General features: G+C 40.1%; 4 protein-coding genes across 6 annotated transcripts; 2 read left to right on the top strand and 2 right to left on the bottom strand.

Moving 5' to 3' along the window:
- Positions 1 to 11,722: 11,722 nt before the first annotated feature.
- LOC311301980 (uncharacterized protein) lies at positions 11,723 to 32,204 on the top strand. Its single transcript, XM_084427454.1, has 3 exons — positions 11,723 to 11,834; positions 13,152 to 13,400; positions 29,300 to 32,204. Exons 2-3 carry the CDS (start codon positions 13,343 to 13,345, stop codon positions 31,045 to 31,047), a joined length of 1,806 nt encoding a protein of 601 aa, XP_084283580.1. The 5' UTR covers positions 11,723 to 11,834; positions 13,152 to 13,342; the 3' UTR covers positions 31,048 to 32,204.
- A 21,417-nt stretch (positions 32,205 to 53,621) lies between these two features.
- Positions 53,622 to 66,437, top strand: LOC311302111 (uncharacterized protein). 2 transcript variants are annotated; one of them, XM_084427730.1, is made up of 3 exons: positions 53,622 to 53,723; positions 62,292 to 62,482; positions 64,949 to 66,437. In XM_084427730.1, exons 2-3 carry the CDS (start codon positions 62,425 to 62,427, stop codon positions 66,328 to 66,330), a joined length of 1,440 nt encoding a protein of 479 aa, XP_084283856.1. In that variant the 5' UTR covers positions 53,622 to 53,723; positions 62,292 to 62,424; the 3' UTR covers positions 66,331 to 66,437. The 2 variants fall into 2 exon arrangements, with proteins under 2 accessions (XP_084283856.1, XP_084283857.1); XM_084427731.1 differs by having other exon boundaries at positions 53,672 to 53,765.
- A 13,456-nt stretch (positions 66,438 to 79,893) lies between these two features.
- On the bottom strand, positions 79,894 to 135,879 carry LOC311302238 (uncharacterized protein). The gene is made up of 5 exons (XM_084427949.1): positions 135,714 to 135,879; positions 106,695 to 106,759; positions 106,542 to 106,663; positions 96,404 to 97,853; positions 79,894 to 80,718 (listed from the first exon to the last, which is right to left on the bottom strand). Exons 3-5 carry the CDS (start codon positions 106,573 to 106,575, stop codon positions 80,676 to 80,678), a joined length of 1,527 nt encoding a protein of 508 aa, XP_084284075.1. The 5' UTR covers positions 106,576 to 106,663; positions 106,695 to 106,759; positions 135,714 to 135,879; the 3' UTR covers positions 79,894 to 80,675.
- On the bottom strand, positions 115,301 to 124,608 carry LOC311302102 (uncharacterized protein). 2 transcript variants are annotated; one of them, XM_084427706.1, is made up of 3 exons: positions 123,194 to 124,608; positions 116,439 to 116,529; positions 115,301 to 115,675 (listed from the first exon to the last, which is right to left on the bottom strand). In XM_084427706.1, the coding sequence occupies exons 1-2, from the start codon at positions 124,582 to 124,584 to the stop codon at positions 116,460 to 116,462; spliced, it is 1,461 nt and encodes a 486-aa protein (XP_084283832.1). In that variant the 5' UTR covers positions 124,585 to 124,608; the 3' UTR covers positions 115,301 to 115,675; positions 116,439 to 116,459. The 2 variants fall into 2 exon arrangements, with proteins under 2 accessions (XP_084283832.1, XP_084283833.1); XM_084427707.1 differs by having other exon boundaries at positions 116,439 to 116,526.
- Positions 135,880 to 144,179: the final 8,300 nt, after the last annotated feature.

Here is a 144,179-nt window from a genome sequence, read left to right as displayed (position 1 = left end):
GAACCCTGACCTGTCAGACAGCATCATCAAGGCAACCTGTATCTTATGCAACTACCTGCGCCATGAAGTTGTGGGACAAGCCAGCCTGGGTAAAAGCTTTGATGTTGACGATGCTGGCGGTGGCAACACCAGTCTACAGGAGCTTCAGAGGCCAAGGGGCAACCGCGCATCTGAAGAGGCTCTCCACATTAGAGACACATACACAAAATATTTTGTCTCACCTGCTGGCGAGGTACCATGGCAGTATGACCGTGTGCGTCGTGGACTCAGATTGTAGACACACACAACCAATCACAACGGATAGACCTCAGTCGTGCATTATGTATGCAGTTGTGTATGCAGTGTAGTTTGTAAACACAACCAAATATATACAATCAGTTAACATTATTACTTAAACTATTATTATTATTACATTCAATGCAACACTGATCCACAAATTGTTAAATATACATTATACTCTGTTAAACATGATACTGTATATAGTTTATACATTTAGATTTTGTACATACAATATGTATTCATTTTTGTATTGTAGTTTTTGTTGTATTAATTTTTGTATTATAGTATTGTTATACAATATTTATAAAATAAACATGTAAATATTTATTCTATTCCCTATTCCATTCTCATCCTCCTCATCATCAACCGCAAGCTTTCTATGGTGCATTTATGGATAGGGTAACATTACCTTCTCCTTGCCAATGAATGTTGTAAGAAGGACATTGAGTCCATATGGACCCACTTCTTTTTCTTGCTGGCTCCCTGTCCACTTCTGCCCTGTCCTTCTTTTTTATAGTGGACATATGTGTCCCGCAGGTTTCGCCACATTTTCTTCACTGCTTCAACTAACATCATGTAAAAAAGGTACATTATTGTTATTATATTATATGTATTGCAGTTATTTATTCATAATATGTAATATAATACACTAATATCATGTATTGTAACATAATATATATATATATATATATATATATATATATATATATATTGTTATATTACTGCAGTAATTTAGGTGACCAGAGCTTTGCATGTATTCTATTAAAGTCCAAGTATGCTAGCAACTGAATGAATAAACCCTGGTTCATTATTCACTACGATGAATGACATTAGCAAAAGAGTATAGCTAACTTGAACACAATACTATACACTTTCGTACACACTTTGTTTTGAAATGAATGCCTACCATCCTGTTTCCCAAGCTGTTCAGCAATCACCTGCCACAATCTGTCTTTATATTCAGTGTCTTTGTAATCCGCATTTTGTTTATCATACAGTGCTTTGTGCTGCGAGACCAAGTGTATCAACTTGTCAGACTGGATGTTGTCGTTCGCTTGTACGGTGGCTCTGAATAGTCACAAATTCTCTCAAAACGCTGCCTGTGGATGCGAAAAACGCAGAAAATAGAACCCAATCCGAATATTTTTATTACGGACGAATGTTTTCGGAGGCAGTGTGCAAGCGTGATTGACATAACGTGAGGTCGAATTTTTTTTTTAACGTGCGAAAATTTCGGATGCGAATTTCGGACTCGGTGTGCAATGGCCTTTAATGTTAACTTTTGATTTTAAAAATGTATTTTTAAAATTCAAAAGTTAACATTATTATTATATATTATTAGGTTATTTTATCTAATGTTATCTAACAAATGGAATCTTATTGTAATGTGTTTTTAATACTTCAGTTTCCATCTTTGTAACCGTGTGTCACGAACTGCTCCGAGACTCAAAGGTAAAGATCCAAAAGCAGCTTTATTTGAGGGCAATCCAGAGGCGTAATCCAATGTACAGGCCAGAGTCATACACAGACAGGCAGTCTGTAGCGGCCCTTCAGCTTCGTAGAAAAAGAGGCAGAGAGTTATTGACGGGTGCCTTCGATTTATTTTGTTAAGATGCAATAACAAATTAAAGGGGAAGGCCATTACACAGTCAAAACAAAGAAACAAAGAAACAAACAAACAAAACAGGCAGGGACCAGAGGCAAGAGAGTAATCCAGGGAACAGGGCAAGATATCCAAAAACCAAGAGACATGAAACCAGGGAGAATGCTCAGAAATGCAGTTAGACACAAACAAGACTTCGCGGTGAGTGAATGAATGAACATGGTATAAATAGACTGAGACTAACAGGATAAGACACAGGTGAATGCAATCAGTGAATGAGGTGCAGGTGAATGTGATCAGTGATAATGAGTCCGGGCAGTGAGTTATGGGAAATGTAGTTTGTGAGTGATAATAGTCTTATGTGGAGTGCCCTCTGGTGGCTCTCAAGGGCACTCCAGCTGGTGACCGTTACATAGCCCCCCCTCTAAGGAGCGGATTCCAGACGCTCCTAACATTGTCCAGGAGGGAGGTGGAGCGGAGGCGGACCCGGGGGCGGGATGGAGGGCCAGGCCCGTGGAGCGGCAGAGGACCTGGAGACTGCGGCAGGATGGGAGGCCAGGGCGGATCAGGCTGTGCAGGCGACCAGGGCGGATCAGGCTGTGCAGGCGACCAGGGCGGATCAGGCTGTGCAGGCGACCAGGGCGGAGCAGGCTGTGCAGGCGACCAGGGAGGAGACGAACCTTCAGGCGGCCATGGCACAGGAACAGACACCGGCTCAGTACCAGGAACAGACACTGGCTCAGGAACAGAAAGAGACACCGGCTCAGGAACAGGAACAGACACTGGCTCAGGAACAGGAACAGACACCGTCTCAGGGAAAGGAGCAGACACCGGCTCAGGGAAAGGAACAGACACCGTGGCAGCGGCTATCTCTGCTGAGGGCTCAGGTTCAGGCGTGTCGGCGGTCATCTCTGCTGAGGGCTCAGGTTCAGGCGTGTCGGCGGCCATCTCTGCTGAGGGCAACTCTGCTGAGGACACTGGCTCGGTGGAGACCATCTTGTCCTGAGACACTGGTTCGGCGGCGGCGGCCATCTTGTCCGGAGACACTGGCTCGGCGGAGACCATCTTGTCCTGAGACACTGGCTCGGCGGCGGCGACCATCTTGTCCGGAGACACCGGCTCGGCGGAGACCATCTTGTCCGGAGACACTGGTTCGGCGGAGACCATCTTGTCCTGAGACACCGGTTCAGCGGCGGTGGCCTTCTTGTCCGAAGACACAGGCGTGGAGTCGGCCATCTTGTCCGAAGACACAGGCGTGGAGTCGGCCATCTTGTCCGAAGACACAGGCGTAGAGTCGGCCATCTAGTCCGAAGACACAGGCGTGGAGTCGGCCATCTTGTCCGAAGACACAGGCACGGGAAGAGGAAGAGGAACAGATTCAGGCTCAGTATCAGGATCAGATTCAGGCTCAGCGGGACGAGACTCTTGACGGGCAGACGTTACGTGAAGCTCAGTCTCTGGATCGGCTGACGTGACGTGAAGCTCAGTCTCTGGATCGGCAGAAGTGACGTGAAGCTCAGTCTCTGGATCGGCAGGACTGACGTGAAGCTCTGGCTCTGGCTCGGCAGGACTGACGTGAAGCTCTGGCTCTGGCTCGGCAGGACTGACGTGAAGCTCTGACTCTGGCTCGGCAGGACTGACGTGAATAGTCTCTGGATCGGCAGGCACGAAGTGAAGCGTCTCTGAGCTTGACGGAACCAGAGGCGAAGAGGGCTTTGAGCTGGGCGGGACCAGCGACGAAGAGGGCTTTGAGCTGGGCGGGACCAGCGGCGAAGAGGGCTCTGAGCTGGACGGGACCAGCGATGAGGGCTCTGAGCTGGACGGGACCAGCGATGAGGGCTCTGAGCTGGACGGGACCAGCGAAGAGGGCTCTGAGCTGGACGGGACCAGCGAAGAGGGCTCTGAGCTGGACGGGACCAGCGATGAGGGCTCTGAGCTGGACGGGACCAGCGATGAGGGCTCTGTGCTGGGCGAGACCAGCGGTGAAGGCTCTAGCTTGGCGGGCATGTCACTTGCTGTCTCAGGCATGGCGGGCATGACGCTCTCAGTCTCAGGAGCGGCGGGCATGATGCATACTGCCTTGGCTTCGGCAGATTTGCTGTGAATTGCAGGCTCGGCAGGACTGACGTGAAGCTCTGGCTCTGGCTCGGCAGGACTGACGTGAAGCTCTGGCTCTGGCTCGGCAGGACTGACGTGAAGCTCTGGCTCTGGCTCGGCAGGACTGACGTGAAGCTCTGACTCTGGCTCGGCAGGACTGACGTGAATAGTCTCTGGATCGGCAGGCACGAAGTGAAGCGTCTCTGAGCTTGACGGAACCAGCGGCGAAGAGGGCTTTGAGCTGGGCGGGACCAGCGACGAAGAGGGCTTTGAGCTGGGCGGGACCAGCGATGAGGGCTCTGAGCTGGACGGGACCAGCGATGAGGGCTCTGAGCTGGACGGGACCAGCGATGAGGGCTCTGAGCTGGACGGGACCAGCGATGAGGGCTCTGAGCTGGACGGGACCAGCGATGAGGGCTCTGAGCTGGACGGGACCAGCGAAGAGGGCTCTGAGCTGGACGGGACCAGCGATGAGGGCTCTGAGCTGGACGGGACCAGCGATGAGGGCTCTGAGCTGGACGGGACCAGCGATGAGGGCTCTGAGCTGGACGGGACCAGCGATGAGGGCTCTGAGCTGGACGGGACCAGCGATGAGGGCTCTGAGCTGGACGGGACCAGCGATGAGGGCTCTGTGCTGGGCAGCGATGAGGGCTCTGTGCTGGGCAGCGATGAGGGCTCTGTGCTGGGCGAGACCAGCGGTGAAGGCTCTAGCTTGGCGGGCATGTCACTTGCTGTCTCAGGCATGGCGGGCATGACGCTCTCAGTCTCAGGAGCGGCGGGCATGACGCATACTGCCTTGGCTTCGGCAGATTTGCTGTGAATTGCAGGCTCGGCTGGACTGGCGTGAAGTGCAGGCTCGGCTGGACTGGCGTGAAGTGCAGGCTCGGCTGGACTGGCGTGAAGCTCTGGCTCGGCAGGACTGACGTGGAGCGCAGGTTCGGCAGGGCTGACGGGGAGCGCAGCCTCGGCAGGGCTGACGTGGAGCACAGGCTCGGCAGGGCTGACGTGGAGAGCAGGCTCGGCAGGGGATACTGTGGGTTCACAGAACTCTTCCTCTACCCTGCCCACAGTAAACGATGAGCCGATCAACAAAAGGCCCAGGTTAATGTACTGCTCTAAAGTCCCGTGAGGATCATGCAAGGGCATGAATGAACTGAGCGGTTCAGATAGTCCTCCACGAAAAAATATCATTAGGCACTCTGTGGTCATTGAGGTGAGATGTGCCAGTTCAATAAACTCTTCGACATACCTCTCAATCGAAAGATTCCCCTGACGGAGACGCAGGATTAGTACTCCTGTATCCATGGTTGGCATGGCTGCTGGATCTTGGTGTGGCGAAGTCTTCTGTCACAAACTGCTCCGAGACTCAAAGGTAGAGATCCAAAAGCAGCTTTATTTGAGGGCAATCCAGAGGCATAATCCAATGTACAGGCCAGAGTCATACACAGACAGGCAGTCAAAACAAAGAAACAAACAAACAAAACAGGCAGGGACCAGAGGCAAGAGAGTAATCCAGGGAACAGGGCAAGATATCCAAAAACCAAGAGACATGAAACCAGGGAGAATGCTCAGAAATGCAGTTAGACACAAACAAGACTTTGCGGTGAGTGAATGAATGAACATGGTATAAATAGACTGAGACTAACAGGATAAGACACAGGTGAATGCAATCAGTGATAATGAGTCCGGGCAGTGAGTTATGGGAAATGTAGTTTGTGAGTGATAATAGTCTTATGTGGAGTGCCCTCTGGTGGCTCTCAAGGGCACTCCAGCTGGTGACCGTTACACCGTGATATACACTTTAATATATGTAAATTTAATCTAAATTTAGCTTTGGTACCGAAATTGGTTCCGAGAACCATGGATTTTCACTGGTATTGGTACCAATTAGGGCTGGGCGATATATCGTTATAAAAAAATATATCGATATATTTTTAAATGCGATATGAAATTAGACCATATTGCATATATCGATATAGTTCAAATTTGCGCTCTGCTCCCCGCGCCTCCGCTCCTCCTTTTCCACTCTGCGTGCGTGTTTAGAGCATGTTATGTTATGAGAGGCGAATCATGACTACTTCAGAAAACCCAGCACAATAGGAACCAGGCAGTGACATAAGTGTACGCTGAAATAAAGTCTTTCACCTCAGAAAAACTGACTTTCTTGTCCTGTCAGCCGTTACTGCGAGCATGCAACGCCGTTACGTTGTAAATTACACAAAATAAAAGTAATGCAGGGATGATTTTCATTCTATTCACCAGGAGCAGTTTCCATGTTTCATTAACAGTTCTTGTTAATATTGTGTATTCACCATGGTAACTGTCGTTTCCATATTAACCCCAAAATGCCACTATTTTTCTTTGTGTTGTTTTTTATATTTTTAAATGACTGTAGTGGCTCATACCAACATTGCATTAACAAAAACTAGTTTGGGACTGCTATTTAATAGCTTTAGCATAATGTTTATTTATTAGTACTAGTCTTTACTATTAGTCATATTCTTACAATTCATGTTAAGTAAAGGGGAAATGTATGTATATATATATATATATATATATATATATATATATATATGTATGTGTGTGTGTGTGTGTGTGTGTATGTGTGTGTGTATATATATATATAGGCAAAATATAACATGTTTACACAAAATTTGTTTATATATATTCAATGTAAACTTTGATAATCATAATTAATAAATCGCAAATAACAATTCGAAGGGAATAATCGGCAATTATGATTTTTGTCATAATCGTGCAGCCCTAAGGTGAATGTAATAGCAATTTTTATCTCACTGGGAAAAACAGCATCACAGGTGTAAGGAACACTCAAGAGGCAAAATTGTAATAAAGAAGAGAGGTTTATTCTCTGAGGATTCGTTACAATACCGCAGCTACCCAGCTTGTAAGCAAACAATCCCGGAGACATAATAAAAACTGAGACATTTTATACAGGCCCCCAACATCTTAACCACACCCTCCTTGGTTAGTGTAATTTTTACAGAAAAGATACCTTCTATCATAGCTGGTTTGGACTGGTTTCTTAACCCCCCTGGTTTCTTAACTATTTTATTTTTTATTACCCTGTCTTCCTGTCCCTTCTTCAGCTGTTAGAAAACCCTCACAGAAGCACATGGTCAGATGCTACTACACATAGTTAAATGAAATCAACAAGTTTAAATGAATAAACACAAGAACAATGAATTTTTCATTAACAGTGAAGAAACCTGTTTATTATTTATTCATTTGATTTGCAACTGTTCACTGAAATAGCCGGTTTCAATAAAACTACTTTTAACATGTCATATTTGGCTTTGACTTTGACTGAACATTTGCTCTCACTTTGCAGAAAAAATATCGGGATATATATCGTATATCGATATTCAGCCTAAATATATCGGGATATGACTTTTGGTCCATATCGCCCAGCCCTAGTACCAAATACTGAAATTTTGGTACCCTGACAACACTAAAATACAGTATATACGTCTGCTATATGTTGCCACCCCTCAAAATTCCTGCCCCCCATCTCGCCACCCCATGAATATTTTTCTAGATCTGCCCCTGGCAACATGCCAAAGTAATATTAAATAGTCATTAAAATACATTACAGGATGTGGTCTATCAGCATAATTGCGTAATCAGTGTTAGGTGTAATGCAGTACTAACTAATTTATTATGACCGCCGCTAGCGTAGCTAGCGAAAGCGGTCATATAGGGATTGTCAAAGGTTTTTTTTTTTTTTTTTTTTGTCACCTTACTGAATTTTTCGTCAACGATACCAGGGACACCGAAGCACCGGGGAACATGAAATTTGGTGGGCATGTAGCCCCACTAGACTTCTAAGGAAAAATTTCGTTTGGTCCCCGGGGGCCACTCCCCCCCGCGCTGGGCCCCCCCAAACCCCAAAAAATGCAGTTTTTCCTAAATAAATACCTGAACCGTGGCACCGAGGATGAAGAAAATTTTATGGTATGTTGGTCTACTAGACTTTTACGGAAAAATTTCGTTTGGTCCCCGGGGGCCACTTCCCCCCCGCGCTGGGGCCCCCTTAAATTTTTCGTCAACGATACCAGGGACACCGAAACACCGGGGAACATGAAATTTGTAGCCCCACTAGACTTCTAAGGAAAAATTTCGTTTGGTCCCCGGGGGACACTCCCCCCCCGCGCTGGGCCCCCCCAAACCCCAAAAAATGCAGTTTTTCCTAAATAACTACCTGAACCGTGGCACCGAGGATGAAGACATTTTTGTGGTATGTTGGTCTACTAGACTTTTACGGAAAAATTTCATTTGGTCCCCGGGGGCCACTTCCCCCCCCGCGCTGGGGCCCCCGTAAATTTTTCGTCAACCATACCAGGGACACCGAAACACCGGGGAACATGAAATTTGGTGGGCATGTAGCCCCACTAGACTTCTAAGGAAAAATTTCGTTTGGTCCCCGGGGGCCACTCCCCCCCCGCGCTGGGCCCCCCCAAAACCAAAAAAATGCAGTTTTTCCTAAATAACTACCTGAACCGTGGCACCGAGGATGAAGAAATTTTTATGGTATGTTGGTCTACTAGACTTTTACGGAAAAATTTCGTTTGGTCCCCGGAGGCCACTCCCCCCCCCTGCGCTGGGGCCCCCGTAAATTTTTCGTCAACGATACCAGGGACACCGAAACACCGGGGAACATGAAATTTGTTGGCCATGTAGCCCCACTAGACTTCTACGGAAAAATTTCATTTGGTCCCCGGGGGCCACTCCCCCCCCGCGCGCTGGGCCCCCCTTAACCCAAAAAAATGCAGTTTTTCCTAAATAACTACCTGAACCGTGGCACCGAGGATGAAGAAATTGTTATGGTATGTTGCTCTTAAGGGCCCACATCAACCTAGCCCATAATCACTCATTTGTGATTTGCGCCCCTCCCATAAAAAATGAAAATGCAATATTATTCTGCTTTAATCGCCCCTATCTTCAGTGGAGATGTTCAGAACTGCACCATATTTCATGTGTATGATTAACTTGACATCCTCTGGGGGTATCCTCTGCTAAGTTTTGTAGAATTTCATCCATGGGGGGGTATAAAATAAATTCATTTATGTGCACATTTAGTGACTGTACACTCATCGGCCTGTAGATGGTGCTGTTGAGCGAAGGGTTGCTGGTTTAGGATGATACTGTCACACACACACATGCAGGAATACAAACAAACGCAAGCATGCACACACACTGACATCCACACGCACAGACACACACCCATACACACACATACAAATCCACATGCACAGACACACACACACAAACACACACGCGCACACATGTACACACACACACACACACACACACAGACACACACATACACACACACACACACACACACACACACACAGACAGACATGCACATACTATTACTTTTTTTAGGTATATACATAAACACGCAATACAGCCAAATTACTCCACGTCATTTCTTTTTGTGGAAAGCCAGTGCAGGCCTGAGCGGCGGTCATATTTTGTACCGCGATGCGGTACATCTAGTTAATTACTGTAATTTAATTACTTTTTATTCTAAAAAAATATGTATAGTAATCTTATTACACTGTTGAAGATGTAATTAGTAGCTTTTAGTAGAATAAAGCAGAAGTTATGAGAACAGTCTTCTGTAGAAGTATTTTTATTTCAGTGTTTTTTCTTTAGTAAGGAAATGTGCTAGTCGAACTGCCTCATGGATCTAAACTTTAAACTTAAAGGAGTCATAATGTTGTGTTACCTTGGATACCCAAATGCTCTATTATAGTATTTTAGGCACTTCTAAAAAAGAAAAGTGGAAAAAAAATCAACACAGAGCCCCTCAGACCCTTATTTCTAAAGGCATTATTGTCTCGCGAGATCTGATGCGATGTTTTGGCTGTCGTGGACGGTCATTATAATAATGTAAATGAGGGGCGCGTTGATTGGTTGCAGGAATGTATTTTACTACTTCCAAGCGGTACAAAAACATAGACAAAATACTGCAATAGCTCAATAAATGTGACGGTACTTATTGTTAGTGAAATTGTAATCACAACCAAAGAAAAAAGAAAAAATACATCATTGCCAGATACATTCTTACAGAAGCCCCACTAACTGAAAGCTATTTTCAAACTGCATGTTTTGCATGAGTTTGGCTAATAATGTTTAGTGGTATATTGTTTTCATACTTGCATTTAAACAGTTTTAGCCACTGAGCATGGACTCCTGTACCGTCACTACTGTAGCTGCTAGTGTAAAACAAAGTGGAAAGATGTGGCTAGCATTCGTAGAGTCCATTCCCCGTGTTTACCTCGAAGGTAACGTTACATACAATAGCCGCATTAGCAGTTAGCTGCTATTTGTTAACCACAGTAGAGCAATAAAAACACAGTCTTACCTTTTCAATTTCTGGCAAGTCCCTGATGGTTGGGATGGCACCTTTTCCCAAACGGAGCTTCGAGGCCAAGTTCGCCTGATACTGCCCCAAATTTGTAAAAGATTCCGGTGTAAAATGTTTAGCACACACACCTAACGATACGCCACTTGAAAGAGTTGTTGGGACAGCGTCATTAAAAATGAATTTCATCCACTGTTCCCTGATAGTTTCGTCCGTTTTTGGTAGATAAAACACATTTGCATGTTGTTTGTGGCAGTCACCCACAGAGCATCTCAGGTGTGCACTCGATTTCTCCATCTTTCTCGAGTCAACTAAACTGAATCTGAGGGGGAGAGGGGGAGAGGGGCGGGCTTCCCGCGGCATAGGTTTGCGGTGTCCATATTTGGTATATCCTCCCCCGTCTTGACGTCAAGAAGGGGAAGAAATCAAAATCTCGTTTTTTCGTGCGCGTGCACGTGGCCTATTTTACAAACCCCGAGGTAAACAAACGCTTCACTTTTAAATATCGGCTTCCCGGCCAGTGTATAATCATTATGCAATCATAACATACATTGATTCTCGTGGAAAAGTGAAATTTCTACATTATGACTCCTTTAATAGAAGCTTTCTACTTTTATCTGGGGTTTCAACAAAAGGAAATTCTACAGGTGCTAATCTACCGACATGCAGGGGCGTAATATGTGGGGGGGTTGGGGGGGGGATAACCCCCCCAATATTTAAGCATTACAACCCCCCCAATATTTAAGCATTACAACCCCCAACCCCCCAATATTTATACCATGATCACATGAAGGTATTTATACCATGATCACATGAGGCATCAGGAGGCATACCCAAACATACCCCCCCCCCCCCCCCCCCCCCCATGTTCAAACCAAATCTACGCCCTTGCCAACATGCCTTTACTATTTGTCTTAGGACACTACAGAATAAACTGAGCCGGACTTTACAGGCCAAAACTCTTCAGACTGGATGGAGGTGATCCTCCTCTGCTTATTCTGACTATTTTGTGCTTCACTTGAAAAAGTTCCTTTCACCTTTAGTAACTGGAGTCACTTCAGTTCTAAAATAATAGTAAAGCTGAATCTGCGTGGCCCTGATTGGCTGCGGGGGTGTCCCGTACGCGATATTTTTTTTCCCAGGATGGTAGGGGAAGACTCATGAATATTAATTAGGAAAGTCATCCCTGATTGGTCCGACGACCTACCCCTAACCCCACCCCTAAACCTACCCGCCACTGGGGGTCTGACGATCTACCCCTAGCCCCGCCCTAAACCTACCCGTCACTGGGGTTAAGACCAATCAGGGATGACTTTCCTAATTAATATTCATGAGTCTTCCCCTACCGTCCCGTACGCGCATGGCCGAGTGCTTTGGAGGCCGATGACGTCACCGCTCGCTCGCGCCGTCTCTCTTCCCTCAGTTTCAGTGTCGAGTCTTCTGAGGCGAGGAGAGCAGTTCACGGTATTTCTCATATTTACTCAACCATCACACACACTAATACGGTTTGATTAAGCGACAGGCTCATTTCTGTAGTGTTTTCATCGATCACAGCGATACTTGTGCGTCTTTTCTGGCGTCTTCCTTCTGAAATAAACATTTAGTGCAGCAGCGAGCATGAGGAGAACATGTTGAGTTCATTCAGACCTGAGCGAGTTTGTGTTCGTTTGTGTGATTGACTCGATGTTTGGAGTGAGAACTGTTAAAGTTAAAAAAGTTAAAGTCAAGTTAAAGTTTGAGGTCTGTGAGGGGGATTGATGGGAATCGATCTCAAGTGTTGCTGTTGCCGTTTTCATTATTTCTTTGTCCACATTTATCTTTGGCAGATTACATTTACTTATTAAAATCGATGTAGACACTTTAAATTGCCCCTGTATAAGTAATGAATGTGGGAAATATCAAATATATACATGCATGGGAATATAGATAAATATTAATGAAGTTTTACACAGGAAACATTACATTTTCTTCATTTTTTAAGAGTTTTATGATCATTGTCAGTTTCTGTACGAATATGTAACATGTTAATGATGGAATTACTTTATTGCAATTAATAGTTATTATAAAGTCAAACTATATTTAGATTCACATATTATGGTGTTGTAGTTATTTGCCTGAAGAAGTTATTTATTTAATTATTTAGTTTTATTATTGGTGATTTATATCTTATTTTGGTGGTTATATTGTGAGAAATAACAGTATTGTCTTTCAGTAGAGCAGTTTTACAGGCTTTTGTCATGTATCCTGACTCAAATAATGTGTTTCTAACAGCAAACACTCAGAATAAAGTGAGATGATCTGCTGATGATCCTGAATGGCTTGTTGAATGAGTGTTGATAGTCTGAGGCTCATCAATATTAACAGATCTGCTGAAAACACTCTTTATTTCATGACAATAGTTCCTGTTTTCACCTCATTTATTATGCTGATGTCTTCAGATCTCCTGTAAATTGACACTTAAAGCTCATTTCATTGGTGTCAGCAGACTGAGGGGATTTGTTGGCTACTATACGTTTATTTCTGTCTTTATGCTTTTAACTGTTTTCCTTAACATTATTTATATTTGGAAGAATTTAAATTATTTATATTATTTTCTTTAGTTCTAGATACCTGTATTTTAATGAAGAAGCATGAATAATGTTAGGATTAGTAATAAAAATAATGAAAAATAATGAATTGGCATCAGTTACTGTACGATAAATAGATGGACAGGCGTAAATGCTTAGAAGTGTCATTTATTATAAAAACAAACTCAGTAATTTATATTTTTGATTTTGGCAGATCAGCTCCTCCCACACTGGAATACATCATCAGTGAAGCTCCTCCCACACTGGAAGACATCATCAGTGAAGCTCCTCCCACAGTAATTCTCCAATAAATGCTGTAAATTCCCATCAGCTACAAGTGAAGACGAGCATCAGGAAGAGCTGAAATCTGCAAAGACTGAGTTTCTTAAAGAGGACAGAGAGAACATGAGTGATCCAGAACCCTGCAGAATGAAACACACTGAAGATCCTGGAGAACATAGAGGTTGGTGTTTATTCTCCATTCATTCATGAGGCTGAAGAACATTCATGTTAGAAACCAGTGTTTCCCACAGAATTAGATTATATTTGCGGTGGGGTGGTGGGGTGTAGTGGGGGGTGATTAAGGCACAACAAAAGGGTTAAATATATCATATATTTTTATTGACACATATACACATTTCCATTGTCAACACTTAGTGTTAGATAACTTAAAGACATTGCTATTGCTACATTGCTATGCCATTGCGACACTTTCTATGACTGCTCCACAGACTCCACAGATTTTGCACCCTTTGAACATTTTATTTTACGGGCCTTTTTGAAAAAATGTTCCAGTGCCCTATTCTATGGGAAGGCCTCAGGACAGGGTCCATTAGGGCTAGGTATTGTTCAAAAAATTCCGATACCGATACCTTGATTTCGATACCGGTTCCAAACTATACTTTTTTCAATAACAATTTTATGAAATCCATTTTAATAAGATTACATAACACATTACCTCAGAAAAACTTTGGTTTTATTTTTTCAGTTTGACTCATGCTCCTTAGCCAGTGCACAAAGGAACACATTTTTTTTTCATAAAGAGCTCATGCTCACCAAAGCTGAATTTGTTTGATCAAAAATACAGTAAAACTTGTAACGTTGTGAAATAGTATTACAATTTAAAATCTTATTTTAAAATATTTCAAAATGTAATTTGTGAGAGATTATTTGCTCCAAGTGAGAATGTTAGTGTGCAGGGTTGGGGAGTAACGGAATACATGTAATGGCGTTATGTAATCAGGATACAAAAATCCAGTAACTGTAATTCGTTACAGTTACGTCAAAAAACGTAGTAATCTGATTATAGTTAGATTTTGAAAAAAAGGGGGAATACTTTCAGGATTACAATGGTTTCATTTAAAACTAAATAAATCAGTTTTTTTTGGCATCACTATATTAAGCGCTGCTTGATTATACAGTAGTTCCTGGTTCTATTGCCAGTAATGACTCACATGTGCCACCCGCTGGTGCATGTGCAAATAACAGCTGTCAACAATCTCCTCAGACAGTAGAAACGATGCTGCCCATGGGTAAAAACGCTTTCAATTAATGGGTGCTCGAATCTGTAGAAATTAGAACAGTAGCTTTTTTAGTACCCAAAATGTCCTTTCTTAATCTCTTCTCTCTTAACGGGATGTTTGCTGTCTAGGTAACGTAGGGGAACTCTCAGTGTGACTGTCCGGGATATGTGTGACCTTACTAATACGACAATATATGTCAGCAAAGTATAAATAATTGATTGATTTACACTTTAAGTAACAGAATTAGGCCATTTCAACATGTCTGTGTATGATTTTAAAGCAAGTTCTGGCAAAATACATTTTGTCCGTAAAATGGGTGTCATATGGTGTGACACTGCAATCTATATTTTGAACGGGCAATAATTTGGACATCATTATGATGAAGAGGTCCACACTCAACCAGGAAGTTGCAGTGTCATCTCTGGAGTGGTTTGCAAGGTCAAGAGTTGAGTTCTGGCTTTTTAATTTTTTATTAAAAAGCTCTGTATCTGATATGCTCACTAGTGGTCAATGTTTTGTGTCTTATGGTGTGACATTATTTACATAAAAATAAAACACTTTTATACAAATTTTACTTATTAATTCTTAAAAATCATTCCTGCCATGTGGCAATTTACATGCTAAGTATAAGCTAGCTGTTTTTAGTTAACCAAGAGATTACCTTAACTGAACAAAACGTCATATGGTGTGACACTGTATCATATGGTGTGACTGTTTTTCTAAGTCACACCATATGATATATTTGTCACACAATATTACACACACCTTTTTTAATGATAAATAAATAACTATTCAAAACATATTCAATGATAATAGTGAACATTAAATTACCTATACAATTAATGTATTTCTTTTCAATTTTATACTTAATTTAATGTTCTTGAAGTGAGATGATGTTTGATTTATTCATATTTATGAGTTTCTTATAATTTTAAAAGTTTTTGATTAATGTTTTGATTAATGTTAACTAAATTGAATTAATTGAATGTTGAATGCAAATAAAATACAGTTTTTTGCATTGACAAATTGTGGAGTGGTGCAGTTCATCATATAGCGTGACACTATATCATTTCGTGTGACATTCAGAATTGTGCCAGTAAAAATACTTTCTTAATTATAAATCATTAAAAAGTCAACGGAACACAAGAGAAATAGTATCAGCAAGAGTCACAAGCATTTTCATAGATTTATAACTGGGTTTAACATAATTAATCTAAAATATCTGGAAAGGTTGAGGAGAGATGACTTACTTTGCATGATGATTTAGAAAAACAATACAAAATCTAATGAATCTGCACAAAAGAAATGTTAAATCTTAAGATAGTAATGAAAACAATTTATGTTGAAGTTAGTTACTTAGGGAGAGTATATCCCATTTTCATTTTATATAGAATAACTTTTATGTCACACCATATGACATTTTTAGGCATGAATGCAACAAATTGGTGAATAAATCCATTTTAAAATAAAAAATCTTAAAGACCACATATATTGTGGGAAATGCAAGAGCCAGTACAACACAACTCAATATTTTTTATGCTTAATATTTGAAGTAAAAAATAAAAACTTTTTTCAGGCTTATATGTCTCCCACCCTCGAATACAGAAAAAAGAAAAATATAAAAATGATCTGTGATATTTCTACTTTTGTATGTGTCCACTTACAATCAAATCAAAACATTGTGCTTTTGTAAAATAAAGAAAATAGACAGGGTGTGCGTTCTGCCTCTCCGTCGCGGTGAACTTTTTTTCTTGAGCACGTCTATAAACTGAAACAAAACTCAGCGAATACTTGTCACACATTTATGAGCCATACACCTTTATAAACATTTAAGTGTGTACTTTTAAATGATCGGGTTCAAAACGAAAACAAATATTTTCTGTTTAAGTAATTTGTATAAAACCAACAAGATGTCCAGCTTCTCAAACGCTTGCTCATTACAGTTAATTTGGCCACGCCTACTCGCGTAAAAGATATTCACATGCAAATCTCCACATGGAACGCGAACGCGTTCGTTACCTCAACAACAAAACACCAAAACACTTCACTTCACTTTTCGTCGAGTTTGAAAGACGCACCAGAGCTTACATTGGATTTAGGCTACCTCAGAAGAAGAAGAACGTGATTTGAAGACAAGAAAGATTTAAGGTAAGAAATTTTTACATATTAGTTTGTTATTGTTGCATAAATGTCACATTGCAGTTGAACTGTTGCTAGATATATGGGGAATATTATAATATTTTGACTTTGTGGATATCTGGTCAAACGTAGATATGTATGGTAACCATAATGTTTTATATTTGAGCGCGATTGCGTTTGAATGTATCAGATTTTGCAGCGCGATCGCGTTTGAATGTATCAGATTTTGCGGCGCGATCGCGTTTGAATGTATCATTTGAAAATTTGAAAAGCAAAACACACCAAACGGCTTCATGTTTTTACTATTATCTCATTTCATATCATCATAACGAATGGAAACATTTGAAGTAACATGATAATCAATATATTTTTCTCTAGCTTGGTTGTTACTGAAATATTTTGGAAGATTTATACTGCTATCTATTGTTATTATTATTTTACCCAGCACTGCGCATAGCTTATGCCTACAAGGCACAACAAACCTGGTGTTCATTATATTGTATATTGTTGGAAACATTTGTGTGTGTGTGTGTATGTGTGTGTGTATTTTGTGAATTTTAAAAAGCAATTTTAACCAGAAAAATCTAATATTTATTTCCAAAATCGTGCAGGCCTTTCTCTTGATATCAGTATGTTCACTTTTTTTTCAGGGCCCAGATGCCACTGAGTCCTGCCGACTTCAACATTCACATGAGTCTCTGGAACATGAACATGGTAAAGTGAAAATCAAACACCTTGGAAATGAAAGGTATGTACAATGTTTTTAGGAATGGCACAAATGTCTCTGTCTTTCAATAAGTGCTTTTTTGCCATTTGTTGTGTCTATTGGGATTATGTTGTGTAAATAAATCCAAACAATATAAAAGCCATTCTTTTTTAAATCTCCTCATTTACAGTATTGTGCAAGGTTGCTCAGAATGACAGGGGCCTGATAGCTCCTAATAGGGCCGTTAGGGGAGGTTCTGTCTTTCTCAGGTGAGAAAAGCCATACATATTAATGAGCTCTCGCATAGAGCTTTCTCACACAAAACACGTCGTAAAAATTTTAAATCAATATATTGTCTTCTCTGAATGAGCAGTCAGGGTGATTTTCACATAGTTTTAGAGCAAATATTCTAGGCTATGTCATACAATTTTCAAAAGTCTTGTGAAGAAATAATCAGTAGGGATTTCATGGCCTTATTTCAGTGAGAATTTTTTTTTGTATTTTCACAAACCACGCATAAATGTCATTATCTCAAAACTGCAAACTTTTACACACATGCTGCTGATATATTATTGTAGCAGAGTTTGTGCTGAATACAGTGTAATTAGACTTTAGCCATGAAAATGTCACAAGTAACAGAAATAACCAGAAATGTCAGAGCATGTCAGAACACCTCCAGGGCCCAGAAAACAGCTCAGACCCCAGAGGGTTAAAGTCTAATTAAAAGAATGATGATTTAATTACCAAAGCAATGGTATGTCCGTAGAGGAGGCAGAGTCTGTAAAGGAGGAGGCCAGACTCAAATTTGGCACTTGTTAACCAAGTCGAACGTGAGCGTGCAACTGTGGTGCCGTGAGAGATTCATTTAAGCGAGTATATTGAGGATACCCTTTTTGAATATTCTATTTATATATATATTTTGTTCATCTTTATTAAAATGAGAAAAAATAATGGGACAAAAAGAAATCAAGAGACATTTAGAATAGAAAAAAATGTGCGATTAATTGCGATTAATCGCGATTAAATATTTTAATCGTTTGACAGCACTTATTTATACACACAAAAACTTGAGATCAGAGTTTTAAAATCAAAACAGTTTAAAAGAGAACAATACATCACGGTTGTTTAAACCAATGAGCATTGAGCTGTGTCATCAGCAAGTCGTTTCCCATCATGCTCTTGATCATCAGTTGGTGGAGAGCAATTGCAGAATCCGACACGGCCGCCTTGCGCTCACGAGAGTTTCAGACACACGTCAGCATGACATCAGAGCAAGGCGGACTCGGACACATTTCTAACCAGCATGCATCTCGCGCTGATCACCGGCGATCGGTTCTGCACGGATTTTACTCATCAAGCCTAGTTTTTTCTTGTCTTCCCATCATGCAATAGAAAGAGCCCAGATGATGTCACTTCCTATGCATCACAGTATTAAGAAATGCTCTGTTTTTAAAAGGAGGAAAATCATGTCAGGAGTAACAGGGTTGAGTGAAACATGTAGGACAAAGATAAAGCTAATAAAATAGTTAATTTAAAGCCAGTTGAAGTTATGGCCACTCTACACTTTGAGCTTGTGAAGTTTCTACAGACAAATTCCAGTTGTCGAATGCGCATGCGTCGCGTCTGAACGCGTTGTTGTCGAGCTCCATCGATTTGATTTATAATTCTTGATTTTACTCTTTAAACTTACTTACAACAAACATTTTCTACTTTTCCTCACTGAGAAGCACTACTGCTCAAACCTCATAGTTACAACGCGGACTGTTGAGCAGACGCGTTTCAAGCCTATTAGTGATCCAACGCTGGATACCCCTATAGGTTACTCCCGTGGATCAAGGCTGAACGCGTCTTCTCCACACTGACTTACAAACATTTTTCGGCTATCGTGCGTCTTCTCTACACCCGTACCACTAAAAATACGGATTATATCTAAGACTTCAGTCATAAATTAGTATTAATATTGTTAGCATCACTGGTAGCGTAGTTGCTAACTTACTGTCCATCTGTTAAAATGGCGAATATATCAGATGTAAGTAGTCTACCTTTTGGTGCAGGTGAGGACACATTTGAGCTGCATGCGGTGCAGTCTGAGCTGGAAGCTGTTGAGAAACAGATCCACGACCTTTTAGTGAGAAAAGCCGAGCTGATAGACCAGGGGTTAGCTCTTGAAACATCACGCGCCGATGCACACAAATCAGAGATTAACGTTACTAACCCGCTGACTTTGACCTCGTCTAGGCAAGGCAAGGCAAGTTTATTTATATAGCACATTTCATACACAATGGCAATTCAAAGTGCTTTACATAGAAGAAATTAAAATAATAAAAGAAATAAGAATAATTAAAACAGTTTAGAAAAATAAAATAAAATACAGTACAAACAGTCGGACGAACATTGGCACAGTGTTCATTCAGTAAATGCACAGCTAAACAGAAGTGTTTTGAGTCTGGATTTGAAAGTGACTACTGTAGGAGCACATCTGATCTCCTCTGGAAGCTGGTTCCAGCTGCGGCTGGCATAATAGCTAAAAGCGGACTCGCCATGCTTAGAGTGAACCCTTGGTATTTCTAGCTGGTATTTCTATGGTATTCCTAGTGATCTGTTGGGTTTATATTCAGTGAGCATATCTGCAATGTATTGAGGTCCTAGGCCATTGAATGATTTATATACCAGTAATAATACTTTAAAATCAATCCTAAATTTAACTGGGAGCCAGTGTAAAGACCTGAGGACTGGTGTGATGTGTTCATATTTTCTGGTTCTGCTCAGAATCCTGGCGGCAGCGTTCTGTATGAGCTGCAACTGTCTTATGGTCTTTTTGGGAAGGCCAGTGAGGAGTCCATTACAATAATCCACCCTGCTGGTGATGAAAGCATGCACAAGTTTCTCTAAGTCTTGTCTGGAAACAAAGCATCTAATTCTTGCAATATTTTTTAGATGATAGTATGCTGATTTTGTTATCGCTTTGATATGACTACTGAAACTAAGGTCTGACTCTAGTGTCACACCAAGATTCCTGACTTGATTTTTAGTTGTTTGACCCCTAGAGTGAAGGTATGCGTTCACCTTGAGAACTTCATCTTTGTTTCCAAACGCAATGACTTCAGTTTTGTCTTTGTTTAACTGAAGAAAGTTTTGACACATCCAACTGTTGACTTCGTCAATGCATTGGCACAGGGAGTCAATGGGGCTGTAATCGTTAGGCGATAGGGCTAAGTAGATCTGTGTGTCGTCTGCATAGCTGTGGTAAGCAATTTGGTTCTTTCTCATTATTTGGCTCATTGGGAGCATATACAAGGTTGAACAGGAGTGGTGCAAGAATTGAGCCTTGAGGTACTCCGCATGTCATGGATGTCCACTCAGACTTATGGTCACCTATACTCACATAATAACCTCTCCCATCTAAGTATGACCTGAACCATTTTAGGACTATCCCAGAAAGCCCCACCCAGTTTTCCAGCCTGTCAAGAAGTATGTTATGATCAACAGTGTCAAATGCAGCCCTGAGGTCGAGTAGTACCAGCACTGATAATTTGCCTGAATCAGTATTTAAGCGAATATTGTTTTTTATCTTTATGAGCGCTGTCTCTGTGCTGTGGTGCGGTCGGAAACCAGATTGAAAATTGTCAAAGTATCCATTCAAGCTCAAGAATTTGTTCAGCTGATTGAAGACAACTTTTTCAATAATCTTGCCTATGAAAGGAAGATTTGAGATCGGTCTATAGTTGCTTAATATGGTCTTATCCAGATTGCTCTTTTTCAGGAGGGGCTTGCCAACTGCAGTTTTCAGGGAGTATGGAAAACTCCTAGAGCGAAGTGAGACATTTACCACTTCTAGGAGATCTGCTTCTAAACTGTTTAACACACTTTTGAAAAATGATGTGGGAAGTGTGTCAAGAGCACATGTTGATGTTTTAAGGTGCTGTACGGTTTCTTCCAAAATTTTGCCATCAATTTCTTTGAAATCAGACATAGTAACTACTTTCTCAGGCGGTTTGATCTGTCTGACCTCAGTGCAACTCAAGGATGTGCTGATCACCTTTCTGATATTACTGATTTTCTCAGAGAAGAAAGAAGCAAACTCACTGCACTTGTTGTCTGAGAGCATTTCACTGGGAATCTGGCTTGGAGGGTTTGTCAGTCTCTCTACAGTAGCAAAAAGAGTGCGTGTGTTGTTTAAATTGCTGTTTATAATATTTGAGAAGAAAGTCTGTCTAGCTTTGCCTAGTTACATATTGAAAGCATGAAGGCTGTCTTTGTAGATGTTATAATGGACTACAAGTTTTGTCTTCCGCCACATGCGCTCTGCTTTTCTGCATTGTCTTTTCATATTTTGCACTGCTGTTGAGTTTCTCCAAGGTGCTTTTTGTCTGCCACTCTTCTTCCTGACTTTCACAGGAGCAATATCATCAATTATACCTTTAACTTTTGAGTTAAAAGAATCAAGGAGAAAATCAACAGAGTCTGCAGATATGCTTGGTGTTAAGGATATAGCCTTCATAAATAGTACACTAGTGTTCTCATTTAAGCATCTCTTCTTGACAGACACAGATCTAGCTTCAGTGGCAGGAGAGATCAATATATCAAAGAAAATACAGAAATGATCAGACAGTGCTACATCCTTAATAACAATTAATGAAATGTTTAGACCCTTACTGATAAGTAAATCTAGAGTGTGTCCACGATTGTGTGTGGGTCCATGTACATGCTATGTGAATGTTAAAATCTCCTGCAATGGCAAAACAGTCAAACTCTGAGGTAATTGTTGATAACAGTTCTGTAAAGTCCTCAGCGAAGGCTGGAGAGTATTTTGGAGGCCTGTAAATAATGATAAGTAAAATGCGTGGATCACCTTTCAACACAATACCCAGATATTCGAAAGAAGGGTAATTCCCAAATTATATTTGCTTACATTGATAGATATCTTTAAAAAAGAGCAGCTAGACCCCCACCTCTCTTAACAGCTCTGCAGACACTCATAAAAGTAAAGTTAGGAGGGGCTGCTTCATTGAGGATTGTTGCACTGCAGCTGTCTTCTAGCCAGGTTTCATTTAGAAGCATAAAATCCAGGTTGTTTGTGGTTATTAAATTGTTGACTAGAAGTGATTTATTTTTAAGTGAACGAATGTTTAAAAGTGCTAACTTAACAGTCTTACTTTTTGTCCCTACATCGATCTTACTTTGACGTGTAATAGGCACCAGATTAGTTAGGTTTGCTGCACGGCTATTGAAGGCCTTAGATTTTCTATCTTGTAATAGAACAGCAATAGAGAAAGATACAGGCACACTGGGTTCCCGCTTGTTCTGTAAACATTTGAGAAAGTTACTGTTATCAGAGCGGGGACCCAAAACACATCACTGAGAGCTGGTATCAGTTGTTTTTGGTTCACCTCGAGTACATGGAGGAGGGTGTGGGCCCTGGCGTTGTGGTAGAGGCCGAAGAGCTCTCACAGGAGGGGGAGGGCGAGCTGGGCCCGCAGGCTTTGGTGGTAATGGTGCCTGTCGTTTTTTGGTTGGTATCTGGGGGCTTGCAGCAAAAGAGTGGGATAGTCTGGTTCCAGCATGCACCAGTTCTTCCATTTTCTGTGAGAAGCACAGTAGTGGCGATGCAGGAAAAAGGGATAGCGTGTCTGGTGAAAGGGGCTGTTGCTCTGGTGTTATAGGAAGTTGAGATATGCTGTCCTGGCTTCCCTGGCTGCTTTCCAGGAAGTCGTCCTTGGGTGCTGAATCTTCAAGCAGTTCTGATATGTCTCTCTGTGGGCAGGGTTCAGCTGAGTTTGTGTCCGTGAGCAGAGGTTGTTGTGGCGGAGTGATGTTATCATTGTCCTTGTGTGATATGTCAACCGCATGTCCATTTTTCTGCTGAAGTGAAGTCCCGTGGTCATTCATACTGTGTCCATGTGTGTGTGTGCCGTTCAGATTGAGTGGATTGGCACAAACTGCAGAAGGATGATTAAGGGAGAAGTAGAAATTGTCCTTTAACACTCTTGAACCAAGTTTGTTTGGATGATGGCCATCCCGATGAAAAAGTTGTCTCTGACTCCAGAAAAGATTGAAATTGTCAATGAAGTTTACTCCTTTTATATTGCAGGTTTTTTGCAGCCATGTATTTAGCCCAAGCAACCGTGAAAACCTGTTTGTTCCTCTTGCTGGGAGTGGTCCACTGATGAATGTTTGAACTTTCAGTCTTTTAAGTGTTTCAAAAAGTTAATTGAAATCATTCTTAAGGAGTTCTTACTGCTCTTTATGAATATCATTCTTCCCCACATGAATGATGAGTCGATTTGCAGTCTTATGTTTCATCAGAATGTTCTGAAGTTCCCTGTTTACATCAGAAGTTGTTGCTTGTGGAAGGCAGCATGTAGTTGTATCCCTGCCGCTAATGTTTCTGATTATCGAGTCCCCCACTATCAGAGTCCTGGGCTCGGCTGCGCTCTGAGCTGAGTGCCGCTGTCTGCTCGACCTTGAGCGCCAGTTAGCGCCAGTCTACTCCGTGCGTTTCTCAGCATCGGTCCCGAGCGCCGAGGTCGCGATCAGCCATGGTCTCGTTCACTCCGGCTCCAACACGCCACCACAAAGCCTGGATATTTCCGCAGCGGAAGACGCGAGTCAGGTCTAGACCAAGACCCTCTCCGACCCTCCCGGTTTTCGAGTTATCCACACAAAACCGCTTCTCCCCTCTTCGCGAAACCGAACGCGATGCTGTAATCATCATTCGGCACGTCCACGTTACATTAGGTAAGAGTAAGGTGCACAGTCACTGCTTTCCTGGTGCTCGTGTTTCTGAAATCGCTGCTCACGTCCCGAGATTCTGAACGATATCAGAACTGTGGTTCTGCACGCGGGAGTGAACGACATCAGGCTGCGCCAGACGGAAGTTCTGAAGAAAGACTTCAGGAATCTGATCGATACGGTACGCAGCACATCGCCTGATATAACGATCATTGTGTCAGGACCGCTTCCCACGTACCGACTAGGACATGACAAGTTTAGTAGATTATTCGCGCTAAATGAATGGTTAATGTCATGGTGCAATGATCAGGAACTGCTCTTTGTAAATAATTGGAATCTGTTTTGGGAGCGTCCTAGGCTTTTCCGTGCCGATGGCTTACATCCAAGCAGATTCGGAGCGGATCTTCTGTCGGATAACATCTCCAAAATGTTAAATACCTTTTGACTAGTAACCAAAAGTCCAAATCATAGTCTCTGCTGCACCAAATTAACTGATATAAATACTAGTGTTGAATATTGCATAGAAATTGTGTCTATTCCTCGTTTAGTGCGATCAAATCATAAATCTACTGCAGGATCTAGGAAAAATCTAATTGTTATTAAAACAGAAAATGTTGCTATTAGTAAACAAAAACAATTTCTAAAGCTAGGTGCTAAAGTTTCTAAAGCTAGGTCTTCTAAACATTAGATCTCTCACACCTAAGGCAGTTATTGTAAATGAATTAGTCACAGATAATAGCTTCGATGTACTTTGCCTTACTGAAACCTGGCTTAAACCAAATGATTATTTCGGTCTAAATGAGTCTACTCCATCAGGATACTCCTATAAACATGAGGCCCATCTGATTGGTCGTGGTGGCGGTGTTGCAACAATCTATAGAGATATTCTCAATGTTACTCAGAAAACGGGTTATAAGTTTATTTCATTTGAAGTACTTGTACTAAATGTTACGCTCTTAGATGCTAAAAAAACATCCCTATTATCTTTAGCCTTGGCTACCGTATATAGACCGCCTGGGCCTTACGCTGATTTTCTAAAAGAGTTTGCAGATTTTCTCTCAGATCTATTGGTCAATGTCGATAAAGCATTAATTGTTGGAGATTTTAACATACACGTAGATAATCAAAATTATGCGTTAGGGGCTGCGTTTATAGATTTATTAAACTCCTTTGGGGTTAAGCAAAACGTTACCGGACCAACTCATCGTTTTAATCATACACTCGATTTAATTCTATCACATGGAACCGATCCAACCGATATAGATATCATTCCACAAAGTGATGATGTCACTGACCATTACATGTTAACTTGCATATTACGTACCCCTGTAATATATCATGCTGCGCCGCGTTATCGATTAAGCAGAACAATCCTTCCATCCACCATAGATCATTTTTCAAATTGCTTATCTAATCTGTCTCAGCTGCTGCCTGAACCCAAACAAACAGATGAACTAGAGGAACTAACCAGCACTATGAGCACCATTCTCTCTCGAACACTGGATATTGTTGCACCTATTAGACTAAAAAAGGTCAGAGAGAAAATGAAAGCACCATAGTACAACAATACTACGCGTGTTCTAAAGAGAGAAACCCGTAATTTAGAGCGTAAATGGAAACAAACTAATTTAGAGGTTTTTAGAATCGCGTGTAAAGACAGTAATGTCACGTTATAAAAAGGCCCTAAAAAACCCCTTTTCCACCAAGGCAGAGCTGGTGCTGGTTCGGAGCCAGAGCCTAGTTTCAAATCGGTTCTTTGTTTTTCCACCGCCAAAGCACCAGCTCCGAACCAGTAAAACTGGTTCTTAAGTAGCACCAAATCATTGCAGGGTCTAGAACGGAGCCAAGAAAGAACCGCTTGCGTCAGAGGCTGGGGGCGGGGTTACCGTGGCCAACAAGACTGAAGAGAAACTTGTGACCGCCATTTTTAAATAGCAGCTAGTCGAGCTAATAGCAGCTCGATTATAATATCCGTCTATGTAAGTTACGGCGAGCTGCACGAACGCGTTAGATTCGCCGTGTTTGGATGCCGATTTATTTTCGCAAACCCATGAGCATCCATAGAAATGCAACGTCTATTATTGTTGATGCCTTGTTCGAGATGCATCGGAGCAGCGTGGACCGATCAGAGATTCGGGAGTGTTTGGAGATCATACGACTCCTTGTGCTTTTTGATCGCTTTCGCAGTGCTTTGATTTCATGTGCTGATCGTTCTGCGAGAAGCCGATGCATCTCGAACAAGTCTGGTGTGTTTGTGTTTGGCGCTGCCGCACTAGCGTTGCTGGGCAACATGATACGTATGCAGTGACGTAAGATATAGCTCTGTTGTGGCTCTCTGGCCGGTGGAAACGCAAACGGGTTCTTAGTAAGCTCGTCAGTCGAACCAACTCCGAACTGGCAATAGCTCTAGCTCTGAACCAGCACCCGGTTCTTGTTGGTGGAAAAGGGGTAAAAGAGGCCAGGGCTGAGCACCTCCGCAATCTAATAGAAAATAACCAAAACAATCCTAGGTTTTTATTTAACACCGTGGCTAGACTAACAAATAAACAAGCGTCACCTGAACAAAATATTCCGTTACAGTTTAGTAGTAATGATTTCATGAATTTTTTCACTGAGAAAATAGAAAACATCAGAACCACAATTGCAAACGTTCAATCCTCAATCGCGCCTTATAATTCAGCCTAAATTCTCACCCCGCAAGAACAATTACAGTGCTTTACAACTATAGAACAAAAAGAGTTAAATAAACTTATCACTTCATCTTAAACAACAACATGTTTATTAGATCCTATACCAACTAAACTACTGAAAGAAGTGTTACCTATAGTGGAAGAGCCTTTCCTCAATATTATTAACTCGTCTTTATCTTTAGGTCATGTTCCAAGAACATTTAAACTGGCAGTTATAAAACCACTCATTAAGAAACCACAATTAGACCCAAATAAGCTAGCAAATTATAGACCCATTTCAAATCTTCCTTTTATGTCTAAAATACTAGAAAAAGTTGTGTCTGCCCAACTAGGCTCTTTCTTACAAGAAAATGACATCTATGAAAAGTTTCAGTCAGGATTCAGGCCGCACCATAGCACTGAAACTGCGCTTGTTAAAATCACAAATGATTTACTCTTAGCTTCTGACCAAGGCTGTATCTCAATCTACTAGTTTTACTTGATCTTAGTGCTGCGTTCGATACTATAGATCACACAATACTCTTAGATCGACTACAAAATTATACTGGTGTTCAAGGACAAGCATTAAGCTGGTTCAGATCATACCTATCTGACCGCTACCATTTTGTCTATTTAAATGGAGAAAAATCGATCATAACTCCAGTAAACTATTGAGTGCCGCAAGGATCTGTGTTAGGCCCTCTATTATTCTCAATATATATGCTGCCACTTGGAAATATTATAAGGAAACATGGAATTAGTTTCCATTGTTATGCTGATGACACTCAAATATATATTTCATCACGGCCGGATGAAAGCGCTAAATTATCCAAATTGACAGAGTGTTAAAGATATAAAAGATTGGATGACGCGCAATTTTCTTTTATTAAATCCAGACAAGACAGAGGTAATACTTATCGGTTCAAAAAACCGCCCACAAAACCTCTCACAATACAACTTTAACATAGTAGAATGTCCTGTTACTTTATCCTCTACAGTAAAAGACCTGGGTGTTATACTAGATTGCAACCTGTCTTTTGAAAATCATATTTCATATGTTACAAAAACAGCCTTTTTCCACCTTAGAAACATTGCTAAGCTACGTAATATGCTATCTGTTTCTGATGCAGAAAAGTTAGTTCATGCGTTCATGACCTCGAGACTAGATTATTGTAATGCTTTAGTAGCTGGTTGTCCTGCATCCTCAATAAACAAGCTACAGTTAGTCCAAAATGCAGCCGCTAGAGTTCTTACTAAATCAAGAAAATTTGACCATATAACACCAATTTTATCATCACTACATTGGTTACCTATAAAGTTCCGTATTAATTACAAGGTATTGCTACTGACTTATAAAGCCCTAAACAGCTTAGCTCCAGTTTATTTAACGGATCTTCTATCGCCCTATAATCCATCGCGCTCTTTAAGATCACTAAATTCGAGGCTTTTGGTCATACCTAGGATATCCAGATCCACCAAAGGAGGGAGATCATTTTCACATTTAGCTCCAAAACTCTGGAATAGCCTTCCTGATACTGTTCGTTGCTCAGACTCGCTCTCCCAGTTTAAAACCAGATTAAAGACGCATCTCTTCAGCCAGGCATTTATATAATATTTTTAATCTCACAGTTAAATCCGGTCTCTAGTTCATAAACGCCAGAGGAGAACTGGCCCCCGACTGAGCCTGGGTTCTCCCAAGGTTTTTTTTTCTCCATTAGGTCACCTGATGAAGTTTTTCGGTTCCTTGCCACTGTTGCCTTTGGCTTGCTCAGTTGGGGATATTTGGGGATATTTAATTTAATTAATCAATCAACAATACTATTGATCAGCATTACCAAACGTGGACGTTTTACACTAGAAACAAACACTGATGTACTATTTTATTTAATACTGTGAAGCTGCTTTGATACAATCTGTATTGTGAAAAGCGCTATATAAATAAAGTTGACTTGACTTGACTTGACACTGCAATGGCCGTGAAATGACGTCTTTTTTACAAACACAAGCTCAACATATAACAAATAATAATAATTCAAAATGTAAAAATAAACAATCCACTCCTCTTGAATGCTAAACGCTTGTGTTATTTCTCACAGGGTAATTCACTTGAGCTTGTGTTTCTGGTGTCCCACTTTCACATGCGCATGAATGGAAGTCAGTGCAAGGAAAAGTCTAGTGTGAACGGCCATTAATAATTAAAACGATTTTAGTAAAATAAATATCAATCTCAAAGTTGGTATCGAAACATGGCACTATTGTATATTTTAATTTTAATATCATGTTAGATAATTGTGTCATTGATCAAATATATTCAATAGTTCTTGCTAAAGAAACATGGAAATTCGTGCCTATAATGTTTTAAAGATAATAATAGGATTATAAATTTACCTCGTTCATGCAAAGTTTCAAGGACATATAATCAATTTATAAATAGGCATCAAATTATCATAATATTTTATAACAGTTGTCTACTTTCTACTATTACATCAGGGCTCACTTACATGTCCTTTCACTTTATATTTCTCTCATTAATTATTATTATTTTGATGTACTGAAAATTAAATGTGATATTTTTTTTCTTTCCTTTTTGAAGTGAAGGAGGAGAGTGAAGAACTGAGTGAAGTGGAGGAGGAGAGTGAAGAACTGAGTGAAGTGAAGGAGGAGAGTGAAGAACTGAGTGAAGTGAAGGAGGAGAGTGAAGAACTGAGTGAAGTGAAGGAGGAACATCATGTCAAACCTGGAGGAAAACCTTTGAGTCGCTCAAAGACTAAAAAGACATTTTTAAAGAAAAGACGAGCCAAGAAATCTTTCACCTGCACTCAGTGTGGAAAGAGTTTATTTGACAAGCGTAATCTTGAGTGTCACATGATGATCCACACTGGAGAGAAGCCGTTCACATGTGATCAGTGTGGGAAGAGTTTCAGTCATTCATCACACCTTAATGCTCACATGAGGATCCACACCGGAGAGAAGCCATTCACATGTGATCAATGTGGAAAGAGATTCTCATGCAAACCATATCTTAATGTTCACATGATGATCCACACCGGAGTGAAGCCGTTCTCATGTCATCAATGCGGCAAAAGATTTCTCTGTGCATCAAACCTGAAGAGACATCTGACAGTTCATACGAAGGAGAAGCCGCATTCATGTTCTGTGTGTGGAAAGAGTTTTTCACGGCTGCAATATTTACTTAGACATGAGAAAATTCACACTGGAGTGAGAGAGTACATGTGCTTTGAGTGTGAGAAGACTTTTGCTACAGCGTACAATTTAAAACAGCACCAGAGAATTCACACTGGAGAAAAACCTTACAAGTGTTCACACTGTGACAAGAGATTCAATCAGTCAGAAAATCTGAAAACACATGAGATGATCCACACTGGAGAAAAACCTTGTAAGTGTTCACACTGTGACAAGAGATTCAGTCGATCAGCAGATCTGAAAACACATGAGAGGATCCACACTGGAGAAAAACCATACAAGTGTTCACACTGTGACAAGAGATTCAGTCGATCAGCAGATCTGAAATCACATGAGAGGATCCACACTGGAGAGAAACCTTACAAGTGTTCACACTGTGACAAGAGATTCAGTCGATCAGCAGATCTGAAATCACATGAGATGATCCACACTGGAGAGAAACCTTACAAGTGTTCACACTGTGACAAGAGATTCAGTCAGTCAGCAGATCTGAAATCACATGAGAGGATCCACACTGGAGAAAAACCTTACAAATGTTCACACTGTGACAAGAGATTCAGTGTGTCATCATCTCTGAGATACCATGAGAGGATCCACACTGGAGAGAAACCTTACAAGTGTTCACACTGTGACAAGAGATTCAGTCGGTCAGCACATCTGAAAACACATGAGATGATCCACACTGGAGAAAAACCTTACAAGTGTTCACACTGTGACAAGAGATTCAGTCAATCAGCAGATCTGAAAACACATGAGAGGATCCACACTGGAGAAAAACCTTACAAGTGTTCACACTGTGACAAGAGATTCAGTCTGTCAGCAAATCTGAAAACACATGAGATGATCCACACTGGAGAAAAACCTTACAAGTGTTCACACTGTGACAAGAGATTCAGCATGTCATCATCTCTAAAAAAACATGAGAGGATCCACACTGGAGAAAAACCTTACAAGTGTTCACACTGTGACAAGAGATTCAGTCTGTCAGCAAATCTGAAAAGACATGAGAGGATCCACACTGGAGAGAAGCCGCACACGTGTGATCAGTGCAGGAAGAGTTTCTCTATTAAAGCTAACCTGAAGCGACACATGAATATTCATGCAGTGGAGAAACCACATCACCACATGCATCGTTAAAATAGTCCAACAGACTACAGTGGCTCAACTAGTGATGTCCGGTTCGTGAACGAATCGTTCTTTTGAACCGGTTCTTTTTAGTGAACTGGTCGAACCAGTACACTAAATCGGACTGAATCGTTCGAAACAGTTTGCGTCTTGCGTCAGCACTGATCCACAAGAAGTTACTAAAGTCGCTCACTTTCGGACATGCCTGAGTCCTGACAGTCCCTTTGACTCAAAATAAACCAATATCCCGGAGTAGGCATATATGTTACTCCAGTAAATCCAACAGTTCACTGAACTGAGACATGTTGTGCTGAGAGAAGTGATGAGCAGTTGACACTGAGCATGCGCGCACTACTGAACGCACAGGTACAGCGGTTCTCGGACCACCAGTACAGAACCGAGAACTGTTTCTTTCGGACGCGTTCGATACGGAGAACCGATGAGCTGATGAGCTGAGCATGCATGCAATTCTGTCAGAGGGACGAAATGCATGTTTCTTCAGTATTTTATTGAACATCAATAAGTGTAACAAAATAAAACATTTTAGAAACATGTTTATCACATAGGCTACTGCCTTTTCACCGTATTATTTTGAAGATTGGAAACACAATGAATGGATTGTAAAACTAAACATTTATTATTATAGCCTACTAAAACATTATTTTCTGGAACAGATCATTTAATTTCTAAGTAAGTTGATATACATTTTTGACAAACTCTTGCCAAGGATTTAAAGGGTGCAAAGTAATGTTTATAATGTGTTAATCTAAACATAACGTATTAAACATACTGGAGACATGCATCGAGTTTTTAGTTTTGTCGACTGAAGGCTATAGCCTAGTAAGGTTTCAGTAGTTCTCAGCTCACACACAGGCATGCTACGGTTCTTGAGTCAAGAACTGGTTGTTGTTGCAGCAGTTCTCGGATCACCAGTACAGAACCGAGAACTGTTTCTTTCGGATGCGTTCGATACAGAGAACCGACGAGCTGGAGAGACTGCGCATGCGTGATCGCACCGTCTCTGAACCAAACTTTCTTTTGACCAACTGATGCTATGTTTATACTGTCTATGTGCTGTGCTGATACATGAGCACGGGTGAACAAAGGACTTGAAATTCGGCGAAATGTAAGTTTATTTAATTACAAATAAAATAAAAATGATGAAGACCAGTTTATTCACTTCAAGACATGTAAAACATCCGCGTTTGCGCATCGCCTTAGGCCTACTACAGGGTTCATTTTCAAAACGTAAATGTAAGAAACCTATCCAAGATGATTATGACGATGAGTACTATTATTTAACTGAAGTTATGATTACAAATGCCTTTATTTGAATGTATATTTATCCGCCGGGATGATAGAATTGACGTCATTACGTGATGACGTAAAAGAACTGGTTGACATTGAAACATTGAACATTGAAACGAACTGTCCGAAAGAACCGGTTCGCAGAAAAGAACCAGACTTCCCATCACTAGGCTCAACCTTAAGTTTATCAAGCGACGAGAATACCCCGCTCTCCCCTACGTAATATTTACATATGATTTGACAGTTTTCTTGAAGAAATTCCTAAAAAATTTGAAAATTCAACTGAAAATAAATACTGGTTTAGAAAATATTAAACCAAACTTGCAGGTTAGAAGACCCAACAAGTCAATGTATAGAAAAATAATGTAGGAACTAGATTTTCTTTAAAAAAAAAATTATAAATACGCTACAGTGGCTTCTGGAGTCGTTTTTGTGAGAAAATTTTACTTCCGCATCTGAAAATGGGCGTGACGGGCGAGAGTCGTGACGTAGCACGAGGGAGAGCGGTCGATTCAAACAACAGGGAAATATGGATTGCAATGACATTTCGGACGCTGAGGAAATTGTTGACGGACCACAACCATACAATTATGAGCTTGCTAGGCTGCCAAGAGAGCAGGAACAGGCCAGGATCAATGTTAGACAGAACATATTGGAACTTACAATAACAGAAACTAAGCTTTGATCAGGCGTTTGTCATGCTCATTAATATCCGCCCAGACTAACGTTACGTGATATAACTTAGCGGTTTCTCATCGAGAGACAGAGAGATATTTATTCCTGCTAACATTTTTTGTTCCATAGGTGCTTGTGTGGGAAATGCGAGGCAATTTTTACAGCTGAGGAAAGTCAGTGTTGCAGGGAGGTGGATGCATACTGGGCCTTAGTGGAAAATGCCAAACTTCCATGGTTGCAGTTAGTGTTACTACAGTAAAGCCATGGTGAATGTTGCTGATCTGTGGACACTGGATAGTTCGTTCATTCATTGCACAATGTTTATTCCTGGTTTCCACGTCAGCGCTGTTCGATCCGTTAATAACGGAGAAATGTGAATATTTCTCACTAGATCTCGCAGCGATGTTATTACTTCAGTGGCGAATTCAAATGCTTTATTTACTGGATCTCGCAGTTACAGTGTTGCTTGATCAGGCTCGCGCTGCACTGGTCCAAACTGATAAACGGTCCACACAAACACAACAACGAGTAGCTCAGTTTCGTTCCGCTTACATTGCGTTTGCCAGTTGATGTTGTGCTCGCGCCTACATCCGGCGGGAGAACCCGAAGATGCGTGCACTGAAAGAGCTCAGGTTACAAATTACAATGGATGTGAATGAATCCCATCCGAGATTCCAACAAATCTCCAGGTCGATAATTCTCCGGAGTGAAATGTGCGCCACAAACGACCGAGTGTGCGGTGACAGACGTTTGTAATTTGAAAAACTTCCTTCAACGAAAAGGAAAATGGACAGTGAAGTCTGCTCTCTTCACCTGAACAAAACACACCCAAGAACGAAAAGCCTTGTTTTTCCTAGAAGGAAAATGATGGACACGATGTCCTGACAGGCTGGATTTTGTGCAACCAGCACAAACACAATAATTTACCATTATGGCTTCTCTAAAACTCGATCTAAAACTTTCTCTGTCGCTCACTACTGCTCTAACTACTACACCCACAATGAGAGCGCTGGCTGAACGCGAGCTCATATTTACCTCGGCATACGTCATATGACGCGTTGCTATAGGGGGAAAGGCGTATTCCAGAGCCTAGCACATTTTCATCAAAATCTCTACAACCAATTAGATTTCATTAGTAATTTCTACATATGTGTTTTTAAAAAACCTCTTCAGACAATATCAAATATTTATTCAGTTATAAATTTAACCTGCAAGTTGCTCTTTAAGCACGATTTCCAAAATCTTGTGCAATGCCACGTGTTCTAATATAGATGGTATTAAATTTTTGTATTTTGCATGGATTAGACAACACAGTTCTGTTCCAACAAATAAAAAATAAAAATCACACAGACATTATTTAGTCATTTAACATTATTTAATTTACTTCACTTTTTACATTACTTTATTTTCAACACAAAATTAAAATAAAATGTGTGTGTGTGTGTGTAAACATTCTCAGCATGAAATGTTTCTGTTCGTGTGGGTTAACTGCACCATCACATGTGTTATGCTCTGCTCTGCCTCAGAACAGCTGTATTCTTATATTGGGTCCCTTATGCCTCGTTTCCACTGAGAAGTACAGTACGGTACGGGACGGTGCGCGTTCTTAAAAGCGTCACTCAGCTCGCTCTGCTACTCCGGATATCTCTGTTATCTCTGTATGTACATTTTAAGCAACAATAAAACGAAATATGTTATAAAACACCACTCTGCCTCTTTTCTTTTTCATTTAAATAAATTAAACATTATAGGGACACAAATGTGGTTCATGCGCAACGCATATTGATTATTCACTGCATCTTATACGTTATTCTATTTATTACAAAACGAAATTTAAAACACAACCCTAACGTTACCTCTTTTTTTTTTTTTTTTTTTACACATTCCAGGCAATATATGCATTTGTACAAATGTTGCAATAAACATCAGTGATAATCTTGTAATAAAAAAATGACAAGAAACCATATTTCTTTTTGTAAAATTTCAGTTTTATAAATAATAGCCTATATAAAAGTTTAAGTAAACGGTACAAGAAGCTATACAATAAGAAATAAAGCAAACAAGTCAAATATCCAAATGCAGCGCTCTAGTCTAACATTACAAGTAAAGTTAAATACAAATAGCCTAAAACGTTAATATGAAACTAAACTTAGCCCTCAGCCAAAACTCATTATATATTCACGAGACCAAAGATCGCCCGTTAGGTCTACACAAGACGAATTATATCTCATGTTTAACCACTACCGTCGGAGTCAGCGACGAACGTCAGAAGAACTAGCCGAGGAAAGGCTCATCCAGCCGGGAAACATGAGCGCCCGCTGAACGCAAAAACCGGGGAAAAAAAATCATCTTTATAAATAAACCACAGATTTGGGCTTTAAACAACTACATTCTTGCCTGAAAAACTCTTAAAATTACATTTCGTGATACAGTAACAGTAGTATTATATTAAACTGTATTTTAAAAAATGGCGCTTCTTATGTTGTTATTCTCCTTGTAGCACGCGCAAGTGACGATTCTCTGTCAACTAATCATCAACGTCCTGCAGTGAGTCTAGCTCCACCTTTTAGTACCGTTCCACTGTGCTAGGTACCCCACTGGAAGGGTACCTAAAAAGTGGTACGGTACGGTTCGGCATTTTGGTACCATTCACAACTTTTGATAGTGGAAACGCAAATAAATGCGTACCGTTCCGTACTGTACCGCTCAGTGGAAACGAGCCATTAGAAGCTGGATTGGGTCCCTTAGCCCTACAATCTAAGAAAGAAGTAAAGAGCCTAGGTGTCATTTTTTTAACCACAATGCTCCAAAAATGTGGAATTCTTACTAAGTGAAGTGAAGTGAGTTTACTAGCATTCACATTTTTAAAAGGCAGGTTAAGAGAGACAAGTAAGAGTGTTTAGAGAGGTACTGGCATGGCATGGTGTTTGCTCAACTGAGCCGGATGCAAGAAACCCTATTACGAGGAAACTTTTTGGTTCTACAGCTCAATGTAAGTTGTATATATTTTGTAATTCTATGTTTATTATATTAGTAATTTAGTAAGTAATTTTAATTTATAAAGCACATTTACATACAGCGCAAAACTGACCAGAGTGCTGTAAAATAAATAACTAAAAAGTCAAGTAAAAAGAAAAAACCTCCTTGAACTGCCACCTTATCGTGGTGGAGGGGTTTGAGTACTCGAACGACCCTAGGAGCTATGTTGTCTGGGGCTATATGCCCCTGGTAGGGTCTCCTAAGGCAAACAGGTCCTAGGCGACGGGTCAGACTAAGAGCGGTTCAAAACCCTTTATGAGGACTATACACTTGAGGACCGTGACGTCGCCCGGCATGGCACAGCTGGGGCCCCACCCTGAAGCCAGGCCCGGGGTTGGGGCTCGTATGCGAGCGCCTGGTGGTCAGGCCTCCCCCCGTGGGGTCCGGCTGGGCTCAGCCCGACGGAGCGACGTGGGGCCGCCCTCCCGTGGACCCACCACCTGCAGGAGAGACCGTAAGGGGCCGGTGCATAGTGGATCGGGCGGCAGTCGAAGGCGGGGGCCTCGACAACCAGATCCCTGGACGCGGAATCTAGCTCTAGGGACATGGAATGTCACCTCTCTGGTGGGGAAGGAGCCTGAGATTGTGTGTGAGATTCCGAGATTCCAAGATTCCGACTAGAGATAGTTGGGATCACCTCCACGCACGGCTTGGGCTCTGGAACCACACTCCTCGAGAGAGGATGGACTCTTCACCACTCTGGAGTTGCCCATGGTGAGAGGCGGCAGGCTGGTATGGGTTTGCTTATAGCCCCCCAGCTCAGCCGCCATGTGTTGAAGTTTACCCCGGTGAACGAGAGGGTCGCTTCCCTGCACTTTTGGGTCGGGGATAGGTCTCTCACTGTCGTATGCGCCTATGGGCCAAACGGCAGTGTAGAGTACCCGGACTTCTTGGAGACTGGGAGGGGTGCTGGAAAGTGCTCCGACTGGGGACTCTGTCATTCTACTGGGGGACTTCAAAGCCCACGTGGGCAGCGACAGTGACACCTGGAGGGGCGTGATTGGGAGGAACGGCCCCCCTGATCTGAACCCGATTGGTGTTCTGTTATTGGACTTCTGTGCTAGTTACAGCTTGCCCATAACAAACACCATGTTCAAACATAAGTGTGTCAATCAGTGCACATGGCACCAGGACACCCTAGGCCGGAGGTCGACTTTGTGGTTGTTTCATCTGACCTCCAGCCGTATGTCTTGGACACTCGGGTGAAGAGAGGGGCGGAGCTGTCAACTGATCACCACCTGGTGGTGAGTTGGATCCGATGGTGGGGGAGGAAGCTGGACAGACTTGGCAGACCAAAACGTACTGTGAGGGTATGTTGGGAACGTTTGGCCGAATCCCCTGTCAGAGAGATCTTCAACTTCCACCTCCGGCAGAGCTTCGACCAGATCCTAAGGGAGTCTGGAGATATTGAGTCCGAGTGGACCATGTTCTCCACCTCCATTGTCAACGTGGCCACTCGGAGCTGGTGCCTGTCGAGGCGGCAATCCCTGAATCTGGTGGGGGACACCGGAAGTAAGGGATGCCGTAAAGCTGAAGAAGGAGTCCTATCGGGCCAGGCTGGCTTGTGGGACTCCTGAGGCAGCTGACGGGTACCGAGAGGCCAAGCGGACTGCAGCCCGGGTGGTTGTGGAGGCAAAAAATCGGCCTGGGAGGATATCGGTGAGGCCATGGAGAAGGAAACCGGTCGGCCTTGAAGAGATTATGGCAAACCGTCCGGCACCTCAGGAGGGGGAAGCAGTGCCCTACCAATGCTGTTTTCAGTGGAGGTGGGCAGCTGTTGACCTCGACTGGGGATGTCATCGGACGGTGGAAGGAATACTTCGAGGATCTCCTCAATCCCACCGTCACGTCTTCCATTGAGGAAGCAGAGGCTGAGGGCTCAGGGGTGGACTCGTCCATCACCCAAGCTGAAGTCACTGAGGTAGTCAAGAAACTACTCGGTGGCAAGGCACCGGGGGTGGATGAGATCCGCCCTGAGTACCTTAAGTCTCTGGATGTTGTGGGGCTGTCTTGGCTGACACGCCTCTGCAACATCGCGTGGCGGTCGGGGACAGTGCCTTTGGACTGGCGGGGGCCCTTTGCTAAGGGCTATCCGGTCCCTGTACGACTAGAGCAGGAGCTTGGTTCGCATTGCCGGCAGTAAGTCAGACTTGTTCCCGGTTCGTTTTGGACTCCGGCAAGGTTGCCCTTTGCCGCTGGTACTATTCATAATGTTTATTGACAGAATTTCTAGGCGCAGCCAGGGGCCGGAGGGTGTCAGGTTTGGGGACCACATGATCTCATCTCTGCTCTTTGCGAATGATGTTGTCATGCTGGCCTCATCAGACCAGAACCTTCAGCATGCACTGGGACGGTTTGCAGCCTATGTTCCAGCCTATGAGCTTTGAGTCATGACCGAAAGGACAAGATCCCGGATACAGGTGGCCGAAATGAGCATTCTCCACAGGGTGGCTGGGCGATCCATTAGAGAGAGGGTGAGAAGCTCGGTCACTCGGGAGGAGCTCAGAGTAGAGCCGCTGCTCCTCCACATCGAGAGGGGCCAGCTGAGGTGGCTCGGGCATCTGTTCCTGATGCCTCCTGGTCGCCTTCCCAGGAAGGTGTTCCGGGCATGTCCCGACGGGAGGAGGCCCCGAGGAAGACCAAGGACACGCTGGAGGGACTATGTATCCTGGCTGGCCTGGGAACGCCTTGGTGTCTCCCCGGAAGAGCTGGAGGAAGTGTCCAGGGAGAGGAAGGTCTGGGCATCCCTGCTTAGACTGCTGCCCCCGCGACCCGGCCCCGGATAAGTGGACGAACATGGATGGATGGATGGACAAGTAAAAAATAAAAGGCATAGAATCAATAATCCTAATTATAGAAAACATAAATAAAAAGAAAACCTTCAATACCAGGGCACATAACACAGAAATACAAAAAACAAACAGGAGTGCCAGGTTAGGGAACAAGAAAGGCCAAAGAATAAAGATTGTGGGCCCAAGCCGGTGGCACCGCCACCCTGGTGCCTTTAGTTACACAGCGGTGAGAAGTAAGGTACACTCGTAAATGTTTATTTTAGTACACCAAAACCACACTATAAAAGAATCGTGTAAAAGCAGTAAACCAGATTATTCCTTGTGACATTAGAAAATAAAATGGATATGAGAACGTAACCTACAACTAAATTAACGTTATCTTACATAACAATTTCTAAACATTTTTATTTAGTTTTGTGAACCTTTTTATAAAACATGGCCATTTATTTAAAGGGCTTATGTCTGCTATTGTAGACTCATTTTGTTAATGCAAGCAACTAATTTAGACGCAAGAACTGGGTGCCGGTGCTGTGAGATGTACATGCTCGGCCAGATTCGGCTCGAAGTCGTGCATCTTCAGATGCGGAGCCGTGCGCACTAAAAAGCTGCGCACTGCACACCGCCACACAAAATTTGGCCTTGCGCACCCAGTGCACACGACCGCCCACACCGCAATGATGACATTTTTGCCGTGCACACCCTTGCGCTTGTGCGTCTGCACATAAATAAGAGATGCTTTATTTCCAGTTTTATAGCTGATTGTCTTATTTTGTTTACATCTTACTTTACACACTTCAGGGCAGGCTGTTGCAGCTAGCTCAGGGAAGAGACTGTATGACACTAGGTGGTACAGCCTGAGACATGTACAAAAAATTGCCTTCTGCATTTTTGTTTTGCTTTTCTCTCCATTGAACCGAACCGTGATGTCTGAACCGAGATATGAACCGAACCGTGATTTCTGTGTACCGTTCCACCCCTAGTAGGAATTGTACTAATGAATATTTAAATAGAGCAGTGTAATTTTTATGTTAGGTTGACTACTTTATTATTATATATTATTAAGGCTATAATGAATAGACTGCGATGTCAAGATTGCAATGCTGGAATGTGTGTGTGTGTGTGTGCCACGGGCGCGATTGAACAGTGGACACATAAAAAGATACTCCGTCATTCTGTTCATACAGGACATCATTCAAACTGCAAAGTGTTAACTTATATTTGTGTACAGGCGCAATAAAACACAACATTGTGCTTTTGTAAAATAAATTCAAGCAATCTGCCCCCGAAATGGCGCTAATTTTAAAATTAAACTAAAATGCTCACGGCTGCACGGGCAGTCATAACGGTGAACGCGTCTTCTCCACACTCACTTACAAACAAACATTTTTTCGCCTTTCGTGCGTCTACTCTACAGCCGTATCGCTAAAAAGACGGATTTTATCCAAGACTTCAGCCATAAATTAGTATTAATATTGATAGCATCACTGGTAGCGTCGTTGCTAACTTAACCTTTTGGCGCAGGTGAAGACACATTTGAACTTCACGTTATAGTGTTATATACTAGCGAATAGCGAATAGTGTTTATTCTGTGCCGGACTCTCTTCATCATCTGGGTCCAGCAGGGCGGGGATTATGCAGCTCATTTACATTTAAGGTGGTACACACCAAAACAGCTCTTTTTAAAACAGGCCCCAAAAATGACATTTTCAAATGGTTATAATAAATTAACTGTGGGGTATTTTGTGCTGAAAATTCACAAATACATTCTGGGGACACCCAAGACCAATATTACATCTTGTAAAACGGGGCATAATAGGTGCCCTTTAAACCAGAAAATGTTGCTATTAGTAATCAAAAACAATTTCTAAAGCTAGGTCTTCTAAACATTCGATCACTCACATCTAAGGCAGTTATTGTAAATGAAATAGTCACAGATAATAGCTTCGATGTACTTACTGAAACCTGGCTTAAACCAAATGATTATTTCGGTCTAAATGAGTCTACTCCGTCAGGATACTGTTATAAGCATGAGCCCCGTCTGATTGGTCGTGGCGGCGGTGTTGCAACAATCTATAGAGATATTCTCAATGTTACTCAGAAAACGGGCTATAAGTTTATTTCGTTTGAAGTACTTGTTCTAAATGTTACGCTCTTAGATGTTCGAAAAACATCCCTATTATCTTTAGCCTTGGCTACCGTATATAGACCGCCTGGGCCTTACGGTGATTTCCTAAAAGAGTTTGCAGATTTTCTCTCAGACCTATTAGTTAATGTCGATAAAGCATTAATTGTTGGAGATTTTAACATACAAGCAGATAATCCAAATGATGTGTTATGGGCTGCTATTACAGATTTATTAAACTCCTTTGGGGTCAAGCAAAACGTTACCGGACCAATTCATCGTTTTAATCATACACTCGATTTAATTATATCACATGGAACCGATCCAACCGATATAGATATCATTCCACAAAATGACGATGTCACTGACCATTACATGGTAACTTGCATATTACGTACTCCTGTACTATATCATGTTGCGCCACGTTATCGATCAGGCAGAACAATCCTTCCATCCACCATAGATAATTTTTCAAATTGCTTATCTGATCTGTCTCAACTGCTCAGTGAACCCAAACAAACAGATGAACTAGAGAAATTAACTAGCACTATGAGCACCATTCTCGCTAGAACTTTGGATATTGTTGCACCCATTAAATTAAAAAAGGTCAGAGAGAAAAGTAAAGCACCATGGTACAATAATACTACGCATGTTCTAAAGAGAGAAACCCGTAATTTAGAGCGTAAATGGAAACAGACTAATTTAGAGGTCTTTAGAATCGCATGGAAAGACAGTATGTCACGTTATAAAAAGGCCGTAAAAGCGGCCAGGGCTGAGCACCTCTGCAAACTAATAGAAAACAACCGAAACAATCCAAGGTTTTTATTTAACACCGTGGCTAGACTAACAAATAAACAGATGTCACCTGAACAAAATATTCCGTTACAGTTTAGTAGTAATGATTTCATGAAGTTCTTCACTGAGAAAATAGAAAACATCAGAACCACAATTGTAAACGTTCAATCCTCAATCGCGCCTTATAATTCAGCCTAAATTCTCACCCCGCAAGAACAATTACAGTGCTTTACAACTATAGAACAAAAAGAGTTAAATAAACTTATCACTTCATCTTAAACAACAACATGTTTATTAGATCCTATACCAACTAAACTACTGAAAGAAGTGTTACCTGTAGTGGAAGAGCCTCTCCTCAATATTAACTCATCTTTATCTTTAGGTCATGTTCCAAGAACATTTAAACTGGCAGTTATAAAATCTCTCATTAAGAAACCACAATTAGACCCATATAATCTAGCAAATTATAGACCCATTTCAAATCTACCTTTTATGTCTAAAATACTAGAAAAAGTTGTGTCCGCTCAACTGGGCTCTTTCTTGCATGAAAATGACATCTATGAAAAGTTTCAGTCAGGATTCAGGCCGCATCATAGCACTGACACTGCGCTCATTAAAATCACAAATGATTTACTTTTAGCTTCTGACCAAGGCTGTATCTCAATATTAGTTTTACTTGATCTTAGTGCTGCGTTCGATACTATAGATCATACAATACTCTTAGATCGACTACAAAATTATACTGGTGTTCAAGGACGAGCATTGAGAAAAATCGATCATAACTCCAGTAAACTATGGAGTGCCGCAGGGATCTGTGTTGGGCCCTCTGTTATTTTCAATATATATGCTGCCACTTGGAAATATTATAAGGAAACATGGAATTAGTTTCCATTGTTATGCTGATGACACTCAAATCTATATTTCATCACGGCCAGATGAAAACGCTAAATTATCCAAATTGACAGAGTGTGTTAAAGATATAAAAGATTGGATGACGCGTAATTTTCTTTTATTAAATCCAGACAAGACAGAGGTACTAATCATCGGTTCAAAAAACCACCCACAAAACCTCTCACAATACAACTTTAACATAGTAGGATGCCCTGTTACTTTATCCTCTACAGTAAAAGACCTGGGTGTTATACTAGACTGCAACCTGTCTTTTGAAAATCATATTTCATGTTACAAGAACAGCCTTTTTCCACCTTAGAAACATTGCTAAGCTACGTAACATGCCATCAGTTTCTGACGCAGAAAAGTTAGTTCATGCATTCATGACCTCGAGACTAGATTACTGTAATGCTTTATTAGCTGGTTGTCCTGCATCCTCAATAAACAAGCTACAGTTAGTCCAAAATGCAGCTGCTAGAGTTCTTACTAGATCAAGAAAATTTGACCATATAACACCAATTTTATCATCACTACATTGGTTACCTATAAAGTTCCGTATTAATTACAAGGTATTGCTACTGACTTATAAAGCCCTAAACGGCTTAGCTCCAGTCTATTTAACGGATCTTCTATCGCCCTATAATCCATCGCGCTCTTTAAGATTACTAAATTCGAGGCTTTTGGTCATACCTAGGATATCTAGATCCACCAAAGGAGGTAGAGCATTTTCACATTTAGCTCCAAAACTCTGGAATAGCCTTCCTGATACTGTTCGTTGCTCAGACTCGCTCTCCCAGTTTAAAACTAGGTTAAAGACGCATCTCTTCAGCCAGGCATTCATATAATACTTTTAATCTTACAGTTAAATCCGGTCTCTAGTTCATAAATGCCAGAGGAGAACTGGCCCCCGACTGAGCCTGGGTTCTCCCAAGGTTTTTTTTTCTCCATTAGGTCACCTGATGGAGTTTTTCGGTTCCTTGCCACTGTTGCCTTTGGCTTGCTCAGTTGGGGATATTTGTGGATATTTAAAGGAGACATATCATGCTTTTAAATCGTTCCTTTTTACATATAAATCATACATTTGTAGTCTATATAAAGCGGAACTGCAATGTTTGGGTCTGAATTCCTCGTTATTATAGCTCCACAGGCCCCTTTTCTACCCATTTTCTGATGTGCGTCTGAGAGCAACTCGTTTTGGTGCGGTCTCTTTAAATACAATTGAGACACTTCATACCCCGCCCCCTCTCCAGGTTGCATAGGTGACACTCGGTTCAACTCCACCCCGTTCGGCCATTTTTATAGTTTGATAGCAGAGATACGATTATCTAGCGGCACAGAAACGTTTTATTCACACGTTATTAACAAAATGTCAACAACGGAAGACTTGTCCAGCCAGCCTTACATGTTCGAGCCAGAGTCGGAGCCGGAGCGAGATGAAGATGAAGACGACGAACCTGCAGAACAACGTCTTCATATGGATGAATCGCAATGGTGTGTTACTGTATTTACACATGAAACTTTGGTCTTCCGACCTTTTACCACCGTGTCGATTTATTTTGATTAATATGTGCGAGGGAGAGAGAGCAAGACAGCGTCTAGTTTGGAGACGGTGAAGTCTTGTTTACACTTTCGCCTGGCTCTGAGAGAGAGTGAGCGCGCGCGCGACCGGGTTTCTCTCTCTGCTCATTCTTTCAGTTAAACATGCGCACTGTCATAAGCGCGGCAGTTCATCTACATTAGACGGTGTAATGAAGCGTGTGGGTTACTACATCCAACAACCGAACATTTTAACTTACCCTCTCGTAACTTCTGCATCCTTAAGCTTGGACTACAAAATTGCAGCGAGAAATAAAAATGGCGGATTGCTCGAAGTGTTGGGCCGGAAGTCAATGTCCTTATTTGGCAGTTCCGCTGCAAATACTGTGACGTAATAGTTCAAAAAACGTCATAGAGAACAGAAAAATCGGAACAGGTTGAAAAATATGACCAAAACAGAATATAAAGATATCAACGAAGCACCTGAAGAGAATAATTTCAACTTTTCTGTACTTCTAAACACTCCAAATATACAACAAAATGCATTTAAGGGCTAAAAAAGTGGATTTAGCATGATATGTCCCCTTTAATTTAATTAATCAATCAACAATACTATTGATCTGCATTACCAAACGTGGACGTTTTCCACTAGAAACAAACATTGATGTATTGTTTTAATTTAATACTGTGAAGCTGCTTTGATACAATCTGTTGTGAAAAGCGCTATATAAATAAACTTGACTTGACTATAATGTTCGTGAGCCGCCGTTATTAACCAGCGCTTGGTTAGGGAGATTAATGAGCTGTTATTTCTCAGAAGATTTAAAACTGACCAGGTTTGTGTGAGTTGTTTTTTGTCATATTAGGTCAGAGCAAATTATCACCCCTTATTGATCATGTCCTGCTTCTCGAGTCTTTGTGGCAGTGGTAATGGTCATTTTGAAATGTCATAGAAGTTAACGCTAGTGTTTTCTTGGTATCGTAAGCTGCAAACATTAACTGTTAAATGTTCGGGTCGTGGTTAAGACAGTGTTAGTTAACGTTGATGTGTGACATCAGTGGTGTCTTTTTGGGGGCTGAACGTTAAATGAAGGCTCTCTTTTAACGTAATTCTGGGCCATTTTGAGTGAGCGAAAACCCTAACTTAATCCAACATTTTCACCTTTGTAACAAAACGTCAACAACCACACTTTTAATCATTCAAACTTTGATTTTCATGCTCAGAGTTCATAAAACAAACATTGATTCTAGTATCTAGCCAAAAATATTCAGAAAATAATATTATACATATAGAGAATATCCACCTACCCCTATGCTGTATACATTATTGCAAAACAAAATAGATTTAGCACGAGACTGCTTCAATTACTGGCATGATGTCCATAACTAGTTTAGCTCTGTTAAAGGTGTAAATAGTTGTTAACAAGAGGGAAAAGAGTTTTTTTCTAATAGTTTAGATCATGGCTGGACTGGCCATAGGGCATACCGGGCATTTCCCCGGTGGGCCGACGTGCTTTTTGGGCCGATACATCTCATACTCATACATACTTTTTAATATTATTATTTATTATTTTTTTTTAACGGCCCATAAAATTTGTACATCGGTGGCCCATTCGTTTTGTTTTGTTTTGCTTAATTGGCGGCGCTGGGTTTGTGCCGGTGTAATGCATTGGTCAAAAAAAGTCAGTGTTAGTTTTTTTTTCTTTTTCTGACAGACCAGCCCATGAAACACGCAGATCAGCGGCCCATTGGTTCTTTTCTTGATTGACACTGGGCTGGCCCAATCACAACTTTAAACGAGATGCAGCAGTGTCAGTGTGTATCTGTCAAAATAGTCAGCGAGATGGAGAAGAAACGCAAGGAATGTGCAGAGAAATAGCGTGAAAAAATAGAAACAGGCCCTTAAAGCAGACACTTTATGTGTCAAAATATATGTTTTCTGACCTTCATCAGCTCCAGCGGCAAATGAGGATAGTGAGGAGGATCAGGAGAGAGATGAGAAAGTGTAGAGTCCGCGGTAAGCAGAACTACTTTCAAAACCCTTAGGCCATGTCATGAGTGTAGGAACCCATAACTCAGTTACAGATTATTTCCACATCTGCATAGGTTGACGATTACGCAATTCACTAGAAATTTAATGAGAGGCGTTTGTAAACCATGTTTTCCGCCAAAATAAAAGCTTGATGCAGTTTGCGTCAAAATAAAAGATCATGTGCTTATCTCTTTCAAGTATAGAAATTGGACACTAATTATGAAAGTTTCCTTTATTTTTTAGTGCATTTGTTTTACAAAATATGGCTATTACTGTCATTGGATTAATATTATAACTATTATTATGTAGTAGGTGTAATGTAAATAGACACTGTAACTAAAAGAGGTTTGAATTTTTCATTGTTTAATTTGCACACTGAATATGGGTTGGAGCTTTTAATTTTGAAATCTCAAAGTGCACCAGATTGATGAATTTAACATAAAAATGCACTAAATTTTCTCACAGGGAGGCATGCCCCCGAACCCCCCTAGAAGGTTTGAGGTCCCACCACCATAGTTTCACCAGGATTCATCACTGTGGAGTATAGTTCAACTGTATTAATAAATGTCAAATTTTTACTTATTTCATCTGTTAACTCTCACTCATTCCTATACTCACTCATTACATGGCATTAGTGGTTTTAAGGAATAGGAGTTGGTATGCATATAATTAAGGGCGTGCAAAGATGGGTGGTGTTTATGATCATATAGTGGGCCGGTCTGGGCCAAAATGCCCGGGCCGATTTTTTGTCCCAGTCCAGCCCTGGTTTAGATTGTAAAAAAGGTTTGTAAAATGTTTGTGGTTTAGGTTTCATAGTTTTCTTTTTTGATTCATTGTCTTATTTGTTTGTTCCAAATGAAATTTTTATAGAAATTTAACATTTATTTGTATTAAAGCAATCAAATAAATAGTAAAAAAAAAAACATATCAATGTGTTGTCATATGCCAGAACAAGTAACTAAGTGACCTTTAGGAATCACCAATATGGTGTGCCTGACCCCTAGTGGATATCAATAAACTTGCACTTCAATAACTTTTATATAATTTAATTATATTAATTTATTCCACTTCAGCAATAATCTGCCAAGTGTCTTATTTTAAAAGAGACCAACCGTAAGTCTTTAGTCCAAAGGGTTCATGAATTACAACAACCGTTAAGTTTTTTAAGAGGATTTTTTTTAGTGTGTGAAAAGAACTACTAGTGCCAACAGTTGAACGGATGAAAACCTCAAAAGCCATGCAGCCCTTTTACACCTCTTTGCTATTGAGACATTTATGAGATCAAGATGAGATGTCTCATTTACTTGCTCTCACTATGATGTTTCATTTTGGTATCTGTGAGTTTATCAGTGCCTCAGTTTCGGACTACGTAAAGCACGTATAGAAACATTAGCCGGGCAATTTTTCCTTGTGGCTTTACAGACTGTGGAAGAAGCTTTTCCTCTTATAATTCTTTAAATGTGCACTTGTCCAGAATTCACCGTGAAGGGTGAAAGCAGTCTTTTAATTGTCATATAGTGTTCTTGGGAGTTTTGTGGAAGCATAAAATGTCTTGTATCCCACCTTAAGTGTCTTTAGGCGCATTTCCATTACAAAAAACTATTGCGAAATGACAGCGTTTCCATTAACCAATGTTGTGCGACTAAAACTTAATTTTTTCATCTCACGATAAGTAAAATCATTACAAAAAATAATCCCTTTGATTAGCCTAATTTTCATTTTAGTAAAGACAAGAACAGCTTAATAAAAAATATACAATATAATAACTCTTAGTAAAATTAAATATGAATGCAGTTTTGGATTAAATAAAAGTACAGTCAAGTCAAATAAAACACATTTTATCTAGTTTGGTAACGCTACAACAAGATACCATTCATTACCTTACTTAATGCGTTGTCTAACATCAACACATTGAGTGAACAGTATATTTTTACAACATTAATTAATGTTTGTGAATGTTATTTAATACAAACACTTGATTGGTCATGTTTTGTTCACTTCATTCATTGTGCATTAAAAACTGTTTACTGAAATAATGTTAACTTTTGATTTTAAAAAATGTATTTTTAAATTCAAAAGTTAACATTATTATTATATATTATTAGGTAATTTTATCTAATGTTATCTAACAAATGGAATCTTATTGTAATGTGTTTTTAATACTACAGTTTCCATCTTTGTAACCGTGATATACACTTTAATATATGTAAATTTAATCTAAATTAAGATTTGGTACCGAAATTGGTACCGAGAACCGTGGATTTTCACTGGTATTGGTACCAAATACTGAAATTTTGGTACCATGACAACACTAAAATACAGTAGGCCTATATATACGTCTGCCATATGTTGCCACCCCTCAAAATTCCTGCCCCCCCTCTCGCCACCCCATGAATATCTTTCTAGATCCGCCCCTGGCAACATGCCAAAGTAATATTAAATAGTCATTATAATACAATACAGCAGGGGTAGGCAATAGGCGATATTTTCTGGCCCGCCGGATTATTTTGGAAGTCCCTTTTTTTTTTTTAAATCAGCCTAGTTTTATTTTACAATAACGGTTTACAAATAGTGTATCATTCGTTCAATCGTTTTTTTTTTTTTCAACGACTTGTTTTTCCATTATTTATTTCCTGAACTAAAATGGAAAAAACGAATAACGACTCATTTTCCGATTTTCTGTTTGTGCACTCAGATCAAAAATATAAAAAATGAATAAAAAATATTTCACTAAACTCTTCCAATACTTGAGAAAAGCCTATCTGACAATTTTGGGTTCAAACACGCGTTGCACACCACACATACTTAACAGTGTTAATTTAAATTTTAAAAATACTGTCCGATAGCACTGCTTTGTTACCACAGTTTCTGCGTGCTTCCTCAGGGATGAAGTTCCACATTTGCGGCTATCCAACACGAAAATGCATGCAGCAAAGCCTTTCACAATATTTTCTTCAGATAACTCCAAATTTCTCCCACACACTGGACTTGATTTTTGATTGTTGACAACTTTACAATCTCCACTAGCTATTCTTTTCTTCCACTCTTTAGCATCCATCTCGACAAGTGCGCGCGCGGTTATGATGAATTATTAAAAGTGAAAGTAACCTAGTAACGTTATAGATCCTGGGAGCGTGTGGTGCGTGGGCACAAATAAACTGATGTGGATTTTAAATTATTTTATAAACTTGAAATACAGGTATATTTTTGTAGATGTGTTCCTAAAAATATGCATATTTTTACGTTTGAATGTGATTTTTTTAAACCCGTGTCCGACCCGACACAGTTGGATATTTTTCACCCGTTTGAGCAAAATTTTCGGGTGACCCGTCGGGTACCCGAACCCGTGCAGGACTCTATTTTAAAGTATAAAGACGGTATCGGTCAGAACTCTGGTGTAGTTTGGACGGAGCGGGCGGTCTGACTGACAATAGCCCACTCCCGACATGTTTTGACAGCGTATCCGCACTTCATTCTGACCACCTGTAGCCTACACCTAGCTCTGAGGAGCTGTTTGGTACTGAAACCATTGTCAGTCAACAACATTCTTTTTTTTGCAAGGATGTTTGAAATCGTTTGGCAGAAAATAGCCTACTTCATTTGTCAGTAGGGCAATATGGTTTTCATTTATGTTGCTTGAGTGATTTGATTTTTTTTTTGTTATTTATATTTCATAATTTTTTTTCTGTGAAATTTTTTCTCTGCTGACAGTACAATGTTAAAATAATATTTATATTGACACGAACACAATTTTTGTATAGCATTTATAATTTATAATCTACTGGCTAAAAAAAATATTGGCCCGCGGCCAAAGTTATTTGCCGACCCCTGCAATACAGGATGTGCTCCATCAGCATAATTGCGTAATCAGAGTTGGGTGTAATGCAGTACTACCTAATTAATTAATTACTGTAATTTAATTACTTTTTATTCTAAAAGTAAATAAGGAATTATTCTTAAAAAATGTGTATAGTAATCTTATTACACTGTTGAAGATGAAATTAGTAGCTTTTAGTAGAATAAAGCAGAAGTTACGAGAATAGTCAAGTCAAGTCAACTTTATTTATATAGCGCTTATCACAATACTTAAGCTTCACAGTATTAAATAAAATAGTACATCAGTGTTTGTTTCTAGTGTAAAACGTCCACGTTTGGTAATGCTGATCAATAGTATTGTTGATTGATTAATTAAATTAAGTATTCCCAACTGAGCAAGCCAAAGGCAATACAGTCTTCTGTAGAAGTGTTTTTTCTTTAGTAAGGAAATGCGCTAGTCGAACTGCCTCATGGATCTAAACATAATAGAAGCTTTCTACTTTTATCTGGGGTTTCAACAAAAGGAAATTCTACAGGTGCTAATCTACCAACATGCAGGGGCGTAATTTGTGGGGGGGTTGGTGGGGAGATCCCCCCCCCCCAATATTTATATCTATGCATTACAATATGCATATATCTATGCATTTAGTAACTGGAGTCACTTCAGTTCTATAATAATAATAATAATGGAAGGCTACTAGTATATGGAGGCAGATTAGTCTCAAATATAATTCACGCAAAAAACATGATTCACAAATGCGTAGACAATTTCACATGCATGAAACCTAATTCACGTACACACAAAAAAAATCCACGTGCGTGAAAAAAATATATATTCACAAAAAGCAATTCACATAGGCAAAATATAATTATATATACTCATAAAATACATTTCACAAATGCAAAACACAATTCTTAGATATACAACTGTGCACAAAAACCTTTGAATGTTTAAAATGTACGAGTGTATCCTTGCATTTGAATGTGCAAATCGTCATTCACGTACGAATCGCCTTAGATATGTGTGTGTGAGTTTTTGAGACTTTCCTGGCAGCATAACACTCGTAACACAGAGCAGTCGTACTCTTTAGCCAATCAGATTTAAGCTTATCAATCGACCAATCAGTATCACGTGAGGGCGGGCCTACCTACATGTTACGTCATCAGCCTTCGACCAGTTCATGGCTGAGCAGAGGTAAGTGCAGTTAATCGTTCATTTCTGTGTTCAGAAGTTAGAGATCATTTGAAGCAATAGTTTATTAACTGCTGTTTAGTCCACATGTGAACATAAACATTTATTTTTAGTATTGATGGATTTTCATGTCCTGTCCACCACACATTCAACTGATGATAATGTAATGACTGGCATAAATAGGATACATGTTTTGATCTGCATATATTATGTAATTTTATTGTTTCAGATTTCCAAGACAGATGATGTATGAAGTTGCAGACAACCAGTACTGTGATCTTACCATTTCTACTGTAATTCTTTGAAAACAGTCATGTTGCAAGCCATCCATTTTGACAGTTGTTTCAACAAGTGGTTGAAAGTGATGCATTGTTACTGTATTAATTTGTCTCCTGCGGACTATAGCCTATGTACACGCTTTAGGAATAAAGCCTTGCTATGCATGCATTATTAAATGTCCTTGTAAGAATTAAAAGATTCAGACATAGTTCAATTTGATGTATACGTTTTATTCATTTGAAAGTTTCTGAATCCTTTGGGAATAAAATATATAAAATGACTTGATCATGATTAATGTTCCTGTTACATATGAAGATCATGAACTGACAGTCTAAACTGTGAAGCACAATATTCAGTACAGAGAAATATACGTTTCTTCAGGAGTTGTGAGATCCAGTCAGAGTGTACTTTGCTTTTAGAGTATATAAATATAAGTGCAATACATCAAGTGAAAAGTTAACAAATGAATTGTGTTCAGTCCGGTCATCAGTAGACCTCTCTGTTAGGACATATAAGATTTTGTCCTGATATTTAAAGTACTAAAACCCTATAGTACAAGAGGTGCAGACAGAGGACGTGGGAAATTAAGTGATGGTATTTGAATAGAGTTTACTGAGTAATCTTAGTCGCATAATCTTAATTGCCTCTCTATGACAAGTAGCTTTGTCTTATCAGCATAAAATCTGATTTGCCTATTTTACTAGGCAAAGTAAAATTAATGCTTCACAATATTGTCCTTAGACCTTAAGATGACAATAAAAAAACTTATTTAAAAACCTTGCGATGACAATACAGCACAAAACATAAGGAAATGCATGTTGAATATATTGCTAACACTCTACAATAAGGTACAATAACTTAGTTAACATTAGTTCATGTATTAAATAACCATGAGCAATACATTTGTTGCTGTGTTTGTTAATCTTTATTAACGTTAGTTAAAAATACAGCTGTTCATTGTTAGTTTACAGTGCATTTACTAATGTTAACAAGATTTTAATGAAGTATTAGTAAATGTTAACATTAACAAAAAATAATAAAGGCTGTTCACGTGCAGTTCATTATTAGTTCATGTTAACTAATGAAACGTTTTAATAAAGTGTTACCAATTAAGACAAATACAAAAAAAAAAGTATAAAAGAGAATAAAGACACAACATGAATTAAGATGTTCGTGACTGCTATCCAGATGTCATGCCAAAGGTGAGTAATCCTGATAAAATGCAGGGAAACAAGTGTTAATAATAATTTAACATCATACACAAATGGCAAAAAAACACTGGGTGCTCATTAAAATAGGTCTATTCACTATTTAAAGAACAATCTCGATGGGTATTGACCACAGATTATGGTTTTGCAATCATTAGCGTGATTGTAGCTGTGAGAGCTGTCTGTACCTTCAGCTAAAATACAACAAAACAAGCATCATTCTTCTTCATTTTTGACACGATATGGGACATCTGATTACAACAACACTTGCTTACATCAGTTAATAGTTCATAAACTATTGCTTCAACTGATCTCAAACTTCTTTAACTTCAGTTAACACAGAAATTAACGATTAACTGCACTTACCTCTGCTCAGCCATGAACTGGTCGAAAGCTGATGACGTAACATGTAGGTAGGCCCGCCCTCACGTGATACTGATTGGTCGATTGATAAGCTTAAATCTGATTGGCTAAAGAGTACGACTGCTCTGTGTTACGAGTGTTATGCTGCCAGGAAAGTCTCAAAAACTCACACACACATATCTAAGGCGATTCGTACTTGAATGACGATTTGCACATTCAAATGCAAGGATACACTCGTACATTTTAAGCATTCAAAGGTTTTTGTGCACAGTTGTATATCTACGAATTGTGTTTTGCATTTGTGAAATGTATTTTTTGAGTATATAATTTTATTTTGTGCATGTGAATTGCTTTTTGTGAATATATATATTTTTTTCACGCACGTGAATTAGGTTTCATGCATGTGAAATTGTCTACGCATTTGTGAATCATGTTTTTTGCGTGAATTATATTTGAGACTAATCTGCTTCCATACTAGTAAAGCTGAATCTGCGTGGCCCTGATTGGCTGCGGGGGTGTCCCGTACGCGCGTGACCGCGTGCTTTGGAGGCCGATGACGTCACCGCTCGCTCGCGCCGTGCCGCCGTCTCTTCCCTCAGTTTCAGCGTGGAGTCTTCTGAGGAGAGGAGAGCAGTTCACGGTATTTCTCACATTTACACAACCACCACACACACTTTATACAGTTTGATTAAGCGACAGGCTCATTTCTGTATTGTTTTCATCGATCACAGCGATACTTGTGCGTCTTTTCTGGCGTCTTCCTTCTGAAATAAACATTTAGTGCAGCAGCATCGAGCATGAGGAGAATATGTTTTCATTCATTCAGACCTGATCGATGTTGTGTTCGTTTGTGTGATTGACTCGATGTTTGGAGTGAGAACTGTTAAAGTTAAAAAAGTTAAAGTCAAGTTAAAGTTTGAGATCTGTGAGGGGGATTGATGGGAATCGATCTCAAGTGTTTCTGTTGCCGTTTTCATTATTTCTTTGTCGACATTTATCTTTGGCAGATTACATTTACTTATTAAAATTGATGTAGACACTTTATATTGCCCCTGTATGAGTAATGAACGTGGGAAATATCAAATCTATACATGCATGGGAATATAGATACATATTAATGAAGTTTGACACAGGAAACATTACATTTTCTTCATTTTTTAAGAGTTTTATGATCATTGTCAGTTTCTGTACGAATATGTAGGCTAACATGTTAATGATGGAATTACTTTATTGCTATTAATAGTTATTATAAAGTCAATCTATATTCAGATTCACATATTATGGTGTTGTAGTTATTTGCCTGAAGAGGTTATTTATTTAATTATTTTGTTTTATTATTGGTGATTTATAACTTATTTTGGTGGTTATATTGTGAGAAATAACAGTATTGTCTTTCAGTAGAGCAGTTTTACAGGCTTTTGTCATGTATCCTGACTCAAATAATGTGTTTATTAGGGCTGTGCCGGTAAACTTGAAAACCGCACCACCGCGGTGAGTAGTACCGGCGGTTGTTCGCCTAAAAAAAATTGTTGTATATGAATGCTGTTTTACATTAATATTATGACACACAAAGCTTTGTTTACAAAAGAAATAATAGGTTAGCAATTAAATGTTATATCGCAGCCATGGAAAAGTTTTAATTCATGACGAATGAGAGAGTTGTACGTGAGCCCATAAACTTAAGCTTTGTCGGCTTTGAATTCTGGTTTGCGATCTGGTCACCCGATTATCAGCGAATTGAAAAATATTCCATTAGTTATTCCTTATAGAAAGCTTGAATTGTCTACTTTTAAACAAAACAATTCAAACCGGAAAATAAACCGACAAGCATATGCTTCTATTCCGTATGAAGTGTGCATTTCTCTCTCGCGTTCACTGCGAAGAGTGAGCATCGTCAACTTCATCTTTGCAGCCCGACACTGACACACACACACACACACACACACACACAAAACACTTTATTAATAAACAATTCAAATGTCTCCTTGCTATATTTGACATGTTCATAATCATTATTTTTGCCGGTTCTTTGTAACAGCTGTTATGTGCGTTATTGGCAGCGTCACCCTCCGGTTACATGAACGCGTCACCGCTGCATCAGCACCAGAACATGGAGATTTTATTTTAGAGAATGATCGCACGACAGACATTAGAACATTAGATATTCTATAATTAAATCAACTAATCGAATATTCAAAAATCGCGACTCATCCCTGCATGGAATCTCTTTTTTCTTTTCCCATATCTTCACTCGCGTCTCACCCTTCGCTTTTAGGTCGATTATTTTCGTATTCTTTACTGTGGTAAAGTAGCCTAGAAAAACGCTGTAGGTCAGGGGCCGTATTCACAAAGCATTTTATCTTACCACTTGGGGTACTCCTAAATTGCACTAAAAGATTTTAGCTAGGAGTTTTCTCTTAACCTGTTAACCGTTGCCAGTGCGCCCGCGCACTGAAGCGTTATTTATTTATTTAATTCAAAATTACTATCAGATTTAATGTTATACCTTGACAAACTATACATAATTAAAAAGATATAATACTCAAGTTTCAGTATTTGACCACTATTGTATTCTGAGAAACTCATAGTGACAGTTATGTCTTAATTTGTGTCAGGAGTTATGAAATGAAAAAATGAGTCGATACCTTTAATATGAATTATGACGGTCAGCCGCTTTCATTCATAAAAAACTCTGTGCTGTCGTCATGACAGCGATACACAAAACAACGTCCCTCAGGGCTTTAGCTCAAAACTGTGCAGATTTGGAGAAATATTGATAGATTCTCATAGATTTACATCATATTTCTATAGACAGGAATAATATTTATTGAATTTATACCCAAATGCGTCGATGTAATCTTTATGAGCATTTGGTATTCCGATACTGTGTTTTTTTAATTCATACCAGCAGCCTGAGGGCGCTACATGCACAATAATAGTCCATATATGGAACATGAAGAAGAGCCATGACCATGTGACATTCCAGGACGTCACTGATACACACAAAGCTAACAACAGATCGCGCTGTAACATGCAGATACAGATGTTTTGAAGACAATAAACATGATTGCACTGATATTTGAGTTACCTGTGTTTTTCAAGCCATGCCAGTAGGGATGCGCGGTATACCGGTACTGCAAAAATACCGGTATATATTATATTTCAAACGGTACAATATCATAATTTTGCTCACTTCGGTATTTGATGCGCTGCTGTTTCGAAGTTCATCGCTAGGCGGCAGTGCGCTACCCAAACTGACGCGGGTCACGCAAAACCGGCAAACGGTGACAACGGAGGAACACGATGGATCAAACAGATGAATCTCATTCTACACGCCCGAAATTAATAAATAAAGAGAGCAATAGGAGTGAAATATGGCATTACTTTGCCTACAAAAGTAATGAGAAAGGTGAAGCAACAGACCTCAATGCACCACTGTACAAACGCTGCTTTAAATTTGCCACGGGAGGCAACACATCAAATCTGGCTAACGTTGACCACTTGTCACTTGATCATCCTGACTTGTTCAAAGAGTTCAGAGATCGACACGTGAGTCCATCATTCAACTGATTTAATTTAGACTTTTATTCACAGCGCACATAGAGCTTATCAATTAAATATGACACGGTAAACACGAAAGCTCAAATGTGCTTTCATGACACGCTAGAACCAATGAAGTTTAGTTCTCATAATTTTTTTGCCCTTTCAAACAATCATATATTAATTGAATTTGAATGAATAAAGAGATAAGTGATATTAATTTTAGTATTGGTGATAGTAAAATGAAAGGCATATCTATCACTGCTGCTGTGGCGACTGACTGAGGAATCAGCTGAGAGAGAGTAATAGTAGTAATATGGATATTACTAATATGAATGTTAGAGTAACACTTTACATTTAAGCTACATTTGTCAACATTCATTAGGTAACCTGACCTGACAGTATTATAGCATTTATTAATCTAGAATAGATCAATCCGTAATTATTATTTAAATATACTAATACATGTTTAGCATGTTAACATTACTTTATGCATTAAACTAATATGAACCCAAACCAAACAGTAATCAAACCAAGATGAATAAATGCTATAAATGTTGATAATTCTGTTGATGCATGACAGCTAATGGTTTACATTTCATTTCATTATTCTATTATTATTCTATATTAATCAATTATTATAGATAATAGATATTAACCTATTTTAATTGTATCATTTCAGGTGTCCTTTTCTTTTTTTTTCTTTTTTTTTAAATCAAAATTTAACCTACTGTAAGTTCCCTGACTGTTTTTTATTTATTCATTTTTTTTTTTTTGTACATTTTGATAACTTTTTGTTTGCACATTCGGTGCAGCAGAGTTTCAAGCAGTGTTTTTTAATAAAACTGTTTCAATTCACTTAAATTTAAAGGCTGGTTATTTGTCACCTGTGGTATCGATTTAGTATCGATACCGAGGTATTAGGTTCTGGTACCGTACCGAAACCAAAATTGTGGTATCGAGCCATCCCTACATGCCAGGTATTTTCATAATAATAGATTATATTTATAATGTAATGCTAATCTATAGACTATCATTGTGCAGAACACTATCCAATAGTATATTTTCTGTCTGATTTTTTTTATCTGAAGCCAAATTAGATCACAGAAGATTATTTAAAATACTCAACGTGCGTTAAAAAGTAAGTTTAGAGCACAAACATGGTTTTAATCTCATAAATTGTTGTGTGTTGATGGTGTGTTGATGGTGTGCTAAGCTAACATGCTAGCTAGCCCTAGGTGCACCTGCTACCTAGAAGTTATACTTTTATTATTTTTTGAATGCTACCTGAAATGTGTCTTTATTCAAGAAATGCATTTGATACAGTTTAAAATCTGAGGTAAACTTTGAGAAAAGAAATTAGGGACTGAAACCCTATGAATAGCCTGTGAATAGCCAGTCGTTAGTAGCTATAATGCAGACAAAAGAAATGCATATTTCGAGCCATAACCAGGCTGGAGAGGTGTGAATGTGTGCAGGGGGGAGACTGAGACTGAATGGGGCTCGTTTGCACCACAAAACAATAGAGACAATATACTGGATAGATGGTTAGAAGATGACAATAAACATCAGTAGCATTTTAGCGTCAAATCAAAATAAAGTCATTTGACATTGTCTTGAAAAACATTTAACTAAATACAGAGTTTTGGACTTATTATCTTCAGATTTTAAACATAGAATGTTTAGACATATGCAGGGTCCGAAATTAACACCCGCCAAGCGCCAAATGCGGGTAGATTTTCCGTTTGGCGAGTATATCTCAAAAGGCTATCCGCCACAGTGGCGGGTGAATGTTCATACCAAAATAATAAAATTGTCAGCGCGCACGCGCTCTTCTGCCTCCTAAGAACGAACAGAGAGAGCGAGAGCGAGCGAGTGCGTGAGTGAGTGAGTGAGTGAGTGAGTAAGCCCCGGCCGCGCGCGCGCACTCACTATTCAGAGCGAACAAGCGTCAAGCTTCCCCGTACTTTTTGACAAGCGTCCTTGACAGGGCGGCCAGAGCTTCTTTGCAGCTCAAGTCGGCGGCGCTGTGTACGTACAGTTAACGCTCTATCTGTTGACGGCGCTGAGGAAAAAGGATATGTGAAGCTCCCGCCACTGGAAGAAGCGGTCGCCGCCCATTTGTGTCCTGCTCATCAAAGCCGTGCAGAGCGTCTTCAGCACTCGCGGATCGTGCATATTCCGCCGCTGGCCAGGCTGCTTCTGCTTTACACACCATGCATGGCCGGTATTTTCTCGATAAAATTAGTTTTCTCATAGCGTTTGCAACGCAATACTCGTTCCCTTATCTCTCAGGGAACCGAGGTTACGTAAGTAACTTAGCCGAGTACGTTCTGCCTTCCCTTGCACGAGTCAGGAAACAAAACTGACAAAAAAAAAAACCTTTGATTTCACCCCAATGATAGTAATATTTCATATATTTCTCTCATTTTGATCAATATATATATATATATATACATACAGTATATAATAATTATTTTTTATTTATTTATTATACATTTCAAATTTTGCTCTGGACAATTTTTTATGTTTGTATTCAACATAATATGCCTACCTTATTATCTAAATTAAAAGTACTGAAATTAATGTATATGTGACAAAAAAAAGGGCTGTTTATTATTTTGGCCGGTAAAAAATATGCTTGGCTGGTGGATTTTTTCATCTACCAGTCCCCGTGGCAGGTGAGCCAAAAAGTTAATTTCGGACCCTGGACATATGGCTTTAGCTGTAGTGCATTTCTAGATTGCTCCAGTGCCAACTTCAATTTTATTTTCATGAAGATGTTTCATAAAAATTAATTTCTAATAATTTTACAAAACTTTGAAGCTATTTATAACAATTTTTGTCATTATGACAATAATTAATTCTACATTTACAATAAACTGCCAGGTGTCAGCTTTCAAATGAGATCATACTTGTGCTTTTAATGCAAAGGGTTCATGAACTGTATCTGTTTCAGTTTGGGTATGTCATTTCTGGGGATTTTTCAAAAGTGGGGTTGCAGCTTAACAGGTTAAAAGTTATTCACAACGCCTTTCAGACCTACTCTTAGTAAAGAAAAATGACAACTCCTAAACTAAGAGTGAGTCTTTGTTGCTATGGATGACGTCATTACTCATGCACGAGCTTGACTGAAGTGACCACCTTGATTGGTTGATGATTGTAACGCGGGAATGATTCCAAACACCTCCCCTACGATGATGAGTGACAGGTGACAGGTCTGAGAATGCGTGCGCTTCACAAGTAGTGCGAAGGACGGAAGATGATGAATAACTGAATAAATAGCCTAAATGAATAAAGAGTAAGGCAAAACAAATATAGTAGCCTAATGAAACATATGGATTGATGCAATATCTTTGCAACATTATTGAATTAATCTGTCACTATATGCCTCTGCCTACGTTTGCAAAGAGAAGAACATTTTAATTTGATTCACAATGAAACGTTAAAATTAGTTTACATGCAATGAGTAGCCTAGTTTTGGTTGTTGTTGGTGGCGTTATTGCATCCCTACAATGCAAAATTGTTCCCTCGCGATTGGAAGCTCCTGTAGTCGCCGCATACGCATTTCAAAACATCGCAACGTGAAATGCCACAAAAAGCAGTTTGTGAATAGGTCTTAGTGAGTTAGGAGTCCTCTCGACTTCTTTTAAGCTGTCCCAGGCTTAGGTGCTACTTTTAGGGCTAAAATGCTTCGTAAATTACTCTTAGTCAAAAAAATTAGGAGTCCTAAAGTTACGAGTGACACGCCCATTATTTTTAGGAGTTGCTCCCAAATTCGCCAGTTAGGAGCTACTTTTAGCCTTAAAATTGTTTGTGAATACGGCCCCTGATAGCCTACATTTTTACTTGTACGTCAAATTCTTTTTAACACAGTTTGTGCTTGTTATTAGACATGGTAATTGGTAAGGCGCGTCAAGTTCATTTTGTAAAGCGCATTTCACACGCGCGGGGAATTTTTTGTGCAAGTTTTGCTTTCTCTGGCAGCGCGCAAACAGCCTAAATGCCTTGCCCTTGTAGAAGATAAATTCGCTCTTCATACCTTTTACAAGTAGAAAACATGAAGATACCAGAAAAGAGATCGATGGTCTCTTTCCTGCTTGTGTCCCACATCCCTCTCAAAGCGCAGAGCGGTAGGCTATATCACGCGCCTTTGTGTGGAAATATAAAAAAAAAAAAAAAAAAAAAAAATTGATTCAACTTTATTATATTATGTAAGTTACCAGTATTTACTGATATTTATTTCAATGCTTTACAGGCTTTAGTGTGTTGTTTCTTTTTTTTTTAAACAACCCCCCCCCCAACCACCGCAACACCGCCGGTATTTGGGTCCATTACTACCGCGGTGGTAAAAAACTGCCACCGTCACAGCCCTAGTGTTTATTACAGCAAACACTCAGAATAAAGTGAGATGATCTGCTGAATGATGATCCTGAATGGCTTGTTGAATGAGTGTTGATAGTCTGAGGCTCATCAATATTAACAGATCTGCTGAAAACACTCTTTATTTCATGACAATAGTTCCTGTTTTCACCTCATTTATTATGCTGATGTCTTCAAATCTCCTGTAAATTGTCACTTAAAGCTCGTTTCATTGGTGTCAGCAGACTGAGGGGATTTGTTGCCTACTATACGTTAGGGCTGCACGATATGAGGAAAAGCTGCGATGTGCGATAAGATTGTTTAATATTGCGATGACGATATGACTTGCGATAAATATTCAAATGTGAATGTTAGCTATGCTGTTCCCATGTCTTAGTGCTTTAATAGGTTCTTTGCGTGATAGGTCAAACGTTTATTACCTGCCTAGTTCAGATTACACGATTTTAGCGCGATTTTTGCACGATCCATTTGACGTATGGGTGTCGTGAGGATTCGTAAACGACAACGGGCGTCGGGACGCAAGATTTGATCGTTTCATCTCGTATAGTGTGACAGTGGGCGATAACCTACGTCGTGTCTGCGATGCTTCACGACATCACGACAGAAAGACTAGCATGTTTAATTTTTTAACGGTCCTCCATGACGGGTTGAGTATGTGAGCGAGAGTGAGTGAGAGCGCGAGTAACAGTGTGTGTGTGCGAGTGAGTGAGCATGAGCGCGAGTGAGTGTTTGTGTGTGTGTGTGTGTGTGTGTGCGTGCGTGTGAGTGAGTGTGACGGCATGCGATGACTGGTCGGAAAGCAACATGTCTGACATGTTTCTTGTCCACAACATGACAAGATTTTAGAAGTCAAAAACGTGTAATCTGACTCCGTGACTATCATAACAGACACAAAAATCTTGTAATCTGAACCAGGCATTATTCATCGTGTCAGGCTGTCTGTTGCGATGTGTTCATATCGCGAGTTCATATCGCGATGACGATGAAAATTCGATGTGTCGTTCAGCCCTACTATACGTTTATTTCTGTCTTTATGCTTTTAACTGTTTTCCTTACCATTATTTATATTTGGAAGAATTTAAATTATTTAAATTATTTTCTTTAGTTCTAGATACCTGTATTTTAATGAAGAAGCAGAATAATGTTAGGATTAGTAATAAAAATAAATATAAATAATGCATTGGCATCAGTTACTGTACGATAAATAGATAGACAGGCGTAAATGCTTAGAAGTGTCATTTATTATAAAAACAAACTCAGTAATTTATATTTTTGATTTTGGCAGATCAGCTCCTCCCACTGTAATTCTCCAATAAATGCTGTAAATTCCCATCAGCTACAAGTGAAGACGAGCATCAGAGCATCAGGAAGAGCTGGAATCTGTAAAGACTGAGTTTATTAAAGAGGACAGTGAGAACATGAGTGATCCAGAACCCTGCAGAATGAAACACACTGAAGATCCTGAAGAACAAAGAGGTTGGTGTTTATTCTCCATTCATTCATGAGGCTGAAGAACATTCATGTTAGAAACCAGTGTTTCCCACAGAATTAGATTATATTTGCGGTGGGGTGGTGTGGTGGGGTGGGGTGATTAAGGCACAACAAAAGGGTTAAATATATCATATATTTTTATTGACACGTATACACATTTCCATTGTCAACACTTAGTGTTAGATAACTTAAAGACATTGCTTTTGCTACATTGCTATGCCATTGCTACACTTTCTATGACTGCTCCACAGACTTCTTGTTGCAAATTTTGCACCCTTTGAACATTTTATTTTACGGGCCTTTCTGAAAAAATGTTCCAGTGCCCTATTCTATGGGAAGGCTTCAGGACAGGGTCCATTAGGGCTGGGTATCGTTCAAAAAATTTCGATACCGATACCTTGATTTCGATACCGGTTCCAAACGATACTTTTCGATACCAATTTTATGAAATCCATTTTAATAAGATTACATAACACATTACCTCAGAAAAACTTTGGTTTTATTTTTTCAGTTTGACTCATGCTCCTTAGCCAGTGCACAAAGTGCTTTCAATTAATGGATGCTCGAATCTGTAGAAATTAGGACAGTAGCTTTTTTAGTACCCAAAATGTCCTTTCTTTAATCTCTTCTCTCTTAACGGGATGTTTGCTGTCTAGGTAACATAGGGGAACTCCCACTGCCAACGGTCCAAGTTCAGTCAGGCAAATTAAGAAAGATCACGGCTTTAGTCAACATGTAGGCCTATTTTAAAATAAACTAATATGTTGAATTTTTAAATGTTTTTTTTTTTCTTGTACATGTTAGTTAAAAATAAAACAAAATGATCTGTAATACCATACTGTAGCCACTAGATGTCTGTATAGCCCTTTACATAAATATATATTCAGGGCTGTGAAATTCTTAATAAATAAAAGTTTTTTTTTCTTTATTTTTAATAATATTTGACCTTGAAGTAATCCAAAAGTAATCAGATTACATTACTTTCATATTGTGGTACTTAGATTACGTTACTGAATACTTTTTTCTATGGAGTAATTTGTAACTGTAACGGAATACATTTTTAAAGTAACCTTCCCAAGCATGTTAGTGTGAAATTGAACACTACAGTTTATGCCAATGTTGTTTTGTTGTTTATATGCCAATGTTGTCAAAAAACATTAGCACCAAGCAAGCCAATCCACTTTTCCATGTTGATAAGAGCATTAAAATGAGAAAAAATAATGGGACAAAAAGAAATCAAGAGACATTTAGAATAGATAAAAATGTGCGATTAATTGTGATTAAATATTTTAATCGTTTGACAGCACTTATTTATACACACAAAAACTTGAGATCAGAGTTTTAAAATCAAAACAGTTTAAAAGAGAACAATACATCACGGTTGTTTAAACCAATGAGCATTGAGCTGTGTCATCAGCAAGTCGTTTCCCATCATGCTCTTGATCTTCAGTCGGTGGAGAGCAACTGCCGCCTTGCACTCACGAGAGTTTCAGACACACGGACTCGGACACATTTATAACCAGCATGCATCTCGCGCTGATCACCGGTGATCGGTTCTGCACAGATTTTGCTCATCAAGCCTAGTTTTTTCTTGTCTTCCCATCATGCAGTAGAAAGAGCCCAGATGATGTCACTTCCTGTGCGTCACAGTATTAAGAAATGCTCTCTTTTTAAAAGGAGGAAAATCATGTCAGGAGTAACAGGGTCGAGTGAAACATGTAGGACACAGATAATGCTAATAAAAAGGTTCATTTAAAGCCAGTTAAAGTTATGGCCACTCTACACTTTGAGCTTGTGAAGTTTCTACAGACACTGCAACGGCCGTGAAATGACGTCACATTCTGCGGCAGCTTTTTTACAAACACAAGTTCAACATATAACAAATAATAATAATTCAAAATGTAAAAATAAACAATCCACTCCACTTGAATGCTAAACGCTTGTGTTATTTCTCACAGGGTAATTCACTTGAGCTTGTGTTTCTGGTGTCCCACTTTCACATGCGCATGAATGGAAGTCAGTGCAAGGAAAAGTCTAGTGTGAACGGCCATTAATAATTAAAACATTTTAGTAAAATAAATATCAATCTCAAAGTTGGTGTCAACATATGGCAGGATTGTATATTTTAATGTTAATATCATGTTAGATAATTGTGTCATTGATCAAATATATTCAATAGTTCTTGCTAAAGAAACATGGGATTTGTGCCTGTAATGTTTTAAAGATAATAATTGGATGATAAATTTACCTCGTTCATGGAAAGTTTCAAGGACATATAATCAATTTATAAAAAGGCATCAAATTATCATAATATTTTATAGCAGTTGTCTACTTTCTACTATTACATCAGGGCTCACTTTCATGTCTTTCACTTTATATTTCTCTCATTAATTATTATTATTTTGATGTACTGAAAATTAAATGTGGTATTTTTTTCTTTATTTTTTGAAGTGAAGGAGGAGAGTGAAGAACTGAGTGAAGTGAAGGAGGAGAGTGAAGAACTGAGTGAAGTGAAGGTGGAGAGTGAAGAACTGAGTGAAGTGGAGGAGGAACATCATGTCAAACCTGGAGGAAAACCTTTGAGTCGCTCAAAGACTAAAAAGACATTTTTAAAGAAAAGAAGAGCCAAGAAATCTTTCACCTGCACTCAGTGTGGAAAGAGTCTCACAACCAAACAATTTCTTGAGATTCACATCAGAGTTCATACTGGAGAGAAGCCGTTCACATGTGATCAATGTGGGAAGAGTTTCAGTCAATTATCATCCCTTAATGTTCACATGAGGATCCACACCGGAGAGAAGCCATTCTCATGTGATCAGTGTGGGAAGAGTTTCAGTCATTCATCACACCTTAATCTTCACATGAGGATTCACACTGGAGAGAAGCCATTCACATGTGATCAATGCGGCAAAACATTTCTCTGTGCATCAAACCTGAAGAGACACCTGATAGTTCATAAGAAGGAGAAGCCGCATTCATGTTGTGTGTGTGGAAAGAGTTTTACACGGCTGCAATATTTACACACACATAAGAAAATTCACACTGGAGTGAGAGAGTACATGTGCTTTGAGTGTGAGAAGACTTTTACTACAGCGGACGGTTTAAAACAGCACCAGAGAATTCACACTGGAGAAAAACCTTACAAGTGTTCACACTGTGACAAGAGATTCAATCAGTCAGAACATCTGAAAACACATGAGAGGATCCACACTGGAGAAAAACCTTATAAGTGTTCACACTGTGACAAGAAATTCAGTCTGTCATCATCTCTGATAACACATGAGAGGATCCACACTGGAGAAAAACCTTACAAGTGTTCACACTGTGACAAGAGATTCAGTCGGTCAGCAGATCTGAAATCACATGAGAGGATCCACACTGGAGAAAAACCTTACAAGTGTTCACACTGTGACAAGAGATTCAATCAGTCAGAACATCTGAAAACACACGAGAGGATCCACACTGGAGAAAAACCTTACAAGTGTTCACACTGTGACAAGAGATTCAGTGTGTCATCATCTCTGATAACACATGAGAGGATCCACACTGGAGAAAAACCTTACAAGTGTTCACACTGTGACAAGAGATTCAGTGTGTCATCACATCTGAGATCACATGAGAGGATCCACACTGGAGAAAAACCTTTCAAGTGTTCACACTGTGACAAAAGATTCAGTGTGTCATCATCTCTAAAAACACATGAGAGGATCCACACTGGAGAGAAGCCGCACACGTGTGATAAATGCAGGAAGAGTTTCTCTATTAAAGCTAACCTGAAGCGACACATGAATATCCATGCAGTGGAGAAACCACATCACCGCATGCATCGTTAAAATAGTCCAACAGACTACAGTGGCTCAACTAGTGATGTCCGGTTCGTGAACGAACACTCAGCTCGCTCTGCTCTGCTAGCAACAATAAAACGAAATATGTTATTAAACACCACTCTGCCTATTTTCGTTTTCATTTAAATAAATGAAACATTATAGGGACACAAATGTGGTTCATGCGCAACGCATATTGATTATTCACTGCACGTTATACGTTATTCTATTTATAACAAAACGAAATTTATAACACAACCCTAACGTTACCTCTTTTCGTTTAAATATATATATATTTTTTACATATTCCAGGCAATATATGCATTTGTACAAATGTTGCAATAAACATCAGTGATAATCTTGTAATAAAAAAATGACAAGAAACCATATTTCTTTTTGTAAAATTTCAGTTTAATAAATAATAGCCTATATAAAAGTTTAAGTAAAAGGTACAAGAAGCTATACAATAAGAAATAAAGCAAACAAGTCAAATATCCAAATGCAGCACTCTAGTCTAACATTACAAGTAAAGTTAAATACAAATAGCCTATAACGTTAATATGAAACTAAACTTAGCCCTCAGCCAAAACGATTGACAGGGAACTCATTATATATTCACGAGACCAAAGATCGCCCGTTAGGTCTACACAAGACGAATTATATCTCATGTTTAACCACTACAGTCGGAGTCAGCGACGAACGTCAGAAGAACTTGCCGAGGAAAGGCTCATCCAGCCGGGAAACATGAGCGCCGAGCGCCCGCTGAACGCATGGATCTCAAAAACCGGGGGGGGGGAAATCATCTTTATAAATAAACCACAGATTTGGGCTTTAAACAACTACATTCTCGCCTGAAAATCTATTAAAATTATATTTCGTGATACAGTAACAGTAGTATTATATTAAACTGTATATTAAAAAAAGTGACGATTCTCTGTCAACCAATCAACGTCCTGCAGTGAGTCTAGCTCCACCTTTTAGAACCGTTCCACTGTGCTAGGTACCCCAATGGAAGGGTACCTAAAAAGTGGTACGGTACGGTTCGGCATTTTGGTACCATTCACAACTTTTGATAGTGGAAACGCAAATAAATGCGTACTGTTCCGTACCGTACCGCTCAGTGGAAACGAGCCATTAGAAGCTGGATTGGGTCCCTTAGCCCTACAATCTAAGAAAGAAGTAAAGACCCTAGGTGTCATTTTTTTAACCACAATGCTCCAAAAATGTGGAATTCTTACCAAGTGAAGTGAAGTGAGTTTACTAGCATTCACATTTTTAAAAGGCAGGTTAAGAGAGACAAGTAAGAGTGTTTAGAGAGGTATTGGCATGGCTTTGAGTGTTTGCTCAACTGAGCCAGATGCAAGAAACCCTATTACGAGGAAACTTTTTTGGTTCTACAGCTCAATGTAAGTTGTATATATTTTGTAATTCTATGTTTATTATATTAGTAATTTAGTAAGTAATTTTAATTTATAAAGCACATTTACACACAGCGCAAAACTGACCAGAGTGCTGTAAAATGAATAACTAAAAAGACAAGTAAAAAAAAAAAACCTCCTTGAACTGCCACCTTATCGTGGTGGAGGGGTTTGAGTGCCCGAACGACCCTAGGAGCTATGTTGTCTGCGGCTATATGCCCCATGTAGGGTCTCCTAAGGCAAACAGGTCCTAGGCGATGGGTCAGACTGAGAGCGGTTCAAAACCCTTTATGAGGACTATACACTTGAGGACCGTGATGTCGCCCGGCATGGCACAGCTGGGGCCCCACCCTGAAGCCAGGCCCGGGGTTGGGTCTCGTATGCGAGCGCCTGGTGGTCAGGCCTCCCCCCATGGGGTCCCGCTGGGCTCAGCCCGAAGGAGCGACGTGGGGCCGCCCTCCCGTGGACCCACCACCTGCAGGAGGGACCGTAAGGGGCCGGTGCATAGTGGATCGGGCGGCAGTCGAAGGCGGGGGCCTCGACAACCCGATCCCTGGACGCAGAATCTAGCTCTAGGGACATGGAATGTCACCTCTCTGGCGGGGAAGGAGCCTGAGATTGTGTGTGAGATTCAGAGATTCCAACTAGAGATAGTTGGGATCACCTCCACGCACGGCTTGGGCTCTGGAACCACACTCCTCGAGAGAGGATGGACTCTTCACCACTCTGGAGTTGCCCATGGTGAGAGGCGGCGGGCTGGTATGGGTTTGCTTATAGCCCCCCAGCTCAGCCGCCATGTGTTGAAGTTTACCCCGGTGAACGAGAGGGTCGCTTCCCTGCACCTTCGGGTCGGGGATAGGTCTCTCACTGTCGTGTGCGCCTATGGGCCAAACGGCAGTGTAGAGTACCCGGACTTCTTGGAGACTGGGAGGGGTGCTGGAAAGTGCTCCGACTGGGGACTCCGTCATTCTACTGGGGGACTTGGAGGGGCGTGATTGGGAGGAACGGCCCCCCTGATCTGAACCCCGATTGGTGTTCTGTTATTGGACTTCTGTGCTAGTTACAGCTTGCCCATAACAAACACCATGTTCAAGCATAAGTGTGTCCATCAGTGCACATGGCACCAGGACACCCTAGGCCGGAGGTCGACTTTGTGGTTGTTTCATCTGACCTCCAGCCGTATGTCTTGGACACTCGGGTGAAGAGAGGGGCGGAGCTGTCAACTGATCACCACCTGGTGGTGAGTTGGATCCGATGGCGGGGGAGGAAGCTGGACAGACTCGGCAGACCAAAACGTACTGTGAGGGTATGTTGGGAACGTTTGGCCGAATCCCCTGTCAGAGAGATCTTCAACTTCCACCTCCGGCAGAGCTTCGACCAGATCCCAAGGGAGTCTGGAGATATTGAGTCCGAGTGGACCATGTTCTCCACCTCCATTGTCAACGCGGCCACTCGGAGCTGGTGCCTATCGAGGCGGCAATCCCCGAACCCGGTGGAGGACACCGGAAGTAAGGGATGCCGTAAAGCTGAAGAAGGAGTCCTATCGGGCCAGGCTGGCTTGTGGGACTCCTGAGGCAGCTGACGGGTACCGAGTGGCCAAGCGGACTGCAGCCCGGGTGGTTGTGGAAGCAAAAAATCGGCCTGGGAGGAGTTCAGTGAGGCCATGGAGAAGGAAACCGGTCGGCCTTGAAGAGATTATGGCAAACTGTCCGGCGCCTCAGGAGGGGGAAGCAGTGCCCTACCAATGCTGTTTTCAGCGGAGGTGGGCAGCTGTTGACCTCGACTGGGGATGTCATCGGACGGTGGAAGGAATACTTCGAGGATCTCCTCAATCCCACCGTCACGTCTTCCATTGAGAAAGCAGAGGCTGAGGGCTCAGGGGTGGACTCGTCCATCACCCAAGCTGAAGTCACTGAGGTAGTAGTCAAGAAACTACTCGGTGGCAAGGCACCGGGGGTGGATGAGATCCGCCCTGAGTACCTCAAGTCTCTGGATGTTGTGGGGCTGTCTTGGCTGACACTTTGGACTGGCAGAACCCCTGGCGGGGGCCCTTTGCTAAGGGCTATCCGGTCCCTGTACGACCAGAGCAGGAGCTTGGTTCGCATTTCCGGCAGTAAGTCAGACTTGTTCCCGGTTCGTTTTGGACTCCAGCAGGGCTGCCCTTTGCCGCTGGTTCTGTTCATAATGTTTATTGACAGAATTTCTAGGCGCAGCCAGGGGCCGGAGGGTGTCAGGTTTGGGGACCACATGATCTCATCTCTGCTCTTTGCGAATGATGTTGTCATGCTGGCCTCATCAGACCAGAACCTTCAGCATGCACTGGGACGGTTTGCAGCCGAGTGTGAAGCGGCTGGGATGAAAATCAGCCCCTCCAAATCCGAGGCCATGGTTCTCAGCCGGAAAAAGTTATTCAAGAGTGAGGGAAGGCTGGAACGGGTGATTGACAGACGGATCTGTGCAGCTTCTTCAGTAATGCAGTCGATGTACCGCTCTGTTGTGGTGAAGAAAGCGGCGAAGCTCTCGATTTACCGGTCAATCTATGTTCCTACTCTCACCTATGGTCATGAGCTTTGGGTCATGACCGAAAGGACAAGATCCCGGATACAGGCATCCGAAATGAGCTTTCTCCGCAGGGTGGCTGGGCGATCCATTAGAGATAGGGTGAGAAGCTCGGTCACTCGGGAGGGGCTCAGAGTAGAGCCGCTGCTCCTCCACATCGAGAGGGGTCAGCTGAGGTGGCTCGGGCACCTGTTCCTGATGCCTCCTGGTCGCCTTCCCGGGAAGGTGTTCCGGGCATGTCCCGATGGAGGAGGCCCCGAGGAAGACCAAGGACACGCTGGAGGGACTATGTCTCCCGGCTGGCCTGGGAACGCCTTGGTGTCTCCCCGGAAGAGCTGGAGGAAGTGTCCAGGGAGAGGGAGGTCTGGGCATCCCTGCTTAGACTGCTGCCCCCGCGACCCGGCCCCGGATAAGCGGACGAAGATGGATGGATGGATGGACAAGTAAAAAATAAAAGGCATAGAATCAATAATCCTAATTATAGAAAACATAAATAAAAAGAAAACCTTCAATACCAGGGCACATAACACAGAAATACAAAAAACAAACAGGAGTGCCAGGTTAGGGAACAAGAAAGGCCAAAGAATAAAGATTGCGGGCCCAAGCCGGTGGCACCGCCACCCTGGTGCCTTTAGTTACACAGCGGTGAGAAGTAAGGTACACTCGTGAATGTTTATTTTAGTACACCAAAACCACACTATAAAAGAATCGTGTAAAAGCAGTAAACCAGATTATTCCTTGTGACATTAGAAAATAAAATGGATATGAGAACGTAACCTACAACTAAATTAACGTTATCTTACATAATTTCTAAACATTTTTATTTAGTTTTGTGAACCTTTTTATAAAACATGGCCATTTATTTTTATTTAAAGGGCTTATGTCTGCTATTGTAGGCTCATTTTGTTAATGTAAGCAACTAATTTAGACGCAAGAACTGGGTGCCGGTGCTGTGAGATGTACATGCTCGGCCAGATTCGGCTCGAAGTCGTGCATCTTCGGATGCGGAGCCGTGCGCACTAAAAAGCTGCACACTGCACACCGCCACGCAAAATTTGGCCTTGCGCACCCAGCGCACACGACCGCCCACACCGCAATGATGACATTTTTGCCGTGCACACCCTTGCGCTCGTGCGTCTGCACATAAATAAGAGATGCTTTATTTCCAGTTTTATAGCTGATTGTCTTATTTTGTTTACATCTTACTTTACACACTTCAGGGCAGGCTGTTGCAGCTAGCTCAGGGAAGAGACTGTATGACACTAGGTGGTACAGCCTGAGACATGTACAAAAAATTGCCTTCAGCATTTTTGTTTTGCTTTTCTCTCCATTGTACCGAACTCGTACCGAACCGTGATGTCTGAACCGAGGTATGAACCGAACCGTGATTTCTGTGTACCGTTCCACCCCTAGTAGGAATTGTACTACTGAATATTTAAATAGAGCAGTGTAATTTTTATGTTAGGTTGACTACTTTATTATTATATTTTATTAAGGCTATAATGAACAGACTGCGATGTCTAGATTGCAATGCTGGAGTGTGTGTGTGTGTGGCACGGGCGCGATTGAACAGTGGACACATAAAAAGATACTCCGTCATTTTGTTCATACAGGACATTATTCAAACTGCAAAGTGTTAACTTATATTTGTGTACAGTCGCAATAAAACACAACATTGTGCTTTTGTAAAATAAATTCAAGCAATCTGCCCCCGAAATGGCGCTAATTTTAAAATTAAACTAAAATGCTCATGGCTGCACGGGCAGTCATAACGGTGCACGTCCACGGTGAGGAACGGGCAGAACAGAGTCAACTTTTTTTAGTTCATTCCTACTTTCATAGGAATTCATTGAAAACGCTTGCTCTGCTCTGCACCATTATCCACGTCAGTGCGGATGAACATATTTTACTTTCGTTTTTAAGTTGGCAGTTCAAAAGCCCCCAGCGGTCGCGAGCCTCCCGGAAAGAGGGCTAACATTGAAGCAGAGCTGATGCATCTGCTCACGCAGGCCGTAGCGAGCCTCGGCCTCGAGTGGTCCCTAGCACCCCGTACATCAGGGGCGGACTGGGACCAAAAAGTGGCCCTGGACTTTCTGGCCCACAGCAGCCCACCACATCCCACATCATAACATATTGGCACAATAATGTGCAGAATAATTTTTAACACCACTTATTGCATAAAAATTAGGGCTGGGAAAAGATTAATCGCGATTAATCGCATCTAAAATAAAAGTTTGTGTCTACGTGATATATGCGTGTGTACTATGTATAATTATTTTGTATATATAAATACACACACATATGCATGTATATATTTAAGAAATATTTGTATGTATATACTGTATATTTATATATAATTTATATTATATATAAATAACAAATATTTCTTAAATATATACATGCAAGTGTGTATTTATATATACAAAATAATTATACAGAGTAGACACACATATATCACATAGACACAAACTTTTATTTTGGATGCGATTAATCGCGATTAATCTTTTCCCAGCCCTAGTAAAAATATAACACAATACAAAAATAAATGCTATTTAAACATTAATTTTAAGTAACAACATATATTAGGTCATATTTGTAAAACAAAGGGAAACAAACAGAAGAACATTAAGACACACAACATTATTAATATAAAACTATCAAGACAGAATATCAGCTAGTCAGGGGGAGCTAGAGCTGTCAGAGCCTGCTGAACTGCTACTCTTTGCGACAAATGTAGGCATATGTTAATTTGAAGCATTTCACGGCATCTATCTCTAATGCTTTTTAAACACGTAACCTTTCAGCTCCACCTTTTCTTTACTTCCTCTTGTCATACATGGACAATTATAATAATTATATAAATTATTATAAAATAATTATCTGGTTAGTGAACAAGTCAGTGCACGATAATAATAGCAAAACAGCGAGCAAAGAAGTCAAAACGACACAGATAGAAGACTGTTCTAATGTCACGTCATGTTACCTGAGTGTTCCTTGGCGAATATTTCAACATTAACATGAGCGGAGTGGAATAAAGAAAGTGTTTAGCAGGATTGATATTCAAAACGGTAAGCACGCACTGCTTTGTTTACAGTTTGTGTAACTTATCTGCAGCCAGCAGCGTCGGTTTCTCTTTTTGAATGATGAAGATGAATATATCGCATCATTCAATACATACATTTACACGCAGACGCAGAACGCGCATTCTAGCTGATAGCTGGCTGTAGTTTTCTACGTGTGTTCAAGTGCAGCTTTTTTCCCACGACGCGAGGCGACAACACAGTCGGCTTTCATCAGCGCTAGTTCATCGGCGTCGGCTTGGTGTGTTCCAAGCATAGACTGTAAAGGTTCCAGGACATGAAAGGGGGCGTGTTTCAAGATACGCAATGGAGTAGACCAAACTAATTAACAGGGAGGGAGTGCAATCCACTCACAAAACACTTGTCGGCTGCGGCCGCGCGATCGACTCACTCATCCATTTGCGTAGAAAATAAATGTAATGATTTCCGTCATTTAAAAAAAAAAATTTTTTATATATATAGGCTAGTCTATATATATATTTGTGTACCGGGTGGGCCGGCCCACTTTGGCCAGCGGCCCACCGGGAAAAGTCCCGGTGCTCCAGATGGCCAGTCCGCCCAGCGCCGCCGCTCCCACCACGCGCATCACTCGCTGTGCGTAGGGCACCAAGTGCTGAGGGGGCACCAAAAATAGCCTAATGAAAAAAAAAACATTATAATGCCGATAATATTTCATTAGCCTATAGAAATATTATTAGGCACATTTTAGCCATGTAGGCCTATATGTAACAAAAAGGGGGAACAAGATAATTTAATTGCTCTAGTCTAGAAAGTACCGCCCCCCGTTGGATGGTCCGTGCCGATTGTTCGCGCGGGCGGCTTTGCGAATGCGAAGGACGCCGGACGCGTTTGCGCGGGCGCCTGACGAAGTTTGATAGACAGACAGTAGGCAACTTTTTTGGAAATGGCCTCGAAAAGACAGCAGGAGTCAGGATCTGAGAAAAGTACGAAAAGAAGATGATGCCCGTGCATCACTTGCAGGTAAGTCCATGTTTAATCATTCTTAAATACGGGAAATGTGCTGCATGGTGCTGCTGCTAATCGTAATGCGCCTCGAACTTGCTGACGTTAATGTTAGCAAACTATGTTATTATAACTTCGGTGCAAGCTAAATTGAGATTTTACTGTTGAACATTACCTATTTTACAAATAACTGACGCCAGCTAGCTGTTACTTTCTTTACTATATTTCTTTAGATATTGAGCAGTAGTTTATGGTTTATTTTGACGTGACGGTGGTTAATACTTTCTCTGTAACAGTTAACGTTAGCAGTCAGTGCAGTGCACATGGTAGGCTAACAATTCCTGTTAAATTTATATATATAAAATATAAAATGTCATTATGAATGATATAAAGCAAACATTACTGTTTAATTGTGTGCATTATTGCACCTCATTCTATTATGCTTTTATATTAAATTAGATTAGATTTATCAAATAGTTGATAAATAAGGAATAAAGGGGGAAAACTCCTTGGCTGCCATGCTTTCAGTTCAGGGTGGGGGGCATCATAAAGGAATTATGCTTAGGGCACCAAAGTGGCTAGCAGCGGCACTGAGTCCGCCCCTGCCGTACATTCACGATGTGCATGGATGCAGCGCTCGCACCCCTGAAACTCTGGGGCATGCGAGTTTTGAACTACCTGGACGATTGGCTGATTCTAGAGCTCACACCCAGAGCTCATAGAACACAGGACCATTTACTCGAACATCTCAAGAATCTAGGTCTCAAAGGCAAGGCAAGGCAAGTTTATTTATATAGCACATTTCATACACAATGGCAATTCAAAGTGCTTTACATAGAAGAAATTTAAATAATAAAAAATTAAAACAGTTTAAAAAAAAAAAAAAAAATACAGTACAGTACAGTACAAACAGTCGGACGAACAGCGGCACAGTGCTCATTCATTAAATGCATAGCTAAACAAATGTGTTTTGAGTCTGGATTTGAAAGTGACTACTGTAGGAGCACATCTGATCTCCTCTGGAAGCTGGTTCCAGCTGCGGCTGGCATAATAGCTAAAAGCGGACTCACCATGCTTAGAGTGAACCCTTGGTATTTCTAGCTGATATGATCCTAATGATCTGAGTGATCTGTTGGGCTTATATTCGGTGAGCATATCTGCAATGTATTGAGGTCCTAGGCCATTGAATGATTTATATACCAGTAATAATACTTTAAAATCAATCCTAAATTTAACTGGGAGCCAGTGTAAAGACCTGAGGACTGGTGTGATATGTTTATATTTTCTGGTTCTGCTCAGAATCCTGGCGGCAGCGTTCTGTATGAGCTGCAACTGTCTTATGGTCTTTTTGGGAAGGCCAGTGAGGAGTCCATTACAATAATCCACCCTGCTGGTGATGAAAGCATGCACAAGTTTCTCTAAGTCTTGTCTGGAAACAAAGCATCTAATTCTTGCAATATTTTTCAGATGATAGTATGCTGATTTAGTTATTGCTTTAACATGACTACTGAAACTGAGGTCTGACTCTAGTGTCACACCAAGATTCCTGACTTGATGTTTAGTTGTTTGACCCCTAGAGTGAAGGTATGCGTTCACCTTGAGAACTTCATCTTTGCTTCCAAACGCAATGATTTCAGTTTTGTCTTTGTTTAACTGAAGAAAGTTTTGACACATCCAACTGTTGACTTCATCGATGCATTGGCACAAGGAGTCAATGGGGCTGTAATTGTTAGGTGATAGGGCTAAATAGAGCTGTGTGTCGTCTGCATAGCTGTGGTAAGCAATTTGGTTCTTTCTCATTATTTGGCTCATTGGGAGCATATACAGGTTGAACAGGAGTGGCGCAAGAATTGAGCCTTGAGGGACTCCACATGTCATGGATGTCCACTCAGACTTATGGTCTCCTTTACTCACATAATAACCTCTCCCATCTAAGTATGACCTGAACCATTTTAGGACTATCCCAGAAAGCCCCACCCAGTTTTCCAGTCTGTCAAGAAGTATGTTATGATCGACAGTGTCAAATGCAGCACTGATAATTTGTCGAGTAGTACCAGCACTGATAATTTGCCTGAATCAGTATTTAAGCGAATGTCGTTTATTATCTTTATGAGCGCTGTCTCTGTGCTGTGGTGCGGTCGGAAACCAGATTGAAAATTGTCAAAGTATCCATTCGAGCATAAGAATTTGTTCAGCTGATTGAAGACAACTTGTTCAATGATCTTGCCTATGAAGGGAAGATTTGAGATCGGTCTATAGTTGCTTAATACGGTCTTATCCAGATTGCTCTTTTTCAGGAGGGGGTTGACAACTGCAGTTTTCAGGGAGTTTGGAAAACTCCCAGAGAGAAGTGAGGCATTTACCACTTCTAGAAGATCTGCTTCTAAACTGTTTAACACACTTTTGAAGAAAGATGTGGGAAGCGTGTCAAGAGCGCAGGTTGATGTTTTAAGGTGCTGTACGGTTTCTTCCAAAATTTTGCCATCAATTTCTTTGAAATCAGACATAGTAACTACTTTCTCAGGTGGTCTGATCTGTCTGACCTCAGTGCAACTCAAGGATGTGCTGATCACTTTTCTGATATTATTGATTTTCTCAGAGAAGAAAGAAGCAAACTCACTGCACTTGCTGTCTGAGAGCATTTCACTGGGAATCTGGCTTGGGGGGTTTGTCAGTCTCTCAACAGTAGCGAAAAGAGTGCGTGTGTTGTTTAAATTGCAGTTTATAATATTTGAGAAGAAAGTCTGTCTAGCTTTGCCTAGCTCCATATTGAAAGCATGAAGGCTGTCTTTGTAGATGTTATAATGGACTACAAGTTTTGTCTTCCGCCACATGCGCTCTGCTTTTCTGCATTGTCTTTTCATATTTTTTCATATTTTGCAAAGTCAATTGGGCGAAGAGTTCACTGTCTCCCAGTCAGAGAATTTCTTTTCTGGGCTTGGAACTGGACTCGCTGTCTATGACAGCATGACTATCGCCACAGCGCAGACTGGATGTCCAGCGCACGACGAAATCCTTCCGTCGCGGCACTATAGTCCCGCTCAGAAGGTTTCAGAAAATGCTGGGTCTCAGAAAATGCTGGGTCTCATGGCCTCAAAATCATCAGTGCTCCAGCTGGGTATGCTTCGCATGCGCCCGCTGCAGTTCTGGCTAAAAGCGCGAGTACCACGGCGAGCATGGACCTCTGGTCTTTTTCGCCTCAAGATCACTCAGGAATGCGTCTCAGCCCTGAAATCTTGGAAAGTGACCGACTGGTACCGGTCAGGTGTAAGCCTGGGGACTTCCTTGAGTGTGAAGGTGGTGTCTACGGATGCCTCCACCTCGGGATGGGGAGCGCTGCTCGAGGGCAGACCGTTCTTCGGCCAGTGGTCAGAACAGGAAAAGCTCCAACACATAAACTGCCTGGAAATGATGGAAGTCGACAACGCGCTGAGGCGTTTTTGTCCCCAAATAAAAGGACACCACGTCTTGGTCCGTTCGGACAACATGTCGGTGGTGTCTTATATAAATCACCAAGGAGGTATCAGATCCCGAAACCTTTACAGGCTGACGGAACGCCACCTGGTTTGGGCTCAGCACAATCTGCGTCGCGCAGAGCAGCGCACGTGCCAGGCCATCTGAATTTGGGACCAGACAGACTGTCCAGAAACAATATTCCTGTAGGAGAATGGTCCCTACACCCACAGACAGTCCAACTGCTGTGGAAAACTTTCGGCAGAGCAAAGATAGACCTGTTTGCGTCTCGCTCACTGTCCGGAGTTTTTCTCCAAGAGCAGGGATGCGCTGGCCCACGTCTGGCCCCGCTGCCCACTCTATGCTTTTCCCCCAGTTGCGCTCCTGCTTCAGGTGTTAGAGTGAATCAGGGAAAACGGAAGCTCAGTGCTACCGGTGGCTCCGTTCTGGAAGAACTAGTCAGAGCGCATTCCACAAGAGGCATGGCCTCGTCATGAGCTTGGTCTAGTGCAGGGGTGTCAAACTCATTCCTGGAGGGCCACAGCCCTGCAGAGTTTAGCTTCAACCCGAATTCAACACACCTGATCAGCCAATCAAGTCCTTCAGGCTTATTTGAAGAAGCATGGTTGGAACAAAACTCTGTAGGACTGTGGCCCTCCAGGAACTGAGTTTGACACCCCTGGTCTAGTGGGATTGCCTTGTAAGATATCTGTATGGTGGCAGGCTGGGCCTCCCCATCTACATTTATAAGGTTTTATAACCTAGAGGTTCCCGCCTTGCAGGCTAAGCTGCTTTCGGTCTAATAAATCGGTATTGTCTGTCCTGATGCTATCGGCCCAGAATACTGAAACTGCTTGAGCAACGCTCACTGATCAATCATGCAACTCTATGGGCAATGTGTAAGACCCATAATATTTATCAGTCCAGGCTGAGTTTTTTCTCCCTGGCTGTGTGGAACACTATCAATATAATTGCTCCTTATAGGATGCTATTTATTACAGGAATGATGCTATTCTAGCCCTTCTTCCTGGACTCTCTGCGAGTCCCTGATGACCATGTACTATATGAGCCCCGGGCACTTGCCCTTGGGACTTTGGTATTGGATCTCAGCATGCATGGCGTTTTACATTGTGTTCCCCATAGCGTAAGATATTACGCAGTACGAGAGAACCTCTCGTAAGAGAACATACTCGGTTACTAATGTAACCTCGTTTCTCTCTAGAAGAGGGAACGAGTACTGCGTATCTTTGCCGGGCCTGCAACACGCTCTGGTTCGCTTTGGCGATGAAAAACCAGTGAAATCAGCCTACCGAGCTATATTTATAGGCCCAGGACACGTGAGTTTTGGCGGGACGTGACGCATCCCATTGGATCTGACGTCACGGGGGCCTGTCTCGATAGGCTGCTGCAGTTGCCGCAGGGCAGCCAATAGGCACACGATCCATCTTGCCTATGCCTGCATGCTGCCGCAACACGTTTTACATTATTTCAAAATTAAGGATAATTTTTTGCTTCAATTTCTTGCGGAAAAGAGATTTCCCCATAGCGTAAGATATTACGCAGTACTTGTTCCCTCTTATAGAAAGAACAGAGATTACGTTAGTAACCGAGTACGATTTCCCCATAGCGTAAGATATTACGCAGTACTCGTTCCCTCTTCTAGAGAGAACCGAGGTTACGTTAGTAACCGAGTACGTTTCAGGCATTATTTTAATAGTGCATTATTAGACATGGTGCATTTGTGCACATCCCACTAAACTAATTGGTCTGTACAATGAGCATTCAGTTGGGAGTTTATTTGGTTTTAATATTATAGTTATTATAGCTAGTCTTAATGAATCTGGGAGCCTTCCAGTAATAAATGATTCCTCATACATGTCAAGTAATGGTCTTATAAGCTATCTTTTATAATATTTGTAGAATTCAACTGGATTCCCATCTAGTCCTGGCGCTTAACCGCTATTGATATCCCCTATAGCTCCACTAAGATCTTCTACTGTTAATGGACTAATGCGGATTTCTCATCTTCTGATATAGTCTCAAACATGATACTGGATATCAAGGGTGAAACTGTTAATAATGAAGACAGACAGCAATCTCATTCAATGTCAGGCATGTGTGCAGTGAAATATCATTTATTAGGCATTTATAAGCTCTATTGAGAAAATGAAAACATGGAAAGCTCAAAAAGCAATCATATCAGGATACTTCATGACTTTAAGAACTAAAAATATAACTAATTCAAGCAGAATTAGAAGAAAATAAGAAAATAGACTAACAATGAGATGTTGATAAAATGAGTAAAGAGTTTAATCAATCATTACATGGCAAATACAAACATTAAGTAAAAGTGCATGAGACAGATCTCTCTCTTTACTGACTTATAAGAGCCAAAGCATCTCAAGAGAAGAAGAGAAGAAAAGTGTCCAGTTTCAAAGATACATAAAAGTATATCTTGCATTTGCATGGAAGAGTAGAAGTGGAAGAGAAACTAGATGTTCTGATGAAAAACAATCAAGAACGAGTTAAAATTTAAAATCAGATTCGCATCTCTCTTTAAAGTGTTATGGCCTTCTTCTCCAGTGTGAATTTTCTGGTGCTCTTTCAGTTCATCTTCTATAGTAAAGGCCTTCATGCACTGAAACACACACCGCTGTGTCTTTTCTGCTGTAATAATAAGGATGAATCTTCTTCTTTGTGTGAATCTTCAGGTGTTTCTTCAGGACTGATGCCCAATGAAATAGTTTACCGCACTGATCACAGTTAAATGGTCTTTCTTCAGAATGAGAAGATGTGATTTCAGAGAGAAATCCTGAGATGCTTCTTCCCAGTGTGAACTCTCATGTGAATCTTCAGACTTCACTGAGGGCAGGAGACAGATTTATTGGCTTCTGTTTTTCCTTTCTTGTTCACGTCCATCAGATCTAAAAGAAACATTAAATCAAGTGAGTTTCAAAGGACTATTTTATGCAAACAGCTTGCTAATCATGTCTTACTCATGTAGTTAAAGTAGTGATGGGTGATTTCGAAACACTGCTTCACGAAGCTCAGAAACCTTTATGAATCTTTTGTTTCAAATCCGTGGTTCAGAGCGTGAATCAAACTGCGAAAGTCACAACATTTTGCAGATGTTTTAATGAGACATTTGTATAATTAAAAGGAAGTTAATAATCTCTTATTGGCCTGTTTAGCTGAGTATTAAAAACCCACATGTTATACAGATCCTTAATATTTATGATATTAAATGATTTGTTGATTGCATTTAATTAATTTAATTGAATGCAATGGTTTGTAAAATGTGTTTTTATGCATGTTTGGCCTGAGTTTTTGTTGCATTTACACTATTCTGACCAGTGTGTGGCGTTTTTTCAATGTTTCAAAACAGTGAATAATTTTTTTACGAAGCAGTTGGTTCAACTAATTCAAAGTCAAACCTTTGAAAAGCTTAGTTCCCTTTCGAAAGGTAACTCGCACTATGTCAAAGCACTAGGGGAAACGCCTCAGCGTGACTGATGACTGAAACACTGTATAAACACGACAATCCTACTGGCGTCATGCTCTAGTACGACCAGGAAGTATAAAGGGGCGCCTAGAGAACATGTCATCCTCTTTTCGTCTTCAGGGACTGTTTCACTGACACTGTGAGTAACAAACTATGGCTTCAGGAAGTGTGCCGACCCGTGTGAGAGGTTTCCTTACACCTGGTGACACTCACAACCTTTGCGTGCACTGTCTGGGTAAAGAGCACGCAAGTTTAATCAGATCATTGTAGCCTACTTGTTTACACCGTCTCGCAGCGCTGTGAGGAATAATAATAATGGAAAATGTCCCTCAGAAGTGCGGGTATTTCGAGGAGCAAGGATCCGACTGAGCTATGGAATACTGTAGTAAGTTTTTTTCCCTTCTCAAGTGATTCGCGTTTCTGTGTGAATGAATGAACGGCAGAGATGCGCGCTGTTTACCACAGCTCGCACACTCGTGTTTCTGTGTCTGTGAATGAATGAATGAACGGCAGAGATGCGCTGTTTACCACAGCTCGCACACTCACGTTTCTGTGTGAATAAATGATGATGTTTTAGCAAACTGTATTGCTATATACTGAGATGAGTAAAAAATCGACTGAAATATGTTGAAATAAAATGTAGGCTATTTGTATAAGCAACGTATTAAACTGCAAATTAACATTTATATGCCCTAATATTTCATAAAAACAACGTTACAGTCAGGCGAAGTATGAAAGACAACATTTTGTTGACTAGATTTGGGTACAGTTTTTACTGTAGCATATACTGCCACATCAAATAAGCTTTTGTTTAGCCATTTCTATATAAAATACTATTTTTGTCAAAAATAAAGTCATCAACTAAGATGTTAGCTGTTCCAATGTTGGCTATATTCAAACTAATGAATACATAGATAAAATGTAGGCCTATAATCTTTTTTTTTTTACAAAGAAAGAGTACACTTGAAATATTGTTGAAATTGTAATTATTGTTGTAATTGTAACCTTTTTAATAAAATAGCAAAACATATTTACAAGATAGATGTAAGCAAAATCTTAAATGGTCAATATAAGTCTTCTTCTAAATACATCTTTTGTCCTTGCATTGTGGCTCAGTCAGTGTCACACCTGAATGAATGGCTCATTATGCAGAGTGGGTGGGACATTGTATTCTCAGGTGTAAACTACTCGCCCTTTACGCCCTCCTCGCATATTGGCTTTCCAAGCAAAACCTGTTTTACACCATTTAAATCAATGTATTGTTTTATGTGAACGATAAAGCAAGACTATTTTCACATAATTTTGAAGCCAGAACTCGTAGCAACAACATCAATTAGTCAAAAGTCTTATTGACACATATTTAGTATGAGTTTTGTGGTCTTATTTCAGCAACTTTCATTTTTATTTTTTTCAATAACCACGCATAAACATTATTCTCTTAAAAATACAAACATCTACATACACAATGCTTACATATTATGGTAGGCCTGTGTGTGCTATATAGAGTGAATTTACACCTTTGCCATTATCATGTTTATAAATAAGTGAAAAAAGCACAAATGTCAGGGCATGTCAAAACATCCCAAGGGCCCCAAAAACACCCTAGGACCCCAGAGGGTTAATGGCAGAAATAAGAAATACGTTTTTTAGGCCCTAGGCCCGAGCCCTTTCGGTATGTCGATCAGGGGGCCCTGACGCAACAGAGTGAGTGATTTAGGGGCCCTGGGGCCATTCCAGTGCTTAATTTGCATTAAAATGCAGTGTCCGTGAAACCACTAGGGGCCCCGACTTCAAACGGGTATAACTCTGGGACCCGGCCGCCTAGAGACACCAATCTCGGGTCGAATCAGGGTCTCGATGGGCCCCTTCCAAAGAGCCCACCCCGAGCTCCGGGGCCCTTAGGTGCCAGAGAAATGTTTTTTGTGTGTGTTTTTAGTAATTGTTGGTTGGTGTGTTTGAATGCTAGTTGTTACAATTACACAGCAAAAGTTCAGTGACAATTTTATTTGTCCATGGTAGAAAAGCAAATACTGATACTGGCATAATGACATACAATAAATATGGAAAATTGAACTACACGATTGAGGGAGCGGCTACAAAGTGAACTCTGAGAAAACGCTACGCTTGAACAAACGGTTTGTGAATAGGCCGTGAAAGAGACTGTGAACGAATTGAATAGGATATGTTTAGTTGGTGAATGGCATAGGCTACTATTACACAGTAGCGATAAAGTTAAGCACACCAGAATAAAATATAATATTCAGAAGTAAACGGTGAAGCTGACTTACAGATTCAGTTAACGTCCACAAATAAATTAAGCACGACAATTCAGGGATGAGTTTTGATTGATGGCTCCCATCATGCACTGCACTTTTATCATCACCATTGTTGAGATTCATATGCTGAATCTTGATGTATGTGTGTGTCTAAAAGATACAGTAGTTCAACCCTTTATTGTGCACAATGTTTTTAAAAGTCTTCAGTTTATCACAACACTGATGGATCACATGCTGTCGAATCATAGGCCTACTACAATCAATAATGTAAAGTTAATGACCCATATATTCAAAGATAAGACTCTATATGAGCTCAGTGAATCAGGCCACTACATGATGATTATGTCATCAATACATAACCAACAACACCGGATGCATTTTCTCTCTGATTTTCTTGCCATAACCAACGAGCCTGTTAAACTCAGTTACAGCAGCCATAGATAAGCTAATGTTAGGAAGTCAAGGGTTGAGAGTCCAACTAAACCAAACACTGATCACCATCATGGTAACTTAAAATAAAACAATTAAAATCATTAACATCTAAACCTCTGTTAATTCTCAAACAGAACTGAAGATGTATGACAGAAATAAAGTCTGTCTTTATTAAGTAGTAATAATTTAGTAATAAGTGAAGCTGGTAATGCTGTTTGTGGAGTTGTTTAATCCTCTGATGAGATCTTGAGAGATGTAATGTCTTATTTTATCTTCAGTTGATTTAATCTTAGACTGTGGCTGAAGTCAGTTGTAGTTCTTGTGTTACTGCTCGTCTCTTCTCTTTTTTCTGTTCTTGTTGTTTCTCTAAATTGGCATTGCCAGAATTCCCTGCGTGACGCTTCACATTTGATGTTATTTCATTTAAACAATTATGTTTCTTCTTAGTTTTTGTTATCAGTTATGTACAATTAGGGTTTATATAACATCATGTATTGTTTAATGAATGTTTATGGCAATATTTGGAGTCATGTGTGTGTCACCATGATGGTGTTTTGTATTTGTGTGTACTGTGCACCTTCTTTTATAATAATATGTGCCTCAGCTTGTGGAAAATTAATGGTGGTGAACTTTGAATCATCATGTGGTATTCTTGTTTGCATTATTATGGTGGTTATCAGTATATTACAAAGGTATAAAGAAATTTAATTATAGCGTTTATCGGGTAATGAAATATAAGGATTGTCCCATAAAACTAAAAGGTTACTACTGTATTTTTATGGTAAATTACTGGGAAACAGAGCTGAAGAATTTTTTTTTACAACATCCTGCTGATGTGTATTTATTTATTTTTTGCCGTAAATTTAAGTCCAAAGTAAGGTTGCTACCATATTTTATTATTTTTCAAAGTAGCTTTACAGTGATAAAAGAAATTACCATAACAGTGAAGTTGCGAAGATCATTAGTTAGGGACACCATTCCAACAGAAAACCCTTAACGTGCTCCGGCCACCCATCCGCACAAACATAAAAGGTTGACACCATATTTTTTACAGTAAAATACTGGCAACCAAAGCTGCCGTTTTTTTACCGTAAATTTCACCATTTTGAAATTTCACAGCAACAGTGTGGCTATGATTAAACCGCTTGTTAAAAAAAATGCAACTTGATCCTATTAGTCAATTACAGGCCAAATTTAAATCTACCTTTTCTGTCAAAGATACTAGAAAAGGCAGTATCTACACTGTAACAGTTTTGAAAGGCTGTTCCATTTCTTGTACTGTGATGCTACTCCCCGCCTCAAGGGGGATCTAGGGAGGTTCCTACAGGAAGGGCTATCCTTTTTAAGAGACACTAAGAGTGTTTAGAGAGGTACTGGCACGGCTTTGAGTGTTTGCTCAACTGAGCCGGATGCAAGAAACCCTTCCTGCTTCCTGCTCAGCTACTGTTCGGACGCTCTTGCTTACTGCTCCGCACTTTGCTCTATCGCTTTTACATTTTATCTCCTATTTTTTTTATATTTTATTTTCTTTATTTTATTTCCTTTTATCACCTAATTTTAACTTCAGCAAATCAGCACAGTGCTCATATGACACAGTTTGGATTACTACAAAAACTGAGAATTCTTTTACCCGAACAGCTTACATTCCGGGAAAGGAAAACACAACTGCCTCAAGGATAAGAGAAAATGCCTCTTCTGGAATCTACTTGCTGCACTAACTGCCACAGACTTTTACAAAGGATTGCAGTTCTTGAAACAAAGTTACTTACGGGACCACCAAACCAGACGGAGCACACAACAGAGCTTCGTCATGGACACCCTCAGCATACCGGTGAGTCCCATGAAACTAGTGCTCCTCGACAGGTAGAGAAACAAGCCGATCGACTTACAAATTGATGGCACAAACAGGGAGCGAGACCCAAAGGCACTCGAGACATCAGATTGTCACGAGCATCACATATTGCCGCAGTAGCATCCTCTACCCCAGATACAGCTCTGACAAGGATTGCAAACACTGGTCTCCTACCACCACCTATACATCTTGAGAACAGATTTGAAGTACTAATGAATGTAAATGAGGAATCCCCAAATGTGATGAATGTGATCGAAAACAGACTGAATCAGCCAGTAGCTAAAACTGACGCCAACTGGCGCTCAAGGTCGAGCAGACAGCGGCACTCAGCTCAGAGCGCAGCCGGGCCCAGGACTCTGATAGTGGGGGACTCCATAATCAGAAACATTAGCAGCAGGGACACAACTACGTGCTGCCTTCCACAAGCAACGACTTCTGATGTAAACAGGGAACTTCAGAACATTCTGATGAAACATAAGACTGCAAATCGACTCATCATTCATGTGGGGAAGAATGATATTCATAAAGAGCAGTCAGAACTCCTTAAGAAGGATTTCCATGAACTTTTTGAAACACTTAAAAGACTGAAAGTTCAAACATTCATCAGTGGACCACTCCCAGAAAGAGGAACAAACAGGTTTTCACGGTTACTTGGGCTAAATACATGGCTGCAAAAAACCTGCAATATAAAAGGAGTGAACTTCATTGAAAATTTCAATCTTTTCTGGAGTCAGAGACAACTGTTTCATTGGGATGGCCATCACCCAAACAAACTTGGTTCAAGAGTGTTAAAGGACAATATCTACTTCTCCCTCAATCATCCTTCTGCAGTTTGTGCCAATCCACTCAATCTGAACTAGGGCTGCACGATATTGGAAAAAAAAAATACATTGCGATATTTTTTTCCCAACGATATATATTGCGATATTGCGAGCCATCAATCCAGGCTAAAGTCAATAATTACCATTCCATGTTATTAATAATTTCACTAATAAGCAAGCTTCATTACAAGTAACAAAAAGGCCACTTAATATTTTATTCCAGAAACATATTTCTCTCAGAATTCGGTGAACGTTCTACACAAGACCTAACGTTCTTCAGGTTCTAGGACCCGAAAAATTAGGTTTTCTGTGCTGATTCAGTGACGCGTTCATGTAAACGGCACCTAGAACCAGCAAAAGTAATGATTAATAATATGTAAAATATTACAATGAGACATTTTAATGGTTTATTAATAAACAAGTGTTTTCTGTAAAGATGAAGTTGACAGTACTGACTCGCGATCTTCGCAGCAGTGATCGGGAGAAATGCACTTTTCATACAGATTATAAAAAAAATAATAATAATTATGGTTCTTCTGTAGATAATTCTTATTATCTACTTATATTTCTATTTTTTTATTATTATTGTTATTTTTCGGTGTGTGAGGCGAGTAGGCTACCTTTTATGCTGAGTTTCGGTTCATAGATGATAGCTTAATCTCCAGTTCAGGCGCTGGCTGCTATATGTAATTTTTAGGCTATTTATTAAATCCAGGAAATTGAATAATGAAATACTGATTAAAATTAAGATACAATTAATACAAAACGAAATTCGTTTTAAAGAAAGGCTTTGTGCTTTCTGTTTGAGGTCTCTGTGAAAGTTTTAAAGCAGTCTTTTAGTGCCGCTTTTATAACGGTCGCGTGACGCGTCCGTAATGTCACGTAACATTGTTTTTTCCTCATAAATGCGAACACGAAACGACTTTTTAAAAAAAGAAAACCATCCACAACTTTATAACACTCCAGCAACGTAGCCTACCTCTTTTTGGTCAACATCCTCCTTTTTGTAGACGAAACAGGCTAGTCCCAAATAGCTGATTTTGACTTTTGTTGCGGCGGATCCTCTTCGTCGCGCATTTTTAGCTATAGGATTGCCAGTGAATGTTGGCTGTGAGCAGTGAGCGCGTTCCTGTCAGATCCTCACTGTTCAGGCACGCGGAACGCGTATGTCACCCCAGCAAAAAGCCATACAACAAACTCGTGTTTACAGTGTGCTAACCTGGTGATACCGTTCTCTTACACTATGGGTGCTACTAACGTTACCCTTCACATCGCATGTTCCGGCGATGTGACTATCGCTCATTCGCACATCGCGATATCGATGTTAAAACAGAATATCGTTCAGCCCTAATCTGAACGGCACACACACACCTGGACACAGTATGAATGACCACGGGACTTCACTTCAGCAGCAAATTGGACATGTTGACATATCACACAAGGACAATGATAACACCACTCCACCACAACAACCTCTGCTCACGGACACAATCTCAGCTGAGCCCTGCCCACAGAGCTCACCACAGACAGACATATCAGAACTGCTCCAAGATTCAGCACCCAAGGACGAAAACAGCCAGGGAAGCCAGGACAGCATATTACAGCCTCCGATAACACCAGAGCAACAGCCCCTTTCACCAGACACCTTTTCCCTCTCTCCAGCATCGCCACTTCTGTGCTTCTCACAGAAAATGGAAGAACTGGTGTATGCTGGATCCAGACTATCCCACTCTTTTGCTGCAAGCCCCCAGATAACAACCAAAAAAAGACAGGCACTGCTACCACCCGTACCAAAGCCTGCGGCCCCAGCTCGGCCTCCCCCTCCTGTGAGAGCTCTTCGGCCTTCGCCACAACGCCAGGGCCCACACCCTCCTACATCTGCTCGAGGTGAACTAAAAACATATGATACCAGCTCTCAGTGATATGTGTCGGGTCCCCGTTTTGATAACAGTAACTTTCTCAAATGTTTACAGAACAAGCGGGAACCCAGTGTGCCTTTATCTTTCTCTATTGCTGCTCTATTACAAGATAGAAAGGCCTTCAATTGCCGTACAGCAAACCTAACTAATCTGGTGCCTATTACACGTCAAACTAATATTGCTGTGGGGAAAAGTAAGTCTGTTAAGTTAGCACTCTTTAACATCCGCTCACTTAAAAATAAATCACTTCTCGTCAACGACTTAATAACCACAAACAATCTGGATTTTATGCTTCTAATTGAAACCTGGATAGAAGACAGCTACAGTGCAACAGTCCTCAATGAAGCAGCCCCTCCTAACTTTACTTTTATGAGTGTCTGCAGAGCTGTTAAGAGAGGTGGGGGTCTAGCTGCTCTTTTTAAAGATATCTATCAATGTAAGCAAATATCATTTGGGAATTACCCTTCTTTCGAATATCTGGGTATTGTGTTAAAAGGTGCTCCACGCATTTTACTTATTATCTACAGGCCTCCAAAATACTCTCCAGCCTTTGCTGAGGACTTTACAGAACTGTTATCAACAATTACATCAGAGTTTCACTGTTTTGCCATTGCTGGAGATTTTAACATCCACATAGATCCACAGAGAACAATATGTCAAAAGAAATCAAAAGTGTTTTAAAAACTTTTGATCTGACTCAGCATGTACATGGACCCACACACAATCATGGGCACACTCTAGATTTACTCATCAGTAAGGGTCTAAACATTTCATTGATTGTTATTAAGGATGTAGCGCTGTCTGATCATTTCTGTATTTTCTTTGATATATTGATCTCTCCTGCCACTGAAGCTAGATCTGTGTCTGTCAAGAAGAGATGCTTAAAAGAGAACACTAGTGTACTATTTATGAAGGCTATATCCTTAACACCAAGCATATCTGCAGACTCTGTTGATTTTCTCCTTGATTCTGATTTCAAAGATATTGATGGTAAAATTTTGGAAGAAACCGTACAACACCTTAAAACATCAACCTGCGCTCTTGACACACTTCCCACATCATTTTTCAAAAGTGTGTTAAACAGTTTAGAAGCAGATCTTCTAGAAGTGGTAAATGCCTCTCTCTGGGAGTTTTCCAAACTCCCTGAAAACTGCAGTTGTCAAGCCCCTCCTGAAAAAGAACAATCTGGATAAGACCATATTAAGCAACTATAGGCCGATCTCAAATCTTCCTTTTATAGGCAAGATCATTGAAAAAGTTGTCACAAATTCTTAAGCTCGAATGGATACTTTGACCATTTTCAATCTGGTTTCCGACCGCACCACAGCACAGAAACAGCGCTCATAAAGATAATAAACGATATTCGCTTAAATACTGATTCAGGCAAATTATCAGTGCTGGTACTACTCGACCTCAGTGCTGCATTTAACACTGTCGATCATAACATACTTCTTGACAGGCTGGAAAACTGGGTGGGGCTTTCTGGGATAGTCCTAAAATGGTTCAGATCATTAATTAGAATGGCCAAGTCGCGTTTCATATTGACAGATGAATAGGCTACGCTCAGTTTATTAAATAGCCTACGTCTCAGTTTATTAAATACGCTCAGTTTATTAAATGTCTCTTGCAAACTATGAAGGGACAATGAATCAATACACTCATTGCTGAGTCTGACCCCAGGGCCGGCGCGTCCATATAGGCGAACTAGGTAATTGCCTAGAGCGGCACTTTTGTAAAGGCAAAATGTGTGCCAACCGGGAATTAACAATTCACAAAATAGGCTAGGCTATATGATCATAATCATACATAATCAGAGAGTAGCCTTTTTCTTTTCGTTTTGAATTATTTCGTTAAAAGACTTTTCAAGCTTTGTGTATTTGATGTCTTTCTCATGTCTGTGTGAGGCATACACTGAGTTTCGTTAAGTTAGGATGAGATGAGCTGCTCCAGTTAACGTGCAATGCAAGTGACCGCGCGGGCGCCTCCATGATTATACTGTCTGCTATATATTTGCTTCTTATTTATTAAATCCACTCCAGGCAATTGGTTGATGAAAAATGGACTAAAATTAAGATACAATTTAAACAAAACGAAATTCACTTTAAAGAAAGGTTTTCTACAAAACCAAACTTAATGAAGTGGTCAAAATCATGTCTGATCCGTCTCAAATTGTGCATCCTATTACTCGTGCAGTTCACTTTTCATACTTTCACCAATACAGTAGACCTACAGACTCTATTTGTACAAATTGCTGCACATTCATTTAATTCTGAATTTTGCACACACAAGTTGAAAGGCTTCAAATCAAGTTCACGGATAATTGTGCATGCATTTATTAATCATTATGATACTAAAATCATAACAAAGTAGGCTATGCTATGTACAAAAAAAAAAGCCATTTCTGTTTTTTTCTTTTAAGCAAAAAAACAAGCTGCACCCTTTTTTTTTACATTTCATCTTTAATTCCGAAATAGAATAATGAATGAACGAAAAAGTACACGGACCCAACATGTAGGCTATTACCCTTTTTACCCGTTATCAGTCTAAATTAATCTCGTTTTTAATTTAACTTAATTTCGTTTTTCTTTATTTAAATTTCGTTTTTCTTTATTTAAATTTCGTTTTTTTCTTTATTTAATTTTCGTTTTTTCTTTCTTTAAACGTTATTTTTCTTTATTTAAATTTCATTTGTTCTTTTTTTAAATTTAGTTTCTTCTTTATTTAAAACTAGTTATTCTTTATTTAAATCTACCCTTTACTGTGTCAGTAATTTATTAGTCAGAAAAATATTAGACTACCTTAAAAGTATTGCTTAAGTTAACAGGCCCGTGCGTTTACATCTCCACAATAAACAGTGACAATTACTTCGTCTAGACCATTTAGTAAATAACAGTTGTAAATATATTGCGAATATATAATAAACTTGAACAGTTGTCAAAACAAACGTTTGCTGATACTTTACCTCACAGAGTTATTTGGCTATCCAATGCTGAGCTTCCAGAGACGCTTAGACCGCGAGATGCCTCCACAGGGCGGGAGATACGCGGCGTGATTGACAGCATTGACACCAAATGGATATACGTGAAAATCAGATGACATGATTTCACAACTTTTCATTGGTCATTTAGATATGTGAAGCATACTGTATACGGAAATGAACCTGGACATTCTATCCGTCGAAAAATCTCAAAATCGGCAAAATGGACATACGCGGTTTTCATCGGACAGCGACGATATGCTCCCAATGAGCCAAATAATGAGAAAGAACCAAATTGCTTACCACAGCTATGCAGACGACACACAGATCTACATAGCCCTATCGCCTAACGATTACAGCCCCATTGACTCCCTGTGCCAATGCATTGATGAAGTCAACAGTTGGATGTGTCAAAACTTTCTGCAGTTAAACAAAGACAAAACTGAAGTCATTGCGTTTGGAAACAAAAATGAAGTTCTCAAGGTGAACGCATACCTTCACTCCAGGGGTCAAACAACTAAAAATCAAGTCAGGAATCTTGGTGTGTCACTAGAGTCAGACCTTAGTTTCAGTAGTCATGTCAAAGCATACTATCATCTGAAAAATATTGCAAGAATTAGATGCTGTTTCCAGACAAGACTTAGAGAAACTTGTCCATGCTTTCATCACCAGCAGGGTGGATTATTGTAATGGACTCCTCACTGGCCTTCCCAAAAAGACCATAAGACAGTTGCAGCTCATACAGAACGCTGCCGCCAGGATTCTGAGCAGAACCAGAAAATATGACCATATCACACCAGTCCTCAGGTCTTTACACTGGCTCCCAGTTAAATTTAGGATTGATTTCAAAGTATTATTAATGGTATATAAATCATTCAATGGCCTAGGACCTCAATACATTGCAGATATGGTCACTGAATATAAACCCAACAGATCACTCAGATCATTAGGATCATATCAGCTAGAAATACCAAGGGTTCACTCAAAGCATGGCGAGTCCGCTTTTAGCTATTATGCCAGCCGCAGCTGGAACCAGCTTCCAGAGGAGATCAGACGTGCTCCTACAGTAGTCACTTTCAAATCCAGACTCAAAACAGTCAATAGCTATGCATTTAATGAATGAGCACTGTGCCAATGTTCGTCCGACTGTTTGTACTGTACTGTATTTTATTTTTGTAAACTGTTTTAATTATTCTTATTTCTTTTTATTATTTTAATTTCTTCTATGTAAAGAACTTCGAATTGCCATTGTGTATGAAATGTGCTATATAAATAAACTTGCCTTGCCTATTATGAGGAACCTTTTTGGTTCTACAGCTCAATGTAAGTTGTATATATTTTGTAATTCTGTTCATTATATGTGTTGATTATAATTTGTTTTTTCCTATTTGTAAAGAGGGTTCTCTTTTGGCTTCATTTAATGTGGACATTTCATCTGGACTATGTTTTTACACCTTTGTTGATTACCTGGACTGATGTTTGGATAGGGTTTGAAACACTTTATGTTGGACTTCTATTTCTGGATTTCTATTGAATTTTTGGAGTATTGGAAACACTTGCCTCTTTACTTTACTTCTGCCTGGACTCAAACATGTGTTGAACTGAAGTGTTCTGACATAATGAAATTATGATTCTCCTTTTCTTTATATGTAATGATCTGTTGACAATATTGCTGTTGTGTACATACATGTGACATTTAGGTTATCTCACAAAACTTAAATATACTTTACTCTTGGTTGAATCAGGATGCAACTAAATTCCCTTAATTTAGTATGTGACCGAAATGAGTGTTACAACACAACTATGTTCCTTTTTTAGAAAGAAATGATATCTGTGAGGATTTTCAGTCAGGATTTAGACCGTACCATAGTGCCGAGACAGCTCTGTCCGAGTTATAAATGATTTGCTCTTATCATCCGATCATGGCTGTATCTCTCTATTAGTGCTACTCAATCTTAGTGCTGCATTTGACACCATTGACCTCAACGTTCTTTTAAATAGACTAGAAAATTATGTTGGCATTAGTGGAATTGCACTAGCATGGTTTAAATCATACTTATCTGACCGTTATCAGTTTGTAGCAGTAAATGAAGAGATGTCTTATCGATCACAAGTTCAGTATGGTGTACCACAAGGCTCAGTACTAGGACCGCTGCTGTTCACTCTGTACATGCTACCATTAGGAGATATCATGGAAACATGGAATTAGCTTTCACTTTTATGCCGATGATACTCAGCTCTATATTTCTTCATGCCCTGAGCAAAATTTACCAATTCACAAAATTAACGGAATGCATTGCTGATATAGTAATTTCCTACTACTTAATTCTGAAAAAACAGAGATTCTTATTATTGGACAAAAAACGTCCTCATGTATTAAGGTGAGACACCGCAGGCAAATTATTTTTTTTATTTTTTTTCACTGGTCAATTTTGAGATTTGTTCAGACTTGTGGTGAAAAACAAGTCCAAAATACACATTTAGGTCTATATTTTACTACACTTTGTCTATTTGCGTCTGTTGAGTTCTCCTAAATTCAACAAAAGTTGGCGTTCTAAATCAACATGCTGCTTCGCGATCTCTGTCTGTACCCTGTCATCACAGATACCGCGTTGGAAAGCTCTATCTCTGATACATTGGTGTCAGATACAAATATGGTAATTTCCTTTTTATCATCAACAATTCGTGAAAGTACAACGGGCATTTAACTCTAAAAGCAAAATCTCATTGGCTGATGTCAATTTCTGACAACGTGATTCGTTCAGATGCATCACGTGACGTGCTCTGACATTTAGATGTGTGTTTTTGACTGTTCAGTTGAAGGCCATAAATGCTGTGTTTATAAGTTTTGATGTGATTTAGGTGGTTTGTAATGTTGTTCCTAATGATTTGATAAGATAGTGTCTGTAAATAGTTGCTTCCACTAAAAAAGTATGAATTTTTACATTACAAATCTTTAATGCCTTTTTCTCAAAATGAGTTTTTTTTTTTTTGTCATTCTCCAGTATACACATCTCAGCCTATGTAGCACCTATGTACACCAAACTTTCCAGTTATACACTTAGCAGTATTCTCTGAAGATATTTTTGTTAATAAATCATTCCTGGCCTGATTTGTGACATTTTAATCAAAGAAATATGGCGAATCGTTAATAAGGCTATGGACAGTACATTTTGATTTCTTAGGTAATGAAAGCATATATCCAGAAATCCCTCTGAAATTCTTTTTTCATCTCGTGTGTAAACAAAATGAAAAAAGAATTTTGCACCTGGCTTTATCATATGTTCAGATCTATCTACCGAAAATATATGCAAAATTGCACATATTTAATGAGATAATGCCTAATTTGCACAAACATACAAATTTCAATTTTACTTTTTATATACTTGTGTAAGTAATCAACTGAGGAAGTTTCATGGTGATATCTATTATTTTAAAATTCTACCCTGTTCACCTGTAGTGTCTCGCCTTAATCTAAAATACTATCTAACACTTCATGGCTGCTCTGTCAAGTCCCCGTCGTCGGTTAGGAACCTGGGTGTGCTCTTTGATATCAATCTTTCATTTGAAAGTCACGTGTCTAGTGTATCTGTAAAACCGCATTTTTCATCTTAAGAATATTCCTAAACTACGTCATATGCTCTCATTGACAAATGCGGAACAAGTTGTTCATGCGTTCATGACATCAAGGCTAGATTATTGTAATGCTATTATGGGTGGTTGCCCTGCACGCTTAATAAGCAAACTACAGCTGGTCCAAAGCGCAGCAGTACAGAGCAATGCAGCTCCGTCAAATTGGTGCGTGTCTTCGGTAAACTACATGTTTGTGTAAATTTTTGTATCTATAAATTAGTTATTGTTCTGAATATTGTTTATTTAAATTCAAAGAAAAGAACATACAGAGCCGTGATGTGAGTCACCTAAACGAGTCTCACGTCGGTCTTTTCACATGATGTAAACGCCTGATGCCTTGCATAAAATTCTATGATTTTTTTCAAAAAAAGATACAGAATATAAATGCTTAGAAAGTTAAAATATGTTCTCAGAACTGTACACTGATTGTTTATGGACAGGTTATGGAGTCAGTCGCAGCATATTTTGGTCAATAAAATACCCAAAATGGGTTGTTTTTAATCCAGTGTTTTTTTAGAGTGTAGTTCAAAGTGTCAATGAAATGCTATTGTTTTATTTAAAATAATTCCAATATTTAATGCTGGTTACACTAGTGCCACCAAATGCTCTTAAATGTGAATCTGCAGCAGCTCAAAGTTTATATCTAGTCAGCACTTGTCTTTAAAGGGCAAATCAAATAGTAGAAATATTATCTGAAGAAAAAAGCATAGCATCATTAGCGGTTGAATATTCCAGCCCAGCGTGAATGTCTAAAATGACACAATCAAGAAAGTTCAATGTTCAATTTTAATTAGTTTAATGTCTTTTTATATTCTTTACCTGAAACAATGTACATCTCGAATAAACAGGTAAGAATAAACACCAACCTCTGTGTTCTTAAGTATCATGTTTAATTTTCTTAAATTGTTTTTGATGATCAATACAACCTTTAATTAACTAGGGCTGCAAGAAGGAATTGATGAAATCGATCATGAAAATAATCAACAACCAAGATAATTATAGATTAATTGTGTGCTCAATCATGTCAATTTACAGCACTGAAAAACATAACTATGGACAAAACGCAACTTTATATTTCCGAGAACGGTTTGTAATTGTGCCGTGCCGTACCAGGCTCAAGTGGAAACACAACTGGAACCTTTTCTGAAGGTGGAAAAGCAGCTTTTGTTGCTCAGCACTTAAAGATGAACTACTTACCGTGATCTCAGAGTGTGTTGATGTGGTTTCTCCACTGCATGGATCTTCAGGTGTAGCTTCAGGTGACTTTTAAAAGAGAAACTCTTTCCGCACTGATCACACGTGTGCGGCTTCTCTCTGCTGTGGATCCTCTCATGTGATCTCAGATGTGATGAGTCACTGAATCTCTTGTCACAGTGTGAACAATTGTAAGGTTTTTCTCCAGTGTGAATCCTCTCATGTGATTTCAGAGATGATGGCTCACTGAATCTCTTGTCACAATGTGAACACTTGTAAGGTTTCTCTCCGGTGTGGATCCTCTCATGTCTTATCCGAGCTGATGAGTGACTGAATCTCTTGTCACAGTGTGAACACTTGTAAGGTGTTTCTCCAGTGTGGATCCTCTCATGTGATCTCAGTTGTTCTGACAGACCGAATATCTTGTCACAGTGTGAACACTTGTAAGGTTTTTCTCCAGTGTGGATCCTCTCATGTCTTTTCAGATGTGATGAGTGACTGAATCTCTTGTCACAGTGTGAACACTTGTAAGGTTTTTCTCCAGTGTGGATCATCTCGTGTGTTTTCAGAGATGATGACACACTGAATCTCTTGTCACAGTGTGAACACTTATAAGGTTTTTCTCCAGTGTGGTTCATCTCATGTGTTTTCAGATGTGATGATCGACTGAATCTCTTGTCACAGTGTAAACACATGTAAGGTTTCTCTCCAGTGTGAATTCTCTGGTGCTCTTTTAACTTGCTTGGTTTAGTGAAAGTCTTCTCACACTCAAAGCACATGTACTCTTTCACACCAGTGTGTATTTTCTCATGTTTATGTAAATATTGCAGCACTGAAAAACTCTTTCCACACACAGGACATGAATGCGGCTTTTCCTTCGTATGAACTGCCACGTGTGCCTTCTGGTGTGATTCACAGGTAAATCTTTTGCCGCACTGATCACATGAGAATGGCTTCTCTCCGGTGTGGACCCTCATGTGAACATTAAGGCCTGCTGATTGCCTGAAACTCTTTCCACACTGATCACATGAGAACGGCTTCTCACCGGTATGGATTCTCATGTGAATCTCAAGACTTCGTTTGGCTGTGAAGCTGTTTCCACACTGATCACATGTGAACGGCTTCTCTCCAGTGTGGATTTTCTTGTGAGAATTAAGATTACCTTTGTCTGTGAAACTCTTTCCACATTGATCACATGTGAACGGCTTCTCTCCGGTGTGGATCCTCATGTGACGCTCAAGACTTTGTTTGGTTTTGAAACTGTTTCCATACTGAGTGCAGGTGAAAGATTTCTTGGCTTTTCTTTTCTTTAAAAATGTATTTTTAGTCTTTGAGCGACTCAAAGGTTTTCCTCCAGGTTTGACATGATGTTCCTCCTCCACTTCACTCAGTTCTTCACTCTCCTCCTCCACTTCACTCAGTTCTTCACTCTCCTCGCTCTCTTCCATCAGGTCTGACATGTCAGAAAAAAAATCATTTTCAAATTAATAAATAACTTTCTTAAAAATCAAAATATTTCAAAGAGAGAAATATGGAATGAATGGATATTATCCCAATTGATTATCCCAGATGTAACAGGCAACTGCTATAAAATATGACAATTTGTGTGTTTTTATAAATTAATTATAGGCTACGTTCCTGAAACTTTCCATGAATCAGGTACACTGATCTTCCAGTTATTTTAAAAAAACATAGGCACAAATCCCATGTTTCTGTACTGAGAACTATTATGTTTGATCAATGACACACTTATATAACATGATATGAACATTAAAATGCACAATATTGGCATACTGTGACACCTACTTTTTGAAATGTAATTGTTTAAATATTTATATTATTTGAATACCATGTTATTTCTTTTGATTTTTTTTTATAAATTTGGGTTTAGATAGCTCAAATTGCTTATGTCACTTAAGCCGCGTTTCCACCGCAGGAACATTCCCCAGGAACTGACGCCGATCACCGTATACATATATAAGCTCCTTCGGTATTATCAGCAGCTATCGCGTTTCTCAGAAGCGAATTACCCTCCTTCATCCCCAGCTCCTTCTCTTGCCCAGCCAGGATTTGGCATTCTGATTCCCCTTGAATCAGAATAAATTCTCGATTATGTTGTACTTTTTAAATCTTATTGCTTGGTTATTGCTGCTCTCTCTGCTCTTATCCATGCTAGGGAGTTCTCGCCCAGAACGGAACCATACCGCCAATCCAAACTGTATGCTAATTGTCAATCGTATTTGATGGTAGTGGTCCTGGCAGAACTGTTTTAACCGCCATTTTTAAAAATATATTGCGGTTTGTGGCTTCATGCAGTAAGACTTGTCTGTCTGCAAATATGGAATTTAATTAAAAAAAAAAAAAAACGGCCGCTGGACCGATGACGAGGTTCAGGCTTTATTAAGCGTATTAGTGGAAGTGGACATTTTTCTGCGCGGCCGTCCCAGCCAACTCACGGTCAATGTCCGCAATAGCTGATAACATACGTTATCTAATTTTATGAAGTAAAATCCTATGTTTCTGTAGTAAGAAATACACAATATTGGCATATTTTGACACCAACTTTTTGATATTTAATTATGTTAAAAACTACTAAAACATTTTAACCCTCTGGGGTCTAAGGTGTTTTTGGGGTCCTTGAGATGTTCTGACATGCCCTGACATTTTTGCTTTTTTCAGTTGCTTATAAACATGTTAATGGCAAAAAAAAATTACACACTATTTAGCACAAACAGGGCTACCATGAAATGTGAGCAACAAGAATGTACATGTCTGTATTTTTGAGAGAATAATGTTTATGCATGGTTATTGAAAAAACTAAAAACTAAAGTTTCTGAAATTAGGCCATAAAACACATTCTTAATATGTGCCAATAAGACTTTTGTCTAAAAGATGTCATCGCCTAGTGTTTTTTCTTCAAAATAAAGTGAAAATCACCCTGCCTTATCATTCACATAACACAATACATTGATTTGAATTTTGCAAAGCACTTTCTGTTTGGAAAGGCCATATGCGGAGTGGGCGTCAACGGTCATGTATATGTAGTGGTTCACACCTGAGGAGACAATGGGGCCTGCATACTTAATTAGCCATTCATTCAGGTGAGTCACTGAGCCACAAGAATGCAAGAGCAACAGTTGGAAGCATCTCAATTCTTTTTTAATTTTCCACATATTGTGCTTGCAATTTGGCCTATAATATCCAAGGAAAACATGTCTAGTAATTGTGCAGTTAATTCTCATACTGTATTTTCAGTTTTGGAATATTTATCTTCTCCCCAAATTTGTCAATAATATTTTATATATTTTAATATTTTAAATGAGGTCATTTATTTTTATATAAATGACCTCATTTAAAAGCATAGAATTCAAGCTTCACGTCTGTGTATCTGTATGTCTGTTTGACTGAGTATTCGCTGAGTTACAGTTCATTTTCGGACGCGTTTCAGAATGGTCAACCTTCAGAAGGCAGAACTCGCATCACGTTTATTTTTCTTTATTTGGCAAAAAGCACAACACTTTGTTTTTATTGTGAGTATACACAAAAATAATACACATTTAACAGAATCGATTGATGTATGAAACTTGCTTGTAATATCAAAGTCCACAGAGCAAAATTAATTTCTTTTGAACTGAACTGAAAAAAAGCGAGCTGGTATCGCCGGCGATACCGTCGACCCCAGGGGGTTAATTAAGGGCCGTTCAGACTGAACTTCTTCCGTGAAAGTGGGACACAAGAAAAACAAGATCAAGTGAATTTCACTGCGAGAAAGAACACAAATGTTAGCAGTAAAGCAGAGTAGATTGTACAATTTTACATTTTGGAATGATTATTATTTGTTATACATGTTTGTAAAAATACGTACAAATTCTGGTAACATTGTTACAAATTGCTTAAAACGCAGTGAGAACGCCCTCTGGGTCTGCCGATTGTCTGAAGCCTTTATAGAATCACGCCAATGTATTGGCTGATGGAACGGGCGCCGCCCCGACGCTCTTACGTCCTCACATTATATATGCACGCGCGACATCTACTCCTAAGATTTCTCTGCCGAAAAATAAGCTTGTTGGCAGCGCGAGGAGCTTGGCAGCAAATACAGCGCCTAGTTCCCTATTCAGAGAACATAGGTTACATCAGTAACCAAAGGCGTTCTCTTTCACAGGTTCACTCAATGCTGCGTAGCTTAAGATGCAATTAAGTTTCCTGTCTTCCTCAGAAACAAGAGGGGGAGGATGGAAAGAGTGAAGGTTAATAACCTGAGAGCGAAATGCTGTGGACAATACTTTGGGCACATATCCTGGTCTTGGTCTTAAATTCACCCTGACCAGACCATGGGCGAAGTCTATACATGTCTCGCTAACAGAAAGAGCTTGCAAGTCCCCCACCCACTTAAACAAAGTCAAAGCTAACAAAAGAGTAACCTTGTGAAGGGGGTGGATTGGAATCCACTGCTGCTTCAATGTATATGTAATGAGTGATTATCATCAAGGTATTAATCAATATTTTTCCTTCTAAATATCACATGAGTTGGATGACTTCTCTGGAGATTTTACTTTGTTATAGAAGTTACCAGTGTGACTACTGAAATGTTCTTTTCATGTATTCTTTAATATCAGTATTTGATATTTGAATGCAGTAACATTGCTTGCCTATTTATCCCGGCTTCCAGAAATTAAATAAGGAATTGTTTTGTGTTTTGAGAAAAGTCTTCAACATGTTAAAACACATAGGGGTCATTAAAGTCTATAGTTTAAGGGACCATTTCTCAGTTAAAGCCTATATTTTCCATTTAGACTAAAGCGTCCTATATCCCTGAGAGAAAGAACTTGTTATCTTAATGTTTTGAGACGAGACTACTGTTTATAGTTAGAGCCTGGCCAAATCCAACCTTGGAAAAGATGTGTGTCGGTGTGTGTGTTAGTCTTCTTGCTTACAGGTTAAGGAACCACTGGCATTATTGGAGATTGACTGAGTTGTTGTTCGAGACATGCTGGCACCCAGCCACCCAAAATCTGCGACCTGGAAGGTCACGACATGCCTGACTTCAGGGTCCGAGTGTCAGCGGCATAATCTATGGAGATATGCTTCTGTCTATCTGTATATGTGTGGAAATTTACTATGTTTATCAATTTCTTAGCCAATGAGAATCATTCAACCTGTAAGCAATGACGTAGCTTAGACCTTGGAAATGGTATAACTGCTGTGATCTTTGTAACTGTAAGCGGGGCGGCCTACGAACTCCTGTGTGAGTCTTGAAGCTGAACTTCTGCTGATGAAACTGCAAACTATCTTCAGTAAAACTTTTCTTCAATTTTTTTATAATTCTGACTCCGGGTCTTCTTTCAAACATCTGGTCCATGGGTCCTAAACTGTTAACTTGAGAGTTGGGGCACTTGAGAGTCAGAATCCGCTTCGTAGCTGACTCCAAGGGCTCAAAGGGAGCCTCAGTTAAGCCCTCCAGGACGACTGACAGGTACTAAAAGGGAATTCCAGGGAAGCATGCTGGTTTCAGGCACCTAACCCCATGCTTAAATGCTGAGACTAACCTCAGTTTACCCAGGGTGATCTCATCCGACTCTCTATGAGCTGCAATAGCAGCAACGTATACTCTCAGAGTGGTAGTGGCCGCTCCAGAAGCAAAGTTCTCCTGTAGAAATTCCAGCATTGAACCCACTGGGCAGCTGACTGGGTCCCTAGCATGTGCCGAACACCATGACTCAAAAACCCTCCACTTGGAGGAATACAACCTTCTTGTGGACAGGGCTCTCCCACTTACAGACGTCAGCGGGAAGACCAAAGCTCAAAGCTAGTGGCCTCCAATGGGCCATGCACATAGTTTCCAAATGTCGGGGAAGGATGCCATATCCTTCCATGAAGCTGGGATAGTAGATCCTCCCTGACTGGAATCTCCCAGGGGTGAATTCCAGAAGAGAAACCTGCTTAGAGAACCATGGCTGGGACCGCCAGAATGGGGAGACGAGCTCTGCTCTCCCTCACTCTGGACAGAACAACCTGGATCAACCTGACAGGTGGGAATGCATAAAGTTTCTGCATCGGCCATGGGTGGGCGAATGCATATATCCCCAACGATGCTGGGGGGCTCAGGGAGAACTAAAGCGTTCATTGGGACTGATGCAAAGAGGTTCACTTCTGCTTTTCTGAACATGTCCCAAATCAGGACTGCTGTTCAGCGTTTCAACATCCATTCCCCCGACCTGAGCTTCTGCCTCCACAGAAAATCCGCTGCAAGGTTCAGGACCCCAGGGACATGGACTGCCCTCAGTGAAAGGAATATGTCCTGGGACCACGGGAGGAGGTGACGCACATGCCTGTCCAGGGTGCGTGACCATGAACCCCCTGCCGGTTAACATGGGGCACTACCGCCATATTGTCTGTTCTGACAATGACATGGTGCCCTTCGAGAAAAGGGAGAATGTGAAGAAGGGCCAGGGAAACAGCTCTCAGCTCCAAGATGTTTCTGTGCCAAGAGAGAGTCTCCCCAGTCCAGACCCCACATGCTGGCTTGCCCTCGAAAGCCGCGCTCCAGCCGGTTAGAGAGGCATCCATCGTAATCATTTGGCGTTGGAAAACTGCGCCCATGCCGACCCCTTTCCAAAGGAAGAGGGGGTCGCGCCAGATTGAAAGGGTGCGGAAGCAACTGCATGACACCTTCAATAGGCGAAGAGCTGGTCCTGTGGACCGGGCCCCTGAGAACTTCATCCACCACAGAAAAGGTCTCATGTGGAGCAACCATGAGCCCCAGAAGCCCATGGCAAGTGCCCAAAGAAACACGATGGCCGTGAAGCGGGCCAAACAGGATGTTGAGTATACGGATGCCCTGGAGCCGCAACGGGGCCAGAGCAGCATCCATACACTTTGTGAACGTTCTCTGCGCTAGAGCAAGACCAAAAGGAAGGACCCTGTACTGGTACGCCTTTTCCCCCAAAGGCGAATCTGAGGAACCTCCTGTGTCGCCGTATGACCTGAATATGGAAATATGCATCATTTTTGTCTACTGTCAAGAACCAGTCCCCCGCCCGAATTTAAGGTGGTCGAACGTGAAGGAGAGCACTTGGCGTCCTGACACGTAGTGGGAGGTACCACTGCCTGGATTGGTATTACAGGGTCTGCCTGCTCCTGAGGAAAACAGAACGTGCCTCCAAGGATGCGAGCGGCAGGTATCAAACGCGTCGGGAAGCGAGGGGAGAAAACTTAATGCGTCTCCTTCCTGCCTGCACCTGATGGTTTGAACAAGTTTGATTAGGAACTGCACTTCGAAACACGCTGGGCAGCGAAAGTGGCAGGGTTGGAGAAGGACAGCAAGTGAGAGGTAGGCAGAAACGCTTGCGCGGTCTGTCCCAACCTCGTAAATTGGGGGAAGCTCTTCTTTTTCTGACCTGAGGGTCAGGAACGATTCGAGGAAGCTGGAGCGGAAGGTTTGTTAGACCGCTTCAGCTCAAAATGCCTATAAGGTTGCTGGCGGGGAAAAGGGCGACCACGGGCTCCCCAAACCGTAGCTGGTGGGGGATGAGCCGAGTCACTCCTCCTAGCCGTGAACTCCGTCCTATGAGAAGAACATTTGAGGTCCGGGTTGAGACAGGGCGGGGTTCAATGATTGATCCCTAACCCTCCTGGGCATAAACTGCCTGAAGGCAGCCGACTGGGATTTTGCAGCCCAAAACTTGTCAACCACAGTGCTGACTGCCTCCCCAAACAGAGAAACTGGGGCGTCCAGGAGGAAAACCTTCTCTTTGTCGCGGATCTCTGTGAGATTGAGCCATAGGTGGCAACAACCACACCCGCCATAGACTATAGCGCGTGCGGTGTGCTTGGTGGCTCTTAAGGCCAGATCCGTGCAGATGAAGAATCTTGATGTTAAATCCAATATTTGGGCCGACAAGGTCGACAATCACGCCGGCGTGATCTGCTCGTTTTTTTTTTATATCAGTGCAAAATACTCTGTTGATTTTGATTTTACATACTTGTATTGTACATCATTCAAAACTATTAAATGTCTTCTTTTATTTGTGTACACTCATAATAAAAACAAAATGTTGTGTTTTTCGTAAAACAAAGAAAATAAACATGATGCGCGTTCTGCCGTCTCTCTCAATGTGAAACTCATTCTGAAACGCGACAGAAAATGACCTGTAACTGAGCGAATGTTTGTCACACAGACTTGAAACGCATGTCTATACAACGCTTCTAATCTCTATTTTTAAAGTATGTAAATTATATAAAAAACAAATATTCTATTTTTAAGTAATCCATACGAAAGCAGCGGCATGTACAGTTTCTCAAACGCGTCCTCATTCAATTTAATTTGAACACGCCTACGAGCGCACGAGCGATTGACATGCAAATGATCCATGCGGAGAAGCAGACCTGTAAACGCCCTCATCACCTCAAAACAAAGAAGCAGAGACTTCGTAACTTACTCCTTACTGTGTTTGAAAGACGTGCCAGAGCTTACATTGGATTTAGGCTACCTCAGAAGAAGAAGAACGCGATTTGAAGACAAGAAAGATTTAAGGTAAGAAATTTTTACATATTAGTTTGTTATTGTTGCATAAATGTCACATTGCAGTTGAACTGTTGCTAGATATATGGGGAATATTATAATATTTAGACCCGTGTTTACTGTTAAGCCTACTGTGTTTGTGGATATCTGGTCAAACGTAGATATGTATGGTAACCATAATGTTTTATATTTGAGCGCTATCGCGTTTGAATGTATCAGATTTTGCAGCGCGATCGCGTTTGAATGTATCATTTGAAAATTTGAAAAGCAAAACACACCAAACGGCTTCATGTTTTTACTATTATCTCATTTCATATCATCATAACGAATGGAAACATTTGAATGTTAACATGATAATCAATATATTTTTCTCTAGCTTGGTTGTTACTGAAATATTTTGGAAGATTTATACTGCTATCTATTGTTATTATTATTTTACCCAGCACTGCGCATAGCTTATGCCTACAAGGCACAACAAACCTGTTGTTCATTATATTATATATTGTTGGAAACATTTGTGTGTGTGTGTGTGTGTGTGTGTGTGTGTGTGTGTGTGTGTGTTTTGTGAATTTGAAAAAGCAATTTTAACCAGAAAAATCTAATATTTATTTGCAAAATCGTGCAGGCCTTTCTCTTGATATCAGTATGTTCACTTTTTTTTCAGGGCCCAGATGCCACTGAGTCCTGCCGACTTCAACATTCACATGAGTCTCTGGAACATGAACATGGTAAAGTGAAAATCAAACACCTTGGAAATGAAAGGTATGTACAATGTTTTTAGGAATGGCACAAAGGTCTGTCTTTGAAGTGTTTTTTTGGCATTTGTTGTGTATCTTTGGGTTATGTTGTGTTGTAAATAAATCATTCTTTTTTAAATCTCCTCATTTACAGTATTGTGCAAGGTTGCTCAGAATGACAGGGCTATTAGGAGCTATATTAGGATAGCTCCTAATAGGGCCGTTGGGGAGGTTCTTTGTCTTTCTCAGGTGAGAAAAGCTTACATATTAATGAGGTCCCGCATAAGGCTTTTTCACACAAAACACGTCGTAAAATTTTTAAATCAATATATTGTCTTATCAGAATGAGCAGTCAGGGTGATTTTCACATTGTTTTGGAGCAAATACTCTAGGCTACGTCATACAATTTTCAAAAGTCTTGTGAAGAAATAATCAGTATGGGTTTCATGGCCTTATTTCAGTGAGTATTTTTTTTTGTATTTTCACAAACCACGCATAAATGTCATTATCTCAAAACTACAAACTTTTACATACATGCTGCTGATATATTGTTGTAGCAGAGTTTGTGCTGAATAATATACAGTTTAATTAGACTTTAGCCATGAAAATGTCACAAGTAACAGAAATAACCAGAAATTTCAGAGCATGTCAGAACACCTCCAGGGCCCAGAAAACAGCTCAGACCCCAGAGGGTTAAGCTACGCAGCGTTGAGTGAACCTATGAAATAGAACCTCCCTTTACTGACCATTTGTTAAAAAAAAACCCAGAACATTCTGTACCATTTTCATAGTTGAACTGTTGATCTAAATGTGATGAAGTACTTGAATGTCTCTAACATGAATGTTCTTCAGCATTATGAATGAATGAAGAATAAACACCAACCTCTTTGTTCTTCAGGATCTTCAGTGTGTTTCATTCTGAATTGCAGTGGGAGGAGCCTCACTGATGATGTGATTGCAGTGGGAGGAGCTTCACTGATGATGAATTGGAGTGGGAGGAGCTTCGCTGATGATGGATTACAGTGGGAGGAGCTTCACTGATGATGTGATTGCAGTGGGAGGAGCTTCACTGATGATGTGATTGCTGTGGTAGGAGTTGATCTGCCAAAATCAAAAATATACAAGTTACTGAGTTTGTTTTTATGCTCATGGACATCAGAATATAATAATGTAAATTCTTCCAAATATACATAATGGTAAGAACAACAGTTCTTGCAAAAAGCATAAACAGATAGGTTACTGTTAGATTTACTGCTAGATTGAATGAACAATGCCAAACCCAGCGCTGAGGGAGAAAACTTATCCTCCTATTATCACAGAAAAGCTGCTTTGAAACAATCTATATTGTTAAAAGCGCTATACATGAAGGTGACTTGATTTGACTTCATGAATAAATGTCATATTTCGTATTTAATCTGATAGTTTTGTAAGCCGTCGTGTTCATGCTACTGTATCAGATATCAAGGCGATCCTCAGGAAAGAAGCATGATCACGCACGGATGGGATGAGTGATGGAATTTATTCTCTTTTAAAGAGGAGTAGTATGAGGCAAAATTAGCAAAAACACAGAAAGCGTGAATGCTAAAAGGCATGAATGTACCGTTAGGGTTGCAAAATTATCATTTCATTATCAATTATTTCAAAGATGGAAACTTTCCATGGGAATTAATGTGAATTTAAGGGAATTAACAGGAATTTATGGGAATAAAAGGGAATAAACTGGGAATTTTCAAATTTGAAGGTTGACTCTTCATAGGGAACTTAAATATATATATATATACTTAAATATAAATATAGTTGAGGAAAGTATATTTTAGCATAATCTTGACTAAAACAAACAGATGCCATTCAAATGCACTTGAATATCCATGCCATTCCTCAATCACATGCACACAGCACACTGCTTACTCCATGGCTATTGAGACCACACCCCCTACTGGCACTTTGCATGCCTCCATCACATGTACAGAAGCCCAAAGCACAAGACTATTGAAGGCACACATTTGAGCCTGTGGACTAAACAAAGTGAAGTAAGTTTTGATGATATTATGGGGAAATATATTTATTAAATGTTTAAATTGCAAATATCACATACAAATGTATTCATCTAGTACATAGCAAGCTGATAAGTTATAATAAAATAACTTAAGTTAGATGCTAAATAAGCTAGCATAACTTTATTTACCACATATGTTGGGGTGGGGCGGTATGACGGTATATATCGTTACCGCGGAAGAAAATGTCAACCGTAACAGATTTTTTTATTCCGTGTATACTGTGACATGTAAATAAGTAGGCGTGGTTAACTCGCATGCAGCGTGCGTGAGACTGAGACACTGATATTTGTCAAAGAAACATGAAGAAAGACCAAGAGGATCCACAAAAGGAATTACGTTTTCAAAATTAACATCATATTTTCGGGGGGGTGCAGAAGTCAACTAGAGCAGTGAGAGAGTTTAGAGAAAGTTTAGAGAGACGCACATGCTCGCAACGGGGCTTACTTGACAACAAGTTCATATACCAATATTCTAACGAATAGAAATAACCTTAAATAATGTATCTATCCATCTCTTATGTGTACAGTTACTTTCAGAGTGGAAGCGGCAAGCGGTTGCCGTGGTAATGAATATTTCCAAAATTCCCCAGCTTAACTTCCCATGGAAATTTACCGGAAACTTTCCGGAAATTTACCGGTAATTTTCCGCCCCTTTGCAACCCTATGTACTGTACATAATTGCACATATACATGTAGGCAACAAAATACATAAGTGTTTCACAAAATATAACTATGTAATATAACGGTTAATGCAAATAAAACAATACTATGCATACTTGCAACACACCCTCATTTAAATGCATCAAGAAAATGTGTAAATATTTTATAATGTAAAGTCTTTTTGGTACAATCATGCCATGACATTGAATAAGATTGAACCATATTGTAGCCTAACTAGGGTTGCCAACTGTTCCGTATAATACGGAATCGTCCCGTATTTAAGGCATCTGCGAAGCGTCCCGTATGAAAGCCATACGGAATGCAGTTTGTCCCGTATTTTCAGGCATACGCTCTAAATTGACAATTAATACATTTTTTTGTGACAAATCTTTGTTTGATTTACAAACATAGTCATAGTCATCTATGCCTTCCTGACAAAAAAAAAACCACAAGACAAAAAAAAAACCTTTTATGTTTATTGTTTTAAATTGTGGTTGATGATACAGTAATATCCATTGGTGTAGCTAGCTATATATTGAAAATGGGTAAAGTTCACCAAGATACATTTCTAGTTTCAACATTATTTGTTCTTCAGAAAATGTGCGACCATTGAAAACGGGCACTAATTTACTCATGGAGCCACATTAGCATCCCTATATATTGGGACTTAAAATTAACCTTATTTGGCCATAAAAATTTAGCCTGGCTCCTCCCTCCTGCGTACTTCTGCTCAATTTTATTTCCCTTCAGTAATACGTCTGGGATGGTGGTGTATTCTTTGGTTTTCTCCGATAAGTTTTTTACTGGTCCAATCAGTGAACAGAAGGAGTGGCTGAGAACTATGACGTTGAGGTAATGCGCTAGTTTGAGTTATAGGGTTAACTTATGTCACGACCAAACGATAGCGATTGGTTATGGCAGATCTAGAGTGACTCTGGGCAGATCCAATAGTTTTAAACTTCAACAGAGTACAGAGTACACTACAAGGAACTTAACGCTTGTCAATGGAGAGAGGCCAGACTCTCTGTACAAATTAAATGTATGAGAGTCTGGTAGAACCAGGCTAATAAAAATTAAGAAACCAAAAGAAAAGTTTGTTAAGAATTAAAATCTAAAAGGATATTAAAATGTTTGTAATACGAGTTGCAGGCATGTGAACTTTGGGCAAAAAAACAAAAGTAGTGCTTTTCCCTGTTTTTTAAATGTCACCGTTGGCATACAGTAGCTAAAACAAAGATGGCTAAAGTCAACCGATTAAGCTAAATAGACCTAACAATCTCTGTGTAAAAGTAAAAGTCATTTAAAACCCCCTGTAATACGACTCCAAATCTCAGGTAAAAATGGTCATTTTGACCCATTTTACAAAAACTGTAATTCCTCAGTAAATATACATCCATCACATATAGCCTAATATTTTGTCTTTCTTCATTTACGTTAGTCTTTCTTCAGAATATATATTTTTTTAACAAAATCAAAAATTTGAGCCGGGAAAGTTTGTTTGAAATTTGGTTGATTTTTCCACGAAATGACAAATCTGTGTTTGTCTGAGAACCTTTTATATATCTTTTGTACACATATTAACCTGCAGATTCTAAAATGATATGCACTGTGTGGTACAGTACAGATATTTAGAGTGTCCCTTATTTTCCTGTAAAGAACCACGATTGTCCCTTATTTTCCTTTCCATAAGTTGGCAACCCTGAGCCTAACTGACGATGCTAGTCAAACAAATATTATATCTTAGACTGCTATTCAATCACATTGAAACTTAAAACAACTTATATAACCATTAAGTGTGCAAACATACCTTTAAAGAAGAGTAGGACGAGGTAAAATGAGCAAAAACACACTGGAAGTCCTGTTCTCTCACTCCTGCATGGACAAACACACGCGCGAATGAAGAGATAGACAGATCACGATTAAAAGCGCCAGTTTCAACGAGAGAGATCGATAATTACACGGATACACGCCATGAAGTATTTATCAACGTTTTAAAACGATATACACAGTGATAAAGAGACCGTAAACAGTATGCATGAGAGAGTGAAAGATGCTTCTGCTTTCAGAAGCGCGAATGCTTAAAGAGGAAGAGAAACCACTTCCTTCCTAACGGCAGTTTCACACCGCAGGCTTGAGCTCCGCGTCAGCTTCTATGGCAAGCCAAAAGGCTTGTTGGACTTCATGCAGCTCTGCGCAGAGTCCGATCAGCGGCTGACTTGAAGCAGTGCATGCCGGTGTGGTGAACAAATGAGTCCGACTCAAGGGCGTAGGTTTGGACTCAGCTTTGGTGGGGACATCCCCCCTCCCCCTGGAATTATTTTGTTGTAAGATACCAGTGCTTTAATGGCGATTTCAGACTGTTCGCAATACAGAATATCACAATACAGAAGTGAATCTACTTCATCTCATTATATTGTATCCTGACCCCAATACACCATCCTGTATACTGTCCCTAAAGAGCTAGTATAACTGTATAATCTAAAAAATGCACTCTCAAAAAATAAAAACCTGAGACTGTGTAATGCTGAACAACCAAACGTTTTATTAACATAAATTATTATGTACATTAGTATTTACACTAACAAAAAACACTGTCACAAGGAAATTCTTTCAGAACTTGTGGAGCAAAACAAATCTAAATAAATAAATATAATAATCTTTTTCTATCATAAACACTATTTACTCTCCAGTACCTCAAACAAATACTCACACTCCGACTGAAGAGATGAGTCCGAGCTTAGGAACCAAGCAATCCAATTGGTTCAAAGCACTTATGTGTAATCGCGTTAGTGCCTCGTTACAAATCATACAAAATCACTTTATTATAGAAGAAGTTTGTACTACGTTATAACGAGTCATTATGTATTTTAACTTATATGTTTCATATACTAGTATTTAACCGAAGCTATAGATTGTGAAATTAAACATTTCTCGTTGTTAGTGTTTTTTTTTATTTTTTTTTATTTTATAAATAAACAACATATTTTAGCTTCAAACAACTACATTCTCGACTGTGAAACTCTTAAAACTACATTTTGTGACACAATAACAGTGGTATTTTTAAATTTCGCAGTCTTTCTCCTCTGCTATTGACGCAGCTCGGACTCATTTGTTCACCACACCGGTTAGAAATTTTGTCCGACTTGATACAGCCATAGACAGTATATAAACTGGACACAGCGACCCCATAGACTTCAACGGAGAAAAGTGAAGCACATTAGAAGCCCTCATTTCCTGATTGCCGAGCGTACTGCGCAGACTCAAACTGAGCTTGACGACGTGGATGTGACGTGAGCAGCCTGCCTGACAGTTGTAAGTTTTCTAGTAGCTGTGCCGAGCGAAATCTGAACCATTCCCTTCCGAATCTTGCAGAGACGGAGAGTGTGAGTAGGAGCTGTCCATGAGCTAGGAGCAGGAACAACTTCATGACTCTCTATGGGCTTCTCCCTAGACTTTATCGGACATTATGCCTCCATGTCCCCCCGATTGCCCGCGAGCTTCTCCTCCTGTCCATATGGTAATCTCTCTACTGTGCGACAGAGAGTCGCGTTGGTATGACGCAATCGTTAGCCTACTTTTACAAAATCTGCTTCTACGGGGCCATAACGTAAGATACAAGGTAATGGAGCCTTTTATACATTGTCGTGTTTCTTTAGAAATAAACAATGGACAAATGGAGTCTTAAAACGCCTCAGATGTAAAGTTATTCGCTGTCAAAGTGACGCCAAAATGAATGGGAGTCAATGGGATGCTAACAGCAGGTGAAGGCTTGTTAGCCAATGGCGGCTCCCGGGGGTACCTTCAAAGTAATATGAAACCCTGACCCCCTGGATACAGCGCCAACGCCACGTGACTGACGTATGCCATCAAAGTAGGGGAGAGCGGGGCACAAAGTAACGCTTTTTGACTTTCTCAGTTTGTGTAAATCTACTTATGGTTCAGAGTATTTATTTTTTTCCACCTTCATTTCCCAAATGTCTAGTACAATTATGTGGTTTTGTTTTATAAATACAGTATATACTTTTTTCTGGATATACCCCGAAAGAATGGAAGTGAAATGTGACAACATGCGCCCCATAGGTGGGGTACATTGTAACATGACATTGGACAGCTTAAAATGTTATCTGATCTAATGAAAAATATATATACAAGACAAACTAAAAAAAAAATCTAAATAAAATACAATAAAAAAAATACAATTTTTAATAATTAAATATTCTCATTTTTTGAGTTTTGACTACAAACACATGAAAACAGCTATACAACATAGTTCAAAACAAATAAATAATTAGTCATTTCTGAACATAGACTCTCAGTCTCACGTTTTCTCAATAAAATTAATAAAAGTATAGAATATAATAGCATATTTCTAATAGGGGCACATTGTAACGCAGTGTTACAACATGCCCCGCCTGCACAACTGGGGTTTAAACCCTGCTAGTGTCTTCTGCTAGTTAGCGAATCATTAAATAACTATCTCAACTGTTAAATAACATATTGGAGATTAAAATAATATCAGATTTGTCTAATTTTAAATAAACACAAAAAATAGAGATGAAAAATTAACTTAAGAAATGTACTCTTGCTATGGTTTAATAAATGTCTATGGATATCTTCCAAAAAAAACCCCATAATTTTGGCGCAATTTTTTCTCTATATAGTGTTGATATGGCAACTAGTAAATACACTAAGTTTCGTCATCCTAGCATGTGTGGAAGTATTTAAAACAAGAATAAACAGTTACCATGGTAACTCTCCCCTACTGCAAGAGCGATTGGAGAGTAGCCGGAGAACTCAGCCAGCGCAGCTTCTCAAGAGCGGCTGCACAAGCTCTTTTAAAACCTTTAAACCTTTTTTAAAGAGGAAGTGGTGTTTAAACACCTCATTCATTCTTTCAGTACATTTTTTTAATAAAATTAATCTTTTATTAAAGGAGCTATATGTAGTTTTCAGCGGCCTCTCGCGGTGATGTTTCAGATTGCAACCAATAAGTTAGCAAGCGAGTGCTCGTGCTCTCTTGGGTACCGGCCAGACTGAGACGCAACACACCGGAGAAAGCATCACACAACATGCTAGAAACTCAGGTAAAATCCACAGGTCATCCAATAGAATGAAAGCCAACTCCGGGTCTGTTTTTATATCCAAAACAAAGCAGAGGTTTCTCCATGATTCAAATGCCCTGCCGATGTTGATCCGTGTTTTCGTCCGAAGTTGATCAGACTCACGTCTGGCCTTACGAGCTTCAGCAAATAAAACTTTTTTCTGTTAAATTTTTAACCTTAGATGTTTGCCGGGAGCCAGAGCGCCTGACATCAAAGCAAATTTAAAAGTGCTGGCTAATGCTAATCATAAATTCTCTAAGATTATTATTCACGTTGGCACTAATGATGTTAGACTCAGCCAGTCGGAGATCACCAAAATTAATATTAAAGAGGTGTGTGAACTCGCAAGTATGATGTCAGGCACTGTAATTGGCTCTGGTCCCCTCTGGTCCCCTTCCTGTTCGCGGGAGTGATGAGATAGTTAGTAGACTGTCCTCACTCAATGGCTGGCTGTCTAAGTGGTGTCCGCAAAATAATACAGAATTCATAGACAATTGGAAAAGTTTTTGGGGCAGACCTGACCTGTTGAAAAGAGATGGTATTCATCCCTCCTGGGATGGTGCTGCTCTTCTCTCTAGTAATATGGCACATAGTCTTAGCGCTCAAACATGACAATCTGGGGCTGGGGCTCAGGTCAGGAAGCAGACAGACTGGCTAAACCGACCGTCTGCTAGCGGCCTCGCGTCACCCAGGTCAGATAAATCCCATCACCTAGAGCCTCTTTCACCTACATATCATCATATAGAGACTGTTTCTGTTCCCCGAATTTGGAAATCCAAAAGACGTGTCATTGCGATCACTTTTAATACAACTTAACCTGTTTAGTTTGACCCCGTGTAAAAACTAAAATGGATTAGTGGAACCAGTTTACACGCAATTTTCTAGTAAAGTCTACTAGTTCGGATACTTAACCAAACACTTCCTATATGAGATTAATCAGATCGACAAAATAAAAGTAAATCTTACAACTAACATCTGCACAAAAGGGCAAGAATTCACACAAGAACTTGACCGCTCTAGTCTGATGTATAACTGTCGTTGTGGATTCCCTTAACAGCACGCTGATACACGGGCAACTAAAGCACAGATCATTTACAACATTCTAATCGATTACAATAGTGTTCTCATTATAATGCTAAGTATTTGACAGACTGGCGCTGCACATTTTGCACTTAACTATATTTCATGATCAAAGTGATTCCAGGCATCACTGCCTTTCAAATCCAGTTTCCCTTTATCTCGCCGGTCTGAAAAGGGGTGCAGTCTAACGCTAACCAATCAGATCTCAGGTACCGCCCCCAAATGCTGCAATAACCAATCAGATCTCAGACATTGCCCCAAATGCTGCAATAACCAATCAGATCTCAGACACCGCCCCAAATGCTGCAATAACCAATCAGATCTCAGGTACCACCCCCAAATGCTGCAGTAACCAATCAGATCTCAACACATTGCCCCAAATGCTGCAATAACCAATCAGATCTCAGGTACCGCCCCAAATGCTGCACTAACCAATCAGAAAAATAGACAAATATCAAGACAAATACAGTGCTAACATTGTTTTCATGATCCATCATCGCTGTCACGAACGAGTACTCGAGTACTCGTGCCCATCCCAAGTTATTTTATTGTTGCAAGAAAAAAAACCTAGAACATTATTATTTAGTTCCCAAAACAATAACCAAACAGGAACCAAATGTAAGGGGAATGCTCTGTGTTTGGGGAGCCCCAGAAGCAAACGTCATTTTGTGAAAAATAAAATAATGAATAATGAAATAATGAAATTATTCCTCATGCAAATAAAATTGGACAATAACAATAAGCTGTTGATAAAATAATTAGTTTAATTAAAAGTGAAAACAAACAGAGACAGATCTCAAACAATGAACATGTTAAAATTAACTTCAGATTCATGTCTCTGTTCAAAGTGTTACGGCCTCTTCTTCAGCTCCCTGAACATAGAAGCTTTTTCCGGTGTATTTTTCCGGTGCTCTTCTTCAGAATGAGAAGGCAGAACTGATTTCTGAATGGAGGCTCCAGTGAAACTCTTCCCACATTGATCACATTTCACAGTTTCTTTCCAGTGTGAACTCTCATGCGAACCTTCAGACTTTTCCATGTGAAGCGTTTTTTCACAGTGAGGGCAGGAGACAGATTTTTTGGCTTCCGTTATTCCTTTCTTGTTCACGTCCATCAGATCTAAAATAAACATTAAATCAAGTGAGAATGTGACATAAATGGTGCTTTTCCACTACACAGTACCAGCTCGCCTCGACTCGACTCGGCTCAGCTTTGTTTGGTTTTCCACTGTGTAAAAGTTGTACCTGTACCTGGTACTTTTTTTCGTACCACCTCCGGCGAGGTTCTAAGCGAGCTGAGGCGATACTAAAATGTGACGTGAAAACACGGCAGACTGCTGATTGGTCAGAGAGAATCATCACTGTTCACTGCGTCATCATTGCACGCGCCAGACGGAGTATCCTGAATAAAAAACAGCAAAAACAAAAACAGAATACACTCAATTTCCTCCATTGTCCTGTGTGTGTGGGTAGCGCGGGTGTGTCTCACGCATAGACAGTAAAATAGAGGTCTCGCGTAGAAGATTAAGTCACGGCAGTTTCCTGCGGCGTCGCTATGACGACCAGGTACTATTGTGGAGGTATTATCTGCAATGGAAAACAGCGAAAAGCGAGCAGAGACGAGACGAGGCGAGTCGAGCTGGTACTGGTAATGGAAAAGCGCCAAAAGTGAGGCTCAAAGTCAATATTCAGTCTTCAAAAGACAATTTAATCCCATCAAATCTGGTCAACAACTGCTGAGCACGATTACGCTCTATTTTAATGTCATGAAGATGATTTGTGTTATAAATCACTAGTTTGGACATGAAACAATGTAAATCTGGTGAGCATCAGCATGTTCTTCATCATGATGAATGAATGAGTAATCAAGAGTAAACACCAACCTCTTTGTTCTTCAGTGTGTTTCATTCTGCAGATTCTGGATCACTGGCGTTCTCTCTGTCCTCTCCTTCCAGATGCTTTCTGGTAGTTCTGCTAAAAACAAACAAGTTTAATTTCTAACAGACATGATGCGAGAGGAATAATTAATATCTCAGACTCTGAACTAGGCTAATCATGTTTAAAAAAAGTGACATTGATCATGTGACTTAAAGGGCACCTGTTATGCAAAATTCACTTTTACACGGTGTTTGACGAACACAGCAGTTTTAGCGTAGACCTGCCCTGAGTGAGCTAAACACAGTCCGCCAGTGTTTCGACGCCGGAGCAGCTGTACACACGAATGTCTCCTAAGCGACTGAGGTGTTTTGTTGTTGGATGTAAGAATGAACATGGCCGTCTTCATTTACTGTACCAACTGACCGTGATCCCGCTTACAGTCTCCGGAGTGAAAGGCCCAACGTTACTGATCATGATAACACAAGCACATAACACAAGAACACTTCTCTTTAAAATACAAACAAGACTTGATTATTCTATTACATAGAACTAATATCTAACAAACACACACACAAATTCATACGAGTTGCAGTAAGAAAGAAAGTGAGGAAAGAATGAGATTTAAGAGTGCGATGATGAAATCCTAAGTTCTCTTACGAGAGGTTCTCTCGTACTGCGTAATATCTCGAGATATTGAAGCCAAAGATTATCCTTAATTTTGAAATAGTGCAAGACGCGTTGCAGAAGCATGCAGGCATAGGCAAGGCGGCTCGCCTGCCTAATGGCTGCCCTGCGGCAACTGCAGCAACCTATCGAGAGGGGCGAAACAGGAATGGTCTGGGTCTATAAGTAGGCTGATTTCCCTAATTTTTCATCTCTTCAGCCAAGCGCACGCATCGCTGGATCCGGAGAAGAATCTGCGCTGTCTGAGAAAGCCTTTCAGCGGGACGAGCCACTGCATCTGAAGCCGCTGGCCGCGCCGCCACTCAGCAACGGGGACCGCCATGTCATCGCGTTTCCTGCCTGGGTGAGAAACATGCAGCTCTCGCGCTCGCCGACGGCGGCTGCCCTCACTGCGAGCTGATGCCCATGGTGACTCTGAGGTCTCGCCTGGCATCTTTCACCGGGACTGCACCTCCGCCCGCTGTGGTGCCGCGCTGTAAAAGCGCAGTGCTCAGCGGGTCCTGGAACCTCCTCCACCTGCTAAAGCTCGCCAGTTCACCCGCCAGCTTAGCCGCCCGCTTCGCCCGAGTTTCTCACTGATGGACAGCGGCCGCCGTCTGCCGCCGCTTCCATCATGGATGACGAGGAATGGCGTTGTTTCAAATCCTCTGTTCGAGCCGCGCAAACTGCGGCGTTCACGCGGCTAGTTTTCATTACGTTACATGAAAGCTACCCCGCCCTCTCGCGCGTCACTTTCCGGCAAAAGGAGAAAGAGAGTTTTAGTTCCGCCGAGGCCGGACCAAACTTCCATTTCTCACACATTCCTCTAAGTTCAGGTGACTGGAAAAATAATATTGCAGTAAAACGAGCCTGTTATATTACACGCACGCCTGCAAACAAACGCCGACGCAAAACATGACGCTCTCTGGCTACTCGCCCCTCTTCCCGCTCTCTCTCTCTCTCTCTCCCTTTGGTTGTGCCGCGCAAACTGCGCCGTTCACAAGGGATATCAGAAGCGGACGGTCGCGGGCTAGTTTTTCTTACGTTACAAGAAAGATACCCCGCGCCCCGTTCACGCGCGTTGCTCTCCGGCTATAGGAGAGAAGAGTGTTTTTAGTCCCACCGAGGCCAGACCAACATCCATTCTCACACATTTCTCAGTCCCCTCTAAGTTCAAGCGACTGGAAATATAAATATTGCAGTAAACGAGCCTGTTATAATACATGCACGCCTGCAAACAAACGCCGACGCAAAACGTGACAACGGTGTTCAAGTCTCACCGCAACCAGACTTCCACCAAAACTTCCTCGCTCGTTCAGTTCCAGAAAATGCGACTGTTCCCAGTGTATTTTGCAGAAAACAAGTCGGTAACACAGCCGTTTGCCTGCACACAAACGCAGTTTCTACGGCGACCCAGATAATTCCCAATAAAGAGTGTATTTTCTGGTAATCGCGGCCGATGGTGTTATGAGTGTAGCAAAAATGCCCACGGCCCAGTGTTCATTCCTACACACAAGCACAGCCCGCCATATTCAAGGGCTCGCACACATAAAATCGACTCGATGTCGATTGTGGATTAAATGTAGTGAACGTGCCCACGACCCAGTGCCCACAAACACTACACACTGCATGTCTCTTGGTTTCTGTAAAAACAAAACCAACGCACATACAGTCAGCTCAAGCCGACAGTGTTTTCAGTGCAGTAAATGTGCCCGCTGTCCCACGCCCACATTCACTCACGGACATGACAAGCCTTACGGGGCTCTCCCCGCTCGCTCTCCCTCGGCAACCCGCTGTAAGAGAGTCGAGCGCGGGCAGGCTGCCTGCTGTGATCAGCGCGCCCCCCGTCTCGAATGCTACAAGCGCGATGTTTGTGTTTCAGCACACCGAAGCTCTCCGGTCGCCACCATGTCACATGTATTGTGATTGTCAAAACATTTGGTAACTAAACAGAATTTTACTAAGTTTAGTGACAACACAATGTTTACATGGTGCAATGACTGGTATGCTACTGTTTTTATTATTGCTTTCACAATTTCAATTCAATTCTTGTGATTTGATTCTGATCTTGATTCAATATCGATTCCTTTGGATAAATATTAGGTACAGTAGATACATGTAAATTTAAATCCCTGTCAGCTGGTATTATTATTAAAGGTTAAAAATAACATCTCAAATTAAATATAATGCGTTTTTTTATAATAACACCATTATAATATTTTAATGATATAGGTAAAAATATAATAAATATGTAGTATAGTTATCATATTTAGCAAAATACTCCTCTCTACAGCAATTATTTTAAAGTCCAACTAATGTTCTATGGTCATTAAATGAATTTCCAGAGGTAAATGTAATGTTACGTGACATAGCCTATTGTTCTCCAGCTGTTATTATAGTCCTCTTTCCGCAGTTGAAAAACACTGATTGATCGATTTTATTTAATTTCAGTAAGTTGAACTGTATCTTTCAAATTACCTATTGATCATTCGTGTTTATTTAGCCTACAATTAATTAGTAGAAAAGAGTAACAGATGATCGGTTCACATCCCAGCAAACACAGAACGTTGGCGCAACGTAGCCAACCTTCTAACAACGTTTTAACAACATGGCCAAAAGGTTGCTATAACTACGTTGTGTAGTGAAGGTTGTTACAGCGTTGTCACAATGTTGGCATTAAACCACCGTTCAGGGCCATTGCTTAAGGTTGTGCCAACGGTGTCAGGACAACCACTGGACTACATTATGTACTCGTCACTGCCCTGAAGCGGGAAAATCAGCCTTTAATTCCAACCACCTGTTGTTGGGCTCATTGTGTTCTCATTCATCATCGAGCAAGGATACGTGAGTATTGCGTTTAGCTATCAAACACAATCTACAACTTTAATTTCTAATGTGATTAATGTAGCATCGCTCGCACTGTTAAGTTTGTCATTTGATTTTTCCGCTATTTAATTGATATTGATTTTCTTTGCTCCTCTGGATTTGTGGATGTTTCCCCGGTGACACCGGCTTTCGGCCACTGTCTGCCAAACAGACCCGGTTTTGTTCATTAAATGTTCTGATCTGCCTTTGCTTTTTATGTTTTATTTATTATACTTAAAATAAATTTGTATATTCGTTTATTTCGTTTTTTTTTTTTTTTCACAAATGTATGACTTTTGGAAGTGCAATTTGATTAAATGCAGTTTTAATAAAGTTGAATTAACGAAACTTTGTCATTTTTACTCTTCAAAGTGTAGGCTACACTTGCAGGTGTTGATAGCCCTATTAAATAAAAATATAGATAAACAATAAACTATAAAAGTATATAATTATCTAACAAAATGCAGCATATAAAAATATTGTCAGAACGTCGTCTCTCAGTTGCTGAATGTCGCGCAACAACGTTGCTACAGCCCTGTCACGTCTTACAATTCTACGTTGTTACAATGTTGCGAGCACGTAGACAGCGACATTGCCATAGCAGAAATGCAACGTGCCAGAGACGTTGCCACAACGTAAATGTGTTTGCTGGGATGCCGCTTGAACTCTGTCAGCGATCTGTCAAGCGCCAAAACGGTGTTTATTGTTTGAATTTCGTAATTAAATCGACAGAATCTGAGAGCTGAGAATTTGTTTCATTGCAATAGTAACCTTCTCGGTCTTGTCTGTCGGTGTGTCAGTGTCCTCTTTGCTTCGCGATTTTTCTCTGCGTGAGAAAATGGTTGTGTGGCGTGAGAGCAAGTAAAAAGTGACGATTGCGTTAGTCTCACGGTGAAGTCTTTCATTTGAAAGTCACGTGTCTAGTATCTGCATTTTTCATCTAAAAAAATATACCTGAATTACGTCATATGCTCTCAATGACAAATGCGGAACAAGTTGTTCATGCGTTCATGACTAGAAGACTAGAAGGCCTCAAGGCTAGATTATTGTAATGCTATTATGGGTGGTTGCCCTGCACGCATAATAAACAAACTACAGCTGGTCCAAACCGCAGCAGTACAGAGCAGTGCAGCTCCGTCAAATTGGTGCGTTTTTGTATCTATAAATTAGTTATTGTTCTAAATATTGTTTATTTAAATGCAAAGAAAAGAACATACAGAGCCGTGATGTGAGTCACCTAAACGAGTCTCACGTCGGTCTTTTCACATGATGTAAACGCCTGATGCCTTGCATAAAATTCTTTAATCCAGTGTTTTTTTAGAGTGTAGTTCAATCAAAGTGTCAATGAAATGCTAATGTTTTATTTAAAGTAATTCCAATATTTAATGCTGGTTACACTAGTGCCACCAAATGCTCTTAAATGTGAATCTGCAGCAGCTCAAAGTTTATATCTGGTCAGCACTTGTCTTTAAAGGGCAAAGCAAATAGTAGAAATATTATCTGAAGAAAAAAGCATAGCATCATTAGCGTCTGAATATTCCAGCCCAACGTGAATGTCTAAAATGACAAAATCAAGAAAGTTCAATGTTCAATTTTAATTAGTTTAATGTCTTTTTATATTCTTGACCTGAAACAATGTAAATCTCAAATAAACACCAACCTCTGTGTTCTTCAGTATCATGTTTAATTTTCTTAAATTGTTTTTGATGATCAATACAACCTTTAATTAACTAGGGCTGCAAGAAGGAATTGATGAAATCGATCATGAAAATAATCACCAACCAAGATAATTATAGATCAATTGTGTGCTCAATCATGTCAATTTACAGCACTGAAAAACATAACTATGGACAAAACGCATCTAAAAAATAACATGGTTGGTGAGCACAGGAACCATGTTATTTCTTTTGATTTTATTATAAATTTGGATTTACATTTGTGACTGTTTTTAGTGAGTAACTCGTTATTTCTGAGTTGCAGGTGATTGGCTGAAGGGAGAAGTTGCACACCTGAAGGGAATCATGACGCTCTATAAAAGAGATGGGAGTGTGGGGTTGAGAGAGTGCAGAGATTGGGGATGTTTTTGTTTGCTCTGTACCTTTGGTCTTGTGTCAAGAGGCTATCGGAGAACTCATGAGATGTGAGGGATATGGGAGATCACCGCCGCCTTTTGTCTCATCTCCTTTGGGATGATGGTTAATAATTTTAATAATTTGTTATATTTATATATCGCTTTTTCTGAGACCTCAAAGCACTTTACATAGAAGGGGGGAATCTCCTCAACCACCACCGATGTGTAGCATCCACTTGGATGATGCGACGGCAGCCATATTGGGCCAGAACGCCCACCACACACCAGCTTACTGGTGGAGAGGAGACAGTGATGAAGCCAGTCAGTATATGGGGATGATTAGGAGGTCATGATGGACAGAGGCCAAGGGGCAAATTTGGCCAGGATGCCGGGGTTACACCCCTACTCTTTTTTTGAAGTACATCCTGGGATTTTTAATGACCACAGAGAGTCAGGACCTCGGTTTAACGTCTCATCTGAAGGATGGTGCTCTTTGACAGTATAGTGTCCCCGTCACTATACTGGGGCATTAGGACCCACACAGACCATAGGGTGAGCACCCCCTGCTGGCCTCACTAACACCTCTTCCAGCAGCAACCTGTTTTTTCTCAGGAGGTCTCCCATCCAGGTACTGACCAGGCTCAGCCCTGCTTAGCTTCAGTGGGCAACCAGTCTTGGGCTACAGGGTGATATGGCTGCTGGTTGTTCTTGGAGGTTTCATGGACTGAGAATAGTTGGACTGTTGTCTTTCATAAATGCTACACCTTTGCACACATCTGCTGACATACTGATTACCATTTATACTGATCTTTAATGTTGTTCAGTCTTATACTGATAAATAAATTCACTTATTAATTGGCTGTGTGTGCTGACTCCCTTATTTTGTTGCGATTCAGAAGAGGTCGTAACACATTGCTCAAATTGCTTATGTGTCACATAGACAGACAAGAGACAAGTGACCAATCGTGAGTGGCGATGTCACTTCACACATTAAACTATCACGGTTCAGCACGGTTAGCCAAGTGTGCTGAGAGTTCAGGGCCGAGAACGTTTTGTAATTGTGCCGTGCCGTACCAGGCTCAAGTGGAAACACAACTGGAACCTTTTCTGAAGGTGGAAAAGTAGCTTTTCTTTTTCAGCACATAAAGATGAACTACTTACCGTGATCTCAGACTGTGGTGATGTGGTTTCTCCACTGCATGGATCTTCAGGTGTAGCTTCAGGTGAGTTTTAAAAGGGAAACTGTTTCCACACTGATCACACGTGTGCAGCTTCTCTCTGCTGTGGATCCTCTCGTGTCTTTTCCGAGCTGATGAGTGACTGAATCTCTTGTCACAGTGTGAACACTTGTAAGGTGTTTCTCCAGTGTGGATCCTCTCATGTGATCTCAGTTGTTCTGACTCACCGAATCTCTTGTCACAGTGTGAACACTTATGAGGTTTTTCTCCAGTGTGGATCCTCTCATGTCTTTTCAGATGTGAAGAGTGACTGAATCTCTTGTCACAGTGTGAACACTTGTAAGGTTTTTCTCCAGTATGGATCATCTCGTGTGATCTCAGATGTGATGACAGACTGAATCTCTTGTCACAGTGTGAACACTTGTAAGGCTTCTCTCCAGTGTGGTTCATCTCATGTCTTTTCAGATTTGATGAGTGACTGAATCTCTTGTCACAGTGTAAACACATGTAAGGTTTTTCTCCAGTGTGAATCCTCTGGTGATCTTTTAACTTGCTTGGTTTAGTGAAAGTCTTCTCACACTCAAAGCACATGTACTCTTTCACACCAGTGTGTATTTTTTCATGTTTATGTAAATATTGCAGCACTGAAAAACTCTTTCCACACACAGAACATGAATGTGGCTTCTCCTTCGTATGAACCGCCAGGTGTGCCTTCTGGTGTGATTCACAGGTAAATCTTTTGCCGCACTGATCACATGAGAACGGCTTCTCTCCGGTGTGGATCATCATGTGAGCATTAAGGGATGCTGATTGACTGAAACTCTTCCCACACTGATCACATGAGAACGGCTTCTCTCCAGTGTGGATTCTCATGTGAACATAAAGACTTCGTTTGGCTGTGAAACTGTTTCCACACTGATCACATGTGAACGGCTTCTCTCCGGTGTGGATTTTCTTGTGAAGATCAAGATTACCTTTGTGTGTGAAACTCTTTCCACACTGATCACATGTGAACGGCTTCTCTCCGGTGTGGATCCTCTTGTGAAGATTAAGGTGTGATGATTGACTGAAACTCTTTCCACATTGATCACATGTGAACGGCTTCTCTCCAGTGTGGATCCTCATGTGAACATCAAGACTTTGTTTGGTTGTGAAACTCTTCCCACACTGAGTGCAGGTGAAAGATTTCTTGGCTCTTCTTTTCTTTAAAAATGTCTTTTTAGTCTTTGAGCAACTCAGAGGTTTTCCTCCAGGTTTGACATGATGTTCCTCCTTCACTTCACTCAGTTCTTCACTCTCCTCCTCCACTTCACTCAGTTCTTCACTCTCCTCCTCCACTTCACTCAGTTCTTCACTCTCCTCGCTCTCTTCCATCAGGTCTTACATGACAGAAAAACAAATTTTCAAATTAATAAATAACTTTCTAAATAATCAAAATATTTCAAAGAGAGAAATATGGAATGAGATGTAACAGACAACTGCTATACAATATGACAATAATTTGTCTTTTATAAATATGTTTGATCAATGACACACTTATCTAACATGATATGAACATTAAAATGCACAATATTGGCATATTGTGACACCTACTTTTTGAAATGTAATTATGTTTAAATATTATTTATATTATTTGAATACCATGTTATTTTTTTTTTATAAATTTGGGTTTAGATCGCTCAAATTGCTTATGTCACTTAAGCCGCGTTTCCACCGCAGGAACATTCCCCAGGAACTAGGCACTTTGTGGTGGTACTCGGTGTGTTTACACCGCAGGAACCAGGGTCTAAATGAAGTTCTGGGTAAATATTTCTCCCTCAGAAAGTCCCTGTTGGCGAGGTAGTACTTTTTCAAAGTTCAGAAACTTTCGGGGGTGGGACTTGTGCACTGAACAGGCTGATTGGTTGTGTTCACACTGCATTTTGATTGGATTACTCCGCACAGCATTCTGTTTTAACCACCATTTTTAAAAATATATTGCGGTTCGTGGCTTCATGCAAATATGGAATTTAATAAAAAAAAAAACGGCCGCTGGACCGATGACGAGGTTCAGGCTTTATTAAGCGTATTAGTGGAAGAGGAAATTTTTCTGCATGTCCGTCCCAGCCAACTCACGGTCAATGTCCGCAATAGCTGATAACATACGTTATCTAATTTTATGAAGTAAAATCCTATGTTTCTGTAGTGAGAACTACATCAGTAACCAGAGACGTTCTCTTTCATAGGTTCACTCAACGCTGTGTAGCTTAAGATGCAATTAAGTTTCCTGTCTTCCTCAGAAACAAGAGGGGGAGGATGGAAAGAGTGAAGGTTAATAACCTGAGAGCGAAATGCTGTGGACAATACTTTGGGCACATATCCTGGTCTTGGTCTTAAAGTCACCCTGACCAGACTATGGGCGAAGTCTATACATGTGTCGCTAACAAAAAGAGCTTGCAAATCCCCCACCCGCTTAAACGAAGTCAAAGCTAACAAAAGAGTAACCTTGAGAGTCAGAATCCGCTTCGTAGCTGGCTCCAAGGGCTCAAAGGGAGCCTCAGTTAAGCCCTCCAGGACGACTGACAGGTCCTAAGAGGGAATTCCAGGGGAGCATGCTGGTTTCAGGCGCCTAACCCCACGCTTAAATGACAAGACTAACCTCAGTTTACCCAGGGGGATCTCATCCGACTCTCTATGAGCTGCAATAGCAGCAATGTATACCGTATTTTCCGGACTATAAGTCGCACTTTTTTTCATAGTTTGGCTGGTCCTGCGACTTATAGTCAGGTGCGACTTATATATCAAAATTAATTCAGACTGAGATGAACCAAGAGAAAACATTACCGTCTACAGCTGCGAGAGGGCGCTCTAGTTGGCGGAGTTGTTCAGAAGCGACAGCAATGATGAAGAAAATTCAATGGATTCAGTGATGTGGAATAAGATCGCGGGGGCTTGGTGAACTTGTTTACTGGTAACTTGCTTGTTGGACTCGCCGGATTATGTTAATTTAGCCTATTCAGCCCCCCAGGTATATGTTGCTGAATAACTGTTAATGTGTTGCGTTAACATACCGGACACCTACTCAGCCTGTTGTTCTGTGTGCTACTGTGTAGTTGAATAACTTGCCTTTCCAGATTAAATGTCTGTTCTTGGTCTTGGATTTTGTGAAATAAATTTCTAAATATATGCGACTTATAGTCCAGTGCGACTTATATATGTTTTTTTCCTCTTCATGACGCATTTTTTGACTGATGCGACTTATACTCCGGAGCGACTTATAGTCCGGAAAATACGGTACTCTCAAATGGTAGCGGCCGCTCCAGAAGCAAAGTTCTCCTGTAGGAATTCCAGCACTGAACCCACTGGGCACAGACCCCAGTCCCCTAGCGTGTGCCGAACACCATGACTCAAAAACCCTCCACTTGGAGGAATACAACCTTCTCGTGTAAAGGGGTCTCCCACAATGGTCTCCTAGACGTCAGCGGGAAGACCAAAGCTCAAAGCTAGTGGCCTCCAATGGGCCATACGCATAGCTTCCAAATGTTGGGGCAGGATGCCATGTCCTGCCCTGAAGCTGGGATAGTAGATCCTGTCCAGGGTGTGTGACCATGCACCCCCTGCCGGTTAACATGGGACACTACCGCCATATTGTCTGTTCTGACAATGACATGGTGCCCTTTGAGAAAAGGGAGAAAGTGAAGAAGGGCCAGGGAAACAGCTCACAGCTCCAAGCTGTTTCTGTGCCAAGAGAGAGTCTCCCCAGTCCAGACCCCACGCTGGCTTGCCCTCGAAAACCGCGCTCCAGCCGGTCAGAGAGGCATCCATAGTAAACATTTGGTGACGGAAAACTGCCCCATGCGGACCCCTTTCCAAAGGAAGAGGGGGTCCTGCCAGATTGAAAGGGCGTGGAAGCAACTGCATGACACCTTCAATAGGCCAAGAGCTGGTCCTGTGGACCGGGCCCCTGAAAACTTCATCCACCACAGAAAAGGTCTCATGTGGAGCAACCCTAGGGGTAGCACAGGGGAGGCTGCCGCCATGAGCCCCAGAAGCCTGCGGCAATTGCCCACAGAAACACGATGGCTGAGCGTGAAGCGGGCCAAACATGTCACAAGACTTAAAATCTGGGCAGGTGCCAAACGGGCCTGCATCAGAACGGAATCCACGCACACCCCTAAGAAAACTGTCTGTTGAGCTGGGGTTAGAACACTATTCTCTGTGTTTAACCCCCTGAGGTCGACAATCGCGCCGGCGCGATAGGCTCGTTTTTTTTTCAGTTCAGTTCAAAAGAAATGAATTTTGCTCTGTTGACTTTGATATTACAAGCAAGTTTCATACATCAATCGATTCTGTTAAATGTGTATTATTTTTGTGTATACTCACAATAAAAACAAAGTGTTGTGCTTTTTGCCAAATAAAGAAAAATAAACGTGATGCGAGTTCTGCCTTCTCTCTGTCAGTTAAATCCATTCTGAAACGCGTCCGAAAATGAACTGTAACTCAGCGAATACTCAGTCAAACAGGCATACAGACACACAGGCATGAAGCTTGAATTCTCTTCTTTTAAATAAGGTAATTTATATAAAAAACAAATATTCTCATCTTGTGAAATCTGTATTAAAAGAGAGCGATTCCAGTCGAGCTCATTAGAGCTAATTCAAATGTAATGTGACTCCGCCCACGGAGAGCGCGTGCTATTCAAACGCAAATTACTGAGGCAAACCTGTGAACGCCCCCATATCAGCTCGAGAAAACACAAGTTTAATCATATCATTGTAGCCTACGTGTTTACACCATCTGGCAGCGCTGTGAGGAATAATAATAATGGAGAATCTACCTCAGAGTTCGGGTATTGCGAGGAGCGAGGATCCGACTGAGTGAGGAAAACTGTAGTAAGTTTTTTTTTCTTCTCAAGTTAATCGCGTTTCCGTGTGAACGAATGAACGGCAGCCGCAGAGATGCGCGCTGTTTACCAAAGCTCGCAAAAAGACAGTTTAATTTTAAATCGCCTTTCTGTGTGTGTGTGAATGAATGATGATGTTTTAGCAAAATGTATTGCTATACTCAGATGATTAAAAATCGACTGAAATATGTTGAAATAAAATGTAGGCTATTTGTATAAGCAACGTATTAAACTGCAAATTAACATTTATATGCCCTAATATTTCATAAAAACAACGTTACAGTCAGGCGTTTCTGTGTGTGAATGAATGTTTCGGTTTTAGCAAACTGTATTGCTATACTGAGTAAAAATCGACTGAAATATGTCGACAAAGAAAGATTACACTTGAATTGTTGTTGTAATAGTAACCTTTTTAATAATAAAAAAAAGATATTTACAAGGTAAATGTAAACAAACTATTAAAAGGTAAATATAAGCCTTTTCTTTAAAGGGGTCATATAATGCCATTTTTGTACAAGCTAATATGATTCTTTAGGGTCTAAATTAATAGTTTGTAATATACTTTTATTAAAAATTCTCATTAGTATTGTAAGAAAACACTAATTTCACCTGCTCAAAAACAGCTCTGTTTTCAGCACGCCGTTTCAGTGCATGTGTCTTTAAATGATAATGAGCTTTGCTCACCCCGCCCCTCTGTTCTGTGCGGACACCGTAACACAATAACCACGCGTTGTTCATTATAAACGTGGGATTATGAATTATATTGAGAACGTCGTACATAGAAAACATGCCGTAATGTACCCGGAGTGTAAACCTTAGATGAATTTTTCCTTAGATTCATTTTTCAAAATTCATCATGAAGCGTGCATGATCGTTGACGCCCACTCGAATATTGCCTTTCCAAAAAGAAAGTGCTTTGCAAAATTCAAATCAATGTATTGTGTTATGTGAATGATAAGGCAGGATGATTTTCACATCATTTTGAAGAAAAAAAATCACAATTTTTTTTTGCCATTAATATGTTTATAAGCAACTGAAAAAAGCACTGATGTCAGGGCATGTCAGAACATCTCAAGGACCCCAAAAACACCCCAGACCCCAGAGGGTTAACCTCAAGCCGCGAGACTGAATTTGACGAAGGACAATATCCCTGTGGTGAGTCACTAATTCCCTGGAGTGGGCTAAAAGGAGCCAATCGTCCTGGATGTTGAGTATATACGGATGCCCTGGAGCCGCAACGGGACCAGAGCAGCATCCATACACCTTGTGAACGTTCTCGGCGCTAGAGCGAGACCAAAAGGCAAAAGGAAGGACCCTGTACTGGTACGCCTTTTCTCCAAAGGCGAATCTGAGGAACCTCCTGTGTCGCCGTACGACATGAATATGGAAATATGCATTGTTCAGGTTTACTGTCACGAACCAGTCCCCCGCCCGAATTTAAGATATGATAGCTTTCAGCGTCAACATCTTGAATTTCCCTTTGTAAAGGGAGAAATTCAGACGACGGGGGTCTAGTATAGGTCGCAGACCGCCACCCTTCTTCGGGACCAGGAAGTAATGACTGAAGAAGCCTTGCTCGACTTCCTTCGGAGGAACCTCTTCTATCGCTTCCTTGAGGAGAAGGGACGAAATCTCCTGCTGTAGTACAGAAGCCTCTGAGGCGCTTTCGACTACAGTTGGAAAAACCCTGTTGAAGCAAGGGGGGTTGCGACAGAACTGTCCTTTGTTAGACCGCTTCAGCTCAAAACGCCTATGAGGTTGCTGGCGGGGAAAAGGGTGACCACGGGTTCCCCAAACCGTAGCTGGTGGGGGACGAGCCAAGTCACTCCTCCTAGCCGTGAACTCCGTCCTATGAGAAGGACGTTTTCTGGGTTGAGACGGGGAGGGGTTTGATGATTGCCTAACCCTCCTGGGCATAAACTGCCTGAAGGCAGCCGATTGGGATTTTGCGGCCCGAAACTTGTCAACCACAGTGCTGACTGCCTCCCCAAACAGTCCAGACTGAGAAACTGGGGTGTCCAGGAGGAAAACCTTCTCTTTGTCGCGGATCTCTGTGAGATTGAGCCATAGGTGGCAGCAACCGCACCCGCCATAGACCGATCTATAGCGCGTGCGGTGTAGGGATGTCACGATACCAAAATTCCAGTAGTCGGTACCGATACCATTAAAATTTTACGGTTCTCGGTACCAATTTCGGTACCACAGCAAAATCTGTTGGAACCATTTTTCTATTTTATTTAACTATTTGAAAAAAATATTAAATTCAATTCAATGACTTATATTTTGATATATTTATGACGGTAATCATAAGTAAATTATACATATAAGCACTGAAGGCAACATGCTGTTTAAAGGTAAATATTACTTATAAAAAAATCAAGTGAAACATAAGCAACCTTCAAATGCACACATTATTATTATTATTATTAGGAGAAGTAGTATTTTCAATATATGGAGACATAGCTAAATATACTGTACTATAGCTGTATACTGTATAATATAATTATTTCTGTCAATTTCTTAGTTAAACCGAACTTTTATTTTGACGGGTTGCTGTGAAGACCTTTTAGTTTCTGTGTGTGTATGATATGATATATTTTTTCTCAAATGAAATGGTAAAATGCTCATGAAGTGACTCTCAGAGTGGCTCTGGAGATTAATTTCATCATGTCATCATTATCGTGAGGCAGCAGAGACTGAAAACAGCGCGAGCGTCACTCGTGCATCTGTGTGTGTGAGGTAAATGAAACCACGCGTCTGCGCTATTCGGTCTCAATATAGATTATTACAAAATAAGTGTACAAAATTCATAAAATGTTCAAAGAGTCAGTATTATTTAAATCTGATTAATGATCATATGAATGATTTTTCTAAATTTTGGAAATTAACGAAATCTCTTATAGGATTAAATACATCTACTTATTTTCCAAAAGCTTTAAAACTGAACCAAAGATTAATTACAGACAAGGTTGATATTGTTAATACGTTTAATAGTCATTTTATTTCAGCTAGTTCGATAACAGACAATTCATTGGTCATTGATGAACAGGGAACTGATGAGTTGACTAACCGTCCCAAGTTCATAAACTACTCTTAAATTTAGACTGTAAGAATTCAGGCGGGTCTGACAAAATTGAACCAATTTTTTTAAAAGTGTCTGCAGATATTATTGCCGAACCTATTGCATCGAATTTCAATCTGAGTCTATCCACTAATAATGTAATTCCGCCATCTTGGAAATCGGCTATGGTTATGCCATTTTTAAAAGGAGGCGATCCTTCCGATTTGAATAATTATCGTCCTATTTCTAAATTACCTGTTTTAGCAAAAGTTTAGAAAAAAAGATTATTTTTATACTTTTCAGCTTACTTTGCTAAAACTGAAATTAGTTTTAAATGTAAATAAAACTAAGTATATTATTTTTACACGCAGCCGTTCTATGTCCACTGTCCTCAATATTCTGACTATTGAGGACTTGCATATAGAAAGAGTACCAACTTATAAATATTTAGGAATATGGCTTGATGAGAAGTTAGCCTTTGATGTTCATATTAATTACTTGGTGAAAAGGCTTAAACCAAGATTGGGTTTTCTTTTTTGGGAAAAAAAATGTTTTTCCTTTACAGCTAGAAAGAGAATTATACAGAGTACTTTTTTTTTAACCTATTTTAGACTATGGTGATGTTGTTTATATGCATGCTTCTACATATTTCTTGAAAAGACTGGATGGTGTTTATCATGCTGCACTGCGTTTTATAACAAATTCTTGTTCACGTACTCATCATTGTTTGCTATACAACTATTTGGGTTCGTCCTCTTTATATCAAAGGAGGAAATCACATATGTTAGTATTTATTGTAAAGACATTGATGGGTATGCTTCCAAATTACATCACTAGTCTTCTATGTTTATGTAGAAAGAACTATAGCACCAGATCATCTAATGGGATTAAATTAGTAGTACCTAGGGTACACCATTCAGAGCATGGAAAATCATCTCTCTCTTACTATGCTCCATGGCTGTGGAATGAATTTCAAGCTATTGTTCCACTAGAAACAATTCCTCCTTTGAATATATTTAAAAATTTACTGCAGTCTAAAATGAATGAATCATGTTGCTGTTTTACTTAATTCATTGATTTATGATGAATGTTGTGCTTTGATTGTCTAGAATGTTTTATATGGAAAACAAAAATTTTCCTTCCTGGAAAAATAAAGGAAAATAAAATAAAATAATAAAGGTACTCTTCAACCGTGTTCGCTATAAAACAATAACCCTGTCGTAAGCTGCCTCTTTGGCTAGGCTTTATTAATCAATCAAATCTCATAGTGATTATTCTTATATCAAAAGAATGCTCACCCTCTTGTCGTTTCCTCCAGTTAGGATCTTCCTGATCCAGATAGAAGAATGCGACACGTACCCAAGAATCCAAGGTCCAGTCAGATGATTATAATAAATGTTTAACAATATTTATTAAAAGAATCAAATGAAAAGAATACTTGTTACAGATCCCAAAATGAGTACTAACTAACAGAGAGATACTAGCTAGGCTTAAAGCTTCTTGCATCTGATAACCGCTGACGTATCAGACTGGAGATGGCAAGGAAGAGCCAAGAGTCCTGTCCAGGGGCCGGTTTCACAAAGCTATTTTAGACCGGTCTATAGTGTTAGACAAGTCTAAAATTTGCTCATAGACAGTCTAATGCAAGTTAGACTGTTTCACAAAAATAAAGACTGACTTAATTTAGACCAAAAAAATTAGACACCTCTTACCCCCAGGCTAACTTAGGTCTAAGACTCTATGTTACCTTGGCAACCAGCAGTAACAATGAGTTACATTACAAACTGCCAAAAGAAAAGGGAAAATGGCTCATAATTTAAACATTTCTCCTTGTTACTAACGTTACATTCCCAAGTAAAATGTCCTTGTAACTGTTAGGGCCGTTACATAGTCAACGCGAGCAACGATCGACATTTTCATACGCAAGCATCACGGGCGATGCGTGAAATGCAATACACTGTGACTGTTCAACCGTCTATTTCGCTTCAAACGCTCGTTTTATACGCGCTGAGCGGTTGAATGCGCTTACTCGATCCGCCATGTTTTTTGTTTTGAAAAGTGTCTTATTTTACCCAGAATGCATTGCAGTGTAGTCCTACTTAAGATAGTCAGAGTCTTAAGTGCTTTGTGCAACGGTCTGATTTAGATGTCTATCTGAAGTCTGACTATCTACTATATCTAAGCCATAGTCAAAGTCTATCTTTGTGAAACCGGCCCCAGCCGTCTTCATCATAGTTAAAGGGATACTCCACTTTTTTCGGAAATAAGCTCATTTTACATCTCCCCCAGAGTTAAACAGTTGAGTTTTACCGTTTTAGAATCCATTCAGCCGAACTCCGGGTCTGACGGTACCACTTTTAGCATAGCTTAGCACAGATCATTGATTCTGATGAGTCCAGTAGCATTTCTTTCAAAATGACCAAAGAGTTTCAATATTTTTCCTATTTAAAACTTGACTCTTCTGTAGTTAAACCGTGTACTAAGATCGACGGAAAATGAAAAGTTGCGATTTTCTAAGCCTATATGGCTAGGAACTACTCTCATTCCGGCGTAATAATCAAGGAACTGTGCGGCCGTACCATGGGTGCAGCAGGCGTAATGATATGACGCTGCGCCTGAAAATAGTCCCCAGCTCGGTAACTTCTTCCAACGTGACCGGGACTAAGTTTGTCTAACCTATTAGACCTATTTTCAGGCGCTGCGTCATATCATTACGCCTGCTGCACCCATGGTACAGCCGCACAGTTCCTTGATTATTACGCCGGAATGAGAGTAGTTCCTAGCCATATACAATGCCAAACCCAGCGCTGAGGGAGAAAACTTATCCTCCTATTATCACTGAAAAGCTGATTTGAAACAATCTAGAGGAGTAGTATGAGGCAAAATTAGCAAAAACACAGAAAGTGTGAATGCTAAAGGCATGAATAATGTACCGTACATAATTGCACATATGTCAACAAAGTACATAAGTGTTTCACAAAATATAACTATGTAATATAACGGTTAATGCAAAAAAAAAAATACTAAGCATATTTGCAACACACCATCATGTAAACACATCAAGAAAATGTGTAAATATTTTATAATGTAAAGTCTTTTTGGTACAATCATGCCATGACAATAAATAAGATTGAACCATATGGTAGCCTAACTAGTATAATACGGAATTGTCCCGTATTTAAGGCATCTGTGAAGCATCCCGTATGAAAGCCACAGAATTCAGTTTGTCCCATATTTTCAGGCATACTGTCTAAATTGACAATCATTTCTTTGTGACAAATCTTTGTTTGATTTACATAGTCGTTCAGGGAAGGCTTTAAGACCCAGCAGAATCCTCTACCGACTGGACGTTATTGAAACACAAAATAACCATTAAGCACCAAAAGCAGCCCATACTAATCATCTAAGTTCTCTTTATCTGGAGAGTATGCACTTTTCATTTATTTATTTATATTTATTAACATGGTTGCAAAAACATTTAGGCCTAGTTCAACAGTGTAAGTGCCATTGTTTAAATTCTTTTTTTTTTTCATTTGCTTTTTTTGATTGTAATTTCAAGGATGTTCAATTATTGTGCTTTTACATTTTATGCCATCTATGCCTTCCTGACAAAAAAAAAAAAACTTTTATGTTTATTGTTTTAAATTGTGGTTGATGATACAGTAATATCCATTGGTGTAGCTAGCTATATGTTGAAAATATAAAAAAATATGAAAAAATTCACCAAGATACATTTCTAGTTTCAACATTATTTGTTCTTCAGAAAATGTGTGACCATTGAAAACTTACACTAATTTACTCATGGAGCCACATTAGCATCCCTATATTAAAATTAACCATATTTGGCCAAAAGAAACCAAAACAAAAGTTTGTTAAGAATTGAAATCTAAAAGGATATTAAAATATTTGTAATATGAGTTGCAGGCATGCAAACTTTGGGCAAAAAAAAAAAAAAAAAAAAAAGTAGTGCTTTTCCCCGTTTTTAAAATGTCACCGTTGGGATACAGTAGCTATAATAAAACAAAGATGACTGAAGTCAACAGATTAAGCTAAATAGACCTAACAATCTCTGTGTAAAAGTAAAAGTCATTTTAAACCCCCTGTAATCCGACTCCAAATCTCAGGTAAAAATGGTCATTTTGACCCATTTTACAAAACTGTAATTCCTCAGTAAATATACACCCATCACATATAGCCTAATATTTTGGCTTTCTTCATTTACATTAGTCTTTACTCAGAATATTTTTCTTAACAAAATCAAAAATTTGAGCCGGGAAAGTTTCTGAAATTTGGTTGATTTTTCCACGAAATGACACAAATGTGTTTGTCTGAGAACCTTTTATACATCTTTTGTACACATATTAACCTGCAGATTCTAAAATGATATGCACTGTGTGTTACAGTACAGATATTTAGAGTGTCCCTTATTTTCCTTTCCATAAGTTGGCAACCCTAAGCCTAACTGACGATGCTAGTCAAACAAATATTATATCTTAGACTGCTATTCAATCACATTGAAACTTAAAACAACTTATATAACCATTAAGTGTGCAAACATACCTTTAAAGAAGAGTAGTACGAGGTAAAATGAGCACAAACACACTGCAAGTCCTGCTCTCTCACTCCTGCATGGACAAACACACGCGCGAATGAAGAGATAGACAGATCACGATTAAAAGCGCCAGTTTCAACGAGAGTTCGATAATTACACGGATACACGTCATTAAGTATTTATCAACAACGTTTTAACACGAATATACACAGTGATAAAGAGACCGCAAACAGGACGTATGCATGAGAGAGTGAAAGATGCTCCTGCTTTCAGCCTTTCACAAGCGCGAATGCTTAAAGGGGAAGAGAAACCACTTCCTAACGGGTTTCACGCCGCAGGCTTGAGCTCCCCGTCAGCCTCGCGTCAGCTTTTATGGCAAGCCAAAAAGGGTCTGAGTACGTTTTGATAGTTTATTTTCCAATTTGAAATGAAATAAGCAGAAACGAGAAAACGGCCCCTTTATTCGTTTTTTTTTTTGTTTTTTTTTTAACGGAAAAAGGAGATTTCGGCTTGATTTTGTTTTGTTTTGTTTTTAGTTCACAGGCAAAAAACGAATAAATGACTTCAAAATTCGTTTTCCACATGTGGGCGAACCTGAGACGGCCCCTTCCCTTCATGGATTGGTCAAGCAAGTCTGAACATGTGACGTCATCAGTTGTAGCTCAGGTCTGTTCAACAATGGCTACAGAGGGGGCTCCGGCAAGATGGCGGAGTGAATAGCCGCAACGTTACGAGCTCTCGGCATCAAACCTGTTTTAAAGCTCATATTGGCCACCAGCCTCTGCAAATGCAGCTGAAATAATTTACAAGAAAAGATTAACACAAACTCTCAGCGAAAGACTAAACGAACACGACTACAATGCCTAGAAAGTCCGGACAGAAGCGTCCTAACGATTCCATGTCCAATGAGGAGGGGGCTAGCTGCTTAGCTAGCGACCACGAGTATACCAACGACGGAATGGATTGCAACCAGCAAACAAGCCTCGTAGAAGAATTCCCGCCCTTGCCCATAACGCCAAGTAAGCCTCCGCTCCATAAGAAACCAACTCTTACTAGAGAAGCCGGGTTCGGCTCATACGATGCAGTGCGCTCCTTGGCTGATCTCATTAACAACAGGAGCGACACCCTCGAAAAGATGGTGGAATCAGAGCGGTCAGCTGGGGTAGCCTCTTTAAATAACAGGTTTAATGGAAATGTCTTGACCACACAATGTGACCCAGACGGTCACTTTATTTGCCAAGTTATTGAACACAATGACTCAACCTACTTAGTTTCTAATGTTTATGGGTACAATACCAAAAAAAGAAAATGTGAACCTTTTGTTGTCAATTGAAAATATTTGTACAGGTTGGTTGGTTAGATTCCCAAATGCGTGTATATTGTTAGGAGGTGATTTTAACATTATTCTAGACGGTTCTATAGATAAAAGTCCACCCTCTCAGCATAACAGTTCATGACTTTATAAGAAGATTTAAACTGATAGATATATGGAGAAAGAAGAATCCTAATAGCAGATTGTATACCTGGAGCAATAAATCAGGATCTAGGCAATCACGACTGGACTATTGGCTTATTTCTGACAGTTTAAACAAGGATTATGTTGATGTTAGCATCTGCCCTACTCCCTTAACTGATCATAAAGCCATATGCATATCTCTTAATATCTCATCTGGTTCTACACTTACCACACACTCAAGCTATTGGAAGCTCAACTGGTCTGCACTGCAAAATGGGGTAGTCCAATATAAGATTAAGGATATGATTTCACTTGATTGGTCTAAAGCAAACAAAGAAAACTGTTTTGGGCTCAACTCAAATATGAGATAGGAAAATATTTAAGAAAGTTTGGTGCTGAGTTAAAGATTGTCTCTAATATAACAAAATTATCCTGCAGAGATTTTGACTCCCTAACAAAGGAGGAAAAAGAAGGGTTATCTTACTCACAAATCAAACTTGATGAAATGTATCGGCAAAAAGCAAAGGGTGCCTTTATCAGGTCTCGCTCTAAGTGGTTAGAAGAAGGCGAACAAAACTCTCGTTATTTCTTTAGTCTAGAGAAATATCGTTCCACCAACAACAGTATCAGTAAGTTGAATATTAATGGAGCTATCACTGAAGATCATCGTAAAATATCAGAGTTTTGTTCAAAATTTAATAGAGACTCTCAATTTAGCCCAACTGCGTCTGATCATTTTTTAAACTCCCTTTCAGTGAAGATGATAAGCGAAGTGGATAGAGAGCACTGTGACATGCCTATATCACTTGAAGAAGTACAGAAAGCTATAAACCAACTAAAAAATAACAAATCGCCGGGGTGTGATGGGCTATCCTCTGAATTTTATAAATCTTTTATCGCTGAACTGTCCCCTTTTTTATTGAAAGTCTTCATAGAATCCATTGAAAACAAATGCCTCCCCACCTCTCTGACCCAAGGAATAACAGTCCTAATTCCTAAACCAAACAAGGACAAATTATTTTTAGATAATTGGCGCCCAATTTGTTTACTTAACAACGATTATAAAATCTTAGCTCTCTTATTGGCTAGAAGATTACGGTCTGTTCTGGGGCCGTATTCACAAAGCATTTTATCTTACCACTAGGAGTACTCCTAAATCGCACTAAAAGATTTTAGCTAGGAGTTTTCTCTTAAAAGTTATTCACAACGCCTTTCAGACCTACTCTTAATAAAGAAAAATGACAACTCCTAAACTAAGAGTGAGTCTTCGTTGCTATGGATGACGTCATTACTCATGCACGAGCTTGACTGAAGTGACCACCTTGATTGGCTGATGATTGTAACGTGGGAATGATTCCAAACCCCTCCCCTACGAGGATGAGTGACAGGTGAGAGGTCTGAGAATGCGTGCGCTACACAAGTAGTGCGAAGGACGGAAGATGATGAATAACTGAATAAATAGCCTAAATGAATAAAGAGTAAGGCAAAACAAATAGCCTAGTAGCCTAATGAAACATATGGATTGATGCAATATCTTTGCAACATTATTGAATTAATCTGTCACTATATGCCTCTGCCTACGTTTGCAAAGAGAAGAACATTTTAATTTGATTCACAATGAAACGTTACAATTAGTTTACATGCAATGAGTAGCCTAGTTTTGCTTGTTGTTGGTGGGGTTATTGCATCCCTAGTTATGCCTACAATGCAAAATTGTTCCCTCGCGATTGGAAGCTCCTGTAGCCGCCGCATACGCATTTCAAAACATCGCGACGTGAAATGCCACAAAAAGCGGTTTGTGAATAGGTGTTAGTGAGTTAGGAGTCCTCTCGACTTCTTTTAAGCTGTCCCAGGCTTAGGTGCTACTTTTAGGGCTAAAATGCTTTGTGAATTACTCTTAGTCAAAAAAAATTAGGAGTCCTAAAGTTACGAGTGACACGCCCATTATTTTTAGGAGTTGCTCCTAGATTCGCCAGTTAGGAGCTACTTTTAGCCTTAAAATTCTTTGTGAATACGGCCCCTGGACTCCATCATAGACGAAACACAATCAGGCTTTATAAACAAAAGGCAGAGAGCTTATTATACAGTATCTCAACTGGCGGACGATACCATTCTTAGAGATGAAAATCAAGTCTCTGGTGCATTAAATACCATAGAAACATTTTCCATGGCCTCTGGCTTAAGGCTGAATATCAATAAGTGTGAAATCATGTCTATTAAGGACTGCATGAAATCTTCCATTTGTAGTATCCCAGTCAAAAGTGAACTTGTTCACTTAGGTATCATAATTACCAAGGACCAACAAAAAAAGGACTTTATTGAGCTTCAACCCTATTATTCAAAGAACCAGAAAAAAGCTGAACCAGTGGCTGTTACGGGATCTCTCCCTCAGAGGCAGAACCCTACTGTCTAAGGCAGAAGCTTTATCACGGTTAACATATCCAGCTCTATCTCTGTATGTGGACAAAAAACATATTACTGAGATTGACAAGCTACTTTTTAATTTCTTATGGAAAAATAGAACTCATCATGTGAAGAAGTCTGTTCTAACAAATGACTATGAAAAGGGTGGATTAAACTTTATCGATTTCCGTACTCTTAATAATACTTTTAAAGTAAATTGGTTGGAACATTTCTTTAAAAACCCTAATTCTATTTGGAATGTCATACCATGTCATATTCTGTCAAAACTGGGTGGGTTGAGCTATTTCTATAATATTGATAAAGTCCCGATAAAAACCTGTAATTATAGGCTGTCATCCTTTCACCGCCAGGCCTTCCTCTCATGGTCTCTTATTTTCAAACACAACTTTTCACCCAACAAATATTACATCTGGAATAACAAAGACATACTGTTTAAACACAAATCTTTATTTATTGATTACTGGTTTAATAATAACATTATTTTTGTTGACCAATTATTTAACAGGGCTGGTTGTCTTTACTCTTATAATGAGTTTCTAGAAGAATACAAAATTCCTGTGTCTCCTGGAGATTATGCCAAAGTCTTTGGAGCAATTTCTTCTGGTGTCTGCATGTTATATAGAGCTCAACCAAGATTGAACACACAACAACTAACTTTGTTATCACTGACTGACACTTCAGTTGGTAAGATTCGTTTTTCTTGTAACAATGGTAAGAACAATAAACTAATTAGATCCCTGTTCAAAACAGATATTATCACAGTCCCATAATGTGGTTCCATACTGGAATAAATTTGTGCAAAACATTGACTGGAAGAAGGTCTGGCTCTTACCCAACTGATATTTGCTGACCAACAAAATTAGAGAAATATCATTTAAAATAATTCATAAGTTTTACCCGTCTAATGATCATATTGTTAAAAAATGTAAAAAAGACATTGATGTAATGTGCATTTTCTGCTCTATGAGTATTGAAACAGTTACCCATTTGTTTTGGCACTGCCCTTTGTCACACTTGAAGGAAAGATCCAGAAGCAGAGTTTCTCAATTTCAACAGTCTTTTCACCGATGATGGTGAAATACATTTTTATTGAAACTGTAATCATATCCGCAAGTCGTGAGAATGAGACAGATGATTGACAGGACGATAGCGGAGGCAATTAAAGGCGCAAGATAACTTCTGTTAACAAAAATAGAAATAAATTTGTCTTTGTTTTATTGTTTTTGTTGTTTTTAATCAAATAATTGTGAACCACAAACCGAGCCTTCGTTTTAAAGGGCGATTTCCAAATATGTTTTATTTATTTGTTATATTATGGGTATTTTATAATACAGCATAAATAAAAACAAGCACACGTATTAATATGTATGCCTATAGGCAAAACACCACAGTGTTTGGTTTTGTTTGTGTGAACTTTTATCTCCAACCATATTTCTTCATGGGCTCCACTCCAGGGGTCACGCTCAGCACCCCTATACTTCTCATGGTACTAACTGTAATTAACAGTACTGACCCAGTTTACATGTAGAATCTTTGGAATTTGAACTTTTCAATTGTTTTTCCTCTAGATCACTTTACAGTGTGATGAAAATAAACTTTTCTTAAAGCGTGTTGTATATCACCACAGATTTATTGACACTCTTATATCTGTGTTGTATACTGTAATAGACAATTGTCCTGCAAAATGATGAGGTTTTTGTAAGAAAAACATTGCAAGCAAATGTTGAATTGATTTTTGAAATCTTGCATGGTGCCCCAGACCGAGGGAGCAGGCTGATCTCATGAAATGGCGTATGTATGACACGCCAATTCGATTTCCATTTTTGGCGTGCTATCAACACGCATAATCGCTTTTCAGCGTGTTTATCAACGCCGTTGACTTAACGTTACATTATAAATATGACCTACCCCAACTCCGTCCCTAAACCTACCCGTCACTGGGGTTAATACCATGTATAGATTATAAATGTAAGATCCCTTAACTGTACTCCCACACCTAAACATACCCATTTTATGGACAATATTAAAATGTATAATCACAATAATTAACCTTACAACACAACATCGATTCACAAAATACACCAATTTTATTAGCTTGATGTAATCCAAACCTTCAGAATCCATTATTTGCAAGAAAAAGATCCAAACTCAGCCCTTTATCCAGTAATCGTCATCTTGACCGTAAATGTCAAACCCCGCGCTTGTTATGAATTCAAATTCAAAAATTGCGCCCTCAAGAAGCGTTACGACAGGTTACTATGGTTACGGCAGTAATATCAAACGCTCATTGGCTCTCGCCTCGCCTGCTTCGTCACAGATTGCGTCATGCACATTCACATTTGAAATGACGCGTGCACTGCCGCGCAGGCGGCAGCCCTCAGAGCGAACCGAACCGAAGACGGATTAACATTTTCATGGATTTGAATTAATAAGTTAAATTCTGCTCTGTTACCTCATACAAAACCACTGCCAGAGAGGACACATCGTCACGTGAACAACTTTTGGTACCGATTTTGACATTTTCTCATTAAATAAATTATTGTGATTATATTTGTCTGTCTGTTGTTTTTCTTTATAATTGTAGCCTACGTAGTTTTAAGAAATGGTTATGATTAGATGGTAGGATTAGCAAACGTCCGGGGATAATGGTACGTGTAAGATTCACGTCTGAGGCTGTTAAACTGTGACATCTACACGTTTTCCAAAGGGGACCAACATGATTAATTTCACGTACATTTTGCTCCGTTTCGCTCGGACATTTAACGGCGTAGACATACACGCGGAAGATGACGGTTCGTTTCGGCGTGAACATACACGCGGATAGCTCAAAATGCGTATAAATATGTTTACGCAAAGTCATGATGTCATGTTGGAGGGAGATTGACCGACATCTTGAACTTCTTCCATTTTCTAATAATTGCGCCAACAGTTGTTGCCTTCTCACCATGCTGATTGTCTATTGTCCTGTAGCCCATCCCAGCCTTGTGCAGGTCTACAATTTTAACCCTGATGTCCTTACACAGCTCTCTGGTCTTGGCCATTGTGGAGAGGTTGGAGTCTGTTTGATTGAGTGTGTGGACAGGTGTCTTTTACACAGGTAATGAGTTCAAACAGGTGCAGTTAATACAGGTAATGAGTGGAGAACAGGAGGGCTTCTTAAAGAAAAACTAACAGGTCTGTGAGAGCCGTAATTCTTACTGGTTGGTAGATGATCAAATACTTAAATCATGCATTAAAATGCATATTAATCATTTCAAAATCATACAATGTGATTTTCTGGATTTTTTTAGATTCCGTCTCTCGCAGTTGAAGTGTACCTATGATAAAAATCACAGACCTCTACATGCTTTGAAAGTAGGAAAACCTGCAAAATCAGCAGTGTATCAAATACCACTGCACATGCATACATACATACATAGGCCTATATATGATCATAATTAGCCTAACTAGCTACTTGAGTAGTTATTTTTTCATTGGATACTTTTTACTCTTACTCAAGTAGCTATTAAGATTATTAATTTACGTAAATATTTCTAAAGTACTTTTACTTGAGTACAGTTTTCACATACTCTACCCAGAGTGTGACGTCATATCACGACCATTGCAGTGTCTGTAGAAATTTTTTCACATGCTCAAAGTGTAGAGTGGCCGTGGCTTTAACTAGTTTTAAATTAATATTAAAATGAGGCGCGATTTCGCATCATTTACGCAGCCAGTTCGCACGAAAGAGGCAAATTGAGCGTCTGGCGCAAGTGATTTTATCTGGTGCTTCTTGTGCATTCACGCATCTGATGCCCGAGCTGAAAAATCAGAACTTTGGCATCTGTTCAGGAGTAGGGATGGGACGATTACCGGTTTCACTATAAACCACGATAAAATGTACTGACGGTTAGTAATATCGTTTAAAATTTAATTATCATTAAAACCGTGTTTGATTATCGCGATTTTAATAACTCACTATTAATCCTGTTCAGCCAGCAAAAATGTCTGATGCAGGCGTGCAGCGCGCAATGTTTTTTTCATTTTATTGTATCATTCAAGAACGTCGGAAGGCAGTGACCGTGTTCGGAAGATTTTTCAGCCTTTTAAGAGGACCAATTCTGAGGTGTGGTCATATTTTGGCTTTAACAAAAGTCCTGAAGGAAACTTAATCGAGGATGGTCACCCTGTCTGCAGAACATGCACAAGAAAAAGTCGCTGCAATAGAAACACTTCAAAACTGCTGAGTCGTCTTGTGTGACCATTACCCACTGTTGTATAGTGAGCACAAGGTTGAACCACTCGGTGAGTTGCACAGTTTTGAAAACGAACGTTAAGGGTTGTTTTAAGGACATGTTTGTGCATGGCCATTGACTCCCACTCTGAAGCGGTCATGGGCAATTCTAAAATAGTCAAAAAGTCGATACAGGAACCATTGTGAAAATTTCTTTCTCCCCACTCTTGTTCATCCAAAACAAACTACAAAATAGACTCAAAGTGTTAAATACCGGAATTGTCCTTTAAATTAAAATAATACATCAATGTTTGTATCTAGTGGAAAACGTCCACGTTTGGTAATGCTGATCAATAGTATTGTTGATTGATTAATTAAATG

Source organism: Rutilus rutilus (genome assembly GCF_951802725.1).
Source record: "Rutilus rutilus genome assembly, chromosome: 1".
Lineage (NCBI taxonomy): Eukaryota > Metazoa > Chordata > Actinopteri > Cypriniformes > Leuciscidae > Rutilus > Rutilus rutilus.
This window is presented reverse-complemented; position numbering and strand designations above follow the sequence as displayed.

Coding starts and splice junctions, on each gene's coding strand:
- LOC311301980 (XM_084427454.1), top strand. CDS start 13,343: ATGAGTGATCCAGAACCCTGCAGAATGAAACACACTGAAGATCCTGGA. Junction 13,401..29,299: donor AGATCCTGGAGAACATAGAG/GTTGGTGTTTAT, acceptor TCCTTTTTGAAG/TGAAGGAGGAGAGTGAAGAA.
- LOC311302238 (XM_084427949.1), bottom strand. CDS start 106,575: ATGAAACACACTGAAGATCCTGAAGAACAAAGAG. Junction 97,854..106,541: donor AGATCCTGAAGAACAAAGAG/GTTGGTGTTTAT, acceptor CTGACATGTCAG/ACCTGATGGAAGAGAGCGAG. Junction 80,719..96,403: donor CAACACACTCTGAGATCACG/GTAAGTAGTTCA, acceptor TGTTTCTTTTAG/ATCTGATGGACGTGAACAAG.
- LOC311302102 (XM_084427706.1), bottom strand. CDS start 124,584: ATGGAAGAGAGCGAGGAGAGTGAAGAACTGAGTGAAGTGGAGGAGGAG. Junction 116,530..123,193: donor CACCACAGTCTGAGATCACG/GTAAGTAGTTCA, acceptor GTTTGTTTTTAG/CAGAACTACCAGAAAGCATC.
- LOC311302111 (XM_084427730.1), top strand. CDS start 62,425: ATGAGTGATCCAGAACCCTGCAGAATGAAACACACTGAAGATCCTGAA. Junction 62,483..64,948: donor AGATCCTGAAGAACAAAGAG/GTTGGTGTTTAT, acceptor TATTTTTTGAAG/TGAAGGAGGAGAGTGAAGAA.